Source organism: Anastrepha obliqua, chromosome 5 (genome assembly GCF_027943255.1).
Source record: "Anastrepha obliqua isolate idAnaObli1 chromosome 5, idAnaObli1_1.0, whole genome shotgun sequence".
Taxonomy (NCBI): Eukaryota; Metazoa; Arthropoda; class Insecta; order Diptera; family Tephritidae; genus Anastrepha; species Anastrepha obliqua.
Window position 1 is genome coordinate 125,498,462 of NC_072896.1, and position 144,179 is coordinate 125,642,640.

Sequence of the window (144,179 nt, forward strand, 5' to 3'; positions counted from 1 at the left end):
TCATCGTTTAACTCATTTAACGGTAGGCCCAGGAAACGTGCTGTTTCGGCAGGTTGAGTCCAGAGGGCGAGGGGTGTTAGGTGAGTGGGTTTAAGGGCGCCTTTTTATATGTGGTTATCTTCACGAGGGAGCTGAAGTTCTTCATCTGCAATAGATGGTAGTTGGACTTCGATAAAGGCATTCGGAGGCCGGGAGTTTAGAGTCTCCCGATGAATGCCGTTTAGTGTAGAGATGTTGTTGTTGTTTTTGTAGCAGCATAAACATTCCCCGTGCATATACGAGGAATGCTGCTGAAGTGACAGTCCTTGGCCGGATATAAATCTGGGTCGTTCCGGTTACATAGAACCGACTGTTGTGGAGTCGTAGAGATGTCTTCTGACTCGCCTCGGGGGTGGCATAGGCTCTAGCAATTGCCTGCAGGAGTGATTCCTATGGTAAGACCCGAGTAGGAATTGTTTGCTGTGTCGGGAGCATTGAAGACTCGTTTTGGAGGTGTTGCAGTAGGCACATCAGGAGGCCACCCGTGGCTGTCCTGATAGCAGCATTTTGACATGTCCGGATCTTTGTCTACTGCGAATCACTGGCGTCAGGCAATTAGACGGGCGTAGCATAACTCAGTACCGGCCGGCTAATTTCTTCAAATGTCGCCAGCAAAATTCCTTTGTCTTTGCCCCAAGTGCTACCGACTAACGATTTGGGACCTCCGGTTCCGGACCTCCCGTAATGTAGAACCGACTGCCGTGGAACGAGCAGTATATGCCCTTAGTGTATCAAGAATTGATTGGATATTTTGGTAAGCATATTTTGCTACGCTTAGATTTGGCACTTTTAGAGCCTTATTTTTTTGAGCGCAGTCGTCTGCTCGGCATGCTACAGCTTTAGGAGAGCGGGCCTTGTGATGAATAAGGGCAAAACAAAGAACCTGCCGTCAACACCCGAGGAGTCTTCGCGTCTTTGACAATATGTTAGTGTTGACAACCAGTAATCTCAAGATGTGAAGGACATTGTCTATGTTGGGACCAGCATCAACTGCAAAAATGACGTCAGTCTGGAGGCCAAACGGAGAATAAATCTTGCCAACAGGTGTTCCTATGGGCTCAGTAGGCAATTGAGAAGAAGAGCTCTCTCTCGAAGTACCAACCTGGGACTCTACAAAACGCTCATTATTCCCGATCTGCCATATTGCACAGATGTATATATGTATAAGTAATTAGCGCTTACACCCTTTTTGGGTGTTTGGCCGAGCTCCTCCTCCTATTTGCAGCGTGCGTCTTGATGTTGGTTCAAAAATGGGAAACCTACAGCTTTAACCCGTCTCCGAATGACAGATATTTTTTTTATGAGCAGAAATACATGGCAGAAATACACTTTGAGACTTGCCATTGCCTGCCGAGTGGCGGCCAATATTAGAAAAAAATTGTTTTTTCATTTTGGTGTTTCACGAAGATTCGAATCTACGTTTTTCGAATGCCCAATGGTAGTCACACACCAATCCAATCGGCTACGCGGCCATCAGAAGTATGGACGATGAAAATCAGACATCAGATCGTTTTGGGAGCTTTCGAGAGAAAAATTCTTCGTAAGATCTTTGGTCCCCTCCGTGTTGGTGAGGAGTATCGTGTACGGTGGAACAGCGAGCAGTATGAGTTATATAAGAACATGGACATTGCTAAGCGTGTAAAAATACAGCGGCTACGCTGGCTTGGACATGCCACCCATATGAACGAAGATGTTCCAGCAAGGCGAACGTATGGAACGATCCCAAAAAAGGAAGACGAGTAAGGTGAAGACCATATGCTGCAGGACCTATCTTAACTTGAGATTTCCAACTGGCACAAGCGAGCACAGGACAGAAACAGCTGGCGTCTTATTTTGGTTCGGCCAAGACCCATATACGGTTGTAGGCCACCTAAGTAAGTAAATAAGGAAGTCGTATGCTGTCAACTAACAAGAGTATATGCGATGAAAGTTCTTTTCGTTACATTCTGAAATATAAATTTGTATCTACATTCACAAAACATTCGTCCTATTTCTCGTTAATTACTATTCGAACTTAATATATCCTAATGCATCTTTCAACGCAATTAATGTAACTTCTGTTTGAGAAAGGTGTCAAAACATCTTACATACATTTTTCCGTAATCGAATGAAGCGTTCCAATCGAAAGTCACAACCAAGTATTATCTTCCATTCATTCCCATAACAGGTTGTTCTGAACAGGCGGCAAGATTCGGCCAAGGACTGCCAATTCAACAGCGTTTCCTAAAAATGTATGGATATTGTTTTGCGATCTTACAATAAAAACAAGAAAACAAGAACAACAACACTAACTATGACATTTTTGTGAATAAATCAAAGCACATTGAATAGGTGGTAGCAGTAGAGCAACAACAACAAGAGCAATCATTTTTTTTTTGCCTTCGGTTCCTAAAATGCCAAAATATATAAACTAAGAGTGGATTGGTTGGTTGGTTGGTTGGTTGGTTAGAGTGGTGATTCATCCTGAATCCAACTAGCGCTTCCGCACCATTTTGTTGCCACATCCTCGTTACCAACTTGTTATTTACGGCATGACTATACCCAGTCTGTGCGGTTCAGGAACCTTATTAGGTTGTTGACATCTAAGCCAGATAGTTGTTCGAGCTCCTCGAACAGCGGTTTGCCCAGGGTTAACATTCTGTCCTTCCATAGGGCAGGGCATTCACAGAGGAAATGGAAGATTGTTTCCTTTTTCTCCGGTTGTTTGCAACTGTGACAGTATGTGTTGTGAGGGATGCCCATTTTGGCTGCCTGTTCTCCGACAGACCAAAAGCCAGTTATGACTGCCGTTAGTCTCCAGGCATCCCGTCGTTTCATGTTTAACAATATTGATGATTGTTTAAGGTTGTAGGTGGGCCATAACGTTCTGCTGATTTTGCATTTCGTCTGGCCCCTCCATCTACACTCCGCCATTCGGAGGTATTTTAGGGAAATTGTACTCTTGACTGCACCTAATGGTGTGAATACCGGTTCTGCAAGAGCGTTATTCATGGCAGATCCCCCTCTTGCCAGTTCATCTGCTTTTTCGTTACCTTCAATATTCCGATGTCCTGGGACCCAGATTAAGGTAACATTATGTTTTTCGCTCAAGGTGGAAAGGCTATTCCTACTTTGTTCCACCACCATTGAGGTTGTAGCCGCTGAATCCAGTGCCTGGATTGCAGCTTGGCTATCCGAGAGAATAGCGATATTGCTCTTAAAAGAGAAGTCTGTGATTAGTAGCCTACAAGCTTCCCCAATTGCCAGTACTTCCGCCTGGAAGACACTGCAGGTATTGGGGAGGCGCACAGATTTTTCAATTTTAAGTCTATGAGAATATATACCAGCTCCAACACCACAATCCATTTTAGAACCATCTGTATAGACTGTAGTGTCGAAGTTGTTTAATGAGAATCCCTTGTTTAATGAGAATCCCTAAGAGTGGAAGTTGAGAAAAATTTCAACAAAATTTGACAATTTAGAGACCAAAAGCAAAAGAAAGTATCTAATCAGCTGCTCTACCGCCACTACCTCAGAGCAAAAGTCGAATCAAAGCCAAATCATCTCATAAGAGGTGGTATTTATAATTTACGGGTGAGACCAACACAGCTGAACTACTGGACCGGACAGTATATAGAAAGACACTAAACGAGATTCATCGGGAGACTCTCCCCACCTTCCTAAACACTTCACCTCCGAAAGCCGCTATCGAAGTCCAATCACCACCCATTGCAGACAAAGAGCCTCAACTGCCTCGTGAAGCCTGAGTAATTTTGGCTCGCTTACGGTCTGCGTATTGTAGCAGGTTGAAGTCCTTCTTTTCTAGAATCTACTCAATAAATGGCCTGCATGTGAAGTTCCACCGCCCGATACTGACCACCTGTTCACTTACCCTCTTAAATCCACTTATTTAACACCTCACTCCCCCTAGAGTCAACCTGTCGAAACAGCAAGTTTCCTGGCCCTACCGTTAGATGAGTTAGACGATGACGATCGGTGAGTACTCCGCACTGGCAGGACCTAGTGAGCTGATACAACAACAACAAAAACTACAACACCCAAAACAAAACAAATGTAATAGCAATTCTTTGGAATGGGGTATTTAATTATATGACCACGGTTGTAAATATGTAGGCCAGAAAGAACATACTGCTGGACTGTCTCTGGTCCGCATATTATATTAAATTATTAGAATAATGTAGGTGTATATGTTTATATTTTTGAGAGACTACGTTTATTTTTTCCTTTTTGATTCAGAATTGTAAACAATTCAGGGGTTTTCCACGGAAATTTTTACGCGCAGATGTATCCTAATTTCCACCACTGCATACGTCTATTTGCCTCCCATGCCCATCCGCCCATTTATGTAAACAATTCTAAACGCCCACTAAAATACATATATACATAAACACACATACAGATGTAGTTGATGTAGCTGATCAAAACAAATCACATTGGATCTGTGGAAAGATAGATTTTTCATTATTGATCTGCTATTAAATTATTATTTATTTATTCGTGGTGTGATCGCCATGTGCCACTACGAAAAAACAATGGGATGCTATAATTTATTTCAGTTTTCGTCAATACAAATTGTTTTAACGGTGTGCTGAGCTTTCAATGACAAGTCAATACTGAATAATTGCCAAATATTTGCTATAAAATGTATCGCCAACTCAGTTAATTTGCTGCTGCTTTCCCAGCAGAAGAGTGGCAAATCGAACGCCGTTTTTTTTGTTTTTTTTGTATGTACAACATGGTGCAAAATTAATCACCCTATAGGAAGATTTTTATTTTTTTTCCAGAGGGCGTCGTACTTCAATCATGAACTAGACAGCTGCAATATACAAAAAGACAAATAATGAACAGTCGAAATAAATATGTCCATCGTTTAAAATTATTATTATTTATTTAGTAAAAAAGTTGTTTAAAAACAAAGTTGGATGATTATTTTTGCGCCACCTTGTATTTTGTACGAGACTATAATCGGAGAATGCCACTAACCTTAACATGAGAATGTTAAATGGTAACATGCGAATGTTAATGACATTCTCTGTTGTAATGCTTGTAAATGCCTTATGTTACTGCCTAACATTTTTCTGTTATCAGCCAGAGGCGTTTATCTGATCGAAAATTGTTAGCCGCCTTTTATGTGCTTTAGCATTTATTTAAATTTATTATGTAAGAGTTCTTATCTAATCGTTAATTATTCACGTTTGGCTGCATTTAATTCCAAATTAAAGGCCAAGTGGATCTTCTTTATCAGTTCAGTTGAACAGCATACATTTCAATATAAAAGCGAGTTTCACATGTTTTCGGTAATCAAGAAAAGTAATTTATTTATAATAATTTTTTTTTGCTATTGCTTAAGTGGATTTTCACAGATGCGTGAACGTAAACAAGCCCATTTGTTGTTTTCATTCAACTGTTTATCAGCTATCAGTGGGTCTTTGCCATCGCAATATTGGTGTGCATGAGTAAGTTGCGAAGATCATTCTTGAAGTGCGTTGGAGGCTATTAGGTCAGAGACCATTGGTCTAGTTATGACTTTTAAATTAATTTAGCTACAGTATCAATGAACGCGATTTCCGCATTAAATTTGGGTTGCAAGAAAGCTCTTACGTTCACGGCGATTTGTATTTGAGTTTCTTCTATGTAAAGGGTATTTCAGCAGACGCGTCTAGATGTTGTTTTAAAATAAAACATGTAACAATTTAGATTCTTTCAAGTTTCAATATTTTTATTCAAAATACGACTCTTAACAGTTCCATGTGAAAATTGACATCATTTAAATGCCCACTATGTGCATGTCTCCATGCTGTCATACGCAAATTAAATATTTCAAGAGCCTGCTCCCCCATTATCGCATTGAGGTTAGCAACTTCGATTCGAATATTGTTTTTCAACTCTGTAATCGTTGATAGTGTTTTTATGGGGTTTTTTGTAAAGTAAAGTCTATATGATTAAGCCAACAATGAAGGGTCTTTTGAAAGACTTTTTATAAAAGTGCTTAGAGCTTGCCGCCATCAAGTCTGAATAGTTCCGAAGTTAAAGAAATGAAGTACATCACCCGTTTGGGACTTTATACCGGCTTGTGTAACAAAAATAAAAAAGAGAGATTACTCACACGTTCTAGCAAGATACGCCATCAAAAATTTATTAACAATGTGGATAAACTGCGCTTGAGACAGGAAGTACTTCATAGTAGTAGCAGTACCGAATGTAATCCTTTTAGCACACTTCTGGGAAACTTTGTCTGAAGACTAAAGCAAACTACTTGTAAGAATGAGACATTTGAAAGAGTAAAGTGACATCTAAGACGAAGTCGCAAATTCGTGTTGGAACAGTTTTCACATATAAGAATTTGCAAGCGGAAAAATTTGCTTATAAAAATAGCTGTTTGTAATAAAGGGCAAAAGAGGAAATCGATTCAAAAAAAGTTTATATTGAAAATTATAGAATGTAAAGTAAATAAAATATGCAGCAAGTAAATAAATATTCGTTGGTACCATGTTTCAATTCTTCAGAAAATCAAACAAGGCGAGAATCAACTTTAAGTTGCAGGCTTTGTAAAATTTATAGTTACTACACATTTGGATTTTTTTTGTTTTGAGTTCGAGTATTTGATGGTTTGCCGATTGGCTACTTTATTTTATATATAATACAGATAAATGGGTGAAAGAATGGAGGCAATTAAAGCTTTGCGAGCTGGAATTTCCTGAGAAATAATCGTTATTAGAAAATTTTGAAGATGGTTTTTATTTCAATAAATTCATTTCTTTCGTCCACTTTATTCCATTGGAAGGCATTAAATCACATGAAAAACCTCAAATTCAACCGCCGGAGCTGGGTGTGATTGTGCATGCCCTATCGATTGTAGGTCCTGGGTTTGATCAAACATTTTTTTCACATATTAGGCTCTCCTCACATAGGCACATAAAAAGGGATGTATGCAGCTATTACATATGAACTACACTGGTCTACAATGAACTACACTGGTCTTCTTTTTTTCCGCGGTTGAGGTTTAAATGCCTTATGCATCATTAAAGCTGCCGTCGCAGCAGGTGTATGTCAGGGACTAAACAAAAACTCGTTATAGGATTTATGGTGCTGCACCTTCGTCCAACTCCAGCCTTTTCATCCTCAGTATATTTGCCCCTAATGTACTGATAATTTCCCACGTTTTCTCGCTGCGTAGAAACTTGTCGATTACATTTTCGGTGGTTATATGACCGACCGCATCGAAAAGCTGCAATCACAACAGGCAGCCAGAAGATTCGCCACTCGACTCTCACTCCTGCTCTCGGAGAGCACTGCCCAACACACCGGCATGCGCGAGCAATGGAGCAACATTTCTCGTTCCCTACGTACCGCCGCCGAAGAAGAAATCGGATTCCGGCGAGCCCGAAAAAACAATTGGTACGACGAGGAATGTCATGCTGCCGCCGAAAGAAAAGATGCCGCCTATAGAGCCACGCTGCGATCGGGCGCAACGCGAGCCATGTGGGATCGCTACAGAGAGCTAAAAAAGGATGAGAGACGTATTATCCGACAGAAGAAACGAGAGGCCGAAATACGTGAGTGCGAGGAGCTTGAGATGCTGGCCAATAGGAACAACGCCCGAAAATTTTACCAGAAAGTTCGGCGGCTTACAGAAGGTTTTAAGACCGGGGCGTTGTCCTGTAAGAACAAAGACGGCGATCTGGTGACTGACGTACAGAGCAATCTTAAATTATGGAGGGAACACTTCTCGAACCTGTTAAACAGTGACAGCTGCGCATGTCATAGAGAATGTGAAGATCCCGATACCCCAATCGTTGACGACGGAATTGTCGTTCCGTTACCCGACCATGATGAGGTGAGAATAGCAATATCACGGCTAAAGAACAACAAAGCCGCGGGCGCCGACGGACTGCCGGCTGAGCTATTCAAACATGGCGGCGAGGAGCTGGTAAGGTGCATGCATCAGCTCCTATGCAGAATATGGTCGGATGAAAGCATGCCTGCCGATTGGAATTTAAGTGTGCTCTGCCCAATCCATAAGAAGGGCGATCCTGCAATTTGTGCCAATTACCGCGGGATTAGTCTTCTAAATATCGCCTATAAGGTTCTAGCGAGCGTATTGTGTGAAAGGCTGAAGCCCACCGTCAACCAACTGATTGGACCTTATCAGTGTGGCTTCAGACCTGGAAAGTCTACCATCGACCAAATATTCACAATACGCCAAATCTTGGAAAAGACCCATGAAAGGAGAATCGACACACACCATCTTTTCGTCGACTTCAAAGCTGCATTCGACAGTACGGAAAGGAGTTACCTGTATGCCGCTATGTCTGAATTTGGTATCCCCGCAAAACTAATACGGCTATGTAAGATGACGCTGCTCAACACCAGCAGCGCTGTCAGAATTGGGAAGGACCTCTCCGAGCCGTTTGATACCAAACGAGGTTTCAGACAGGGTGACTCGCTGTCGTGTGACTTCTTTAACCTGATGTTGGAGAGCATCGTACGAGCCGCAGAACTTAATCGCTCAGGCACAATATTTTATAAGAGCGTACAATTGTTGGCGTATGCCGATGATATTGACATCATTGGCCTTAACAACCGCGCTGTTAGTTCTGCCTTCTCCAAACTGGATAAAGAGGCAAAGCGAATGGGTTTGGTGGTGAACGAGGACAAAACGAAGTACCTCCTGTCTTCAAACAAACAGTCGGCGCACTCGCGTATCGGCACCCACGTCACTGTCGACAGTTATAATTTTGAGGTTGTAAAAGACTTCGTCTATTTAGGAACCAGCATTAACACCGATAACAATGTCAGCCTTGAAATCCAACGTAGAATCTCTCTTGCCAACAAGTGCTACTTTGGACTAAGTAGGCAATTGAGCAGTAAAGTCCTCTCTCGTCGAACAAAACTAACACTCTACAAGACTCTCATCATGCCCGTCCTAACGTATGGCGCAGAAGCTTGGACGATGACAACATCCGATGAAGCGACGCTTGGAGTGTTCGAGAGAAAGATTCTGCGTAAGATTTTTGGACCTTTGCACGTTGGCAACGGCGAATATCGCAGACGATGGAACGATGAGCTGTATGAGCTTTACGACGACATAGGCATAGCGCAGCGAATAAAGATCCAGCGGCTTCGTTGGCTGGGTCATGTCGTCCGAATGGATACAAACGCTCCGGCTTTGAAAGTATTCGATGCGGTACCAGCTGGTGGTAGCAGAGGTAGAGGTAGGCCTCCTCTGCGTTGGAAAGATCAGGTGGAGAAGGACTTGGCTTCACTTGGTGTGTCCAATTGGCGCCGGTTAGCACGAGAAAGAAACGACTGGCGCGCTTTGTTAATCTCGGCCAAAATCGCTTAAGCGGTTATCGCGCCAATTAAGAAGAAGATATGACCGACTGAGTTCTCCAACGTACAGCGTTCTTTTTCTCGCGCGCTTCGTTTCTCCAGCGGTCTTGCCATAAACTTAGCGTTTCGTCTTTTGATGCACTATTAAGGGTGAATTCTATTATCTTTCACTTTTTTGAGGGAATGGAACTACTGTTTTTTGGCTGACTAATAGTAAAATGCAAATATTTCGGAAATTTGCCCATTCAAAAATGTAACTCGATTTTTGTCATCATCGTTCAATTTTGCAAAGGAATCGTATAGTAAAAAAAGATTTGTAAATCAGTGTAACCCGAGTTCATTCACACATTTGCATACCTCTTATGACACCCCTGAGAGTAAGAATGCATGCGCCCACAAGCTATCAATTGCCCCCAAAACCAACAATAAAATAATACAGAAGCGACATTTGTGTGCGCTCATCAACATTCCAATGCTAATTAAGCCCATTTCGAATTCCGAAATGAATGAGTGATTAATTTAGTCATCCAAAGGCTGAAATGAAAATCGATGTGATTAACGCACAGTTTGTGGTCTGCGGTGGGGGGCACGCGTTCAACCAGTTTAGGCATGCAAATCCAGACAACGAAAAATAAACACTCAATGTACCATAACAATAACAACAACAAAAAAATAAAGTGAGAAGAAAAGCGTCTTCAAAATATTCGACTGTTAACGAATGGCAGATAAACAAGCAGATAAACCGAAAACATAGACAACCGACGGGTAGACAGACTGGCAGACAGACAGCTACAGGAATACAAGTGAAATAAATACATGCATACATACAATAGCAAGTAGAAACAGCCGATTTGTGCAAAAAAGTTACAGATAGAATACAAAAGAATGAAATTCCACAGTGAAAAATCAAAACAATTTCATCGATAATCCATTAAATTGACTTGTTTTGATATTTAAAAAACAAGCACAAGAAAATATCAAACGGAAATGCAGTCAAGAGACTCATTCGTACCTGGATTTTAATTCACACACATGAAAGAGTAACACGTGTGCGCTGATTTGAAAATTTTCCATTTCTGAGTCCATTTGAAGCCTCTTCTTATGAGTACTGCAACTCCTACTCTCTTACCTTTTACTCTTTTACTCGCATGCATTGGGTTGAAAATAATCGCATGCAACAATCAAAAACAATAGAAGTGCATTGAACTGCTTGACTTTTTAGTCGAGTAGTCGCAGTGGGCACACTTTGCATCCCCTTTGTCTCAGTTTGTAGGGAATCGCAAATTAGCTGAATTAAATTTCACATTTTCTTTACTGACCAGTTCATTGCCGCAGTGTCCACCTACACAATTTTCTAAAGCACACATAAGTAGATGATAAAGTGCACATAAATATTCTTATACATGTACATGTGTGTATATGTATGAGTCTCCGATTTCGTAGCTCAAAAAAATTATTTCAGCGGCCGCACAAATAAAGGCAAAAAGGGCAACAAAGCGAAAGCTCTGCAAAGGTGAAAGTTCAATGAATCATAGTTGACATTTTGATATGGGTAAATAAAATGTATTACAATAGTATAAGTAAAATATAAAGTAATGTAAGAATTAAAAATAATGAAAAATTGTAAGAGGAGTTTCGGTCAAGTTTTTATTGCTTTCGTCCCTTTTGGTGGTTGAACCCACAGCATTCAGGCTAATACAGAATGAAGTTTACATCGTAGCAAAATCGAGGTATACGGGAACGAAAATTATGACAACATTTAGAAGACGCATTCCCCTTATTTTTGGGCAAATAAAATAATTTAAATAAAAATAAAATTTCATATGCAATGTAAGCAAGCGCAGTTTAGTTTTTAGAAACAAATCACCAGCAGTCCAGCAGTCAGGATCAAAGGAAAGAAGTGCAGACTGAGGCAAAAAAGCAGCAACACTATCTGGCTGCCTAAGGTTGGCGATATGGAAGAACAAGTACATGAACATTGAAAGTAAGAAATAACAGCAGCCACTTCCATAACCCAGCAGTATATTAGCTCCGTCGATACCCCAAACCATTCGTCGTGCCCGGAAACCAGAGGGTTATAATGGCCGAGTAGATAGAAAAAAAAAGTAAATAAAAGAAAAAACTGGGAAGCTGCGGATGAATTTTGCACATAAAGCATGAGGAAACTTGGTGGAAATACGTAATTTTCCTGAATGAGAGCAAATTTAACTTATTCGGTAGTCACGGGAAAGTCATGGTTTGGCGGAAGCACAATGAGGAGCTGAAACCAAACCACCTGAAACCGAGGATAAAATAAACACGGAGGGGGACATGTGATGATTTGGGTGTGTATTTCATTTAAAGGAACTGAAAATTTGGTTTTTATAAAAACAGTTATGAAAAAGAAAACATCCTAAACACCCTAAACACAAGGCCTACATTGTCATTGCTACTCCTCCTAGATCGGGTGATTATCTAAAGGAAAACCCTGTAGAAAACTTGTCTTATTACGGCTCTGCCATGAAGGAAGTTTTTTTTAGTGGAACTAATAGAAAATTGTCCATAATAATATTCTCAGTAGTCAGTCAATATCGAAATGAGTCACAGATGAAAGATTATATGCGTTTGGTTTTTTGTACTCGTAAAATATTTTATGAAAGTTTTTAATAACCACTTAAACATTTCGAATGCGCACACTTCTCCGTCATTTCGCGAATTTTCAATCTCCCCCTTAAAGCGTTTGCCAATTTTTTCTTTGAGTCAAGGGACGAATGCGTCAGCACATTTCCACATTTCCACACTGGCCACAAATGTCTACATCACAAAGATATTTGAACATATGTACTTAACGTTTTAGTTGTTGTAGCAGAGCACGAATGCACGCGACACTTAGATTTATGATCTTTTGCGCCTGTTGACGTTCTAATTTTATTGTTGCTTTGAGTATTAGTTGTTAGAGTTGTTTTGACATTGTAGCGCTCAACTTTGTTATTGCCATGCGCGATGAAAATATGTGGTAATTTTTAGGGCGATTAAATGTCTTCAGAAAATATTTACAAATTAAAAAACAAGTGATTAAAATAACACTGGTTTACAGCCAAAATGCACCAGAGACGCCGTTATGAAATTCCTATGTAAAATCACCGTCTGATTCCGAAAATCAAGGTTATTTTTTATTCTATGGTAACGTTTTTGAGATATTTACGAATTACCGTTATTTCAAAAAAACAAAAAATTGGGCCCACTTAATCATATATATCTCGAAAACGAATTGAGCGATTCCAAAACCGTTTAAAGCTTTTAAAAGGTAATAAAATTTGCTATAAACTGTGTGTAAAACACTTTCTGCTAGGTCCTGCAGATTTAAAGATAACGAACTATCATAACGGATTTTTTAAATTTTTTTTGTAAAAATATAAAAAAATTTGTACTTTGAGAGAAAGGATCTCGAAAACTGTTTACTTTTTCGTGTATTTTTTGTTTTCACTCTAAGCTCTGTTTTATTACAAAAAAAATAAACTTTGATTAAACAAAATCGATGAACTAATACAAAAGTTACAAGCATTCAAGTAAATATATCCATATAGTAAAACTTAAGTACCCTACAAATAATAGCATATGTACATATGACTCTGTCTTAACTCTATGATCTTATTTTATAATTGAAAAAGTTATGTGTCTTGTTTTGACGCTTATTTATATAAGGATCGGTTTCTCTTATGAGAAACCAACAGTAGTCACCCATCATAGCGACATCCCAGAATCCTTGATACCGACTTTCAATCATTTTCATTTGCTGGTGAAACCTTTCGCCATGCTCGTCGCTTTCGTCGCTAAGATTTTTCGGGAAAAAATTTAAATGGGAGTGCAGAAAATGAATTTTGAAAGACATATTTACTCCTGAAAGAAAATTAAAAAGGGAATTAGATATATACATAAGTGACACATTAGCATATAATTTTCTTAAGCTGGGTTAATCTTCCAATTCAGAACAAATTTTGGTCGTTCTTGTTTGTTCGGAGCAGGGCAATAAATTCAGATTAAGGGCTATATATTCTCATGTAAATTTAAAAATTTGCTTTGAAGTTTTTTGTTTGGTTTTAAAGTTAACTGGGAAAACGGTCTTATATGTGTTTTTTATTTACCCATTTCCGCATAGTTTTTGATTAAATCGTTCAGTATCAGCTCGAAGTTAGGACTTTTGTGTTTGCCTAAAAAAGAAGTAACGACCTTTTCAAAAGAGTCCCACGCTGCTGCCTCCACTGGTGACAATAGTTCTTTGAAATGGGTATTGGCCATTATTTTCCTTATTCGCGGCCCCACAAAAATCCCTTCCTATATTTTTGCTTCTGAAATCTGTGGAAAGATTGTTTTCAAATAATGAAAAGCTTCGCCTTCTTTGTCCAAAGCCTTGACAAAGTTTTTGATAAGGCTGAGCTTGATGTGGAGTGGAGGTAGAATTATTTTTTCCTTTTTTATAAGTGGTGAGTATTTTATGTTATCCACCCCAACTTGAAACTCGATTCGTTCTGGCCAATCCTTTATGATGTAGTGGTCTTGACGTGCTCGGCTATCCCATTTGCATAGAAAGCAACAGTATTTTGTGTATCCAGATTGTAGACCACATAGCTTTCCAATCATGTTCTTCGTATTTAATTAATTTAAGCAATTTTTGCATTGTCTCATATGTTTCCTTCGTATTTACTGCATGCGCGATCGGGATAGATGGCTTTTGGTTGCCAATATGCAATAATACAGCCTTAATTGCCGTCTATGAACAATCGCCACTCTTTTGAATCATATGGTTTACCAAACTGTTTAAATAGACCAGCAATGTTTTTGCAATAACAAACACTGTCCTTCTTCGTATAGTGCTGGGAGAATTGTTCGTGACGAGTCCTATAATATGTTACCTTAACATCGGATGAAACAAATTTAAATTGTTGCATACGAGGGGCATGTAGTTCGGCCTTTTCTTTTGACAATTCCAAATCCCTTATCCAATCAGTGAGTTGTGCTTGTGACAAAGGGTTTCTTTCGTTTTCCGTTTGCAATTCAGTACAACATGATGCCGCGTAATCAGATACTGCTGTTGACAATGAAACTGGAGCCGAAACTAAAGTTAAATTTGATTCTGGCAATGTAGCTTCCGTTGAATTTAGTTCTGGTAATGACACTGTAGATATGCTCGCATAGGTTACTTTTCTAGACTTTCCTACCCCAAATACTTTTGTAGTACAAATATAGCAGTCCGTTGAATGGCAAGTTGGTTCCCTCCACTTCATTGGTGTAATAAATTTCATATGTCGCCTAAATAGATAGTTTAAGAATCATATGTGCACATGCTATTATTTGTAGGGTACTTAAGTTTTACTATATGGATATATTTACTTGAATGCTTGTAACTTTTGTATTAGTTCATCGATTTTGTTTAATCAAAGTTTATTTTTTTTGTAATAAAACAGAGCTTAGAGTGAAAACAAAAAATACACGAAAAAGTAAACAGTTTTCGAGATCCTTTCTCTCAAAGTACAAATTTTTTTATATTTTTACAAAAAAAATTTAAAAAATCCGTTATGATAGTTCGTTATCTTTGAATCTGCAGGACCTAGCAGAAAGTGTTTTACACACAGTTTATAGCAAATTTTATTACCTTTTAAAAGCTTTAAACGGTTTTGGAATCGCTCAATTCGTTTTCGAGATATATATGATTAAGTGGGCCCAATTTTTTGTTTTTTTGAAATAACGGTAATTCATAAATATCTCAAAAACGTTACCATAGAATAAAAAATAACCTTGATTTTCGGAATCAGACGGTGATTTTACATAGGAATTTCATAACGGCGTCTCTGGTGCAGAAAAAAAGTTGAAATTTGTGATCCAGTGTAATTATTTAAGAGAAAATTTTGGCAGCTCATACTTTACGTTGATGTCCATGCAGTTGAATAAAGATCGCTTTTGTCTAAAGATAACTACCCAGTAAAATGGCAGTAGGTTGAGTAAGTGAAAATTGGCTTCTCGATGACGAGCCAGGAACGAAGCAAGCAGAATTGAATACAGAAGGTGGCATCTTTCAGAACCGTTATTTTATCTTTCGCGATTCTGACAAGTGTGACGTCAGGACCCTAATAATACAAAACGGGCAAAAGGGGGGGGGGGGGGGGGGGGGGGTGGGGGGAAATTACTTGTTTGTAAATATTTAGCGAATGGCTTAGTAGTTTGTGATTTGTGAAATTCAAGCTAAACAAGCTAATGAAAACGAAATGCCGCGTGTTAAATTGTGAAAGCACGAATTATAAAAATATCTCCAAATTCAGTTTTTCTGTATGACGCTTACTTGCAGTAATTTCTCTTCCCTTTGTTGGTCGCCCTCGGAGCCTGACTTCACAGCGAATTCGGAAGGCGTAATCTCTTATTCCATCATTCTTGGGTTATTTGATTTACAAAAATCAAGCAAATTTACTAAATCTCATAACTACAGTGAGTGACACAATGATAAGATCACCTCATATTTTTGAGAATATTTTTTCAAATTACTTTTAAATACTCTTTTTTTAGAAAATTTTACTACAATAAAATGGATGTGTGAAGTGGCCGTCCTAACGTATGGCGCAGAAGCGTGGGCGATGACAACATCCGATGAAGCGACGCTTGTAGTGTTTGAGAGAAAGATTCTACGGAAGATTTTTGGACCTTTGAATGAGCTGTATGAACTTTAGGACGACATAGACATAGGGCAGCGAATAAAGACCCAGCGGCTACGCTGGCTGGGTCAATTTGTCCGAATGGATACGCACGCTCCGGCTCTGAAAGTATTTGATGCGGTACTAACTGGTGGTAGTAGAGGAAGAGGAAGACCTTCTTTGCGTTGGAGAGATCAGGTGGAGAAGGACTTGGCTTCCCTTAGTGTGTCCAACTGACGCCGGTTACCACGAGAAAGTAACGACTGGCGCGCTTTGTTAAACTCTGCCAAAATCACGTAAGCGGTTATCGCGCCAATTAAGAAGAAGAAGAGAAGCGGCTCATAATTTCGGGCTGATTTTTGATAATTTTTTTGCTTGATGGTGTTGCGCATTTTCGGCATAAAAAAATCGTGCATTTGCTATAGGATAAAATGCGCAACATCTTCGGAAAAATATTGTCAAAGATCAACGAGAATGTTGACTTACCTCGAGTTTTACTTTATTGTACTAAAATTTAATGAGCAATAAAACTGCGTGCCCAAATTTTGTTTAACTGTTATGATTAAGGTCTATGCGGGGCTTATTGCCAGCCAGGCTAACCTAACCTATTCTGTTTACAAATTTTGAAATTGTGAAAAGTTTGAATTTTGGAAGTTTGAATCTTGAAAGTTTGAAAATTTGTCGAGTTTTTATAAATCTTTTCCAAAGTGTGAATCTTGGATTAATATGGTATTTTTTATAGAATGAATAATAATTTTATCTAAAAACAAAAAAAAAAAAAATTAAAAAAAAAAATAGTCAAAACTTGTCAGTTTGTGGTGCTTGTATAATTTTGGAACTGAGACTTTTATATTTTTGTATACTCATACATTTTGCGCGAAATAAAGGAGAACAATTTTGTTTATGGAATAAGTAGGATGCTAAATATTTTTTAATAGAAATAATCGTTCAGCAGTAATTAAATAGAAGTTTGAGTAAGATTTCAAGTGTGCAGTTTTAAAGCTTGTGGAATTTTGATATCATCAAACTCAAATGGATTAGGGAGGAATATTTCATTGTTTATTATATCCAAACCAGTTTTAAAAGCTTGAAAGTGAAGCCTTTTTAGTAGTTATGAATTTTTAGGGGCACAGATGTAAATTCGTATATTTCTTTTGATTTTAAGTTGCTTAAAACCAATTTTATTACCAGCTGATTGTAAGCTGAAAACCACGTATTAATTTGACTACGATTAAAATAAGCTAAGATTAAATAAGCTTTCTTAAAACTCTGTTTAACAAATATCGAACGGGCCTATTTGTGACTTTGATTATTCGCCATTGCGGACTTGCTGCGTAGTTACATCCTTGCCTTCACACAATTACACAAAGAAACATATGGAATATGCAATGACAGAATTACTGCCAGTAAATTACCTGCTACTTTTTACATATAAACACGCGTTAATACGTTATCAGTTAAATAGTGACGGGGCTATTCGTGTCACATTCGCGAATCCAATGCTTTTTAATTTCGGCCACAAAACATAAGCCAACTTGATACAAAATATGTCTTGTAGCATCAGTCATTGCCTAATGTGTTTGTGCCAGACATACATACATGCATTCATATGTATGTATGGGGTGTAATAGCGGCCGAGAAACAGCACGTACATACATCGAAAATTGTAGCAGAAGCTACATACATCCAACACTTTCAAACATCTGTGCGCCAGTCTAAAAGCGGAATTTTCTTTTGTGTAAAAATAACAAAAGGATTATGAAAAATTGTTTCTATTACGTTTTATTGCTCATTAAGAAAATAATAAAATTAGTTTACAAATCGTGAAAAAATAATAATATTAAAATAAACGATCGCTAATGAAATAAAAATTTCTCAATAATTATCAAAGTAAGCGAAATCAACAACAACAACAACAGCCGCACACGATACGCATACGCCAGCGCGGGCATCCGCATACAAATATTCAGCCAAGTCATTCATTCCACCCAATTCGCCCACTCGCTCGGCCGACGTCGCCTCACTGTTTCGACCGCCCCGACCGCCTGCCGCACAAGCTTTTAGTGAATGAAAAGCTACGCCAGCGATAACACAGAAAAACAACTGTGTGCTGTGGAGTGTTGTGCAGGGCGCGGGGGTGCGGTGTGAGTGCAATGCTCGCTCGTTGTGCGCTGCTTCGAACCAAACGAAAGGCAATGGACGAACTGAACTGGTTGTACGCAAAAGCACACAATAACAAATTGCACGCTTCCATTGGCGCACAGTAGTGGGAGTGGAGGTGTGGCAGTGCACGTGGAGCCTCAATGCAGACAACATCGAACATGTTGCGAGCGCTAAAGGGCGACAATACAACAATAACAAGTGCAGTAGATATGAAAGGAATGAGTGGAGGAATGTTGGCAAGTGTAACGGTTAAAAAGCTTAGCATAAATGGTAGCTATTTACTGAATCGGCTGCCAGCCAACAAACAGTTCGTTGTGGAAGTTGCGGTGTATTGGATGTGCAAAAGACGGACGATTCTAGGCGGCGACTCGTAGCGGTTCGGACACTCATTATTTATTTGTTGAACGCTTGTTGGCTTGTTAATTTGACGTACGCGCGCGTCACGGCGGCTATGCGCTCAAGAGGTACGGACAAGCAGAAAGTGTGACGAAGTCTCGTTTCGCTTAAAAAACAAAAGAGCAAAAATAAAAAAACAAAAATAAGTGTCGCGGGTGCCAAGTGGTGAAAATCTTGTTGAAACAACCAAACAGAAAAAAACGAAGAAAAAGATATTAAATATTAAAATTTAGAGAGTCGTTATTTTAGTCGTGTGAAGGAGACAGTGCAACTTTTTTAATTGAACTTTTACGCGAAGTAAAAGTGGGCGAATAAGACAGTTTTATACAAACAAAAATTATATAAAATGTTATATATAAAAAACGTGATACAATTTAGTGAAGTAATGCAATCTTATGAATTAGTAATTTACACTTAGTAGCTCAATTAATTTAAAATTTATTATCTGATCAATAAGCAAGGATCTCAGCGCATTTTGCGGTTAAACTAGACAAAACAGGTAATTTCAAAGGTTACACATACATATATAATATATATAGACATACATACATACATACGTGTGAAATGTTCATCAGAAAAGTTTTATGTTCGAGCACTAAAGAATGATTCGAATTTTTTAGTACCACTAAAGTATAAACTTTGATGGGCTGAAATACAATAAAAGAAAAAATATTAAATATTTAATTCAAAACTAAAAAATAATATTTAAATAAAAAAATAAAATCTTAAAAACATGACATTTAAAAAAAATTGTTAAATATTTAATAAAAAAATTTCCTAAAAAACAAAAATTTCTTAAATATTTAATATAAATTTAGAGTATTTTTGGCTCAAATAAAATAAATGTAAAACAGATGTTAAAAATTTAATATCAACAAAAAAAATTAAATTTAAATAAAAAATATAAATTTAAAATAAAAAATAATACCTTTAAAAAATACAATAAATGCTTTAAATATTTAATATAAAGTTAGAATATTCTCTGCTGAAATGAAACAAAAGAAAAAAATGTATTAAATATTTAATATAAATAAAAACTCGAAAATTGAATTTAAATTAAAATATAAATTCATAAAAAAAAAATTATGACAAAATTTAATATAAATTTATAGTATTCTTGGCTGAAACAAAGTAAAAGAAAAACAGGTATTAAATATATTGAGATTGCAGTTGATTTATTTGAATAATTTAATTTGGAAATTTATAAGTTGATATTGATGCGGTCACAGAAACAGGAAGAATAAAAATTAGAAACATATAAAAACTAATGACAGATGACACGCATAGTGTTGCCAGAAATAACTTGAACACGCCCTCTCAATATGCGGATCATCTAAGTAGTTAAACCAAGTCCAGTACGACATCGTTCGTGATTCACTTTTGAAAGTGATTTCGTCATAACATCTGCAACCATATTTTGCGTTGATATGTGTTGTAGCTTCAAATGGCCAGCGGCGACTGTTTCACGAATGAAATGATGTTTAATGTCGATGTGCTTCGTGCGAGCATGAAAAACAGGATCACCAGCCAAACATTGAGCTCCTTTATTATCAACAAAAATTGTTATGTCGATAAACTCTCGTAGACCAAGCTCAGTTAACAAACTTCGTAAATAGATTGCTTCTTTCGCTGCTTCTGCCAAGCTAATATACTCCGCTTCCGTTGAAGATAGTGCGACCGTGCGCTGCTTTTGCGACTTCCAGGTAATCGCAGCACCGCTAATTAAAAATACGTAGCCGGTATATGAACGACGATCTACGGTACAACCTCCCCAATCAGCATCCGCGTAGCCAATCAGTGGGTCATTCGTCTTACGAAACACTAATCCCCTATGTGCCGAGCCAGCAAGATATCTCAGAACTCTCTTCGCAGCCAACCAATGGCACATAGATGGGTTAGCTACATACTGTGCTAAACGCGATACAGTATTAGCTATGTCAGGTCTCGTTGCCACTGACAAATACATCAAACTTCCAATTAATTCTCTATAATGATTTACTTCAGACAGCTTTTTCGAATCTGGAAACTTAACATTCACTTCGGATGGCGTCATTACAGGATTGCAATCTTCCATACCATATTGCTTCAACAAATTCATTACATAACCTGTTTGTCGCAAAGTGATATAATCTGCAGATTGACTTATTTCAAGTCCCAAACAATATTTCGCTTGACCCATATCTTTGATCTCAAATTCCTGCAAGAGCTGCTTCTTTACGTATTCAATGCATTTCAAACTTTTCGCTGAAACTAATAAATCGTCGACGTACACCAATAACAAGCAAAACTCATCACAGATTATACCAGAAAACAAACAGGGTTCATTTTTCAATGGCTCCAATCCCATTTCAGATAGCTTTGTTCGAAGTTTAATATACCACTGGCGACCAGATTGCTTGAGGCCATATAAAGCCTTATTAAGCTTACACGCGTTACCACCATTATGTAAATTTGTGAGCATATTTCCAGCACATATACTAATAGGACAATTATCGCTCCGTTTTGACACAATACGCTTCAGTATCTCAGGTAACATGTCTGGAACCTTCATGAATACGTCTTCATCTAAAGGGCCATTGAGATAAGCTGTAACGACATCAAATTGCCAAATTTTAAAGTTAAAATGAATGGCCAATGCCAACATCAGTCGGACTGTCTCCAACCTCGCAACAGGAGCAAACGTCTCATTGTAATTCACACGGTATTTTTGACTATAACCCTTAGCTACAAGTCGTGCTTTACGCCGCTCAATTTTTCCTTCGTTTCCATACTTGTTAGTAAGCACAAATCGACAGCCAATAATGTTTTTGTTATCGCCGGTCTTCACGATCTTAAATGTGTCATTTTTAAGAATACTAATAACTTCACTCTCAATAGCATCTTTCCATTCATCACGATCGGGACCTTTCAAAGCACTTCGAGTTTCAATTTCGGCTATTCCAGTAAATACGTCATCACTAAGTTCGTCAGCGTGAACATCTGGAGGATCGGAATCTTGTGAGGCTTCTTCTAAATTTCGAAAATGGAATAACTTTCGTGGACGCCCTCTATACCCGCGGAGGAGTCGTGGTCTTCCAGGTGCCCTATTTCCAACCTGTTTAATATCATTCACAGGGGTAACATTTTTCACAGAATCACCTTCAGTATTTGCTGAATTATCTCCCTGCATCTTCGGAGGAGAAAATTCAACGATCCTTCGCTCATCATTATCGACGTTTTCTTCTTCGTCAGACAACAACAACTCATCAACAACCACCGTATGTGGTGACCGTGGTAGATTCATCTCTAAAAATTTAACATCTCGAGCATAGACTATTTGATGAGTATTGGGGACCCATATACGATAACCCTTTCTGTCTCGTGGGTATCCTACAAATATACCTTCTATGGCTCTAGGAGCAAGTTTATTTTTACCTGGATTCTTATCGAGCACCATTACTTTTGATCCAAATACTTTCATGTGATTGAGCAGTGGTTGGTCGCCATTTAACTTTTCGTAGGGTGTTTTCCAATTTATACTACTCGATGGGCACCTGTTGCGAATGTATGCAGAGGTTGCAACAGCTTCCGCCCAAAATGACTTCTCTAAGCCAGATTGTGATAAAAGACACCTAGACATGTCCAATAATGTCCGATTCATCCTTTCGGCGAGCCCATTCTGCTCAGGAGTATTGGGAATACTTAGTCTCCTCAAAATACCGTTATCTGAAAGATACTGATCAAAAATGTTATTGCAGTACTCACGACCATTGTCAGATTGTAGACACTTTATTTTCTGTCCTGTCTGCCTCTCGATACAAGTTTGGTAAAGTTTGAAAGCGGTGAAAACGTCTGATTTTTGCCGTAAGAAATAAACTTCACACCAACGTGAACTGTCATCTATAAACGTGACGAAGTACCTGGCACGGCCAATTGATTCTTCCCTGAAAGGGCCAACGACGTCGGAGTGCACGATCTTTAGCAATTCTTTGCAATGCTCACGGCTTTTATCAAACGATATAGCCGTCATTTTGCTCTTCAAACAAGCTTCACAGTTTGAAAGTTCTCTACTCTCGCTAACATCCATTTTAGGAAGTGCCCCCTGACTAACTAATCTTACTAAGTCTTTGGAGTTAAGATGACCTAGACGACAATGCCATTTAAATAACTCAGAGCATCTGGCTTCAGCAATTGCGCATTCGTTGCCTTCACGTACAAAGAACAAATCACCTTTACGATCAGCGACTAAAATTGTTTTGCCATTCTCATCACTAACATATGCTCCATTCTTGACAAATGTTACTGTATGCCCTTTGTTGGTGATCTTTGCAACAGATATCAAGTTTGTGCGCAAGTCCGGCACAAATAATGTATTGTTGAACTCAATGAGTTGTTCGCCACCACAACCAGCAACTGCCAGCTTAACTTTACCCTTGCCTTTGACTTCTGCACAAGCTTGACTAGCGAGATTCAGTTTAACCTTTGTTGATTTGTCAATAGACGAAAAATTTGAAATATCGCCACATAAATGCGCCGTACATCCACTGTCAAGAATCCAATCATGTTTCGACCTGAAACTATGCTCACTTCTCCAAGTGTGCTCAGCAGCAGTATAACAAGCTGCATACGATTCGTTTACTTCTTGATCTCGTTGTTTTCCGCGATTCGCACTATCACCTTTTCGTGCTTTACAAGCACTTGCCTTGTGCCCAAAGACACCACACTTAAAACATTTAAAGTTGTGCTTAGGAGTGAACTTATCTTTACACTTTGTAAATTTCTTATGAGCATGCATACGCTCCCCAGCGGCCATTGCAATAACCGCACTTCCCGAAGCTTGTTTACGTGCCTCGCTCTCTTCAATAATTTTTACCTTCAATATATCAGCCTTGGGTAGTTCGTCTCTTGACTCAATAGCACAACGAAAGTTTTCGTACGACGATGGCAAACTATACAGCAGCATTATTGACAATAAATCACCATTTATTGGTACACACATGCTTTCCAACTTGTCAACTGCATCGAAAAACGTAGCAATATGCTCTTTAACATTACCGCCCTCATCTAATTTGTGTAGCATTAGCTGTTTCAAAAGAGTTGCTTTGCGCGCCGGTCCTTTTGATGCATAAATTGACTCTAATTTGAGCCACACGTCCCGCGAAGTGTCGCAGCCACGAACTTGCTTCAATTCTGATGGTTGAATTGAAAGAACTAAATCTGCCTTAGCCTTTTTGTCATTTTTCAACCACAAGGCTTTAGCAGCAGCATCACACTCTGTTGGCATAGCACACGTACCATTGACATAATCCCACAAATCATTTTTAATCAGCAACGCCTCCACCTGCATACTCCAAGTGTCAAAATTCTCCTTGGACAAAAGCTCAATTCTGGATGAGCTAGATACTGAATTCACAGCCATCTTAGATGCACTATCAAGAGTCGATCCACGTGTCTGTTGGATAATTTCTTCTTTTGGAATCTTCTTTTTGGAATCGCCTTTCCTCGGTTTTACTCAGTACGCGCAATTGAAATTATGTCAGCAGAATTATTTTGGGTAACTGGGCTCATAACCTATTGAGATTGCAGTTGATTTATTTGAATAATTTAATTTGGAAATTTATAAGTTGATATTGATGCGGTCACAGAAACAGGAAGAATAAAAATTAGAAACATATAAAAACTAATGACAGATGACACGCATAGTGTTGCCAGAAATAACTTGAACAAAATATTTATGTAATATAAAAAAAATTATATTTAAATAAAAAAATATTAATTTAAAATAAAATATAAAATCATAAAAAAATTAGTTAATTAAATATTTAATATAAATTCAAAATATTCTTGGCTGAAATAAAACAAAAGAAAAACAGGTATTAAATATTTAATTTAAATAAAAAATATAAAAACAAATTAAAAATAAATAAAACAAAATTTAAAAATTTTTAAATATTAAAATAAAAAAATATAAATTTAAAATAAAATATAAAATCATAAAAAAATTAAATAAAAAAATATTTAAATTTTAAATATTTAGTATAAATTAAGAGTAGGCTGAAGTAAAATTAAAAAAAAAACAGGTACTAAATATTCAATATAAATAAAAAATAAAAAGAATTAAATATAAATAATAGAATATAAATTTAAAATAAAAAAAATTAAATTTAAAAAAACATTCTAGTGATAAAATACTTAGTATAAATTTAGAGTATTCTCAAAAAATGAGAGATAATAAAAATTGCATACGAAAAAAGCGAATCGCGCTAGCGGTTCATTGCCAAAAGTTTGTTGTCATCACAGTTCGGTCATTTTGGTTGCTTGCAAAAAATGTACGACATTAGCGACGCTGCTGTGGCATTGCTGCGGTAAACCGGAGCAGCCACGCGTACGATTTCCTTTACGTTAACCGCCACAACAACAACTTCGCACCCCCTGGCACTGCCCATTTCCGCTTCAGTTACATACGTGTGTATGTACGTATGTAGACACCGGATGTCAATGCTGACAGAGTCACTAAGAACGCTGCTGCTGTTGCTGCAGCTGCATTTTAACACACATACACACATCCATACCAACATTTACATACACATACACGTGTATATGCACTGCAGTGTGACGCTTTCGTTTTGCGGCAATAAATAAATTTTCTGCGCCACAGGAGCCTAGCAAAGCCAAACATTAAGGCACATGACGCCAAGCGCTAGGAAATACTCGTAAGCAGATGAGCAGCGGTCGAAAGCGGGCGTTGAGGGGTATCAACAATGAAATTCGGTGGAAAGTGGCCATTTTTGGCGGCAACTTAACATTTTGGCTAAAGTTGTTGAGCTGAAACAACAACAAATGTAAAAAAGAAAATGACAGAAAATTGGAATCAAACAGAGCACTTCGACTCGGGCACAAATTTACTCTTACATGCTTGCATACATACATACATGCATAAGTTCATACATACATATATACAAACACACATACGTAAAAGTGATTGTATGAAAAATAAAAGCAGACTAAACTGCACGGCAGACTGTGGAGGGCAGACGTTAGGCGACAACCGTCAGGCGACACTAGTAGAGCGCAGAGCGGTTAGCAACTGTATTGACATACGAAGCTGCATACATAAATACATATATATACATATATATACATACATATGCATTTAGCTATTTTTGCGGATTGGCACTTGCACAACCAACACTGCGATGGTGCAATTTTTTGGTCTTCCTTCAATGATTTTTTTTCGGTTTTTGGTATTGTTTTTTTGCTTTGTAAATTAAAAATATTTCACGCCAAACAAATTATTATTAAATCAACATTTTAGTTTATGGCACTATGGCCAACTTGACATTGCCAATGCTGTTTGTGCCTCCGCATTTAAAACGCCTGCTGCTGCTGGGCGGAGTCAGTTGCCTCTGAAGCCACGAACAAACAACAACCAACTGGCATTTGAGGCCACCAGTCAAAAAACGTTAGTTCTCGTATTACATTTTTATGAAAAAATAGAAAATTAAAAATGAATTGAAAAGTCACTTAATAATTAAACGCCAAGCAGCAGTGAAAAATTTGTGCAAATAAATAACAAGGACACCTTCAGGAGCGTGAAGTTTTTTAACAAGTGCGTGCGTGTCTGCTGCAGCGCGTGCTTTTACATGCCTCGCTTCGTAATTGCGCGCATTTGGTGCAACTGATTAACACAACAACAACATCTACCAAAGAAAAAAAGGTGGAGCATTTTTATAGAAATTAACGTGCCTGCCGCTACGTTCTTTCACATATTTTCATTGAAATGTTGTTGCTGTGCAGCTAGTGTGCGCGAGTGAAAATTCAAATAACCTGCCCGTGCAGTAATTTTTTGTGTAACGCACTTGCACGTGGATAAGCCTATTGCGTTTGTGCTTGTGGGTATCCTCTCTGTGTTCAGTTCCAAAGAAGGTGTATTGCGAGTAGGAACGCAAGGTGCGAGGGGAACGTACAAAGAAGCAATTATTTTATAATAATCTGTTTGCCTTTCGTTCCTAATTAAATTTACAAAATTTGTTTAATACTCGAATACATACAATTTTTGAATGATTTTTCAGTGCGCGGAAAGACCTTAAAGAATGTACATAAAATATTAACAACTATTATTATAATAGAAATGGGCGTATCAGCGTCCACTTTTCAAAGTATTTTTTTCGTTATATTTCTGTTCTTGGTTTTATTATTTATACCAAATTTGAGGAATTTTGCTTGGTTTATAACAGAGATATATATTTTTTATTGGTTTTTGAGAACTACCGTTATATGGCAGGTGGGCTTAGTTGTCGACCGATTTCGCCCAGCTACCGTAGACAAGTTTCATTGAAATATATTAATTTTTGATCAAGTTATGGTGCGCCCGGGCGAGCGGACGGGCGGACATATTAACAGACATAGTAAAATCGATTTCACTCATCATTCTGAGTAATTTGGTGCATTCAAGGTGGCGCAAATTTTTTTGTTTTAAAGTGGAATATGCATACTTCATCTGGAGACCTTATCACAATTGTCACATAACTTGAATTGAACGTATCCAAAAAGTGCTATTAGCTTTGCTCTACGTTCCCTTCCTTTTCTTGATCTATGGACCCCCTTATACTATTCTAGATGCCGGCTCATCAATTTGAAACCTCTGCAGTCTCGACGATTTATTTTGTCTCTACCTTTCGTGTATGATATTATTCAAGGTGCTGTGGATTGCCACCCCCTTCTGGAGCGAATCTGGATTTATATTCCATTTAGAGTGATTCGTAATTTAGATTTTTTTTCATATTGGCTTTATAAGAACTCTGTATGCTAGGAATGCAGCCGCAATGAGAGCTGTGATCGAATGCTATACTATTCCCAAATCTATTGAGATTGAATTTGCTTCTTCTAAACACTCTTTCATTCAACTTCTTGATTATGCTTATAAATAATTTGATTTACTATGTTTTTTTATAATTTTTTCTACTGTTATTATAATATTATTATTCTGTATTTATTATTCTTTTATTTCTTAAAGCATCTGCTTTAGTTGGTAAACCAATTTTCTTTTGTTGACTTAATTTTTACTTAAAAAAAAAACAAAAAATAAATAAATAAATAAAATATTTTAGGTCCCAGCATAGATCGTTAAAAATCAAATAAAACTTTCCTTAAATCCCTCTATTATTTGCCTTGGGCACAGCAACATTTTACTTCTACTTCTGCAAGAATCGTAAATCAGCAATAACAATTAATTAGCGATATATCGACACATTAATTTTCGTTTTTATAGCGGCTAATTTGCAATAATGCCAATCAGTAGTCTCGCAACATATTTATGTACCTAGTAAATAAAATAAATAAATAAAAAATATGTAAATACGTAAGCATAATATGCAGAACAGATTACGTATACGCCCGGGAGTATGGACAGCAATTGAATTATTGAATTATTCGATTGGACCAATAGATACATATTTTTTTGCACTATAGAATATCGTTTTTATAAAGATTTTTTATCACAAATCAAAACAATGGCGAACCACCACATATTAAATAAAAAATACTTATACTCGTATTCTATAAATTATAAAAAACTGTCATTACTTTGAAGGTCACACATTGCTATTTGATTGTTGATTGGTTAACTGCATTGCCAGTTTTGCGTGCTACTACTAATAAAAATAAAACTATTGCACATATATATACATACTCACATCGTAGAAATTATTATTTACAAATCCAGTCGGGTGCAAATTCTACTGCAAACTTTTTCTTCCCCATTCGTACTTACTTCTGTTTTTCCTTTTTTATTTAACAATCTAATAACTTTGTGTTGAAGCCACTTGATTTTGTATTACTACATAATCTTAAGTACTAATATATATTTATTTATGTATTTATGTAAAAATTCTTATGCAAGCAAAATTTCCAATCACATCACGAAATTATTATAATATCCATTCAATTATACGACTATGTAGCGTTGATGCATATACTTGTGTATATTTGTATGCGCCTTCCATTCCGTTTGCGTGTTTATGCTTAGTTTCCAGGCCAAAGTAATCGATTTGCTGAAGAAAGCTGTCAGTCGACGTATCACCCGGGGCATATTAGTGGCAGCCAACATCTTTACCTTGTCGATTTACTATACTCAATCCTTTTCGCAAACTTTGGACGTATGCGTATACCGTTACTAGCGTGCTGCTTAGCAGTGGTGGTGCATTGTGTGGTGTCTGTGGTGTGGAAGGATCGAATGTTGATTACTTAAATAGCAAATGACGAAACTGTTTGGTGTTAAATCAATCAGTTCAAATCATTTTGATTTGCAAACATGAATAGCGAATTTGGTAGATGCTAAAATAGAAATGTGGTAGATGTGGAGAAGATATGTGAAGAACAATATGACACATCTGCTTCGATTTGAGGCGAGGGTCTTGATTTGGGCTTTACTTCATTCATTCAAGTCTTCTCCAAAGGGTGAATCGTTTTTGTGCGAGTATCTTTTATGATAGAAATTCTCTCGTATGTGTATCATTGAGCTCAGTTAGAAAATTTATCTATGATACTTATGTAACTTGAATGTTGCATTCTATCTGATAGGCTCAACCGCATTCAGCTCCTATATAATGAAAACACCCGCTTAGGAATTTATACCAATAACAGACTTTTACATTACAATTTTCTCTTAACAAATTTATTAGAACTAGATTCCTGGTGGTAGTATCTAAAAATAATCGATATAACTAGCAGAGCCGGCCAAAAAATATTCCTCGTATTAGTTAACTATCCGTTCGTCCTTCAATTTACTTGAATTTCACAATTTTGCAGAGTAGTAAAAACAGCGCGCGTTTAATTTGTTTAATTTCATTCGGCCTTTCATTTTTTTAAATATTATTTTCAGTAAAATTAGCTCAATACCGACATTTCTATAAAATATTATTATATTAAAGGCAAGTCGTGTCAAAATAATTTGTAAAAAGGAGAATAGAGAGAAAGAAGAGAAAATGTTTTCAGTGCTTCCATGCAGAATAAATTGTGAATATAGAGCTAAAATTTCAAGACGATCGGTCATTCGGCCATCGGTTTAAGTTATAAGTACTTCCTAGTTGCAAAATGTAGTTTTCAGAAAAGCGACTTTAAATTTTTTGGTGCGCTTGGGTGAATGAGAAAGGCTGTATAAAACTTCAAAATACATATATTTATAAATTTTTCCCACTTTAATACTTTCAGTACGCCAATTTCAAGGCCATAAGGCACCTTTAAGCAAACAAAACAGATATTTAGAAATCTTCACAGTGAAAAACTCCCATAATTTAATTAATTTTTACATTATAAATTTCAGTTTGCTTTATAAAGAAAAAAAGGGGCAAACAAGGGAAACCACATTTATGTACGTCGTACTTGCCGAAAGTACATACTTGATATATTATTTTACTACCATTGTATTTAACAACGCAAAAGCTGATTGTGGTCATTATTTTTATATCTGAATCTCTTTTTGTGGCCGATAATAAAGAAACTTTGTGGACATGCAGTGCTTTGCTAACAAAAGGATATTGTGGGCGGCAATCGCCTCAATTTGTTTACGCCACACAAAGAGCGAGCAAAGCAAGACATAGTCAAACAAAGGAGAAACTACCAAAGAAGAAAATCACATAAAAACCACAATAAAGTGTTGTAAATAGTACGCAAATAGGCAAACTATTAATGTGGTAAAACAAAAATGTACTCAACAACAATGTTGAACAATGGTATTGTACAAAAGCAAAAAGAAAATTTGTTCTGTTCTTTGAGCACAAACCATCAAAGAAAACCGCAAAAACCAGTAGTAAAAACTAAAACTAAATTTCTGCTAAGAAGCTGGTAATTATGCGCCACCTTTCATTAAATCATCTATACATTTACTTTAATTTGCATTTATATTCGGATACAAAAAGACGTGAATATCTGGAAGTAGATACTATAATGCCCCAGCGCCAAGCATCCAACACAATCCAGGCTACTGAATCTTTCACTGCAAGCTCTGAGTTCGTCATTAGCATGGGGAAATTCCTTATCAGCAAATCTTCAATTTAGTACTCGAAAAAAGCTCCTCTAAAATTTGCGCTTTCTCATTTCATTAAAATTCTCTGATATAAACTATAAAATTTCTATTTTGTAATCAGGCTTTCTTGAAGTTTTAGTTATAATAATACACCGCGTGATATTTGTATCAGATAAGCCATGCGATTAGGATTTTCTAAGATAACTTTTTTCACAAATAGATCCTAAGACATTCAAATAATTTATGCGGTATTTGTTCTAATTATTCTTATCAGCTCTGTTGAGCTAATTAATATCTCTGGTTACAAGCATTAGCCGTACAGGTCGATGAACATATTTTATAAGTAGATAAAAATAATACTAAACATTAGGATGGTTCGGAACAATATATATTTTTTTTAATATTAAAAATTAAGTTGTCAACTTTTTTGGCCAAGAAAAAAATATCTTGTTAAGTATTTAAGGATACCTGTAAATACCTGTAAACGGCCATATTTTCCCTGATTTTCATTAAAATTATTTAAAATGAAGAAGTCAATATATTTTTTTCAAAATTGGCATACAGTTTATTTATACATTAAAATAATATAAATTTTTTTTTATTTTAATAATTTAAAATGGCGGATGTACACTACATTCTTCCAGGAAGGTCGCAGCGGGGCTTCTCAATCGCGGGCATTGTAGCTCCGGCGTCAGTGAACTGAATACAAAAAACCAAAAATTTTTTTGTGTATTAATGTCATAATTTCTAAATGAATTAAAAATAAATGGAAAAAAATCGCGGAATAAAATGCTTAAAAATAAAAAAAAATTGGGGCGAATTTTCCTACTATTTTTCTTTTTATTTTTTCGAAAAATTTTCGAAAAATTCTAAATTCACATAGAAAGTAATATCATAAAAAAGATGTGTGGAAAATTTCAGGGAGATCGGTCAATAACTTTTCAAGTTATCGTGTACGCCAATTCGAAAAATATTTTTGAGAAAAACGCGTCTAAAGTTTGAATACATAACTACACCTTTCCCAGTGCTCGAACGCAAAGAATAGAGTCATCACAGTTGACGATCTATAATATAAGAAATACTTAAATTTACGTTCTACAAATTTTTTGACCTATTCTTCAAGGATTACATTAACATTTTATGCAAAAAATTTTTTTTTTCGAAATTTTACAGGTATCGGTCCCCTTAAGATAAAAATAGTACTAAAAATAAATTTGTTTTTCGGACCGCGCTTAGGTTTAATATTATTTTTATCTAAAATATTAAAAAAATATTTGTTTTTTCTTGGCCAAAAAATGGGATACCTAGCCTTTAATTTTTTTTATTTTATATTTATGCATGCCACCAGCGCTTTGAAAATAGCCACTGAATTCTCATGAGGATAATACAGTTACCTATAAATGTGGTATAAAATCGTCACTTTATTTAAACGCTTCTTTTAATTTCTCTTCATCACTGTTCGATAAATAATACTCCTGAATACTGTTGTAATTACGAAAAAAAAAAAAATAATTTAAACTATTTTCATAGAGACCCTAAGGTCTCAGTAAGAGCGCTTCAACTTTTGAACCTTTTTGAATAAAACACAAACGGTTTGACTTTTTTAACTAATTTTTTTTTTATTATCGAGTTTGAACATATACATTTAAGTATGAAATTCGATTTCTTTTGCATGACCACCGCGTGCACGTTTTACGAAGCCCAATCGTTGAACCCAATTTTCGAACACTCTTTTGCATAAATCGGCCGAAATTCCAGTAATTTCGCGTTCAATATTGGCTCTGAGCTCACAAATCGTCGCCGGCTTGTTACTGTAGACCAATGACTTTACATAACCCCAAAATGGGACCGTAAAATGGCCGTAATGCTCTTAAAGTAGTATCAACAGAACGATTATTTTCATAAAAAATTTCCACGATTTGCAATCGTTGCTCAAGTGTGTGGCGTTCAATGATGAAATGTATGCTAATGAAGTTTACAAATGACAAGAGAAAAATAAAAAATATTGCGTCGTTCACCCTCCCTATCGGAAAAAAGTTGAAGCGCACCTATTGAATAACCCTATATATGGGTATATATTGATAAATTAAAAAAGTAGGTATTTTAAACAATTTGTTGCTGATATATAATAACTGTTTTTTTTATCCCTATAGGATCCCTAAAAAATATAACTAGACTTTACTTTCCTTGGTTGAGAATACATCGTGAAGGGTCTTCCAAGAAATGCGTCTAGATTTTGTTTTAAAATATTATATATACAAATTTAGATTCCATTAAGTTTCACTATTTTTGTTCAAAATACGGCTCTTAACAATTACTGAAAAATGGCATGATTTATAATATATGTATGTCTAGCATGACACCTTAGCACGTCTACAGGCAAAATCCACTAAACTGTCGATTCATGAATGCCTAATTATTTAGAGCGCCGGGATAGCGATGTTAAAAATTGCCGCTCTATGGTGCAACCTCTTAAACTAAGTTTTAATAAATCCTTAGCTGAAGGAGTATTTATTGATGATTGGGCGCTGACTTCAATCACTCCAACTTACAAAAGCGGCAATAAGAGCGGTATTGTGAATTACAGACCAATTTCCAAATTATCTGCTGTATCTAAACTTTGTGAATGTGTTGTTAAAGACAAGTTATATTTTAGCGTAAAACGTATGATTAGTCCTAGACAACACGGTTTTGTAGTTGCAGGATCTACGTTATCTAACTTAACAGTTTTTGTTTGAAGATTGCCATGCAGGCTTCCAGAACGGATACCAAATTGACGCGATGTACCCGGATTTCTCTAAAGCCTTCGATAAAATCTCTCATACCGTTTTTAGTAACTAAATTGGCATGTCTCGGTTCTCATTCGACTTTCTTTAAAACTCAATCCTATTAAATGAAGATATGCAGTATTGCACTTATCGACGGGGTTTATTGCTACCTCTGGGTATTATTTTAGTACCTTTGTTATTTGTTTTGTATATTAATGATATCCGTCCGTGTTTTCCTTTTGCTCATTTTCTTCTCTATGCTGATGATCTAAAAGTTGATGCTGTAATGCTGTCCTTCAGTCTGAGCAGAATAATTTATTTTTCTGGTGCTTTATGAATCGTTTGTTCGCGCAAATTAGATTTTGCTGCTTTTATTTGGAGACCTTATCATGCAGTCCATATAAATAAAATGAAGAGGGTTCAAAAAATGTTTCTTTCTTTTCACTCAATTCATTCAATTCACTCAATTACTCAGACGCGAAACCATTATTCGAGTCTCGATGTCGATTGATTAGTATTTTTCCATTATGTGACAGAGGAACTCTTTAGGTAGTATTATGTATCTTTGATCACGTTAATGGCAAAATTGGCCATCCGGTTCTTCTAGAAAGAATACGGTTTATTGTTCCTTGCAGGAATTTTCGTCGTTTTAAGATTTTTCGCGTTAGGACATAATTTAATACATACCATATATAATATTAGGGTAGTAGTGCTAATGCGCCACTCGTTAGAATTGTCGACTCAGGTGGATGCTTACTTCCATCAAAAAAATTACGAATTTTGCGATGTGTTTTAAGAAAAATCGATCCCCCAATTTCATAATAAGTCTCAAAATTTTAAAGTTTTTTTTTTGTTCCGAAAAATTGAGCTTCTGTCTACTTGAAAAACTTCAAAAAAGGCATAAAAAACCTCCGTCTTGGAATTATTCACTACTGACATCAGGGCGTCACTTTTATTGGTTGTTTGACCGTCATCCTATTTGTTGTGTGCGTCTTGATGATGTTGCACAAATGATGCAAGCCGACTCCGAACGGCAGATATTTGTTATGGGAAGCCTTATCATGGCTGAAATACTCCTCCGCTAGGAAGATGCTTGGCCTCTGGGCCATATATTCTAGGGTACACTCCTGGAGGTTTGCCATTGTCTGCCGAGGAGCGACTGCAATTACAAAAAATGTGTTCTATAATTAGGTGCTTCGTATCAGGGGTTTCGAACCCGGGCACTTCCACGCATCAACCCATTTGGCAACGGCGACTATTATACATTTTTGTTCTATATAATATAATTCTTTCCTAAATCAACTCAGGCTTTTATTGATTGCAATAGATGGAATATTTGCTACTTTGCTACAAACCTCGGCTTTGTTCATAGTTCAGAAAGTTGAAGTGCTCGCAAAGCTGCCAACATCTCTTCCAATCGTAATGCATTTGTTTACCGTTTTTCTTTCCCACCGAAAGTTGGATATTTCTGGTGCGCACGTTTCCTATAATTTTTCACGAATTTCATATTCACCGGCAGTTATATCAGTTGAGTGGCTAAAAATGTGCTGGAATTACTTTTCAACTATCGCAAAAAAAAATTACAAATACCACAGTGAGAGTTCGGTGGCATGAAAAGACCGTGCCGAAGGAGCAAGTGGCAGTGGAAGTGGTTCGAGTAAATATCTATGCTTATTGAAGAGTGCGTTGCCATTTTCCATAAACCTCATCAATATGAATGATGACTGCTGGAAACGCTGGTAATTGTATGTTGGTGACACTCAGTTTTTTCATTCTTCCAGTAAACCAGATTCGCATTTGCGTGCAATCGAGTGTATTCTGCTTTGATACTCAGCGCGCGCTGCAAGCCATCATCAGAGTGGCTGACAGCTCAGCAGAAATATGTCATCAACATTTCAGTATTTCCCGTTCGCAGTTGTGTATGAAACATACGCGCACACACATACAGACTCGATGGCTTGGCACACTTTCACGTTGCATGTCATTTGTCATGCCCACTACTGCGTGCACAGATAAATAGTTATTCTTCGTTTAGTTACTATATTTATATGCATGTATGTGTACGTAGTAATAAAAGTAACGGATTACAAGAGGATGCAAAGATATTGCAAAACTTGCGTATGCTTTCAAAGAGAGAACTGAGCGAAGATACTTGTAGTTGTAGCTTTTGCTACTTAATTCTTTATTTAGAACAGTGCGGAAATTCACCCAAAAAGTAACCGCAAGCTTAGAGTCATAGCAGATTTTGTATATGTAAATATACAAATTTATAATAAAATAGCTTGGGTTGGGTTGAACTGGTAGACTTCCGCATAGATCGGTTCGCTCCATAGCAATACCAGATAAAGTTCGCTAGTTTTGTGGTTTGAATAGTCCACCCGCCTGATGCCTGTGGTGCCCTCAGATATTTTAAGCGTGCTTTGAATAAAGAAGGGCATCCACAAATGAGATGCTCTACAGTTTCCCTTGACGCATACTCCCTATATTTGCTGCATTCCTCCTTCTGCGAGGAATGTACGCATTGCTCTTGGAATGTACGCATCTTCATTAAAAAATCAATGAACTTTGTTACAGAAAAAAAGTGGAGAGGCAGATATGTTTATATCAGCAGCGACAGCAAAGCTGTGCTCATGGCCTTAGACGGCCTTCCAACCACTTCTGATGCTAACATGTGTCCGGGGACACGTGGGTATCGCGGGGTACGAGACCTCTGACTCTTTAGCTATAATGGCTAGCGTTCTGCCACCCCCTTATGCAGCAATCAAAGCCACGTTAATGCTACTTTAACCCACAAGCGAGTTTGGCAGGCTCAGAGAGGCAAAACTGATGCTACCTGTTATGTCCGACCGACTATCACAGATCCCCCTGTCATTAGGCAGAAGGCATTATAAGCAGCTGGTTGGACTGATAACTGACCAAAGGGGCGAAGAGATAGGCATCTCAGTCAGTGCACTCTGCCCAGCATATGGAGCAGAGGATGAGACGGCGGACCAATTTCTGTGCGTTTGCCCAGCCTTGAGGTCTTTGGTACTGACGTGCTAAAAAGCGACCACCTTGGCTCCTTGGCACCACGGAATCTACTCAGATTTCTTCAGAGGTCAGGTAAGATTTAAAGCAAATTGGAAAGGGTATGTCCTCCGCATTTGACAATGTATGGCAATGTCACTCGCATATAATAAAAGAAGTGGGTTGAAAATTAAGCGCTTATTTTTTTCTACACAAATACTTATTCAAGCATCAGTTTCGCTTCAAAATAAATGCCACCAACAGAGACTTCCTGTGGAATATGGCAGACAAACTCATACAGTTGTGTGCCCATAGTAGTGCTATGTTATGCAAGAAAAACGCTGATGCTAAAGCCGACATTTATTTGTTAGTTCCCGTGTGAGAATATTTGCAACCACAGATGCTTATGAAATACCTGCACATATTATGCATAGCCTACATTATGGCGTGTAAGCAAAAAAAAAAAAAAATGAAGGATCGAAAACTTGCAACTTATCAAATAACTATGATGAAGACAGATCAGCGGATTATGAATAGTGGACTGATTTTCAGTCAAGCAGTCAGACGAACTGACAAACTGCCCACGTAAATATGCGACCATACCCATGAACTGGCAAATAAGCGCTGCCCAAGTTGGCGTGCATGTGTTTGGTTTGGTCCGCCTGTGCTGACAAGTTATGTACAAATGAATGAGCAACGGAATAAATGAATACCCAGCTTCCTTGCCTTCCGTGTTGTTTGTGCAATTTACAGTGTAATTTTGTTGGCATTGCAGGCAGGAGTGTAATTTCTCTTCCAGTCACTCATACATATCATTAAATCGGATACATTGGCAGAAGTAGACGACACATGAAAGAAACCGATGTATGTATGTAGGTATGTGTAAAAGTGTGGTCAGATACACGCGTCTATATAAATATTTATACACTTAACTACAAGCAAGTCAATTGGAATGCGCATAACCAAGCCCAACTTGGCTGTTACTCATGGGCCGCAAATGTTTTGAATCCCATGCAAATGCTAAAAAAGTGTGTAAAAGTATCTTCAAAAGTTCTGATAGTTGAGTTTTCATCGAAAAGGAGCGGTTGTATGTTTAACACTTCTCCATTGTACCCAATCTCATGACCGTGTATGAACTTGTGCATTAGGGGCACAAACGAAAAACAAAATTGGTACTGTACCGTACCGAAATTATAAAATGTATTATATTTTAAAACTTCCGCCCAAGCATATGGAAAAAGTATAAAATTTACGTGAGCTGGATCTATTAGATTCTGCGGAAGATTTTTAATCTTTGCACGTTGGTGACGGCGAGCAGCGTAGGCGATGGAACGATGAGCTTTACGACGACATAGACATAGCGCAGCGAATAAAGATCCAGCGGCTACCGTTGGCTGGGTCATGTTGTCCGAATGGATACAAACGCTCCGGCTCTGAAAGTATTCGATGCGGTACCAGCTGGTGGAAAGATCAGGTCTTCTGTGTTGGAAAGATCAGGTGGAGAAGGACTTGCCTTCACTTGAGTTGTCCAACTAACGCTGGCCGGAGTTGACGACATGGCCGCACTTTCTTCTTTTCTAATCACCTCAGTCCATGGTCAATAGACATGCATTATCAAGTAAACAACATCAAGCCGATAGGACTTGTTTTCACATACATTATCAAGTAAACAACAATAGAAATTCGGTATCACCAAAACAAACCATAAACATTTAAATATTATGTACAAGTAAAAGTAAACAATACACAATCAGCAACGAATTATTCCAGTACGATAACAACCGCCGCATTCAAATAGTATAAATAGCAGTAAGATTTCTGTAAGAAGTTAGTCTTAAGAATATCGAAAATAAACACGCACTTCGGCGTTAAAATATAAAAAAGATATTTCTTTTTTCTCATATCGTGAAAGCGATATTAACTCCGGCACGGGGAAGAAACGATGAAGAAGAAGAGGGATCGATTTGAAAATACCTCCCGAAATTCTGTTTTTTATATAAATAAAAATAGTTTTGAAAATCTGTTTTCTCAAAAATCACTTCAGATGAAAATAAAATATTTTCAAAGACACAATTTTTTACAAATTCATCAACAAAATTATAATTTCCAAAAAAAAAATCAAAAGGGTGCAAAAATGTTACCTTAGATGCTTAAATCTTTAAACTGATATTCAAAAAAAAAAAAAAACAAATAAAAAAACAAAGATAAATTAAAAAAAAATTATCAGCAAAATTAAAAAGTTAAATTAGTGAAAACAAATTTGGGACGTAAATGGGTTAATGCACATAACAACAAAAAAATTTCAAAATCTTTAAAATAATCCTTCAAAAAAAAGAAAAACAAAAAAAAAATATTTAAAATCAGAACTCGAGTTTCCCAAAAATTCTGCTGGAAGTTTTAAAATGTCATAAATGTTGTAATTCCCGTGAAAAAGTCAGGGCACCCTAATGTGCATACATATGCACGTACATAAATACGCATACCTTAACGCATGCGACTTACATAGGTGTTGTTTATTGCCACTCAGCTCCGCATATTAATGGATATAAATTTGCGTAATGGAGGCTTACATGTTCTACGATATCTGCAAATAATAACCTAAACTAATGATACTAATGTGGATTAACGTTTTTTTCGGATCAGCAGAAGAACACTGCACAAAATATATATCGCTAATTTCAGTGAGTTATTACTGGCTGCTTATTCTCAACTTATGTCTTCCAATTTGTTTTATTTTGTCCCCATTTATGTAATTTTGCTAAGGATAGTTGTGAGAAACTTTCAGGTTCGTAAGTATACATTATTTTCCTCAAAAGCACTGAAAGATAATTTTTTATCACTTATGTCTGTAGGAGTATGCACATACATACATACATACCCTGCACATGTAAGTAAAATAATTAAAGAGATTCGAATGTTGCTTGCATCGCACAAAAAATTTTGTGTGCCTAAGGCGGCTGTGCTTGGGGATGGCACATCAGCTGCTAGGCCGAATTACTAAAATTCAAACATCAAACATGAAGTGCATTTCAGGCAGACAGTTTGCCACTGGAGAGCCATACATACCTCAAATGGAGGAGAGCTCATCCTAAGCCTATCAAGGCTGTGTGCGCTGCACTATTGCCTTTTTCACCACTAATATCTGCAACACCCATCACTTTTGTTTGCCAAGCCAATCGGCCCACTAAAGTTCGTATTCGATTAAAAATTTGTGTACCTCTGTCGGCCTTTAGGTGCTAACCTGTCGTTTAGGCAAAAAACGTAATAAAACAAAGGACCTTCGGCACACTCAGTCGGATTGCTTTCGAAGTTGTGTGTCTGTATTAAAAAGGAAAAGAAAATATGTGAAAAAACAGACATGTAAGGACGCCACTTTTGTATCTGTTAAGAGTTTTAATTTATTATTCTTTGTTACCTAAAAATCTATTTTACCGAAAACTCCAAAAAAAAAAGAATTAAAAATATCCTAACTACCGAACTAAGTATTCAAGTTACACTGGGTGAGATATATAGTGGGATTCATAACTATAGCACAGGGACTTAATCATAAGTCTACGAAAATATGGTTCATTTTCCTACCAAAACCATTCAATTCGAAGTTTCATATTTTGTTCTAGAACAAAAAAGAATTAAAAAGCGTTTTAAGAAATTTGAATTCTTAAATTTATTTTTATATTACTTGGCGGTCTTATGCATTTTCTCCATGTAACGAATGCTCGTAAAGTTTTTTTTATAAAGAAGTAAACACCCAGCACTATCAGTTAAAAAGAATTATGAAATCAACTCGACTTTTGAGTCACTTCACACTTGCGCTTTGTTAGACCAAAATTAAATGGGCTATAAAACTGCATACACGAGATAATTTGAAAAATGCGTAAAAAGGTTTAAAGTTTTAATGACAATTTAAAAAAATTTTTTTTATTTCATAAAGTTTGAAACCTGGGCTTATATGGAGTTTTGTAGTAGAATGAACTCTTTTTTCAAAGAAAAATGATTAAAATTAAAAATGAGACAATTGAAATGTCGAAACTAGGCAACCAGTGGGTGATTTAAAAAAAATTAGAATATCCCTGATTTCTGTGGAACTGAGATCTTCCAATACATCAAAAAATTGTCTACCTAGAACAGTAAATCTAGGTCTGGATAGGGTAGGACAATGGCACAGTAAGTGCAAGATCGTCTCTTCCTCTTCTAAACAGCTTCTACAGGGCGTGCCTTCCTGTTAGGCAGTGGCTTAGCGTAGACTCTGTGGGTTTAACATCGAGAGTCGGCCACAACTGTTAGTCCAGTCATTTAAGCTTAAATTAGGTAAGAATCTCGGAATTCGAGATACCCAGCTGTAAGTTTGTAAATACTTGTATATTGACACTCTAAAAGTTGTCTCAAAACCTACATATGGTAGGGTGTACGCAACTATTAAATTTCAAGGTCAAAGATCACAAAAATCGGTTTTTGCACTTATAATTTTGTAAATATCTTAATTCCCATGGGTTTTTTGCTATTTTTATTTATTATCAATATTGTAGAATACAAAATTCTCTACAAATTTTGTTGAAACAAAATTTTTATAATATAATGTTATAGTAATATGTTAATATACAAGTATTTACAGACTTACATCTGGGTATCTCGAATTCCAAGTGAACTTACTATAATGACTGGACTATGTTGGGGGATTTTCTCAAAGATAAGTAGCTTACATGCTTGTACGGGTATGCCTATGTCGATGTCTATGTACTCATCGGTCAATTTGGTGGTGAGTCTCGCTAGTTCATCGGCTCTGCCGTTACCCTCAATGTCACAATGGCCAGGAATCTGTGTTACCTTTAGGTGAAATTACTCAGCTATCTCGTTTAGAGATGTTGTCGATTGCTGTGTGAGGGAAACTAGTCAATAAGTCCCTGGTTGTATTTTTAAGCACACTGCACTCGTACAAATCAAAAGAATTATATTTTTTCGAAAAGAAGTCTTATAATAGTCTCATTGTCCTTATAAGTTTTATATATTTATTGGCCCATCTATTTAATTTATTTCTTGATATTTCAAAAGTAGTGGCTAGCGAATATACCCTCCACTATTATGAAAGGTATATAAAAAAACATGTTATGCCCAATAGCTGCATTGTCATAAGTCGAAGTGGAGGACTTGTAATGAAATGCGCCTATACATGTAAATGCTTCCATACACGCCCTCAAAGGCATAGGAGGCATAGACGTATTTGTAGGACGTGCACTTAGATTTGTAAGGGATTTCTAAAAGTATGTATACATATGTATGTGTGTGTTATATTTTTACAAGCATAAGTACACTCGTATGATTGTAGTTCTTCGTGAGTGCCTATTGAATTTTTGTATGCAAATTTAAAGTAGAAAAAACTATTTCAAGTGGCAATGAAGAGCGTTCAATGAATTCACCATTTCTCGCACCACATTCACACTGAATAAATTTGCACCGAAATATCAGAAAAAATGCAACATATAAAAATTGCACTTTTTAATAGAATATTGGTGCTTGAAACTGCTCGATATACGAATGAAGATGGACGGGTAAAAATGAGATAGACAATGTAATGAACTTTTACACGTTTACATGGGTGGTGAGAAAGAGTTCTTAAAATGCATTGAATATCAGGCACTTTGGGTACATACGTACAAGTATACATACATGTACTATGGAATACACATACATACATGTACTATAAAAGGCATAAGCTTTAATGTTGGTCCTATCAGAGGCACCGACTGTGTTTTATTCTTCAAAAATCATTGAAAAAAGAGAAATAATTAGTTAGTAAATGGAAAAGACGCCTAAATGTAGCCAAAACTTTCGTGAAAGAAATGAAAAATAATGATATACTAATACTAGTAATGACATATTTTAAACCGCGACATATAGAAGGCGAAATCATCCACTAAATTCTAATTTTCCGCACAAATGGAGATAAATTCAGTTTTAGGCGGTCATCGATCTGTATTTGGTTTTTATCAGATAGTTTTACAGATATCGGACACTTCAAACCAGCTACCCACTGAGAAAATAATGGATTCCTTTTTGCCTATTTATTTTCTCTAACACTTATCCACCGCTCATTTTTTTTTAATGAGACAATACATCTCATATTTTATGCGATTATTAGACTGGAGATACCGTTAATACCATTCGAGAAGCTTCACCTTAAATGGCTCAATGTGACTTTCTTCTACTTTCTTCTACTGGCTATAGTAACTTCACCGAAAGCGTGCTGCGTTGGGGTGCTAAAAGAGAATTCGCACAAGGATTTGAAGATGATTGTAAAATCGGTCGATAAAAGTGTTTTGATAATTGGAAAAAGCGATGTGTGTAAGCAGATTAAAAAGTTTCCTGAATATATTCAAATTCAAAATGCAAGTTTATTCCCCAAAAATTATTGCCTTCAAAGTAAGTACTCCCAACAACTACAACGCGCTTATGCCAGCGTTTGATCCAGCTTTCGAAACATTTCTGGAACTCTATTTTCGGTATAGCCATCAGAGCCGTCTTCGATTTTATTAGTAGTTCCTTTCGGCTGTTAAAACGCCGAAGTAGTTCCTCGTAGTGATTTTTTGACTCTATCAAACAAAATTAAAAATAAAAAGGCGCAGGGAGCCATATTAGGTGAACTCGCTTGCTGTTGGATGGTATTCGTTTCGCTCTTGACCAGAAATTCACGGATAATGATGGCACTGTGCGTCGGTGCGTTATCAGGGTGTAAAAATCACGAGTTGTTTTCCAAAAATCCATTATTTTTTGGTGAATTGATTCACGTAAATGTCTTATAATGCCCAAATAATAGTATTTATTAACAGTGCGACCTTCTAGCAAAAATTTGTGGTATATCATGTGAATACATGAAGACACCGCCACTCGGTCAGTTTTTTGTGAAGATTTTTATGGCACAAATGCATCTGGTGTGCCATTGCTTGCCATGGAGTGCTCGCACGCACTGTTAAGTGCGAGTTTAAAATCAAAAGTGGCCTCCAACGGAAATTATTCCACGCCTTTTCGTGCCACACTGACAATTGGTATTAATTTGCATGCCACGTTGCAAACACGTTCCGCAAAATCATGCGTGCCACACGCAAGGAGCAACACAATCAGTTTGAATATATTTATGTATGTAAGTATGCATATGGAAGCGAGTCTGCTGAGAACAGTGGTAAACACCAAACGTACAAGTCCAGTGCAGTTGCATGCAACATGTAATGCGTGAATGGCATAAATCGTAAGGACAATTGATTCACTGTTGCGGCAAATATGCAAACGGTGATGAGCTGACGTACAACTACAATATTGGACACATTAATTTGCACAGTTACCACACACCACATAGTCTGTAGTTTTGCTCAGCCATTTTGGCACAAATTGATTGCTGCGATCATTTGAAAAAATTATGAAAAAGTGCATGGCTATTGTATTACAATTTAATATGCATAAAACAGGCTTTGAGTTCAAAGCGTATCTATTCATATATAATATTTATTTTGAGTGTGTTTTATTTTTAATAATGTACAATAAAAATTTTCTTACAGAACAAACAAAAATGTAAAGAGAAACAAGCCCAATTTGGCAACTGAAATATTAGCAATCAATATAAATACAATATTAAGCGAATATTTTTAAAAGTTTTCACAATTAAATCTGGATAAAGCGAAATCAAGCAGGCTGGAATTGGTTAATGAATTATAGTCACTAAGTGCGCGATCAATGGGTGAATTACTCGGAAATTTAGCTTTAGTAGTCTGAAAGTTTTCCCCATAAAGAGTGTAAAAATTGCGAAAACTTCTTTGTGAAACATTAAAGCTTATCCGCTGAAGTGGAGCTGGACGGTCGACGATGCCATTTACAACACTGAAAATAAATGAAAGTGAAAGGACTGCCCTTCTCTTTTCTGGAGATTCTAAATAAATTAGCTCTAGCCGAGAATTAGAAGATAGAACAGGCGCCTCAAACACAGGTAACGTTTAAAAAATATTTTTGAATGCGCTCAATTTTATTTATCTAAACTTACTCGAAGTAAGAACAAACAAGAGACGTAAAATGCAGTTTGTTTAAATTTTTATTATTGTAATTTGTTAAAAACACTCAGTCTCAGGTTTTTTCTATTTTTTATTACGGACCAGAAAATTCGGATGTATTGCGACGAACCGAATACGATTTTAAAAGAAAGCAACTAATGTGAAAAATATCGTACTACAATAATACATCAAGAGCTCGGAACTATGTTAGTTATAGACGGATTTGAGGTTTACGCTTCAACCTAATCATCTTTTGTTCCCTCTACTCATCACAGTAACTTATCTAGATACAGTTCCTTTATTAAACTCAAGGTAGAGCTGGGTTGGGTTGAGCATATATACCCTTCTTCTGGTTGCAATTGGTCGAGGTGTCTCACCCTTCTCCGCGCTATAACGCAACATTCAAGAAGAAGAGTGTATTGGAGTCACCTGGGATTAGTGCAGAAACCACAAGAATCAGTGGGCCATATCCCGATGATGTGCAGGTAACTGCGCAGTCTGCTTTGGCCTGTGAGAATGCCCGTGGGCATTATCAATTTATGCTTGGGTAGGGTTGTTAGTTTTCTAAACCTCTTTTGGGTGTAAGTAAGGCCTGGCGTAGCCCCATAGTTTGGGGCCAGTCCTTAGCCTTACCTCTATCCCATAGCAAGAAAGGGCTCGGGTCCTATTAATGACGAGGTCACAGCCTCACAGCGTTCGCTAGTTATACCACTGTGTCCTGGGACCCAAATTAGCCGGAATCGATTGTGCGTTCCCAACAGATTAATTTTCTCAATACACACAAGCACCAGTGAGGACTTAATTTCACAGAATGACAGAGCCTTGAGTGCCGCTTGACTGTTGCTCTTATTGCTCTGCACACAGACAGATGGCATGGAAGATGCTTGAAAAACTGCCTCTCGGCACAAAACGCTAGGTTCTGGGGCTATATACGATATTTCAGCGCCTATGCCTTCGAGGTATCTGTGTATCAGTGCAGGCCACACTCGTTGAGTTTCCTTTCAAATGTAGGTGTACTCCAGTTTACCTTGTCATCCAGTTCAATGCTGAACTTCTTTTCGAATTTGATGACTTTGATGATATTCCCTTTGGGTAGCTGAATAAGTGGGAGCTGCTTCTTTAAGCTCTGTTAAATTTTGTAATACATTATTACAATTGGTGTAGGATGTGTTAAAAATGCACTGACGCCTCGAAAATGTTATATGAAAATATTTCTTTATATTCAAATTTGTATTACTTCATGTTTTTTTATGTGCAACTCCTCTTTTTTCTGTTCTCAATGGCAAGTGCCAGACTTTTCACTACAAACTCCTCTCATTAATTTAAGTGGATTCTTCCAACAGGATGACGGTTACGTCTCTGACGTGTTGGTTTTTGGTGCTGTGCTGTCGAATAACAATTGCAAGTTTTGCTGCATGAATTGCCTTTGGCTGTCACTGCTATCGCCACTACTTTATCCGAATTTGTATTCAATTAGAATGAAGGTTGCGTGCGGCAACTACACAATGTGAAAATTTTTAGCCAAAACTTTCCATGCAAACATTTTTCAAAAATTTTATGTACATACTTTGGAAATTTTGTATGGACATTATGTTCTAAGTTTTTACAAAACTCATTTGGTGCCATTTTTAGGGTTTAACTGTTGTTTGAGTCGATTTAACAATGCCCCATTTTGGCCGAAATCGCCCAGAGGCTTATGTTGAAAATCACAATTTCGGTGCCAAATTTTCATACACACAAATGCATATATTAATCCCAGCACACACTGATCTGTATATAACAGGAAAAAGGAATGTTGAATCTTTATATTTTATTTGTATTTTTGGACATGCATACATACATATATGTATATCTTTTATGGAGTCTTGATTCTCAAGTATTAAAACACAATTACGTTTATGCCCATATTTCGTTGTTTGTATTTTTTTTATTAAATTAATGGATTTCAATTCACTTTTTCGCCTATTTTTCTCCAAAAACTTTTGGCAACAAAAGTTGTGTGATGGTGTCAAGTGGAAGATAACAAAATCTGTGAATTTTTAAATGATAATTGAAGCGCTGCAGGAGATGAGATAAATGAATTAAAATAATATTAATTAAAAAGAAACGGTATTGTACACCACGAATTTTTGCCAGAAGGTTAGAGAGTTAATCAAGCTTATTATTTGGCCGTTATGAGGCGTTTACTGGTAGGAGTTTGCCGGAAAAAAGAAGGATTTGTGCGAAAACAACACGTGGATTTTTTGCTCCATGACAACCCAGCGTCGTATACTGCCTTCACTATCCTTGAATTTTTGACCAAGAATGAAACGAATACCATCGAAATGGGGAACGGGAAACGCGTTTTAACAGCCGAAAAGAGGTAAGGGAAAAAAGAAATAATGGAAAACGGCTCTGATGGCTATACCGAAAATAGAGTTCCGAGTTCCACAAATATTTTAAGAGCTGTATGTAAGGCTGGCAGTTTATGGCGAGCACTTTTAAGGCGATAATATCACTTTTGCATATTCTGAATATATTCCAGTAACTTTTTGATGAAGGTGCTATAAAGGTTCAGAAGAAAACCTTGAATAATGGTTTCATTTTTATTTTTTTCCGATATTTTTTGAATAAAAATGTTTGAAAATTTTAAGTTCAAAGTTTGAAAATTTTATTAGAACATTCTACTTTGAATTTAGTATGAATTTACATACAAGGTGGAGCAAATTTAATCATCTTAGCGGAAGATTTATAATTTTTGCAACTTGTGAACCAGACAGCTGCAGTATACAAGCAGATAAGCAATATAGCGCGTAAAGGTCAAAACATACTTAACAATTTTTATTTTGTAAAAAACAAATTTGAATGATCAAAAACAAATTTGAATGATTAATTTTGCGCCACCTTGTATTTTTTTCTTGATAATTCAATAGCAAATTTCAAGGACATTTTTCATTGAAGAGTCACTATTTTTTGCTTTTAGTAAAAAAGTGATTCAAAAATAAAATTGGATAGTTAGTTTTGTGCCACCTTCTATTTTTTCTAAGTAATTCAATTTTGAGAATATTTTTCATCATAGAGTCACTATTTTTTGTTTTTAGAAAAAAAGTTATTGAAAAACAAAAATGACGATTAATTTTGCGCCACCTTGGAATTAATGTAATATATAAAAAACCTTATAAATCAAAGTTCCAAACTTTGTGCGCAAGTCAAAACACAATTTTCAAAAAACAGCAACACAATTTTTAACTCTTTTTTAATCAGAATTTTTATAAAATTTTTGGGTATGCCTTTTTATAGCCGATTCAATTTTGGTGTAATGAAGTGCAAGTTTGAAGTCGCCAAAAGTCGCGTTGATTTTTGAAATTTTGTATTGCATGTGATGTTGAAAATTTGTTTGCTATTTAAAGCACTTATTCGAATTTTTTATTGAAGGAAAAAGCCTAGTACTGTCAACAAAAAAAGTTGCCAAAAATTAATGGTATTTTGTATTCACTTCTACCTTGCATTTTGCTAGACTGGAATTCAACGGACTACAACATTTTTGATAGTTCCGGTTAAAAAATTGAAAGGTTTGCTGACAATTTTGACAAATTTTATACCAAGTTTGGTACCAACCTTTGCGTTATATGGTTTTTGTTTGTGTGAACTCTATTTTTATTCAAAAAGTAGTGGTGGTTATATATTTGCGACGGGGTGGATAAGAGAACAAATTGTCAGGCTAAGCCCCACGCTTTGGTTTTGCTGGACAAAAGTGATAATATAAAAAAAGGGAAAAGAGCGCAAACAGTTTTCTTATAGTATTTACATTTTCTTTTAAATTTATGCTTCGAGAAAAGCGGAGTACAAAATTATTTAATGACAAATGCAGTTTTAATAATTTATAAGTTTTCGCCTGCCTTCATCCACACGAATTCAAACTTGACGAAAGTTTATAAACACAATTTTTAAGCGATAATATACGGCGCTTTTTCCAGCCTAAGTCCCAAAGAGCTCTGCAGCTTTTGCACTTTGGACGGAAACGTTTTATTTTATTTTAGATTTTTTTTCGAAATTCAACGTAAATAATCAACTAATTAAAGGCATGCAAGCTTGGCAAGCGTAGAATAAAAGGAAATACAAAATGCCAGGATGGATTTAAAACTAACGCACATAAATATTTCAGCGTGTTTACATAAAAAATTCCATATTAGAAAGCTTACAGAATTCACGGCGCATTCCGTACATGAAAAAATGACGCATCGATTCGCATATTAATAATCATATCGTTTCAGTTTCCGAGTAGTGTTTGGGCTGTGTTGGTGCGAAGTGTGCCGCGGCAGTGCGAGATAGCAGCGTGTGCCTGAAGTGTGGCCAAGCACGAGTGGCGTGTGCTGCTTGATGTGTGTACTTTTTATACAACAATACATACATATAATACATAAGTGATTAAAGTTCATTTGCCTATCGTCCATAATTTTGCAATTTTTCAATTGCTCCACAAATGCCGCCAGTGCGCCGGGCAAGCAATGAGCAGCGGTTGTTGTGTGCTAAGGGGAAATTTTATTTACAGCTGCATGGTGAATAAATAAGCGATCAGAAATGTGCGTTCTCGCTCCATTGCTCTCCCTTCCACTTGTTGTCTAATTTTTTCCTCAGCTTTACACGATTACACAGGCAATAACATCGGAAATTGTGTGCTAGCAGCAACAAATTCACAAGACCTGTTCACCAAGCTTTGCTTGCGTAAGAGCTTTGCAATTTCTCAAGTATTCTGATGAACAAATATATTTTAACTCCAGCTAATCCCACATTCGCTTAAAATTCCATCTGCAAGTGTAAAATGCTAAAACCAAAGGGGTGCATGTGCAGAACACCGAGCAATTTATGACTCTGGTTGTTTATTATTTTAAATCCAGCAACTCTAGTATAGAAATTTACGGCTTTCGATATGTTTTGATTAGTTTATGAGAGTGCAAAGAATAATAGAATGGCTGTGTGCGATAAAACAGGTGCAATGCAGCGAATGCACGCTGTCAAACTGCAAATACACACACATACGCGCAGATGTGTTCCTTAAGAAATTGACTCATCCGTGGAAGAGCGAATTGCTGACGCCGAGCATTGCAGCGTAACTATAAAGTTTTTAGTAAAGAAACTATTTGGCTGGAGTCTGGTTTTGCTGAATTTTCTATTTTCCTCTCGTTGGTTTTTATTTTTTGCTATTAAACTAAAATTATTATTTGTGTGCAATCTTCGAGCAACCTTATGCTTTTGAAAAAAGTGAAAGAAATAAGTGGACTCATAAATTGCCACTGAATGTGACATGCCACGCCGTGTGCCGCATGCTTGTCGCAAACTATTGACACACAGCCACGGCACAGCAAATACAGATGTACCGGAATTCAAGGTAACGGCTTCCATAAAGTCCTGTGCACATCAAAATGCGTATAAATTCAAAAAATATAAAAATTCGCACCCAATGCATTGGTCCTTCGCGTCACGTTGCACCAATCTGCGATAAACTGCATTTTCTCGCTCTGCGGTTAATAAGAGTTCTATGTGCAGGCGTGTTTTTTGTAGAGGCTAGCATTTTTTTTCAAGTAAAAACAGAAAAAATTACCTCTTTTATTTTTTAGGGTATTTTTAGTTGAGGACATAAACTGTTTTTTGCATTTTTATTTAATTTTTTAAAGTCGACAAGGTATATAAGGAAGATCTATCACCCAACACGGACGAATCTGAAATGGATACCGGTGTAGGATCAGGGTTATATTGCGAAGAGTTTTTTATCAGTGAAGTCAATTAGTGTTTTTCAAGCGGAATTAAACGCTATTAATGAAGCCTTAAGATGGTTAGGGATAACCAGAATATCATCAAAAGATATCTGCATTCTATCAGGCAGCTAACCTGCCCTACGGTTTCTGGATGCAATTCAAATAATCTTAAGGAGTGCCTTACATTGTGGCCAATCTCCTAATGTGTTGGCTAAACAGTATCGCATTATCTTATGCTGGGCTCCAGGCCACAGAGATATACCAGGGAACTATAGGGCTGACCAACTTGTAAGAGTAGGAACCTGTATGCCGTACTAATCACTTCAGTAAATCAAAGATGGGTGTGTACCAATAACTTTTAAATTGCTAGGCAAACATGGACAAGGCAAAATTTATGTCTATCTAAGAATATTATAAAATTGAATAGACTTCAAATGAGGACCTTAGTAGGGACCCTCACAGGATATTGCCTCATAGGAAATCACGCAAGGAGATTAGGCGTTTATATGTATGATTTATGTCGTAGCTGTAGTGAGTTAAGATAAAACACTGGTAATGTGGCACAGAGAAAAAAATCCCAAATATTTAACTAAAGTAGTTCTGGATTGCGTAAAATAAAAATCTATAGCATTGAGCAGCACAATATTCAGACATAGGAAAACTTCCAGATATGGGAGTCTTGACACCACAGCTACTTCTAGAAAAAGCAATTTTAATGAATTCCGAATGGCGCAGAATTCTAGAGGGAATATGAAAAGTAATATTTTCTAAAAGAGAAAGAGCCAGTAATAATGTTAAATGCAAATATGCAAACTACAATGGATCTTCTTCATGTGTAGGTAGCTCAATTAGTTTGCAACGAGAGTAGTTAGAAGGTAGTGTGAGAGAAAAATTTAGTGAGTTGTATTTTAAGTTACAGGAAATTTGCGACCTTTTTTCTAAGCTTTAGTAGGAAGTGTCTGAGAGTACTGGTGGGTGTAATCGCAGGGCGCAACGCCTGGGAATCATTGACAACCCAATACTCTATACTGTCTTGAGAATAGGGACTCTGCATAGCATTTTCTCTGTAGCTGTTCGGTGTTTTCTAGTATCAGACTTAGGATGTTGGGGCGAGGTGAGTATGGACGAAGTTCATTTGCTATTGCTCTGCCGGATCTCTTAAGATTCATCAATTAATCAAAAATATTTGCGGAAGAGGAACTCGAACCAATTCTCCCGTCTTACCAATCATATTTCACCTATTCTATTTCTCTATTCTTCCAATTGTAATGTATTCGGGTGTAGTGCAATGGTTTTCCTGACTGACTGCCCACAACCCCCCACAAATCTAATCTGATATAATTTATTTTAATTGATAAATATAAAGAATAAATAAATAAAGAAACTTTGTTTGTAAAAAGTTCAAAGTAAGCGAGTAAGTAAAGTTCATAATTGGCGCTTACGCCACTTTTGGGTGTTTGGCGGAGCTCCTCCTCCTGTTTGTGGCGTGCTTCTTAATGTTCTTTCACAAATGGAGGGACCTACAGTTTTAAGCTGACTCAAAATGGCAGATATTTTTTATGAAAAACTTCTTCATGGCGGAAATACACTAGGAGGCTTGCGTTGCCTGTCGAGGGGTGATCGTTATTAGAAAAAACTTTTTATTCATTTTGGTGTTTCCAAATTCGGAATGGTAGTCACGCACCAACCCATTCGGCTACGGTGGCCGAAGTCGTAATATGTTTCTGTTATTTATTTGCTCAAGATGGTACAAAATTAATTCTCTGTTTGCAAAACACAATTTGTAGTAAACTGTATCTCGTATGTCTTCTATTTCTTCGCACATATTTTAACGATTTGTTTATGCATGCACATTTAAATTGAAAATCGGCAATTATTTACTTCTAATGCAATCTACGCATTTATCGGCCATTGAAGCAGTTCGCAATTAAGTGAAAATGTCCTGGCTCATGTCATGTGTGAATTACAATATAATTACCATGGCAACATAACAACAACGTATGCAAGTGTATAAGTACTTACTTGCCTTACAAATTTACTAACGTCAGTACGCCAGGTCGTTCTCACTCAATTGTGAATCCTCTATTGCAATTTAAAAAATATGTATATCAGATATCTCATTAATATATCGCACTTTAGGCTTTCAAACAGTTCAAAGTGCTGCTCGCATATTAATTTATGCATTTTCACGCTTTTTCCTTCAACGTTTATGCTTGTAGATATCTGATTCTCACACAAAGCAGCGCGTGTATGCTTAGATTTATTCGAAATAATTTGATAACGCACGCAAATGACGACAACACGTGTGCGACCCGTGGATTATAAACTCACTTGACATTCTTTTGCGTTTATTATATACATATACTTGTAATTTGATGTGTGGCATCGGATTATTTGAATAATTTTCATTAAGTCAATCTATATTTACTGGAATTCCAAACGCGCTTGCTAATCGACATGGCTGACGAATTATTAATGAACGCTGCTGAGAATCAGTGCTGGCTAATAATAAAAGAAGAAAAATATGGGGTAATACATAATAAGCAGATTTAACTCTCAGCTGAAATATGTGTGCGAGCACATATGCATACATACAAGTACATAAATTCATATGTAGACATTAGAGTTAACATGAATGTCACTCATACGCCATGCCGGGCCAACTCAGTGCACGCTGATGACTTGAAAACTGAATAAGAGTAAAACAGAAGTAAAGAAACACGTTCGCACAAGAATTTACCCGAGAGCAAGATTAAGCGCAATTTATTGTAATTTAATTATTTTGCATAAAAATTCTCCAGACAGCTTAGTACCCAAATTCGCGGTTCGGTTACGCCTCGTCCTTTTGCATAAAAATGTAATAACTTAAACGCAAAACAATTGTAACGTAAGCGCGCACCCTCCAATTGAAAGACAAAACCTTCAGCGTGCTCGACGTTTTGGGTGGCAACGAGGCGTAGTAAGTTATTTAATGTTGCGCGTGAAAGCTTACGAAGCGGAAGAGCGTTACATTTTATGTGGTACTGTAAAAACTTGGAATAAATTAATTTACAATTTCCATAAAACCAAAGCAGCAAAATCGAGTATCGTGGCAAAAAATAATTTGTGTTGTAATAACAATTAGAATAAATAGCAACAAAAACATAGCGTAATAGAAAGAAGTACAAGTGGCATTGCGTCAGTACAGGAGGCGCGTCAAGGTGAGTGCTTTTCAAAGCGAGTGGACCCCCAAAGGTAAAAGCATAAAAGTGACGAAATAGAAATTTTAGTACATTTGAACAGGTGGCAAAATGTAGAGCCCTATGAAAGCAATTAGAAGTAAACCTGAAGCCATTTAAGTGGAAACAACGAAAATACATTGAAAAAATAAGACCAAAAATATCTTGCTGTAGTCGTCGTCGAAATTCGTAATTATTTTAGTATACATTTGTAATGGTGATGTTTCTCATTACCTTTTACCTTAACTTCAACGGAAATGAGTTTACATGTATTTTGATGCATGTCACACGCGCGCAACACGACAAGGCGGCGCGAAATATACAAATTGAGCCTTCACATTTGGCGAGGTTCCGTGTTTTAGGTAGTATTTGGAGGCAGAAAGAAATACGAGGTGCACCGCAGATAAAAGCATGTGAGTATTCGTGTATGTGACTATTAGCATATACGTTTGTAATAGGCTTATATTCCTATTATGCGTATGTTTTAGCTTATGTCTCAGCAATTTCTTCAGTTTGGCTTTTATCAAATGGCAGAACAATTCATCTGGTAGAGGCGTACAGAGAGTGCGGTTGGTTTAATATCTGCCAGAAAAATTGTTACAAAAATATCAAACACCTCAGCTAGAAATCTATAAACGGTTTCGTCGTGATAGAAATGCGTACCTTTACTTATTCTCTTTATATTCAGAGAGATCTCGATATGATGAACTTGAAAGGGGTGACCAAATGCTTGGTTACACCAGATTGTTCAATAAATTATGCCGTTATGCGGGAAAAATACAGTTCGAGCGAAGCAATGGCTTGAAAAGTGTAATAGAGACTCCGTTCCATCAGAAACAAGAATAAAACGATGGTTTGCTGACTTCATACAGGTCGAAAAGGCGCCGATGATGCTCAACGCAGTGGACGTCAAATGAGGCGATAACACCAGCAAACATCAAAAAAATCCTCAAAATCGTTTTGAATGAGCGAAAAGTGAAATTATGTGAGTTAGCTGATATCGTAAAGATACCAAAAGGATGTCTTGGCTTTATATTGCAAGAGCATTTGACTATAAGAAATCTCTGTTCAAAGTGGGTGCCGCGTTTGCTCACTGTTGGCCAATAACCAGAAAGTGTTGATGATTCTGAGTAATGTCGAAACTATATGAATTCAGCCTCAAATTGCTCGCCAGATTTAGCTCCCAGCAACTAGATTGTTCGCAGACCTAAAAAATGCTCGCCGGTAAGAAATTCCGCTCGAATGAAGAGGTTATCGTTGAAACTGAGGCTCATTTTGAGGCAAAATATAAATGGTATTGAAATTTCAGATCTGCGCTGGAATGATTGAGTTGTTCTTGACGGAAACTACGTTGATGAATAAAACTAAATTTGAATAAAACAAAAAAAACGTTTTCTTTGATTGTCTCGAGACTTTCCAGCCCATGAGTTATGTGAAGTTTCATTTGAATGTGACAATTCTTTCTTTGTTTACAAGCCCTTTAGTATCGACATCTTACAATATTTCCTAGGAAAAATCAAGTATCGTGCAGTGGTTGAATTCTTATTTGTGGAAGATTTAAAAGCAATGGAAATTTATGAACGCATGTTCAAAGGGTATAAGGATTTTTCGCCATCAATTAGGACAGTAGAAAGATGGGTTGCTGGATTTAAACGTGGTCGCACAAGCCTTGAAGACGATCCACGTCAGGGACGTCCAAAAATAGCAACACAGCAACAACACCAGAAAGCATAGAAAAAATACAGGATATCGCATGGGAAAATCGGCGAGTGACTGAGAGAGATTTAGTAAAGGCCCTAGGCATCTAGAGGTGAAGGCGATATTTTGACTGGAGTTTTGTCTTTCAGAAACCGTGTGCACAATGGTGTCCGCATTCGCTAAAAACACAAAGCGTTTCTCATCAAATAATGGGGTCATAATGGGGGTGTGGAACCGTATTGTACAGGCTTTCCAGATTATCACTTCAGGAAAGGAATTCATAAATTAGAATCGCGTTGTATTGATGTTCAGGGAGACTATACTGAATAGTATATATGTATTTACATATATAATCAGATTAAGAGGATATGGTCGTATGTATAACCTCTATGCAGTACAGAAGCTGACTGATTTTGTGTAAAAATGTGCACCAGGTTGATGAGTAGAGTATCATTGTGCAAAAATTTTGTAAAAGGAAACATGTAGTCTGATTTCATTGGAACTGTTGAAAAATAAGCGAAATGAGATTTTTTAAATTTCCTGAACCAAATTACACAAAAGTTTTATTTTCATTGTTTACTTACACATTTCTTCAGCAGTAATACTTGGGTAAACATTACGCTGGGGAAACCGCAATCCTGGTTTGCCCATGTATTGGTGTATTGAAAGGTACTCGCTTCTGTAATATATAAATTAAATATTTCAAATGAATTTTCCCTATTTACACATACTCCTGTGGTTTCTGCAAATAAAATGCCACCGAAAAATTTAATGAAATTCGTTGGAGCCGTCGTCAAGCGTGTCCCTGTTGCTTAGCGCCGCTCGATGACTTCCTTGTTCGGTTGTTATAAATATATTTGTAGGTATTATGCACGCAATATGTACACACAAATGTAGGTGTATAAATGTGTGTACAGCTGTCCGTATTTTTACATTTCCCTCGTTGTTTAGTAACTTTTTGTTTGTGTTGTATTTATTGTTATTCGTTTTGATAGTAGCAAAAAGTTAAGACTGTAAGAAATTTGCTTGGTGCTTATATTAATTTGTAAGGCTTTGCAAGTATTTACCTAAACTGTATATATGTGTATGTATGTCTGTCTGTGTGCGCTTTTGTGTGTACTTACGCGTTTCGATCCCGAACACTGTGTATGAATAACAGAATGTGGTGGGATAAGCAGATAGAAAAATCAGTATAATTCCCTCATATTTTCGCTTATAATGTATTAGGGGAAATTTAAATGCAATGCAAATGATTTTAACACATTTGTGGCTGAATAAACATATTTTGTGTGCCATATTTTGTGTTCATGGCAGATAATTAGATCATGGAAAAAATTATATGCACTTACACTTGTGTTCACATAATTAAGTCACTTTATCCGTTTACAAATATTTGCAATATTTTGCATGCAACTTTTCGTAGTGAAACTTCTTAGGCGTCGATGGGCGAGCGGGAATGTAGAGTAAAATTTCAAGGCCATGTAACGTTTTGTGCATTTTCGTTGCGAGAGAGAAAAAAGATATAATGTAGAGGAAATCTAGAGAGAGAGCTATACCTTATATATATCTTAGATACACTTTAAGCTATTTTTCCTTGTGGTTGCGAATTTCTAGTGAGAAATAACACTGCCTACTTTTTGGCGCTTGTTTGTTGGTGCAAACCTGTAGGAAATATATTTTTGGTGCCTACTGTTTGGGCCGTTTTTTGGCCCCAATTTTTTTGCGTTTTTTTTGGTGCCTACTTTGTGGCGCTTATTTCCGTTTCCTGGCTAGTCTTGTGCGTACTATAAAGTGCTATCCATTCCGGAGTCGGATTTATTGGTATTGCCTTGCGGTAATTTGTGCAGTTGCTGCGGTCCTGGAATCGCTGCGTTTGTGCAGGTGATAAACGCTCGGAGTAGTGCGCGTTGTTGCCATCGTTTGTGTCCAGCGTTTATCTATACCGGTCGACCCGTTTCTCCGTTTTTTGTAAATTTTGTCTATTTGTATTCTCTGCAAATGTTGTGAATTTATTTAGTTATGTGTACTACGCTCCACGCACTTTTTTTTTAATGAGTTTTTATACAAATATTTTTTTTTTTAATGACTTTAATTTTTATTGTTTCTGTTAACTAACATTTGCAATGTTTGAAAATTTATTTTAAAATAAATTTAATTCAATTATGGTACATAAAAATAAAATTTGAGGAAAACATCAAGATACTTAACAGACGTGTACACGCCAATTTGAGTATGCAGTTCTATGGCTCATTCAATACTAGTTCGTAGTCGCTGAAAAATTGCATTGATTTTTGACAACATTTTTTGCGTACAATGTTGGGCGTTTCCTTTCATATCTCCATCATCATCATCAATTTCTTTTGTTCCAAATGGAACATAGGATCTCCATAAAATGTCACCCTCACGTACAGTCGTTCGCAACGACCTTAATTTCTTTAAATGACTTTCTGCACACTAAAGCACTTGATCAGAAGACTTTTATATGGAAGAAAATACTTTACAAGAAAATGTAAACAAAATTTTTAAAATCCAGTTCACCAACCTATTAAAAGTAAAATCGGTAGACTAACTGACATGCTTTCTTTCTTTCGTCGTGTACATCCGGATGTCAGCATGAAATTACGAAAAGCCATTCCATTCGCAAAATCGTCGTATGCTTCTAGTTCCAACTTCATGTGGGCTGTGCAACATAATTCGTCCTTTTTCTTTTCTTTTTTGCTTTCTTTTGTGGTGACAATTCTGTGTATAAAATGTTGTTGCTGGTCTAGTACCACCATCTTTAATGAATATTTTAAGCTCTTCTTTCATTAACTCACTGTTTCACATCCGTTCTATCGAAGAGCAAGTGATAGATGCACCTGATGGGGTTGGCTTCAATCAAATCTCAGGTTTTTTAAATGCACCCAGTGTGTGCACAATTTGCTCATCTATAATGTTACTGTATACCCTTTGATATCGGGAAAGGTTCCCATTAGAATCGCCCCGTAGGAAAATCAAAAACTTTCAGAAGAAAGTAAGAAATACTGATTGTCCAGAAATTTTTGGGTAACACATGAATGCTCTTGCCTGTTTTGAGTATAAAAGCAGCTGCCACCACCCTTCACAGGCTAGCAATATAGCCCTTTCCGATGTAGCTGTCGTTAATAGAAGCGAGTTAGAGAGAAGAAACTGATTTCTTCAGCTGCGCGGTTATGGTGATGTTTGGGCTTGAAAGAGTTACCATGCAAGGAGATGATACTAGTAAGACTTGGAGAGCTAAACAAGGAGATGAAATGTCAGAGTAAGACGATCCCACGACAGTCGGTTCTACGTAACCGGAATGATCCGAATTTATATCTGGCTAGGGACTGTCAGTTCAGTAGCATTCCCATTATATATATGGGGAATGCTTATGCTGCTACAAAAACAACAACAAGAAACAATATGTCTCGAGCGGCTCAGGATTAGCCGGTTTATTACCAAAAGTTTCAATTGGTCTCTCAAATACCACAAAGGAGTGGGATGCCGGAGAGAATTTGTCTGACTTAGAGAATTTATGGACTCTATCGCATTCCAATAGAATCTCCTCTATCAAGAGCTGCACACTAAGACGCATTTCTTTTACCAAAAGAAGGAATCAATGGAGAAGAGCTCCGAATTGCGCTGCTACAAACTCATGTGAATTTTCCTATCAATTTGCCAACAAAGCTTTTTGAGAGATTTCAGCTTTTACGGGCTGCCTCTGAGAGGATTTCTTGCAGCTTGCTATAGTAAAAATTGCATTCCGTACTCTCTAGGCTTCTTTGAGATAACTTTTTGGAGTGAGTTTTGTTGAGTGAAAACTAGAAAAGCCGATGATTAGAAAAGAAAGGAGCAGTAAGCACCCCAAGACCATGAGGTCGAAGTGCAAATCTCCGGTAAATTTAAATCTCATCTAGCATCCAGCTTTCAAGAGGCTAAAATTCTGATATCTAGTTCTTTGTACGTACAGCTGAGAAGCTAACAAAAACTGTTTAATAGTATTTACCATTTACTTTCCCTTGTTGGGGCAGGTGTGTAACTTAAGCTTTGAAAGCTATAGAAGAAGCTATCATCTGAATAAAATTTCATAAATGCTCCTTAAAAAAGTCCAACCCTCACTCTACTTGACAAACCTTCAGTGTTAAGTGATTAATTTATGATTGAAAATGTATCGATTTTTAGCTGCCAGCTATCAACCATAAGTGAAAAACTATTTAATAAATGTCCATACCAAAAATTTCAAACTCACGAAAACGCAATAAATCAGTGCGCATCAGATTTTAACATTTTTAACGCCCATTTGGCGTGCGAACACCAATACAAATGAAAAGCATGCAGCGTCCAGCCATAGTGAATAGTGGTGGAAGGCAATGCTACGCTAAATGGCTAGACAGCTGGACGTGAGCTACATACATATGTATGCATGCATGCATGTATGTATATATACTAGGTACTCGTGAGCATGTAGCCATGTCAACGCCAGCGACATGCTCCAATAAAAACAAATAAATGAGAAAACAAAACAGAAATTTGTAAACAAAATTAGACATCCATAAAAGTTGCTGGGCAGCTGCGAGCTGTTTAATGAAATGGAAAAGGCGCGCGGACGGCGAATACTCGTATGAGCTAAATGTTAGTCTCGTCCGACAAGCAGGCTAGCCGATCATTCTTTTTGTTTTTGTAAGCAAATGTAGTCATCACGCCGCAACTACAAATACACAATTTTGTTTTGGCAAGAGAATTTTCGTCAGCCGATCAACCGGTTGATATGATGGACGATAGTGATGATTAATAGCATGACGTGAAAGGGAGGTTGGCCCGAGCTCTAGGTGATTTTCAAGAGTTCAAAAAAACTTGAAGGTGCAAATATTTGAAAAATTGAACTAGTTTAGTGTTTCATAAACTGGTCTTGATCTTATAAAGAGAGGCCCAAACCCTTTATATGAGTTAGGTTAGGTTGGGTTGGAATGGTTGTCCATAGAGAGGGCACACTTCGATGAAAACAAAAAAATGCCTTTGTCATGATCCAATGAGCACAGACCTTTGGACTCTCTCCTGCTTCTTCATCAATGCCATCCTTTTCAGTGAGGGGAGTTGAGATCTGGGCTTTTGGTATTTCCTCGTGAATAGGACGAGTTCCGTCTTGAGAAGATTCACTGACAGACCGCAATCCGCTGTCCATCCAAGAACTACGTTCAGATATTCTTACATCAAATCGAAACGGGTATCTACAAACTTTAAAGAAGCAATTTAAATAGGAAATATTCCGCTATCTCGTTAAGAGATGCCCGGCATTTGTAAGCAATGATGGAATTATTGACAGTCCCACCAAGAGTTTTAAAAGCTTGGCTTCAGAATAAATATAGATTTTTCTAAGAGTAGTCACATTTTCACCTAACCAGACACCTACCTAATTAATGGCTAGAATTTCAGCCCGAAATACGATGGCTATTGCACAAGAAAATGCGATAGCTATTTTCAAGTTGAATTTTTCTCCAGTGCCAAAACAACTCAACAGTATCCATTAAGCTTTTTAAAATGTATGCACTTGTATTGCTTCTACATAGTTGAGTTAAAAGAATTTGAAAAATTCGAAGCAATTTTTAATTGATTATTAATAGAAAAATAACAAAGTAACAAAACAAAGAGTATTTAAATGAATGCAAATAAATCTGTGCTTTTTGTGTTGTATACATTAAAAGTCTTCAGTGACTTGTATAAATGTTTAAGGCAGTTTATAAATTTTTTGGGGAAAACAGCAAACTTATTTTATATGAGAAATAGGCAAAGATTGCAGTCGCATGTATTGTAATGGAGAATTTTTCGCCTTTTAATTTAGCAAAAATGTCCAGAAATCGGCTCAACTGCAAGCTTTAATCGACAAATATTCATATAATGAAATTCTGTCAATCATCTGATAGTTTGACTGACAGCCTGACTACTGTTCAACAAATCGTTCAGATAAGGCAAAGCAAAAGTATTTGGCAACCTGGAATTTTAGAAGGTGGGAGCTGTTCGTACGGAAGGTTGTCAATGAAATGTAGTACTTACTTACACATACATATGCACATATGTATGCATGTGCCATGCCTGAAAACTGAGCTCAATAGGCAAAACCAATTGCCTTCTTGTTCAATTTGTTTCGCTTGAGCTTTTTTGTCATTGTCATCGAAAACTCGCCCTCCAATTTAGCAGCTGAAGTAGAGAGCTTGTCGAAAATGCACCAAATTCACCTGTATTGTTGAAGTGCTCCCCACTTAAACTTTTGATTACATGATTGAGTGCCCAAATGTAGGCAACGTAGGTAACGTATGCAGATATGTGTGAGCTCACGTGTACTAGCATATTAAACTCACTGCTTCTCTACCGAAAAAAACTTTTTAACTTTACTATGGCTTTCCAAACAAAAGTTTACTAATTTTATTAAGCGAAAGTTTTAATTTTATTAATATTTCAGCAAAAAGTATGTAGTCGTTAGTCAAAAAGTTGGCACGTGAATGTTCGTGGTAGAAAGATGCAAGATTTTGTATTTATATATCTAGCGAAATACCTCTAAGTCGAAAAAACATTTGAAATGTTTCGTCCCAAAGTTAGCTACATATTATATACCTTACAGCGGAAAATATAATATGTACAATCGATTTTTTTAGTTGATGTCTTATTACATTCACCTGGTAAAATCGCGTATGTAGCAAATAGATTTTAAGGGTTTCTCCACATATTCTCTTCACTGATTCTCCAAAATCCATCCACCCATTTATGTATCTCTTATTTGGATGGAATTTGTATTAGATTTCTCATTGCTCTGTTGGTCCGCCGTTAGTACCAATCGAAGCAACTGAGAAAAGTTGTCTATCGAGATGTGTAAAATAATATCGAAAGAAAATGATTTTTTTCCATCACTTTTATCGACCATTCTTTTTTCTTTGATAGCTTATTAATATAATATATCCAATTCAAAATCTAGAATCGCCTGCTCTCAACGTACACGTTGGCCCTATTGATTTCTAGTTAAATTAGAATATCTTTTTGTAAACCAATAAAAGTTTTGTTTTATGTGTTTTTGACCTTATTTAGGGTATAATATTAATCATTCCTATATCCTGACGCCCACCGTAGCCGAATTGGTTTGTGAATGAGTACCACTCGGCAGTGTCTGATTTCGAGGTCCAGTGTGAGCATGAAACATCAAATGATAGAAAAAATATTTTTAATAGCGATTTTCGCGCGGCAGACAATGTCAAACCTCCTAGTTTATTTTTAATTTTTTCATTTCTTAATAATATATAAGAATACTGTTAGATGACATTTTTAAGAAGAACTAAAGAACCAGTATAAAAAACATATCTCTGTACATATATATTACTCCTAATCCCATCGATATACGAGGGCGGGTCAATAAGTCCGTGACTTTTTGTATTTCTGACCTCTTATAAACTGAAGAGAAGGGTTTCAATAAATATTTATGTCATGCGTTTTCATTTTGCACACATATATTCACGTGCCCCCTCTTTGTGCTTACGAAGCTGTTATCCTTTAGTACCCACTGAAACTTATTGGTTCGCTAATCGACAATACTCGTAAAAGCCTCAAAACTGTCCCGTACTTATTGTTTTTATTCACTGCCTTTCACCTCTCTACGCTGACAATTGTCAGTCTCCTAATATTAGTTACATTCCATTGTTTCAGGCAAAGCAAATTTAAAGCAGCATAACTGCGTTGCCATGTCTTCAAGCTTTACAAATATTTTCCTTTTATTTCTCCGCAACACTTAATAAATTTCGTACCGTCGGAAATTGTGTAGAAATTTGATATCTATCACACGAAGAGTTTTTATTGCTTGCCCTTTCCTTGCGACGGAAACATTGCTACCTGTGACGTTCAACGCAGCTATGATACGTTTGTGCTTTTATCGTTTTAGAAATTTCTTTTGTAGCCACAAAGTATCTCAGATACTTTTAATGCTTTTATATGCAGCAGCTGTATAGAATTTAGTTTCTATTTTCTGAAGCATTCGCTGTAAACAACATAAGACAACATAGAAATAATAAATATACGCAGCACTTTTTAGTCGTTATGAAGGCGATCAGGTCATTCATACGTTTTACAAGACAAATAGCGTTTAATATACTGCTAGCTCGACTGCTGCTTGCACCCATAAATTCCGTACAAGACACATGGCAGACTACTTTTGCAAACTATAGCAAAGAGGATGTTGAACTGAACTGGACTCGAATGGTGGTAAGAGCACTACGATTCTCTCTACAATTCAACTCAGATGAAAAGTTCATGGCAATGACTGCAAGTAGTCGTGCATGTAACTAACGGTGTGTGTGCGTTTGAGTGCACAACAAATTTATGCGTTTCTGCAGTCACTTTTCTGTGTTCAACTTTAATGGTGACAAAAAAACCCTGATGAAACAGCATGACTTGCAACACGAGATTTAGTTCGTCGCAAGCGTTGTATTACACTCAAAGTGAGAATCCTGTCAGACAGTTGATTTTCGTGCCGACTATTATTGGTTGGTAAGTGGCGGATTGAGTTACTCGGTCACACCGAAAATTTGAAATGAGCTCAGAATCAACTCGTCCATTAAGGGCGATCCTTTCAACGTAGCTACATCCAACCAAACATCAATCGGTGTGAAGTGCACAAAGGCGTTAAGTTATGCGACAAAATAGGCCTTCGCATTGTTTGTTTGTAGGTAAAAGTATTTTTGTAGGTAGCTTCCAAAAGGTTGTGCTCCACTGGCTTACTTGTGCGCCAAAAGGCAACGGCGGTTTTCAACTCAACAAACAGCGTGCGGCACATTTTTCAACTAATCAAAAAGGCGTGTTGCAGCTATTCGAACGGAAACTCAGGCAAAAAGGCAAATGAAGTGGTTGGTCGTTTTTTTTTTTGGTTGGTTAGCAGTCAGTAGCTGTTGCTAGTGCTGGTGGTTGGGTGGGTGGCTTGGTTGGGTGTGGTTGCTTGCCTACAATTGTTCGGCTTTACACATCCATACACACACACATAAGTATATAGACACACGCGCAGTTATATTCTTGCGAATACGAGTGTACAAATATTACGGATATTTGTGTTGCAAACTTAAATTACAGCAAATTGGCATGCGAAAGTTGAACAGAAAGGTAAATGTGGCATGAATGTTTATACCGTTCCACAGTTTTTGGCTTTCTTTATTTTATGTGCAGTTAAGGGCAAATACATAAATATTTAAGGTGTAATAAGAGAAGTTTAATAATTTTCGCCGAGTCGTTGAGAGTGGCGCTGAAGTGCCAACTAAAATATAAAACCAACTATTTGCAGGCATTCAACATTTACAAGGCAGCGTGAAAGGCACCTTGCTGAAAAGAATTGTGTAAGTTGCTTACAGCCATTTTTTGCATAAGTTTTAATTAAATATTTGTATGCCTTGCCACTTCACTGCAGAGGCAATGGGCCGAAGCAGCGGCTTGTGCGTGCGTTCGGTGACTATGAAAAGTTGGCTGCTTCTCCTTTAACTTTTCGTATTTACGTGCATTTAAATTTGAGAATTCAATTAATATCAGCTTATATGGTTTTAGTGAGTTTTATTTGATTAATTTTCGCTTTATTGAAAACGCACGACTGGCTTTGTTGTTGACATAGCCATTTACAGCAAGTAGATTTGCAGTTTATGCGTAGCAGACTGGTTGAGAAAACATTAAACGATATTGTGCTGAAACGGTTGGAAGAAGTATTTATATGAATAATTTTAATATTGTTTTGCAATAAAGAATAAAATAACAATCACGTGGGATTTAATCTTTGGACACAAGTTCTATGACCTTGTCATAGTAGTAACTTCACTTTGCTTTTTTACTTTCTTTTTGCTTTTTACTTTCAGATGCTGAAATCTAACACCGTAGACTCTACTTTCATTTCAGTGGGAAGACAGTGTCTCAAGAAAAAACAAATTCAAATATTAACAATCGACATTGCCTCCTTTTAAGCTTATACACTTCGTCCTATGCAAAGTTACGAAAACCTACCGAACCTTATATATATATAGTACATAATTGGCGCGTACATCCTTTTTGGATGTTTGGCCGAGCTTCTCCTTCTATATTAATTGTGGTGTGCGTTTTGATGTTGTTCCACAAATGGAGGGACCTACAGTTTGAAACCGACTCCAAACGGCAGATATTTTTATGAGGAGCTTTGTCATGGCAGAAATACACTCGGACGTTTGCCATTGCCTGCCGAGGGGCGACCGCTATTAGAAACATGTTTTTCTTAATTTTGGTGTTTTCACCGAACCTTTCGAACCTACGTTCTCTCTGTGAATTCCGAATGGTAGTCACGCACCAACCCATTTGGCTGCGGCGGCCTACCAAATCTTACTGAACAGAAATACTAACACAAATTTGCGTTTGCCATTCTCAGCTGTCAAAGCTTAGTTATCGATATCGGCAGTTCTTATGCAGCTAAAAAAACATCCCCTATTTATATTGTAATATTTGTTCGTGCCGCGAACGCTGTGAAAATACCATCGAACTGATATGGGAAAGGAAAAGTGCACCGTAACTTTGTATAACATTTTACATATCGTTCTCCTCCTTTAATATCTCTTCACAAATTTGAAAAATGTGATGCCTAAAAATAGAAAAGAAATGATATAAATGTTTTAGTTTTTAACATTTTTTTCTAATGTTTGGTGTTTTCAGGGTCTCTATAAAAATATGTTATATAATTTTTTTTTTACATAAAGCATTTCACAAAAAGAACATATTTTGGCATGGCTAGGTGGCGTTGGCCTGGAATTGTGACCAAAAATTTTAGTTCTTCTTCTTCTTCTTAATTGGCGCTAGAACCGCTTACGCGATTTTGGCCGAGTTTAACAAAGCACGCCAGTCGTTTCTTTCTCGTGCTAACCGGCGCCAGTTGGACACACCAAGTGAAGCCAAGTCCTTCTCCACCTGATCTTTCCAACGCAGAGGAGGCCGCCCTCTTCCTCTGCTACCACCAGCTGGTACCGCATCGAATACTTTCAAAGCCGGAGCGTTTGTATCCATTCGGACGACATGACCCAGCCAACGTAGCCGCTGGATCTTTATTCGCTGCGCTATGTCTATGTCGTCGTAAAGCTCATACAGCTCATCGTTCCATCGTCTGCGATATTCGCCGTTGCCAACGTGCAAAGGTCCAAAAATCTTACGCAGAATCTTTCTCTCGAACACTCCAAGCGTCGCTTCATCGGATGTTGTCATCGTCCAAGCTTCTGCGCCATACGTTAGGATGGGCATGATGAGGGCCTTGTAGAGTGTTAGTTTTGTTCGTCGAGAGAGGACTTTACTACTCAATTGCCTACTTAGTCCAAAGTAGCACTTGTTGGCAAGAGAGATTCTACGTTGGATTTCAAGGCTGACATTGTTATCGGTGTTAATGCTGGTTCCTAAATAGACGAAGTCCTTTACAACCTCGAAATTATAACTGTCTACAGTGACGTGGGTTCCGATACGCGAGTGCGCCGACTGTTTGTTTGAAGACAGGAGGTACTTCGTTTTGTCCTCGTTCACCACCAGACCCATTCGCTTTGCCTCTTTATCCAGTTTGGAGAAGGCAGAACTAACATCGCGGTTGTTAAGGCCAATGATGTCAATATCATCGGCATACGCCAACAATTGTACGCTCTTATAAAATATTGTGCCTGAGCGATTAAGTTCTGCGGCTCGTACGATGCTCTCCAACATCAGGTTAAAGAAGTCACACGACAGCGAGTCACCCTGTTTGAAACCTCGTTTGGTATCAAACGGCTCGGAGAGGTCCTTCCCAATTCTGACGGCGCTGCTGGTGTTGAGCAACGTCATCTTACATAGCCGTATTAGTTTTGCGGGGATACCAAATTCAGACATCGCGGCATACAGGTAACTTCTTTCTGTACTGTCGAATGCAGCTTTGAAGTCGACGAAAAGATGATGTGTGTCGATTCTCCTTTCATGGGTCTTTTCCAAGATTTGGCGTATTGAGAATATTTGGTCGATGGTGGACTTTCCAGGTCTGAAGCCACACTGATAAGGTCCAATCAGTTGGTTGATGGTGGGCTTCAGCCTTTCACACAATACGCTCGCTAGAACCTTATAGGCGATATTTAGAAGACTTATCCCGCGGTAATTGGCACAAATTGCAGGATCACCCTTCTTATGGATTGGGCAGAGCACACTTAAATTCCAATCGGCAGGCATGCTTTCATCCGACCATATTATGCATAGGAGCTGATGCATGCACCTTACCAGCTCCTCGCCGCCATGTTTGAATAGCTCAGCCGGCAGTCCGTCGGCGCCCGCGGCTTTGTTGTTCTTTAGCCGCGTTATCGCTATTCTCACCTCGTCATGATCGGGTAGCGGAACGACAATTCCGTCGTCAACGATTGGGGTATCGGGATCTTCACTTTCTCTGTGACATGCGCAGCTGTCACCGTTTAACAGGTTCGAGAAGTGTTCCCTCCATAATTTAAGATTGCTCTGTACGTCAGTCACCAGTTCGCCGTCTTTGTTCTTACAGGAAAACGCCCCGGTCTTAAAACCTTCTGTAAGCCGCCGAACTTTCTGGTAGAATTTTCGGGCGTTGTTCCTGTTGGCCAGCATCTCAAGCTCTTCGCACTCACGTATTTCGGCCTCTCGTTTCTTCTTTCGGATAATACGTCTCTCTTCCTTTTTCAGCTCTCTGTAGCGATCCCACATGGCTCGCGTTGCGCCCGATCGCAGCGTGGCTCTATAAGCGGCATCTTTTCTTTCTGCGGCAGCATGACATTCCTCGTCGTACCAATTGTTTTTTCGGGCTCGCCGGAATCCGATTTCTTCTTCGGCGGCGGTACGTAGGGAACGAGAAATGTGGCTCCATTGCTCGCGCATGCCGATTTGTTGGGCAGTGCTTTCGGAGAGCAGGAGTGAGAGTCGAGTGGCGAATCTTCTGGCTGTCTGTTGTGATTGCAGCTTTTCAATGTCGAACATTCTTTGCGTAGGTAGATGTACGTTTTTTGCTGCACAGAGGCGGGTGCGCAGCTTGGCTGCAACAAGGTAATGATCCGAGTCGATGTTGGGTCCTCGGATCGTGCGTACATCTAATACACTAGAAGCGTGTCTTCCATCTATCACAACATGATCGATCTGGTTTCGCGTTTTTCGATCAGGAGACAGCCAGGTAGCTTGGTGTATCTTTTTATGCTGGAATCTGGTGCTGCAGACTACCATGTTTCGGGCCCCGGCGAAGTCGATCAGCCTCTGTCCGTTACCGGATGTTTCGTTGTGCAGGCTGAATTTTCCGACTGTGGGACCAAAAATTCCCTCCTTGCCCACCCTGGCGTTGAAGTCGCCAAGCACGACTTTTATGTCGTGGCGGGGGCAGCGCTCATAGGAACGTTCCAGGCGCTCATAGAAGGAATCTTTGGTCGCATCGTCCTTCTCTTCCGTCGGGGCGTGGGCGCAAATTAGCGATATGTTGAAAAAACGGGCTTTGATGCGAATTGTTGCGAGACGCTCGTCCACCGGAGTGAACGACAGTACTTGGCGACGAAGTCTCTCTCCCACAACAAATCCGACACCGAATTTGCGCTCCTTTACATGGCAGCTGTAGTAGACGTCGCAAGGTCCTATGGTTTTCTTACCTTGCCCCGTCCATCGCATCTCTTGGATGGCAGTGATGTCAGCCTTTACTCTCTCGAGGACATCAACCAGCCGGGCAGAGGCACCTTCCCCATTAAGGGACCGGACATTCCAGGTGCATGCCCTCAAATCATAATCCTTAGATCGTTTGCAGGGGTCGTCATCAGTATAGGGAGGTCTCATCCGAGGCTTTTTTACACTTTTCATTGGGGGCGATTTTTAAGTGGCGGGTCCCAAGCCCAACGCACAACCAGCTATCCTGGAATATTTCGCCTTCTCACGTTAGCTCACTCCCAAACGGATGTTCGGAAGCTACCCAGAGGATACGTGGGCTAATTCCGGCCGTTGTGAGCTGCTTGAACCATATGCAGAAGAATCGTCCTGGCCATTCCCAAGTGAATGGCGATCAGTAACTTTCCCCACTTGCGTGGACTTCTACACATGGAACCATCCTCCGAAAATTTTAGTTATGGTTCGAAATAAAATTATTAGATTAATGACTAGGATACTTTGGTATTTTAAACTGCTATTGAAGGAACTAAGTTATGCTAATCTTTTTTATAATGAAATCTAAAAACAAAAAAATCTATGGAGATATGCAGGTAGAGGCGTAGTTTATGAGTGGAGTGCTAGTGGAAACATAAGTGTTAAGTGGGCATCTATATATGTACATATACATACATACATACAATTAGGGACTTTAATAATAAGTTATTATTAGTTATATAAGGTTTTTTGTTTTTTTTGTTTTGTTTTTGTTTTTTGGTTAAATGCAGAAAATTATATAAACTCTATTCTAAATTCAGAAAATTTTGACAAATAAAAAAAACAACAAAAAAATGGGTCAAGTAGCGTAGAAACACTGCATACATGGAATAAATACATACAACAACTTTAATAAATATTAAAATAAGTCTTAATAAAGTACACGTTTAGTCTCGACCTCCAATAAAACTCCGTGCGTCAATTCTTACTATAAGTGACACTAATGCGTCCCAGACATTGCATAGAGAAAATATGTACTTATTTTGTTGAATTCCAAGTCACGCAGACATAGAATTATCTACACACTGACCTCTAAAACAATTTGCCAAATCATTAATTACGTTTCTGCAGCGAGCAAATTACGTTTTCTTTCGAGTCATTCTACAAGGACCATAAATTTCAAAATTCATAATTCGCACAAATGAGAACGAGTGTACTTGCTCACATTTATGTAAGTGCGTGCCCAGATTGAGCTGAAAAATACAAGTAAAAAATATAAGAAATAAACAAGATAGGCAAACGAAACTCAAGCAGCTTGGCGCTGGTGCCAGGTGAAAACCAATCTAAACCAATTATGAAAACTGTGATTTTGTGCTATGCATTGTAGATCTGGTTCCTCCACATATGTTTGCATGCACTATTTAGTTTCACACACACACACACACACCTAAGCATACATATACAAAATGTTTGTGCAACAGCTTTTGTGCAATAAATATAAAATTTAATTTGTTGTAAGCTTAGCATGTGGCATTATAAAAATAGAAAGTCGTTGGAGGGCGCGGAATTTGCGCACAAAGGGGCAGCACAATTAGCTGCAAAAGCAGCAGCGGCTAGCAAGCCAAGAGCGGCGTCAGTGACCAATATGCAAACTAAACTGTATTTATACTTTTGAGTCTGTGTGTGCCTCCCTGCATGCCAGCAACGGCCCACATATTGCAACACGAAAATTGCATAATTGAGTGTGAAATGTTGTTTAAAAAAGCGACAAATACATGCACACACACACATATTTAAATGCAGCCAGCCAATTTGTGCATGCTTGCGTACGAGTATGTGTGTGTGCGCCACTGACTACTGCGCTTGTTTTGTTGTGGCTCGGTATCTTCAAATATGAATTTTCTTACCAACCTCCCTTCGTCCCTAAGTCTAGACGCGCTGCTGACTGAGAAAATTTAGCTAAATTTATAAGTGTAAATTTCTGTTTTCTTATTCTTATCGACGATTAATCTAGTTGTAACTAGGCAGCTCTCTTACTGTGTGTATATTTTTTGTAAGTATATATATATAGGCATATATTTACATATCGCACTCTAAAGCGTAGCAGCTCAAAATTTGAATCACAAATTTTGCCTCACAATAATTGAATGTAAATACTAAACGTTCATATAAATATTTATATACATATGTGTGTGTACCAAAATATTTCAATGGATACCGAAAATTTATTTCTCCAGCCCTTGAAAAATGTATAGTTCTCAAGCTGATACCCAATGTCTCCAATTGATATCCAATATTGGTTTGTATGTGGACGTGTAGTTGAGAATACTAATTTTCTTAGTAAAGTGAACAATATCCACTTATTACATATATTTACGCAAATTTTCATATATAGCGGAATGAAAAAACAAGCACTGAAACTACATACTTAAAGAAACGGGCACTTGAAAGAATGGCACATCGAGTGGTGGTTTCGATTTACCCAATGACACAAAGCCACTTTTTTAGGTTTTTAGAATTTTACAATAGCGGCCACCATAGCCGAATGGGTTGGTGCATGACTACCATTCGGTAGTGTACAAGTTCGAAGCCCCGGACATGCAGCACCAAATGGTGGAAACATTTTCTTCTAAGAGCGGTCGCTAGTTTGCCTGCCCCTCAGCAGACAATGGCAAACCTCCCTACAAAAAGTTAAAACAAATGCTGAAAATAGGATGGCCAACAAACACTCAATAAAGGGTGTGAGCGCTAATTTTATTCTTACATATATATACAGCCTGTCTAATAGAAGCGTGACTATCATAACTTAGAAACTATTTGATCAATTCATTTCAAACAAGCTGCATTGTATGAGCTTCTAATATTTATTACACGCAATGTATTCAATAAAATCTAGTCGCCATAATGACCTATAATGGCTTCGCATCTTCGAGTCCTAATTTGTGTTAGTTGTCAAGTCATCAAGTTGCGGAACAGCCGAATTTACGTTGATAACTATGTATTAGATCTCTCATGTTTGATTTCCTTGTTTTCCGACAGCACCAAGATGCTTAATGTGTTGAGGATCCTCCGCCATTCCATTTATAAACTCATAGCGGTGTTCACTGGTCAGTGGGTGATTGAAACTCGTGCGGAGAAGCTTGGACGTCTGTACAAACCTCATTGTAGAAGCTGTGGGGACCTGCAGAGAAAGATACTGTTGAACACTTTCTTTGGCGGGTTTGGTGGCTAGACGCTAGAGGCTTCTTAGTGTGCCTAATCTATATCTAAGCCTGAAGCAGTTGTCCATCCTAGATCCATTTTCTCTCCTTCACTACATCAACAGCTCCGAATGGCTGTAGACGGTATTCTCTTCCCTAAATTTTTTCGCAGGTAGTAGTCCACATTATGGTATCAAAACGGCACTTTAATGGTACTTGTAGTGTACCTCTGGTGCTCTTACCATCTAACCTACCTATCTACCTAGGGTTATTGTTCTATTGCCGAAACATTTTCAACAGGCTTGGCATCAGGCGACTGTGAAAGGCAATCGAACATTTCAATCCCATTTGGCTGTTTCCACTCTACACACTTTTGGCTTCGATACTTGGCAACGTCTTCTTGTAAAATCCAAGTTTGGCTAGTTCTTCCAAACATCTTCACAGCTGATGATAATAATGTATTTCGATAAATATAATTCATCAAAAGTGCATTCAAATTGGCGTTAATACAAACAAACGACCAAATCCATTTTCAAAGAAACACCCCCAAACATGAACCTTAACTGAATACTTAGGTTAGGTTAGGTTGAAGCGGTTGTCCTGTGGGACACACTCAGGCTCATAGCCCATTATGATGCCGCGTGGGGAGCTTGTCCCTATCTCTCCTAAAACCGGTGTGTGTTTTTCAAAAATTTTAAAATATCTCTGATTTCTATAGAACTGAGGTCTTCTAACTCATTAAAAAATTGTCTACCCGGAATAGTAAACCTGCGTCTGGATAGAGCAGGGCAGTGGCACAGTAGGTGCGAGATTGTCTCTTCCTCGTCCTCATCTAGACAACTTCAACAGAAGTCATGTGTTTGCACACCCATCCTTTGGGCGTGTCTACCTCTGGGGGCAGTGCCCCGTTATGACTGAGATCAATGTGCTAAGACTGTATTTTGACTTAGCAGAGATTCTGTGCGTTTAGCATTTAGAGTCGGTCACAGTTGACGGCGATATTGCAGGTGGCTTCATTACGCCATCTTTCGTTTGCTTTCTTTACAATTTCTTCAAGAATGAGTAGCTTACATGTTTGTAAGGGTATCCCTATGTCATTATCTATGTGCTCGTCAGACATTTTAGTGCCGAGTCTTGCTAGTTCATCGGCTCTACAGTTACCCTCAATGTCGCGATGGCTAGCCATCTCGTTAAGAGATGTGCGGCATTTCATGCCTACCTTGGAGGTTGTCGACTGTTTTGTGAGGGATTTTATCGCCGCTTGGCTATCAGTGAAAATGTAGATATCATTTCCGGATATCGCATTACACTGTATCAGTGTCGCGGCTTTTATTATTGCCATCAGTTCAGCCTGAAAAACACTACAGTAGTCGGGGAGCCGAAAACTGAAGGAGATCCCCAGATGTTCGGAATATACACCTCCACCCACCCTGCCCTCGAGCTTTGAGCCATCTGTGTATACATGAATGGACTCGCCCTGTCTCACGTCGTCCCGTTCCCACTCTCCCCTTGAGGGTAGGAGGGTCGTAAACGATGTAATGGCAAGAAGGGAAGCCCCAAAGTGCCAGCCAGGCTTTAACCGTGGCCATAATCCGTGTTTGACCACTTGTTTAGAGTGTTCAGCCTTATAGCCGCACTGCGTGCGTTATATATTGCCTGCAGATCTACCGGAAGGAGATTTAATGTCGCATATAATGCTTTCGATGGTGTGGTTGACATGGGCCGGTAATCAGAATAGATGCTAGTCTTTGCACCTTGTCAAGTTTCTTGATGTTCACACCCTTCTGAAGGGCATCTCACCATATTACAATACCGTAGTAGTGGAGAAGGCCTAACCACTGCTGTGTAGAGCCAATGTATCATTCTGGGTTCCAATCCCTATTTCTTCCTAATAAGCCTTCCGCAGGAGTACATTGCGGTCATAGCTTTTCGTGCTCTGTCTGCGACTGTGAGCCCCCAATTTAGCTTCCTATCTAGTATAAGTCCTAGATATTTTGCCCTTTTTATTACTCTAAGTGGTTTCCCTCCTAGGAATATTTGTTGAAGAGCAGGTGTTTTGTGTTTCCAACTAAAAAGTATCAGATCCGTTTTTTCCGGATTTACTTCTAGTCCCCGACTTTTACACCAAAGTGATAGTCTGTTGAGAGATCTTTGTTGGAGGTCACATAATGTTGGAAGGTGTTTCCCCGAGATTGCTATTACAATATCATCGGCATATGATATTATTTTACCTCCAATTATTTCAAGTTCTTGTAGAAGATTATTGACAGTTAGGTTCCTCAGAAGTGGAGATATTACCCCACCTTGGGGTGTACCCCCGATCGAAAGTTTTTTAACAAATGTGTCACCCAAATTTGCGCTTATCGTTCGCCCAGTTAGCATTCGTTCTATAAACGAGACTATTGCATTGCTTACTCCCATTTCCGTTAGCGAAGTGGTAATTGCTTCCGGATATATGTTATTGAAAGCACCCTCGATGTCTAGAAAGGCAGCGAGAGTAAATTCTTTGTAGTGAAGTGATTTCTCGACTGTGTGAACTAGCTCATGGAGCGCTGTTTCCACTGATTTGCCTTTGCTGTATGCATGTTGGGAAGGTGATAGTTTGTCGCTAATCCTTCCTTTGATATGCACATCTAGCAACCGGTCTAAAGATTTTAACAAAAAGGATGATAGGCTAATTGGCCTGAAGTCCTTCGGTTTCGTATGTGTGGTTTTCCCTCCTTTGGGAATGAATACCACTTTTACTTCTGCCCATTTTTTGGGGATATAGATAAGACCTGTCGCTGCCTCAAAAATTAAGGCGAGTGTAGGTGCAATCATATCCTTTGTGTGTTGCAAATCAGCAGGAATGATTCCATCTGGTTCCAGTGATTTTTAAAGTTTGAAGCTGCCAATGGCAAATTTTATGTTGTCCTCCGTTATAAAATCTATTGGGGGATTCTCGTAGTGAACTATAGGGTGGGTTCTACTGTCTTCGTTGCAGAGCCAACCTGGAAAGTGCGTCTGCATTAGTAATTCTAGTGTTTCTTCACTGCTGGTTGTCCAATTGCCATTCTCTTTTAAGAGGTAGCTAGGGTTACTGGGACTTGTTGATACTACTTTCCGGAGTCTACTGGTCTCCGAAACACTTTCTATCTTTTGACAGAATTCTCTCCAAGACGTCGTTTTTGCTGCCCTTATGGCATACTTAAATCTACGCTGTCATTCTTTGTATCTGTCCCACGAGTTAGTTCTCCTCGCTTCGTTATACATAGTTCTGCATTCCCTTCCGAGGTTTGCTATATCAGTGGACCACCATGGAGGTTTCGGTTTCCCTCTTCTTGTTCTCTGAGGACATGCTGCTTTCGCAGCTTGATGAAATGCTGAAGTTAGCTCATCAACCACTTAGTCGAGCTGTGGCTCGGAGTTAATTTGGTATGTCGTTGCTGTGAGATTGCTGTTTAACGAGGTTTCAAACATCCCCCAGTTTGTGCGTCTGCGGTTTATAACCGGCTTGAACTGTTTAGTTGGCAATGAAATGGTGTACATTAAGTACCTATGATCTAAGAAGGAGTTGTCTGTAGACACTCTCCAGTCCTTTAAAATTTGGGACCCTCGTTCATTGACACACGTGATGTCTAGAACTTCACTCTCGTAGTTGTTACAAAAGTAGGGGTATCACCTATGTTACTAATGTAAAGATTGTTACACATAATGAATTCAAAGATGTACTCACCACGTGCGTTTGTGTCTGAACTGCCCCAGACATGATGATGTGCACTAGCATCTGTTTTCAATATGAAGGGGGTCCCACATCTCGATGCTTCATGAACTGCGTATCTTATGAGTTGTGATGGAGGAGGGTGCTCCGCGTCGTGTGCCATATAAGAGCAGGCAAGCCATATCATCCTTCCGCAGGACTCCACTGCCGTGATGACGTTATCCGAATCGCTAAATAGTATTAGTAAATATACATTAATACATTTCTTTGCTAGTATGCACGATCTGGGTTTACCTTTGTCAGTGACATAAACCAATTCTCTGCTGCTCAAACCGCAAACCCGATCTTTTACGACCCATGGTTCTTGGATGATTACTATATCCTCTTCTCTTTCTGCGAGGCGAAGGATGAGTGCGGCTGAGGCCGTCTTACTGTGGTGAAGATTGATTTGTACAATCCTCACCATCGCTTTTGTTCGTTATTGAAGGGCAGCCAACCACGGTTTGGCCTGCGTTCTCTTCATCGGATGGAGGGGGGACTCCTCATCCTCCATAGCAGAGAGATTGGAGTATTCCCCCTCTATGTCCTCTAAGGTAACCCTTTCGAAGAGTTCGCCTACCATGTCGGAGTTGGAAACCAACTCATCGTTGTCTGTGACAACCTCGTTCGCTTCCGCAGATGAAGTTATATTTTCTGCGGAGGTGCTCTTGCTAGCTACGTCCTGCCTGTAGACATGGAGAGTCAGCGTTTGGAAGCCGTAGTTGATCTTCCATTTCCTGTTGGCAAGTGGGTCCAAAGATTCCTCATTGAGGATTATCACAGCCAGTCTCCTCTTGCCGTTAACTTCGCCAATCTTTGCTACCTTCCAGTCGCTGGTAGCTAGTTCGGGGTTGCCTAGCTTTATCAGGTCCAGGACTTCCTCTGGATCAGAATGGAAGTCTGGTATCCAGGCTCTAGATCTTGGCCGGTTGGGAATGTCTTCTCGGCGGACCACATCAAGGTGGGCCCCCGGCCGAGGTTCCCCTACGCGACTAATCGCTAGGGTGTATAGGTTCACGGAACGTTGGTCAGCGCACCTTATTAATTTGACGCGGGATTGAAACCATCCCGCATCCGAGCAACTGGGTGGAGGTCCTGGATTTTCTTTCAGGATGTCCGCATACACCTTCCAAAGACTCCTATTAATTAAGCCCCAGTTTGCTTGAGTGATCGCACCATCACGATCAATCACCGCCCGTACATGGCTTCCTTTCGCTACTTCCGCGAAAGACCTCTTCGGCGTGACTTTAGTCATTTGAGTGGCGGACACCTTAGTTCGTTTGGCTTCAGCCGATGTCTCTTCACTCGATCGCTTCCGTTTGCCTTGTGCGGAGTCTATTTTGGCCTTCTCCCGGTGTTCGGTAATGAAGGCTTCAGCCCACGCCTTGGAGTCTGACTGTTCGTCCGTCAGATCCTCTTCTCTAGTGTCCTTCAGTCTCTCCAGGATTCTAAAGGCCGATCGCCTGGTACGATAGTACCTTTCTGACGCACTTATATGCTTCCGGGGGTGGGTACTACCCGGAGCAGTGATAGTGCCAGAAGGGCAGACATCAGAAGCCATTGGCTTAGCCATGTGGTCCGATCCTGCCGACGTTGCTGGGGTGGTTCCTCCTTTCGGAGTTCCCGTGCCACCTGGAGTGACAGGGACGGCAAGGTCTGCTTGTCTTTTGACAGGGCAGCTCTTGCTTCCCAAGGGTTTTGTTGCGAGGGGGGGTCTATTGCTGGCACCAGACGTAGATGGTGTGTCATCCTCAACTTGTCTTGAGACAGGGTTGGGATTGTTGCCAGTGAGAGGTCTTGCTGCCGTAGAGGCAGTCCCTGAAGGGACGGAGCGGGAGTTAGGCCCTGGTTTGGCCACAGGCTTCACTCCGCTTACGTTAATGGTCTTCCTTATTGAAAGACCTGACCTTCCTGAGGGATTTGGCCTTGATTTCTGGGTGCCTTGGTTGTCCGAGATTAGGTTTTTGTTGTTGTTCATAATCATTTATCATAATCGGCCGCACTGCTCGACGTGGCGAGCGTGGCGGACTAGAATTTTTTAGGGGGGGAAGGGGAGGCGTAGTCAATGGCAGTCCCCTCTGCCATGGCAAGGTCATTCTACCTCCTGAGGTGACCCAGTTTCAGAAGGGCGCCGTTAAAATATAGCTGGATACCCCTGGATGCAAACCATCCATTGGGCACGTTGACGCGTAACACCCTGGATTAGGGGGGTACAGGAGAGGAGATGATAGGATACCAGGTTAGGGATTAACAGTGGGGAGGTCGTCGGTACGGTACTCTCCGCATGGTGATTGACTGACCTCCGCCGTTCTCCGGATGGTTGGCCAGCCAATACCCATTTGGAGCTTCCCTCTTAGTTCGTGGAGGGTTAACCCTCATGATATGGGGGCTAAACCAGCACTTAAGCCTCATCCCCGCGGCAAGGAGACCAACTTTATGAGGTAACTGAATACTTAACACTTCGCTTAAGCTGTCAATTATCAACGGAACACAAAGATCGACGTATGCAGCTATTCGCCCAAAAAAAAAAAGATTCGAAGATTGCCTAATTCTTCTATATTTGGCTTAGCCCACGAAAGTCTTTTTGCAAGGTATGATAATGAGAGCAGAGTATTTTTCAATGGAATTTGAGGTCTTCTATACGTACCTGTAGACGTTCTCGAATTGTGTCTTTGGATTCATTAACACCACCTTAAGGAAAAGCAACTTCAACTCCAAGAAACGCCAAGGTCGGCATTATCACAAACAAGTCAATGATCTTATGATCTTCCTTTGAAGATGTAACTTTTGGGCCTCGTATAGAGAAATTGGCAACGTTTTCCACTTCGGTATATCATTGCACGCATTTATTTATGAATGGCTTCGCCTACTTCAAATATTTTGCTGCAGGTGTCTGTGACTTCAGGGTGTGTTCATAGGGGGGCTGTTAACCCTAAAGCACACAAGTGAGCCTCTGAGGCTCAAATCTATATCATGACTGCAGTTTCTTCATGGCTTTTAAAAAAAAGTCTTTCATCTTTTTGGTATTCTTCAATATAAGTTCCTTAATTAATTTAGTGTTATTAGTTTTCAAAATATAAATATATTTAATCTCAAAAAAAATTTTTAATATAAATGTTACACATTTACACATATGTGCCTAATGAGCTCCTTCATATTTTTGGGTTATTGTTATGCTATTTCAATTGCAAAAATTTATGTCAATGCAAATTTGGTTCGAATAAAAAAGAATACGTTGATTGTGTCAGTAACTTGTGTAATAATATAAAAAAAAAAATCATAACGGTTGATATAACTACCGTCTGTTTTGATAATCTCTAACGGAATATTGATCATTGTATAGACATTGTTTATGTACGTTCGAAAATTTTTGCATTTATTTTCAATAATTGCTGAGTGGTACAACGTTCGTCATTTCGTTTGGATTATCTTGCTAAGTACAAAATTCATAATTCCGAGATTCTCATATCGAAAATAATTCAAAAAAACATATTTTTTTATAGAAAATGGCGAAAACTAAACTTAGTGATACACAAATTGCACAGGCTTTAGAAAACTCTGTTGAAGAAGAAGAAGAGTTCGTTCTTCCTGATTTTTCTTCTGATTCGGAATCAGAATATGTTTTTTTTGCTTCGGAAATTGAAGATGAGTTTTCAGACGATGGCGCTGAAAATATTGAGGATGCAACAGAAAATATGGCAATTTACAAAGGAAAAGATGGAACTATATGGTCGAAAAGTCCCCCACCAACCTCGAAAATTCGATCTTCCAACAAAATAAAAGGCAAAGTTGGTAAGGTTTTATTGCCTCCAGGGAAAACTTTGGAAAATATACTTGATTGCTTCAGACTGTTCATTTCCAATGAAGTTTGTGCACAAATAATCCAATACACTAATCAAGAAGCGGAAAGGGTATAGGCTAATCAGTCGATAAAATGGAAAGCACTAGACAATGATGAGTTATTATCTTTCTTCGGAGTTCTTATGACAGAAGGACATATGAAATCAAACAATCAAAATTACCGTTTATTTTGGGATCGGCTTTATGGAATAACAATTTTCAAAGCAAGTATGTCAAGTCGCAGATTTGAGGAATTATTGCGTTTTATACGTTTCGATGACAAATTGACCAGATCCTCACGACGACTAGGGGATAAGTTGGCCCCTATTCGAAATATTTGGGACATGGTTAATCACAATTTAGGTAAATATTATATGCCAAGTGAATATTTAGTTGTCGATGAACAACTCATGCCATGTCGAAGCCGCTGTTGCTTTATTCAGTATCTTCCTTCTAAGCCTGACAAATACGGCATAAAAATTTGGTGGCTGTGTGACAGCAAAAACGCATATCCTCTTCGAGGAATTCCTTATACAGGAAAAGAAGGAAATACGAGAAGTGTTGGCCTTGCTAAAAATGTCGTTGAACGACTTTGTGAACCCTATTACAGTTATTTTTTTGTCAACATGCAATATTTTGAAAAACGGTGAAAAAAATATTTCAGAAATAAATATGTTTTATAATGAAACCAAGGGTGGTGTTGATACATTCGACCAACTTGTACATGAATACATGACAAAACGCAAAACGAACCGTTGGCCTCTTGCATTTTTTATGAATATGTTGGATGCAGCAGGAATTGCAGCATACATTATATGGACAAAACAAAATTCTTTATGGAACAGCGGAAAGTCTAACCGTCGACACCTTTTTCTCAGAGAACTTTGTGAGCAGTTAGTGGAACCTATGATATTGAAAAGGCAGAAAAAATCACACATGAGAATGGAGACACAAAGCGCAATTTCAGATATTTTGCAAATTCGCAACGATGTATTGCCTGTAAGTAGCAATGACAACAATAATAAAAGAAAACGTTGCTATATTTGCCCTTCAAAAAAAGCAAGAATGCAAAAGCAATGTTGTAAAATTTGTAACAAAAACGTCTGTAATGAGCATTCTCAAACAACCAAAATTTGCCAAAATTGCGAAAACAATAAATGAATTAAATATGTAATGAATAAAAATTTGTCAATTTATGTTTTTTTTTCATGAAATAAAGATTTGAGTTATAAAAATACCATTTCATCAATATATTTACTTTTTCTTATATATGAGCCTCAGAGGCTCATTTGTGTGAATTTGTCATTTTTCAAATTGTGTGCTTTAGGGTTAAGAATGCACTACCAAGATTGCGAAATCTACTTCTGGCTAAGCCTTCACACTCACATCTGAGGTGTCTGATTGTTTTTTCTTCTTCCGCGTTAATACAGCTTCTACAAAAATCGTAGTATGGGAGTGCCGACCCTCTGGCGAGATTATCTATTAAACAAAGACCATTTTGGTATAAGAAACTGCAAATTTCGGGTAGCTCAGAAAACGCGTTGATATTTGACAATTTTTTTTTTGCGGCAGTCTTGTTTATTTTCTTCATACAACGAACGATCGAATTTTCTTTTAAATGGAAGAAGACACCCAACACTATTCCATTTTTATTGAGAATGCTTTAATATGTACATTGGGTGACTGTTGAGAAATAATGTTGGAGGTTTGAAAGACACCTGATATATTAAAACTCTTCCTATCGATTTGGATTTTTAGTTATTAGGCTTTAAAACCAAGAAACTCAAATATTTATATTGTGAGGTGAGATAAATAAGAGAATTCAGTGAATTTGAAAAAATTTGTTTGCACTTCTATTTTAAAAGCAATTTCTTGTGTATAGCCGTAAGAACATATTTTAATTTTTGAAGCCCTTGGGCAGCATTTACATGCCAAAATATTATTATATTGCCGTACAAATATGCGAGAAGAACACCATAAAAATAGTCTGAAAAAAAAATATAATGAATTCCCAAGAGCTTTGCAAAAGTGCAATGTAACATTCTTCTATTTCGGTGGCTATGGTCAGACAGAGCAGCATCTTTCATTTGCTTCAATCCAAAAAAAAAATATTTTTTAGAACATTTCGTTTTTGTAGTTACGACGCTGCCGCTTTTGACGTTGATGATGCATTCACGTGCATATTTCTAGCTTACCCAACTTTTGCTGTTTTCTTAGCACTTTTTCGAGCTTGTTTGTGTCCCACCCCCCATGTGAGCGACATTTCGGTAGCTATCATGCTGCGCTATGTCTAATGGGCCAGAGTCCTTGGCCGACAGTGGACATTCTGACTGAAAGCGACTTTCGAAATGCTTACATTGTTAGGTAAATGGAAATAGAGAGCGCGGGGTGGTGGAGTCGATGTACGTGTAAGCACTAACATGCACATACACATGAATGTAAATTCATATATGATATATGTATGCACATTTATGTTAATGGTATGCACTTGTAAATGTTAAGGTACATGAATGCGTGGCATAGCCTACTGGTGGTATGGCTGAGATTCTTCGAGCACGAACACAAACACAAGCGCCACTTTGTTGCCACGTCTGCGTGCCTAGCAGGGGGTACAGTGACTTTTCACTGACTGTGAAATGACACTTAAGAGAATTGGGAATTTAGTACTACTACGCATATGGAAAGCATTAGTCATAATCAAACCTTCACAGACCCAGTGGTTCGTTGGGTACCTCGAACGTTGACTTGATTGCTTTTAAGTTCAGTAAATCCATTTACAACCTACATTTTATGGAAAAATTTGTTACATTTTCCAATTATAACGTTCACGTTACATATTTCCTCATTTATTGCTTTTCAGCAGTCGTTGGCAAGATGGAAATGGGAAATGCACTTAAATTGCTACCTGAAGGCGGGTGTGTTTGTGTGTGGCTAGCATTTAGTTGATGCGGGTTCGTCATTTCTGCCACTAGAAAGTTTGCTGCAAAATCAACTGCCATTTGGAGGCGATAAACAATAGTAGGTGCTTCTACAGAGAACGAAAAAATTATAAGGCGAAGATGATTATGTTGCTATGTATATAAAAAATATGAGAAAAATATAAAAAAAAGAAAAATGTCCCAATATCGTTTCGTTGTTTGTATGTTTAAAACGGTATTTCATAATGGAAATTATTCCTCATTTATTGCTGGTATTTTAGTAAACGCAATTTTTTGTTCTGTGTATAATGTAGTAATAATAAGCCCAAAATCGTTTGATTTATTTTGAAAGTGTACAATGCCAATTATTGCGATAAAATTATTATATTATAACTGCGTTTGATCGCTTTATCTTGTCCTCATATTTATTGTTTTAGCATAGAAAAAAATATGCGCGCAGAAACTCTCTGTCTGAATTTGAGCAGGGACTAATTTTCGAATGGAGAGGGAAGGCCCTTCAATGCGAGAGGGTGCTCCAAAATTAAAAAGAAGCAAAGCTGTAGTTCTGCATCTGTACCAAGAAAAGTAGTAGTCCACCAAAACTTAGCGCTAGAGATATTCGGGAAATCAAAATAATCAATAGTGAGTTTCAGGGTGTTAACAATGGAAGTCAACAAAGAGAAAATTCGGCATATTTTACAGTTTTTCTTCGGTAAAGGCGAAAACGCAAGTCATGGCGCTGAAATTGTGAATGGCGTTTATGGTGTCGATACTGTAATAACTAATTTCGTGTATTTTTGGTTTCGTTGATTCTGGTCAAGGAGTTCTTGTTTTACAAAGTAAAGCCGCGCACCACAAATTAGAGAAACAGCTCGGCCAAGCCACATAATAGCTTCGCCTAAAAATGAGAATCTACATTTGTATATGTGTAACCATTTATAAGTACAAAAAATCAATACACAAACATCAAAATGAAATAATTTATATGTATGTAGGTGTTTTTGTGTGTGTGGCATGTATGACGTGCGCGTGTCAACTATAAAAAGAAGCGCACCCTAAAGCTCTCTAATAGCTCATCCAATTAACCGTAAATTAGCTACATAAAGTGCTTGGTATAGAAAAGGTATGAAAATTCATGTATTAGTACATAAAATGTGAACTCGTACTTAGCAAAACAGCAAAGCTTTTATGAGCCATTTATCTGTATTCCCAGTACTCCAAAAGTCAAAGCCTTAAAAATTATAAAATCATATAAGTGCTCATAAAGTGCCAACTGCGGCGCGTTCCCCGAAAATCTTACAAAAATGAAACATTCGCGTATTTCACTCAACAACACCGATTTACGGTAAGAAGAGAAAAATACTCTGCAACGTATGAAATAAATTTATGAATTTCGTGTTTGCTGCGCGCCACTGCCAAAGTGCCATAAATAAATAAAAACATTGATATGCACACACGAAAACACAAATAAGACAAGAAATCAGCTAGTCAGGGAGAACCCTGGCTATTCGAGAAGAAAATAAAAAACATGACAAACTGCGGCAGTAGGTCTGCACAGCAGACTGGTGAAGGAGGAGAGGGGGCCTTCAAATGAGGAAAGCAGTGAGGCGTTGCTGGCTTGGGTTGCAACCCGTTGCCATTCGATTGCTGTTGTTGAGAAAAATAAAGAAAATACTGCTGTTGTGGCTTATGAGGTGTGTGTGTTGTTGTGATTTGTTTTTATTTGCCAACACAAATGAGTTGTTGTTGTGCTCATTATAATTGCTTTTATCGGCACCGCTGGCGTTGCTCCGGCTAGTGTGTATTTATCTGTATGTTGCCTCATCTTGTTGCTCTTTCACTTGATTTTGTGTCGTGTTTTGCTTTCGGGTGTTAACAAATTTATGTGAACGTAAATGTGCGCTTTTTGACATTTTTTTTTAATACTGCAGCAGGAAAGTAAAAATAAAAATGCAGAGACGCAGCGCTCTTAAAGATGCAGTAGCTGCAACAAAAGCTTAACTGTTTCTTATCAAGGCTCCGGAGTTTCTAATTTTCGAGGCGATTCTTTATGATTTCACTCTTTAAGCTGAGTCAAAGTATATTTATCTATTATTAAAAGGTATTTAAGAAGCAAAGTAATATAACTAATAAGTAAGTAATAAGTAAGAAAGTATTTTCTCCGATTTTCGAAGTTAGCCTTCAATTTCGATATATGAGCCTTTGAAGATCGAAATATGGGCTTTAGTAAAAAGTTATTTAAAATTAATAGGTGCAAATAACTAAAAAAGTAAAAATGTGGTCGTGATCTATCCCATCTACTTAAATATCGTATGACTTTTTCGAAAATTTTATTACATGTGCTGTTAGGGGTCAAAGATCAGATCTTAAAGATATTAAAAATTAAATATTTAAAAAACAACTGACAGATTTTTCACCATATTGCTATGCCAATGGAAGCGCGCTACAAGGGAAAAAACTGAATGCGATGATAGCTGATTTATGTTGGTGGGCCACAGATCGCTAATGGAAATATAGACAAAGACGAATTTGCCGATGAGTACGATGGTGAAGATGAAGAAAGCATGGTTTTAGGCAGCTTCAAACTTTATTTGTTTAGTTTTGAATGGACTAAAAATTTGCATACCCAGAAGTAATCCACACATTCTTATTAAATTTTGGATGAAAATTTTCTGAATTTTTCTGATTTACAAAAATTGTTATAAAAAATTAACTTCATTTTTGTTTTATTTAACTAATATGACAACGATGGACGATGACAACATCCGATGAAGCGACGCTTGGAGTGTTTGAAAGATTCTGCGGAAGATTTTTGGACCTTTGCACGTTGGCAACGGCGAATATCGCAGGCGATGGAACGATGAGCTGTATTAGCTTTACGACGACTAAAGCGAATAAAGATCCAGCGGCTACGTTGGCTGGGTCATGTCGTCCAAATGGATACAAACGCTCCGGCTCTGAATGTGTTCGATGCGGTACCATCGATCTTGTAATTATGAGACACACGTAACAGAAGTTTATGGCATATAAAAAAAGGTTCCTGTTCTTTCATATGAATTGGCTTTGAAATTTTGTAAAAGATATAGAAATTATTGTGTTCAGTGATGACAAAAGCCAAAGAAATATTCGACTTTCGAGTCTAAGCAGTCATTAGGCATTTGCTCGCTTTTCATATAAAAAGTTCGTAGTGATCTTCAACTTTACGTTCAATTGATGAAAACAAGTGATAAATTAATCGAGCTGAGTTTGATGGAAAAATACGCACAGGGAAATGCTTTCCATCTAAGCGTCTTTACCATTTCTCCGACACGCTTTGCTTGTCTTAAGATGGTTTAATTTTACTATTATTTGTTTGTCATTGCCCTGACCTGAAACGCTCCCACCTGACCATAAAATCGTGTATCAAATGACACTACGCTAAAACCGAATACTCTACGGTTGTCGTCTGAAGGAACAAGCTTCAAAGTTCAAACTGTTTTTTTTTTTAACTTGACAACTTAAAATGATAATACAAAACAGAAATATTTTTGGAATTTATGATTTTTTTGATTTTAATCTGGTAGATAATTTCATGGGATTTATTTTTTGAATATGTTACCCGGCATATGTCTGCCGTGGCCAGAGTCCATTCATCCAATCATTCCAGTTTTTGACTTCTTTTCCCTTTAAATCTGGCCGTATGGCATCAATGGCGGCCTGGATATTGCAATAAATCGATCGTTAAGCGCACTGTATGGCAAGTTGCAACGTCTCGTTGGAACCAAATGTTGACGATATTTAGTTGATTAATTTTTGGAACAAAAATTTAGCGTTAGCGCTCGCTATGCGTCGTAACGGCAGTCTTGATGTTGCCCTTCAAATGGAGTGACCTACAGTTTGAAGCCGACTCCGAACGGTAGATAATTTTATGAGGAGCTTTTTCATGGCAGAAATACACTCGGAGGTTTGCCTGCCGAGGGGTGGTCGCTATTAGAAAAATATATTCTTAATTTTGGTGTTTCACCGAGATTCGAACCTACGTTCTCTCTGTGAATTCCGAATGGTAGTCACGCACCAACCCATTCGGCTACGGCGGTCTTACTTTACAGAAATGTCAACACAGTTTGCCATTCTCAGCTGTCAATGGTTATCGATATCGATAGTTCTCATGCAACTAAAAAATACCCATTACTAGTGTATGTAGTTAATATTTGCGTTTTACTATGTTTTATTATTTTATTGTATTTATTTCGTTAATATTATTATTATTTCGTTATTAGTGCCATTCGTGTGCGAATTTCCTTTCCCTAAGTGTGTATTTCCTTTTTCCTTCGTAAGTGTTCTATACTGATGTCACTTTCTGTTTCTGCGTATAAGCGCCACAAGTTTGGGCCCTCACTTTTTCCACTTTTCGTTAATTCTTCTGCTGTAGCTCTAAAGAACACGTCTCAGATTGCAGAAAAAGCATTTAATATTTTTATCGGCCAAATATTACGTATACGCCTAGTACGACATTCGTAGTTCATTTAATAACTCATTTAAATTGCTGCTCGTTATAGCATACATTCATTAATATTTATCATATTGAATGTTCTTATTTCTATCTGCCATCGTCATTATACATATTGAGCTACAAATTGTGAGATATTATTTAATATTAGTCAAAAAAACAAAATTTTACAGCCTATTGACTTAGAGCCAAAACAAACCATTTATTAAATAACAAATAAAATGAGCTAAAACAAAACTACAAGTCGATCAATACAATAACAATTATGTTAGCGTTTTAAATCATGCATTCATCAAAGAGGAGAATGAATTTTTAGAAATTGTAAAATCTAATGAAATGGAATACGAAATCTTATTGAATTTGCGAAGAGCCCGCGCAATAAGTAAATTGGACTCGAAATTCGTTTCTAATATAGTGAAATAAACAACATAAGAGCTTCTTAGAGCCTTCGTTGGATTAATGCTTTGCAATAGATTCGTAGAATCAATGTCACCTTGAATGAAATAAAACAAGCCAAAAAAATGAAAAGATGCCGATAGAAGCGACCTTCTGCATTTAAGCGACTTTAAACTAATTAATAAGAAGCGGGAACTCTAAGAGGGAAATGCCAAAGAAAAATGCAAAGTCTTAGGGCATATTTAAGAAACGTATATTGGACCCGTTTTATTCTTGTAATAAAAAATTGGTGATAAGATCTTCAAATAAATGAAGTATTTTCCAACCCAGAAAGAAGAAATGCGGTAAACAGTAATTTAATCGTCTAAGGATTTGAGAGGTTTGAACTCATACGACTAACAAAGCCTAAAATTGAGTATGATTTGGAGAAAATAAAATTGATAGGACTTCAAAATGAAAAACTAGAGTCAAAATTACTGCGAAATCTTTGATCTTTAACACAGATTGGAGGATATTATTATCATTTACTTATTGTACAGGTTAATAATTACCTGTAAACCCAAAAAATGAGATTTAAGCACTAGCGACAAAGACCATCGGCTTAAAAATATTATCTGACGATTGTAGAATATCACGTGATTTAGAGTAAGTGACTTGAAAACATTTTTAAAAATTTACTAAACTTTCATTCAACAAACATAATGATTGTGTGATATCTAAAGCACTTGTCATCGGTGGTTTCATCAGAAGAGATTCCACTGACTCTAAAGACCCCTAAACTTTGAAATCTGTCCACGTTGCCTTAGTACGATCTCGCATTGAGTACTGCTCGTTAATATGAGACCCATATTAATGGGATTTCGAAGCGCTGCAGGTTTTTACAAATCGTTGTCTCCGCAGAATATTGAGAATTTAGAACGAGACACTAATGTGCCTGATAATTCTGAAAAGGAAATGTGGCTGATTCGTGCACGTGTTAGGATAAGACTAAATCGACATCATCCACAGCACAATCGACAGGGACCCCCAAGGCAGCCGTCATAGAGGCAGACCAGCGCTGACCTGGAAGAGGAACCAGGAGCGAAATCAAGAGGTTAGCGCATGGCAGAGGGAAATGGAGGAACGCTGCCAACGAAAAGAGCAGAAGATTCATCCTCAATTGTATTAAGACAACTCCTTTCAGTTTGATACGATTTTAACCATAGAAAGAAAAGCGAGTGAAAGCCAAGAGAGCGCAATTTACACAAAGTAGTTCTATGTGACTCTGTGTCAAAAGCTTTGGAGCAATCAGTGCAGAGGCAATCAATTTGAAGTCAACACAAAAATGATTCTTAGCTGCATAATTTGCATTCGAAGTATAAGAGCTCTGTACCGCCACTAGATTAAATTCAATATTCAACTAGCCTCAGCAAATAATGAAAAACCATTTGCCATGAAAACTTAGTGGCAAAATATTATAGATCTTTGCGGTTGAACAACTGTTCATCAACTCCATTAGCATGGAAACATTCCTTCACTCATTTCTCTTTCAGAACTAGACATTTTTACTCAATTTCATCCTAAAATGAATTAATTAAAACAAAAATCTTATGAAATATTTTTAAATTGACATCAAATTTAAATAGGTGTACATTTTTGTAAGACTTGCCAATTTTAAAAATATCGCAGTTGCAAGTTTTATATAAACAGCCAGTTGTGTGACGCAAACAGCTCAGCGCCCAGCCAATATTTGCTGTCTAATGCCGGCCACCAAAATAAATTGCTTGCAGAAACTAAAAGTAATGGGACAGAATAAATTTGCATGAAATAAATAAAGTGTCAGGAAAGAAATTACAACTTACAAAAATATACATTCAAAGCACATACATACATACATACAGGCAATCATTTGGAAATAGAAGAAGTAAAGAACTTAAGGTTCAGCGCTTTTGCATGAAAACAGCATTTTAGCATATTGCTTTGAAAAATTTGTATACTACAATTATTGCACAATAATTCCACGATTTCCTACAGGGCATGCATATTATACTTGTTTTGAAAATAGAATTGTCAACAACGAAATGTCGCTAAGAATTAATCACATCGAGTAATCACTGGCAATCGGAATGGCTACAACAGCAATAGCAATAGCAACAACAAAAACAGCAACAATTGGGGCGATGTCAGTGGCAGCAGTCAATAGCTCGCACAATTCATTTACTCGAACTATGTTGACAATTACCGAGCACTAAATTATTTCACAACAAAAACAAATGAAAAAATTAATGCGATATATTCTATGTAAGTTTATCTGCGCGAAAACAAAAATGAAAAAGTGAAAAATACAAAAATACAAAGAATCCGACAACATAAAATTTACTCGTTACTGGAGTGAAAATTTACAATGCATAAAAATATAAGGAAAATAGCAAATAAATGTTGAGCTCGCATTGGCATATCGAATACAATACCTTTGTATGTATGTATATGTGTATGTATTAACTGTGTGAGTGAAAGTGTAATTAGACATGCAACAATGTTGACTATTGACAGCCAATTGAAAGCTTCTTAATGGTTGTGTTCTTTTTGTTTTTGTTGATAAGTGTGTACTGTTTCTGAATGGTGAATTTTCATTCAATTTTAAATTGGCAACTGATAGTAATTTTCTTTATAAGGGAATACCCAAAATTGTTTAGCTTAGGCAGAGAGTTGCCGAGCTGTGGAGAGAAGACTTGAGATGCCAGTGCCAGGACTGTGCATGTATTAAATAAATTTTGTTGTTGGATACAATAGAAATTTTATTTACTGAGCACTGAGATACCAAAATGCTGAAGGGATAAAAATTACTCGGGATTAAAGTATTGAATATTAAAAAATATTAAAAAAGAAGTATTATAAATAAAATTAAATTTAAAGCATTAAATGAGTGGAAATTTACAATCATCACACCTCTTTCCAAAAGCAGAAACAATTGATGTTCGTATTTATAGGCCGATTTTCAAGCTGTGAAGCACCTCTAGCTGTTTGATTGCATTTTAAAAGATAACGTTTAAGTGGGCTAAATAACCTAAACCAACATGGTTTTGTAACTGCCCGCTCTAAAGCTACTAATCTTGGTGTTTTTAGTGAATTCTGTTTGTCATCGCCGCCCAAAGGATTCCAAGTTGATTGAATTCTCTAAGGCATTTGACAAAGTGTCGTGCGAGAGCCAGCTTGCTTGGGCTTTCACTCCACCTTTTTGCAATGGCTTAAGTCATATTTTACGAACAGACGATGCGTGGTAAAATCGATTGAATTTCATCGAACCACTTCGTTAATACGTCAAGTGCCTCCAAGGGGAGAAACTTTTTTGTCATTTTTGTCAATGACATGAACAAATGTTTTTCTACACGAATAATTTAAAAACTTTCTCGTCTGTTAAGGACTCAGTGGATGCTCAGAAGCCTAAACTCGATTTAATCAATCTTCATCGACGGGGCATGAGACCACATAAAAAAATGTTTTCATTTAACATATTCGAGGCGTCAGTACATTTTGAACACATCCTTCACCATTTCTAATAATTTACTACAACTAAAACTTATAACGGATTTTAAGGATTTTCGAGATTTATTTCGTACGACATTTTTCTTCAGTGGTCACATTAATTTTATTCTTTCAACATCGTGACAATACATCCGTTATCATTTGAAGACCTTACAACCAACTTTCGGATAAATGGAACTGAGCGCATTCAAAAAAATTTCTTGAGTAGGCATTACGTTTTCTGCGATTTACGGCCACTGTTCCATCCTATAATTCTCGTTTAAGGCTAATTAATGTAACATAGAATCTCAGAAATAATCGAAGTTTACCGGTATTTTAGTGGTCGTAGCATCGCCTAAAGATCGACCAAAAAACTGTTTTAAAGCATTTGCCTAAAAATTTCACACAAAAATAATGGATTTCTTTTCCCCCAAACTAATATTTTTAATTTTAATAATTTTTTTGCAAAACTTATGTAGATCCAAGTCTCAAAATTTATTACTTTCTAGAGTTCCAGAAAGAAGCGACCGAATTAAAAACAAATTCAACACATTTTCAGCAAAATTTTAATTTTTTAATCAGAACATTTGGGAAAAATGTCGGGTATACGATTTTATAGTCCAAGTTTGAAGTGGCTCAAAAATCGCCTTGATTTTTGACAAGTTCGTTTTTTTGCCGAAGGTGTTAGGTGCCTTCTTCGAAAATGCACAAGATCGCCAGCAAAAAAACTGCTTATGCTAAATATTTCTTCCTAAAATTCTGGAAAAATGTGTAATCTTGATGAGCAATAAAATTGTCAAAACTTACCAATAAGTGACTGTGCTATAGTTACTTAACGCATGCACATGGCTGTGTGCATGAATCGTTAAAGGTTATTTTTAAAGTTATAATCTTTACTATAAAGGCGAATGTCTGGACATTGTCCGCGCATCACTATGAAACGACAACATTAAATGACGTAAACATTTTTATACATTCATATTTTCACCCAATGAAGGTTATATGCATGTTTTTATGATGGTTATATTATGGTTTATTATGGTTATTAATAAAAAATTATTTTCTATGAAATTATTGGTTTTATTTCTTTTTTATACATATCCTAAGTCCCTCAAAACTACTCCTACGCGAGCGGGGCCGCGGGTTAAAGCTAATATGAAATAAAGGCTAGTTAAAGTCTTAAATATGTTAGATAGGCTTATGTGCACTTGTTTTTGTTTTTTGTATATGTGTGGAATACTGACCTCTGGTCACAATTTTGGAAGTAACTTTTAATACTCTTCCATTACTGTAGTAATCACAGCAACAAAAAAATAACGACCTTCATATCTTAGCAGAATTAGTTTCAGTTACGTCCGAAAGGTTACATGTGGATGTGCATACATATGTGGCTGTGTCAGAGTGACATTGATGAGGCAGGTAGCTTTTATGATTAATAAAAATTGCCCAGATTGTCAATCACGCTGTCAACTTCACGAGTATCAAATCGACATTTAAACTAGCAGAAGGCACGACAACATCAAACCAATATAAAAGAGGGGACGAAATAACGGTAGAAATTCCAGATGAAATAGGACAGTGTTTAACGTCAATAAAAAGTGGCAGGCCCTTTTTCGAGTTCGCATTTACATACATCTATTAGTTTATGCCTTTGATACGAAACAAAAATTCCTGCACACATCCACACGTACTTAAAAGAGTATTTTTTTCTTTGTTTGCATGTTTTCATGTTTACCACTAAATATAAAGTATCTGAAAATGAATGTATGTATCTTTTTTAGTGTTTTTATTAGAAAATGGCTGGTGGAGAGTATTCTAACTTTGCATGTAGCTACAATGACAGAGGGGAGCAGCGCTGGTTACTACATACAATATGAGTAATTTTATAGATTTCTTATTGGATTTGTATAATATATAGGTTAGGTTAGGTTAGCCTGGTTGGCAATAAGCCACGCATAGACCTTTTGGTCCCTAGCGATACCAGATGGAGACCGACGTCTATGAATACCTAAAGTAGACATCATGTAGGATGTCAGCGCTTTTGGCGAATCTAAGTAGGGCTGGGAGCTCCGCTTTTGAGACGTCTTCCAGACCCACAAACAGTGGGGCTCCCAGGCATCTTAGTCGCGTTTTTGATAATGCCGGACAGACGCACATAAGGTGTTCTAAAGTCTCCTCAACATCATCTCTGCACTTCCTGCATTTGTCCGTGTTAGCAATCCCTATCTTGTACGCATGTGCAGCTAATAGATTATGACCTGTTAGCATACCTATGATAGTTCTGCAGTCTTTTCGCGAGAGTGTGAGTACGAATTGAGTCAGTTTTTTGTCGTTCGTTCTACACATAACTTTTGCTGTTTTGCATGTGGTCAGATTAGTCCACCCAGCTTCCACTCGCTTTTTCATGTAGTCGTTCATTTCGTTGTTTACTGTATTTAACGTTCTCTTGTTCAAAAGGTAGTCTAACAGCATCTTTTGCTATCTCATCTACTATTTCGTTTCCCATAATGCTTTTGTGACCAGGTACCCAATAGATATACAGCCTACTGTTTGCGGCTAGCCTTTCTATGGCCTCCCGTCGAACATTTTTGGACATAGTACAATGAGAGCTTATTGCTTTTATTGCTGCTTGACTGTACACGTATATATTAATTGTTGAGTTCTTTCTTGTTCTTGTGTAGACTAGCTCCACGGCTTTCCCCACAACAAAAACTTCCGCTTGGAAAATACTGCTGTAGTCTGGCAGCTTGATAGGTTGCCTTATCCCTAGTTTTGAGTAGTAAATGCCCGCTCCCACTCCGTCTAAAGTTTTAGAGCCGTCTGTATAGATATGAAAAGTCCTATGGCCAGGCTTCATGCTTTTGTGCCATCCCTCCTCTTCAATTGTAGTACGAAATTGTCTCTCCCAATTAAAGTATGGAGTCATGTAGTCTGTGCAACCTGAACTCCACTTTCCTATTGAACTGTGTCCGAAGGTTCTACAGGTGAAAACTCCAGCAGCCACTATCCACCTTGCGGTCTGAGGCATTATGACTGGTATGGTACTAAATATTTTGTGGCAGGGCAACTTTTTTCACTATAACTAAGGGTTTAGTGATAATGAAGTTTTTTTTTCGCTAATACGATAATGGAATTTGTGTTTTATTTGCCATTGAAGGAGTAGTGGTTGTGAAACGCGTATTGTATTTATTTTTTAGTACATTAAGCCCAAAATCTGCTATCAGCCCGCTACTGTCGGTAATGATCCAAGTAATTTGGGCAAGATCGTAAAATTTGCTGAAGTTGATTTATTTTTAGGTTTGAGTATATAAAGTCACACAAAAACTTAACCAAAATGTAATCTTGATAATGATTAATGTTATGAAATCCAAGCTGTAGAAAGAATTACTTAGTGTCATACGATAGGTGTAATTAATAAAGGAGGCAAAAAAAAGTATATTAAGAAGTAAAGTGAAAATAATTTGAAAAACAATTTTATAACTTTGATATTTATTCAGTGTTGAAAAATGAAATTTTTTGAAATCAAGTACCTATCTTCTTTTTCAACTAAAATTTTGATACATTTTTGTATACTTTTTATTTTTCAAATTAAAATTAAATTAAATTAATTGTGCTCAACATTTTTTGTGGAAACATTTTTTTTTTGGAATTTATGAAAGACACAAAAATTTTCAACATGGAAAAATTCACGAAACCATTATTTTTTTAATTTTTGCTATACTTTTGTGTATACTCTGTAGCCAATTTTGAAAAAAATCAAGGTAAGATTTTTATATGGAGTTATTTAAAGTCAAGTATCTATTTTTTGTAAAGTTTTTATAAATTTTTACTTATATTTTGGTTTTTAGGTTAAATAACATTTTTTTTGGACAAAATTAAAAAAATTGTACAATTATTTCTTGAGTTCAATATTATTTCTTTTCGGATACAATTTTAAACAAAAAATGTTTTTCAAAATATATTTCTATAATTATTGGGAAAAAATATTTTTTGCCATTTGTGAAGAACTCTCTATATCACAATTTACAACATGGAAAAATTCTCTTAATTTTTAATTTATCTTTTATTTTTAAGTTAAAAAAACTTTTTTGTGGACAAAATTTTTAACGAAAAATTTTATAAAAATATTATTTAAAAAAAATTTACAAAAAGTTTTATAAACACTTATTTTTTGCTTACAAATTTTGAGAGAACAATTTTTTTTGGCATTTGTGAAAAACTCTCCATACCAAAATTTTCAACACGGAATTTGGTATGTAGTTTTTTGAAGTCATGAGAAGAAGAAGTCAGAGAAGAAGATACCTCTTCCTATTTTTATTAAATTTTTATTTATTTTTTAAGCATTAACATTTTTTAACAAAATTAAAAAAATAACCATTTTTGGAAAACAAAATTAAATTAAAATTTAACAAATTTTTAAAAAATTATTTATAAAAATTAACAAACAGTTTTTTGCTTACCATTTTTGGAAGAAGCTTATAATTCTTTCGTTTTTTTTTCTTCCAGTTTATATATATGTTTTAATTTTTTCAGTTTACTTTTTAGTATACTCAAGCCTATGCAACCATCTTTGAGAAAAATTTAAGTTCACCTCGAAAATACTTAAACCACTTGACAGGGAGTCACTCTTTAGTCTTTTTGTATACCGTTACACCAATAATGCTAAGTGTCTACAAATACTTCCATCTTTTTAGATTGAAAGTAATAGTTAAAGCCCATTAACTTTAATAGTGTAAGCCTACTAAATCAGTGAGGCTATTGGTCTAACAATTTTCATGAAGACGTGGTGCGATAGGTGCCATCTGCAGTCCATCGTCTTCCTACATCCCTACAGAGCCTGTGAAGTTTTGTTAGCATGTTCTCTCCCATTGAGTGTCTTGAGAATTTATTTATGTATTATATAAAAATTCGATTATTAAGCAGCACCTTTGCAGAGGGTTCAGTCAGAGGACTTTTGTCAGCCTTGATGTATACCTAGAGATGAAGAGAAAATTTAATACAACTCGCATAAGAAAACTCTTGAAAAGCAAATATTTTTGCTTCTTAATTAATTACTTGAATTAACAGATACTTAGAAAAAATTGATTCGTAAATTAACCTACCTTCATCCCTTTTGGTATTACCTCTTTTGATTTCACTACTCAAAATTTTCTGATGTTTGCCTAGGATATAAATACCGTGAATATGAGAAGACCAGTGCTCGACACATACAAATAATTTTATACACAAATATAGCGTGGGCCATGTAAAATTTGCTCTTTGAATCGGCTATAAACAAAAACTAATCAATATTGTTTCAAACTTTTTTTTATTTTGAAGATTGAACATTTTCATTTATGAATGAGAAATAATATCATTCAAATGACTGCCACGACTGGCTTTACAGTAGGCCATTCGATCAACCCAATTTTTAAGTACATTTTCGATTGTTTGGGCTCCAATTTCCTGAATGGCAACTTCGATTTCGTGTTTTAAAGCATCAATCGTCTCTAGATGATTCGCATAGCATTTGTCCTTAACGGCTCCCCACAACAAATAATCCAACAATCTTAAATCACAGCTCCGAGGCGGCCGGTTGATATCGGAATTTCGGCTGATTATTCGGTTTTCAAAAACGATAGCCAAAAGTTCGAGTGTAATTTTGGCAGTGTGACAAGTTGCACCGTCCTGTTGAAACCAAATGTCGTCCATGTCATCCTCTTCAATTTTTGGAAACAACTCATTGAGCATGTCACGGTAACACTCGCCATTTACTGTAACCGCGGCTCCTCGCTCAATTTCGAAAAAAATGGCCCGATGATGCCGCCAGACCAAAAACCGCACCAAACAGTGACTCGTTGTGGATGCATTTGCTTCTCTACAGTAACGTGTGGATTTTCTGAGCCCCAAATCCGACAATTTTGCTTATTGACGTAGCCACCGATGTGAAAATCAGAAAAGAAAAAGAAGACTCACCACTTTGGAAATAGGTTTTCAATATTTCCCAATTTTGTTCAAGCGTATAGCGTCCCATTTCGTAAATGTCAAACCTTTAAGTAAATTATGAACACATTTGACATGTCATCTGTGTTACCATTCTCAAAAAAATAGGTGGTTCAAAAAGCAAACGCTATATGGCCCACCCTGTACATACATATACACACATTGATTAGCACATTAATATTCAAGCTTCATCTCCAATAAGAGTTTACTATACCCGAAAAAGAATTTGCAAACACAATCCTTGCTTGAATATTTCCTTTGAGGAGAGGAATTTGGAAAATGTCTATTGACCTCTTAAAGACTCAAGTGCTTACAACTTTATGGCTTTGCAAACAAGCTGGGTGAGGTGTTTTGTGGTTACTGAGTTTCAGCTACTTTATTACAGCACAAGCCACGAGTGTGCTCAAGGACATATAACTGTGAATTAACTCACATATACTTCTAAGTAAGAGTATATGAGAATGAGTAGTACAAATGAGCGGATGTGTGTCTATATTATTGTTACGGTATTTAGTGTGTATTTGTATATGTATATTCGGTTATACAAATACAAAAACTTTGAAGTTTATTTATTGAAACTTAGTACTGTTTGTTTTTATTGCATGCTTGCGTGTATTTAACGATTATCTTTGGGTTAATAATTTTTTTCATTGAACTGGAAAGCTTTATCGACAGCTCAATGGATATTTTATGCTTTCATCTTCATTGAGTTACGTATGTATGTGTGTATCTCTGTGCACTGAAGTATATATTTACAACAAATCAAGCGCATATAAATAACGGACCATGTGCGTGAGCATTAAATTTCTATTAGAATTTGTGAAAAGCTGTTTAATCAGTCCCCTACACGAGCATGTAGTCACATATCTATAAGCAAGATCTGTTTAGTGGGTGCGCTGATTGAGCAGTCCTTTGTGGGATGCACCCTTCCCCGGTTGAACATTAATTCAAAATCGATAATCACGTGTAGGTGTTTCGGAAAATTGTGGTTTGACAAATATTCATACAAGTATTTCTAAATATGCGGTAAAAATATTTATTTCAATATTTGATTATGAGGTTGCAAGGTAAATGTACTCTGTGGGCCGTTTCTTGTAGGTCAAAAGAATTTATTGTAATCGCTAATAGTAATAGTAAATGAGAAATGGGCAACCATTTCTGGGAGTGCAGCGAGCTCTATCATGACAGCGTCAAGTGACATAAATCTTCAATGATCATTTGAAAGAAACTGACTGCCAAGATAGCACCGAGTTTGCACCCGCAGTCTTTTAAAAACTCTCTGAAAAGACTAAAATGCAATAGCGTGCTACAGAATGTATTAACCCTTTAATATGGGAATGAAAATGGAATCAATAACAGACCAAATGAGTTTCCAGAAATCTGAGATGACAAACTAAAAACTTTAATTAAGGGCAATCCTAGTTCTTAAGGCAAGATACAGCAAATATAGAAATTGTACCTTGCATATTGGGCATCAACATCTGAATTCTTTTCTAATATTACTTTTTGAACGGTATGAACAACTGTTAGGGATAACTAAAATTATGAACTTCACAACTTTACTGCTCAAAGGAATTCCTTACTATTACTTTTCCTGCCAATAAAATCCCAAAGATTCTTATAACTTTCGTTTTCACATCTATGACATCGCACAATCAGTTGAAAAATGCTTACGAAATGCTTTTCTATTTAAAAAAAAATCGTTTTGTAACGGCGCTTCTTCAGAATTTGTAATACAAGCTGTGGTGTATTAAAATAAATAAGGTTGCCAGACTAACTTACTTTCTAAAGTTGACATTTTTTTAAATATTATTAATTTCCTTTTTGTAAGGGAAAGTATTACAATTACGAATAATAATACGAATGCGATGTTTTATCTTCATCATGTGATAAATTCGCGTTCAACACTCAACATAAACAGTTAAAGGGTTAAACAAAATTGTTGCTTAGTTAACTCAGAAGTTTTTCATTGAAAGCCTAATCCAGTACTTGGCAAGACATCATCGGTGAAAATGGCTCGTGCTGGTTAATGAACTTGTTGTTAGAAAGCCCAACCAATTTATATATATAGGGTGTTTTTTTAGCTGAATGATAGCTGAGAATGGAAAAATGTGCTCAAAATTTTTGTTCACTAAGGTTTCACGAGTCATCATGAATCGTTTAACCCCAGAACAACGTTACCAAATTTGGAAATTTACTTCCAAAAAAAAAATCTGTTTGAGAAGGTTCATAAAGCGAAATGTTTAAGAAGACACCGAAATGTCGATCCGTCCGATTCTCAACTTGCTGGCCTTTGTCCTTCAATTGCGTGGAAAATTTTATGTAAGGCCCTTGGCTTGCTGGCCTGTTAAATACTGCTTGTGCACGAATTGAAGCCAACTGACCATCGTTTCGGTCTCATTTTTGCTGATTGGGCTTATTTAGATTTATTATTCCGATTTACTGGAAACAGTAGTCTCAAATTCGATCAAGTAACTTGTAGCTGTGGCAGACACATCCCTGATATCATATCTAAAAAATTAATGCCATGAAATTATCTGCCAGATTTTTTATAAAAAAGTTCATTCCAACGACATTTATGTTTTGTATTGTATTATCATTTTAAATTCTCAAGACCTTAAAAAACCCAGATATGTTTTTTTTTGGTACTTGGTTGTATACTTTTTATGAAAAAAATATGTATATATCACACAAACATACAGGCTGTTCTGTCCATACCTGAAACTACCAGTATTTATCAACAAATTCCTCCTTGAAAAACAATAATTCAGCAAAATAACAGCACTGAAATGAAAGCAAAAGATTTCATACAAATATCTTATTGGATGTTTAACAAAATTAACCACAAAATCAAACTGCACTGAATTAAATGGGATTTCCCGGAATGAATACCAAATAAACACGCACAGATACATATACGAGCAAATACAGATAATTTTCTTGGAACTCTGGCAGTACTTTTTATGTTATTTTTGTCACAAGGACTTACTTAAAAGACACTGACATTAAACGTTGCGGACGAAGACGATCTCATAAGCTGTCAAACAAAAACAAATTGGGCGGTCAATGGACATTGAGTAAGGACTGGGGAGAGAAATACCAAAGGGGAGGATAACAGTGCACTCCCTAGTTGCATGTGTTTATCTATGCATAACCTTGTATATACCAACACAAGTGTTAATGTTCACATTAGTGAATCTCATATTTTTATATTTGGCCTGTCGAATATTTCGAGTGTTTTTTTAGTATTTGCAGCAGTTCAATTCTGTTAAGTCCTTTATAACGCCATTATATTTTCATGTTTGTCTCTCCCACTCATATGCAGTTGTATTTAATATTTTACATAACAATAGAGGGCAAACTCTCAGCTGTCATTTGGTGCCAAACTTTTTCATTTCTCACGTCCTCCGAACGACTTGTCTCCTCCATCCCCAAACATATAAAATGCAATAACAAACACAAAAGCAATCGTTATATGCAGTTTAGTTGCTGTCTGTTTTTGTAAGCTTTGGCATTCAATTTGTAAGTCGTTGCGGTTTATTGAACTTTTTCCTAGCAGTCGCCATTGCGTATACGTAACCACTGGGTAAATACACCCAAGTGCTTTAAGAGAAAGAAAACAGAAACTAACTTTTCTTGTGTGATTTTTGTGTTATTTCTGAGATGCCTTCACTTATATGTATAATATAACGTGATTTATATATACTTATATATATACTTATATACTTTGCGCCAAGTGTATGGGGTCTAGTGCACCCACACCTTTACGCAAGAAAACTAACTTTTAGTTGCTTGCAACTGCGGGCATTATTGTAAAATGATGCCACCGCAAAATGGCAATGGCATAGCCAATGTATTCATCTTCTAGTAAATAGCGTATAAGTATTGTTTGGCTCCCTCTAGCGCCATATACACACATATGTACACCAGCACATAGAAAAGGTGATATCACTTCACAAGGATATGACCCTCCACTACACTCGAGCACTTGATTTAACCATTGTAACGAATGTTTTTTTTTTGCATGGCTGTGGTTGAAATATGATGACGATTGCTAAGGGAGAAAGTGAAGCAAATAAAATGAATTGCTGAGCTCATAGAAACAAAGCTTAAGAAAAAAGAATTTTATTACAATAAGAAAGTGAAAAAGCTTCAGAACGCAGCTGTACTTTTGACGGCGAACTTGTAAAGTTTTGAATTGCATTGCAGTTTGGTAAACAGCACTGAAGACGAAAGCGTAAAACAAGTATGCAATTTTCAATATGAATGCGGCGAAACAAAAGAACCATTGACGTGGGGCATATTGCGGTAGCGCAACGGCTGTCAATTTCATTTCCAATTCCATCTTTTCTTCGGGTGGATGGAAAACTTTCGCGTCGAATAGTTGAAAACTTTTTGTGGTTGAGTATTGCGTGATTGCAGTTTGATCTACCGGCTTCACGGGATGCCAGTTGATGGTGAAATGGAATTTTCGGCATGAAATGAGCAGCAATGATTAAGGTTGCAAAGAGAAAGATAAGTGGGTAATAACTTAGTGACAAATTGAGAAACCTCATTATGTGCACGAGAAGTTTAGAATAGAATAGAATAGAATAGAATAGAATAGAACAGAATAGAATAGAATAGAATAGAATAGAATAGAATAGAATAGAATAGAATAGAATAGAATAGAATAGAATAGAATAGAATAGAATAGAATAGAATAGAATAGAATAGAATAGAATAGAATAGAATAGAATAGAATAGAATAGAATAGAATAGAATAGAATAGAATAGAATAGAATAGAATAGAATAGAATAGAATAGAATAGAATAGAATAGAATAGAATAGAATAGAATAGAATAGAATAGAATAGAATAGAATAGAATAGAATAGAATAGAATAGAATAGAATAGAATAGAATAGAATAGAATAGAATAGAATAGAATAGAATAGAATAGAATAGAATAGAATAGAATAGAATAGAATAGAATAGAATAGAATAGAATAGAATAGAATAGAATAGAATAGAATAGAATAGAATAGAATAGAATAGAATAGAATAGAATAGAATAGAATAGAATAGAATAGAATAGAATAGAATAGAATAGAATAGAATAGAATAGAATAGAATAGAATAGAATAGAATAGAATAGAATAGAATAGAATAGAATAGAATAGAATAGAATAGAATAGAATAGAATAGAATAGAATAGAATAGAATAGAATAGAATAGAATAGAATAGAATAGAATAGAATAGAATAGAATAGAATAGAATAGAATAGAATAGAATAGAATAGAATAGAATAGAATAGAATAGAATAGAATAGAATAGAATAGAATAGAATAGAATAGAATAGAATAGAATAGAATAGAATAGAATAGAATAGAATAGAATAGAATAGAATAGAATAGAATAGAATAGAATAGAATAGAATAGAATAGAATAGAATAGAATAGAATAGAATAGAATAGAATAGAATAGAATAGAATAGAATAGAATAGAATAGAATAGAATAGAATAGAATAGAATAGAATAGAATAGAATAGAATAGAATAGAATAGAATAGAATAGAATAGAATAGAATAGAATAGAATAGAATAGAATAGAATAGAATAGAATAGAATAGAATAGAATAGAATAGAATAGAATAGAATAGAATAGAATAGAATAGAATAGAATAGAATAGAATAGAATAGAATAGAATAGAATAGAATAGAATAGAATAGAATAGAATAGAATAGAATAGAATAGAATAGAATAGAATAGAATAGAATAGAATAGAATAGAATAGAATAGAATAGAATAGAATAGAATAGAATAGAATAGAATAGAATAGAATAGAATAGAATAGAATAGAATAGAATAGAATAGAATAGAATAGAATAGAATAGAATAGAATAGAATAGAATAGAATGGAATAGAATAGAATAGAATAGAATAGAATAGAATGGAATAGAATAGAATAGAATAGAATAGAATAGAATAGAATAGAATAGAATAGAATAGAATAGAATAGAATAGAATAGAATAGAATAGAATAGAATAGAACAGAATAGAATAGAATAGAACAGTTCTTTATTTGTGTATGGAGTTCACAATTTTTATACAAATAAATAAAGAATATACGGCATTTCTAGTGTACGACATTTACATTGTGCATTTACAATTCATTCACTGTACTTTAAAGCACCAATTATGTAAAAAAATAGCTTTTTCGAAGACTCATCATTTGTTCATTGAACACATTTACTATAGTGGCTGCCGTAGCCGAATAGATTTGTGGGTGACTACCATTCGGAAGTGCCTAGGTTCGAATCTCCGTGCATAAACATTGAACAATAGAACTAGTCTTTTCTGATAGCAGTCGGCCCACAATAGGCAATGACAAGCCTCCGAGAGTATTTCTGCTGTGAAAAACTATAGGAAGAACATCAAAATGCTAGTAATGTGAATAAAAGTACAGGTCATAGCTAGAACTTGTGCTTTATCCAAGAATGATCTTGGAGAAATAATGAGTTTTTTTTTTTCAAAACAATTTCGGGCAACTTCTCATGGCTAGTTTTGTACTCACATGAGATTTTCTTCACTGTTCTTTCAATTTTTCTTATCCCCAAATTTTTCTGTGTAACACTCTCCACTGGTCTGAACGAGCAACGACGACGATCGCTATCTCCCTGATGCCCCTACGATGATGGAAGTACAGCCGCGTCAAACTCATTGTATCTCTTGTGTGCTTCTGTTTCCTTCAGCGTTTGAAAACTGCCAGCATAATAATAGCAGCATTAAAAATATACTGTGGCTGCGCTGCGAAAGCAATAATTTTTCTAAATTAAATTTTGGTATTGCTATGGTTCACACATTTCAACAGCCGCAGCTTCAAGGTTTTCGTGTAGCTATGCTTTCGCTTCAACTGCGCTATTTCAAACATTGCTTGGAACTATGCGTCTTACTATCTGCTTGACCCAAACAACATCTGCGGTCATCTTGTAACACAAAAGCAAGGCAGTAGCAGTTCCAGCAGCAAAACCATAGCAAAGACGAAAGCAATAGCCACAGAATAACTTTGGCTGTCGTGCTGTATCAATATTCGCAGCAGAGCGAGAGAATAGCTTCGGTTTGTATTGATTTGCTTTCTCTGTAGCAACTTCAACTTTCGCAGCCAAAGTAGAGCCGAAACAAATGAAAAGAAAAACTGAAAGCAGTCTCAAACAGGGTTGGGCATAGTGCACTAAAGAATTAACGAAATAAGTGGATAGTTAAAACACTGAAAAACTGAAAATTTAGTTTTAATAACCCGTATTTTAACTACCATTAAAAACTAGTTTCAAAAGCTGGCTTTCTTCAAATTTTCTTGGAAACCTGGAATTGTAAAAGTAAAAGTGGGTCAAGTAAAAGTTGTACATTGATTACAATGCTTAAGAGTGGTGTGAGGTCAATGGAATTAAGATAGCAGAGCGTTGCGCATTTCACATCCACGCTACTAATTTTTTGATGCTCTGTATTTTTCTTCCGCAAATTTGCTATTAAAAATGAATTAATAAATATTAAAAATTAAATATTGGTATTAAAAAGGGTCTCCCTTGTCTGTATTGGCTGATGTATTTTTTCTTTAGGTGCGTTACTATTATTTGGGCTGCAGCTGTGTTTGAAAGTGTACATAACTTGTTTGTGCTCTTCAAACACACACATATCAACTTATACGAGTGTGTGTGCGCCCATGAAAAACTGATTGATTTTATTGCAAAAACCGGGTATCTGTTGTGGCATTATTTGTGTGCTTCCATTCGATTTCATCTGCATCATTGCCTCTGTCATCTGATTTCGTGCGCAATTTGTTTTACTGGCATTTTACTTGCTCTTACAACAACTACTTTATCTTCCGATCTGCACACCATACGGCTGTCTTCGCACTTTTCCTTGTATGCAAAACATAAACTGTCTGCGTGTATTTGTATGTTAATTCGCTGTGTTTTAGTAATTTTTTATGTCATCTTTTAATGCGGCACGAAAAGAACTTTGCTTGTTTGCGCCATTGTTAACATAAATCCTCACAGAATAGCTTTGTGAAACGGATAACTTTCTGCCTGCAGTAATTTCAGGGTATCTGCATGTGTGACTGTGTATACGTGTGTGTGCGCTGTTCGATGCTTATCCCGGTGTATATGTGCGCACATCTACACGATTCATACAGCAATTGCTCTAATAAATGGGCTATGGTTGCGCCTAGATTTAGTTTTTGTGGCTTTGTGCTCTACCTTATTTCTTCACATTCTGGTCTAGCCTGTGGTTTCCAGCTCAAACACATACATACACACAGTTTATCTCATTTGTTAGGCTGAGTAACTATTTGCTCCTTTGCGTGTGTTGTGTGTATTCTGCGTTGTGGCATTTTCATTTTCCTTCTTTATTCTGCTTCCTAAACCAAACTGGCCCAACTAGTTAGCCGCCATTTGGTGTTCTAAATGTGGGTCAAATATATCGAACGCAATTAACGTCTTATCAATAAAATTTATGAACGACCTATCGACTGCGCGTTTGCAATGAAATTCTCGAATGACCTTTACGTCTGTTATATGTACCTCAACTTATAAAGTGGCAAGTGCGTAGTTATTTATGAGGGTTTGTGTGCTAACCAATTAGCAGCAAATAGTTTACCTGCAGGGAAACCCCCTTGTAACGAACTGTGGTCTTTCTAATGAATTTTAAGCCATTGCTGGTTCGCGTCTTGCTATTTTCCATGAAAACAGCTGATGAGTTTCACATGGCAATGTGCTACGAGGTACCAGTTTTTGGTCTTTTATTTCATTGGTGCATCAGAAAAATCAGAAAGTTTTTTGTGATTTTCTCTGTCATAATGTCGTTTTGCCACTGTCACAGCCGAGAGGTAGACGCCGCTGCTGACGATACAAATATAAAGTGAGTGGCCTGAGAGGAAAAAATAGAGGGGAAAGAGCAAAAAACCGAGCGGGGGAAGAAGTGGCAAGGTGCTTTGGTTTGGAGCATGACTGCGGATGACAAACGGTGACTAATTACATAGCGTTAATCGCTTCAAGCCCCTCATGAAATTCACCAGGTGTGTAATGTTTCTTCTTCTTTCTTAGCATGACAGTTCTGAGTGGACCACTACTTCTGCAACTATTTTTCTTCAGATTTCTCCATCCGCTGTAATCACCACCAATTTTGTATGTTCATCTCTTTGAGGTCATCGCTAACTGAAAATATTCTTTTGTTTTTGGTCTTCCTTTAATTCTTATCCCATACGGCTGGTTCTTGAAGACTCGTTTTGGTGCTCTTTACTCTGGTATTCTTTCTACGTGTCCAAGCCAGCCATAATGCAGGGTTTTTCAAGCAGAGGTGTTATTGTGATATTAAAAGAAAAATGCTATTAAATGACCGGATGTTTATTTCATTATAAAAAAGAAGGTATGCCATTAGTAGTGGAAAATAACGTCAGACAAACGATCACCACGACCACGCTTACAGGACAATATCCTTTGCATGAAATTTTCCATAACCGAATTGCAAAGTGGCTGCTCTATTTCCTCGATAGCCTCACGAATTCCATCTTTGAGGTCTTGAATCGACCCTGGGCTGTTGGTATAGACCTTCTCTTTCACGTGGCCCCAAAGAAAAAAGTCACAAGGTGTTAAATCACAAGATCTCTGAATTGTGATCACCTCTTCGAGAGAGGTCTGGAAATTTTTCCCGTAAAAGATCAATGGTTTCGTTGCTTGAGTGGCACGTAGCGTCGTCTTGTTGAAAACAAACGTTGTCCAGATCAATACCATCCAATTCCGGCCATAAAAAGTCGTTAATCATCTCTCGATAGCGCAATCCATTCACGAATAACACCTGTTATTGGAAAGCCCTAATATATTACTATATTTTCCATTTTTATTTATTTTAAAAAAATTTTATGAAAATATATTTCATTTCAAAACATAAACCAATCCAACTATGTTTTTAATTTTGTGGAAAATTTTTGAACACTTATTAAAAATTTCACACTTTTTATTCAGAGTTTGTATGAATGCACAACATGTTTTTTAGGGGAACAAATTATCGTTAGGGGGAAAAATTATCAAAAATCAACTAGGGTTCTAAGACACTTCAAACTTGGACTTTGTTTTACCAAAATTTAATATGTTATAAAATAACGAGCCCAATTTTTATTTTAATTCTGTTGAAATTTTTCGAATTTTTATTAGTCTTGTACATTATTTTAATCAGGAATTAATAGAGTCTTTATTAAAGAATAAATTTTATTGACAAAAAAAGACACAAAATAAACAAGATTGAAATTGAAAAATAATTAAACAGTCAGAAGTCGTCAATATGTAATTTTTTATGTTATGTAGTTTTTTATAATGAGCAAACTGTTGAAGTCGTACCAGTTCTGTACTAGTAATTCATTTCTCTGGCTACGTTTTCCCTGTAGTGTTATTCTACGTCAAAAGTAACTTGTTAACTTTAGCAGTTGTTAGCCACATTCCACACACTTTGTGTTTGCTATGCCACATCAGTTGAGAATCGAAGTCAATCAGGCTGCGTAAACGAACGAAGCATCAAAAGGCACTCCTCTTCTACGCATACAATGAAGACGCTGGCAAAAGTTTCTCAAAGTCTGTTGTGAATAAATAAAAAATACCACTTATTCTTTTTTGTTTGTGTCCACGGCAAAGTTAGTGCGTCACACAAAAATTATTTTCTTTAAATTCTTCTATAATGATAAGCAATAAATAAGTGCTTAGCGAGCAAAACTTTGACGTTGCGAAATCATTTATGGCATTGGGAAGATCATAAGAATACAAAATTTAAAAGAGATAAAAATGTACAAGTAAATATTCTTTTTATTTTTCTAAATTAAAAGTTCTCAGTCCTTAGTGAACTAAGTTATGCAAATACCAATAAGCGGCTAAAATGAGCTTTGCCAAAATATAATAATAAAGTGCACATACCACCGAATTGGGCCAACTCCAAGCTAAAAGTAAAAAGTATGAAATTTAATTTGATCAAAACTGGGAATTTGTGAATTGCCGGAGCTTAACATCCACTAACAAAAGTTGTAGGCAGATCTAAGGCCTTAAAAACTTACCCCAATGTTAAGGGTCTTTCAGTCATGACGCGCTTAGACGTTGTTTTAAAATGAAAGCAAGAAATTAATGAGCCTATTATGCAATGTGTCCGATTGTGTAATACTTGCAGCAAAATTATAAAGTTTAATGTTAATCTTAAGAAATTAAAATTAATAATTTAGTAAAGTTTAAGTAGTTGTATTAGTCTGCAAGACATCTCTCTGTAGACTGAAACAAATAAATAAATAAAACAGGTAAAAATTTAGATTATTTCAGGTGCCTCTATTTTTTTAAATACAGCTCTTAGCAATTACATGTGAAAAACTACATCGTTTGAATGCTCACCAAGAGCATGAAATATATTTGGGTCTTTTCAGTGTTTTTATAAATTTTTTTCGATTTAAATAAAATATTATTTAAAAAAAAATGCTTGTGAACCGTATATTATTTTTTAGATCAACATTTTTGAGAAATTTTTTTTCCGTTTTGAAAAATTTCCACAAATTTTGATCAAAAATTCCAAAAAAAAACAAGTTTTCCCAAATACAAAAATGTTTTTTCCAAATTTTAAAAAAAATTTGTAAAGTATGTTTGTTAAATATTTTCGCGAAATTTGTCGGTTCATATTAGTTTGGGGAAAAATAAATCCATTAGTAGATTTTGAGCTCCTCGGCGATGCTACGACTACTAACATGCCGGCATTTTGACGCCATTCACAATTTCAGCGGCCTGGCTTGCATTTTCGCCTTTATCAAAGAGAAAATGTAAAATGTGAATCGAACAAACCAGATAACAGCAAAATAATTTGTTTCTGGAGGCTGTCATACGAGAACAAAAGTGTTCAAGGACTCGCTCACGAATTATGGGATTGAGTTTAGCAATTTCGATCCGAATGTTGTGTTTCAGCTCTAGAATCGTTGTTGGCTAAAAAATTGTAAGGTATTGTTCGATACCGTAAAATTGTACATCTGTCTACTTGCTAAACTTCAAAGACGACAAAAAAAGTTATGTTTAGGAATTATACACTACTGACATCTAGGCGCCACTTTCGGAAGACCCTTTATAATTGATTTCTACGTTCCACTTTCACATAAAAAGTACAAGGCCATTAATTTTGCATAAATTATTATTTTGCTCAGGAAGCAGAGCATCCTGTGCTTTTCATGAATAGCTTTTCAGGCGGCTTCATATAGAATTCACAATTACAGTGAAAAAAGTTTAGTGTTATAGCTTTCTTGACTTAAGTGCCTCAATAGATATTAAAATTAATTCAAACGAATTTAATAATCCATATATTACTTATGCGTTTTCATATGACTTTAGTAACGCTTTTGTTCGATAGTCTACAATTCACGTTACTCTACAATAATACAAATACTTGCCTGTTATATCGAAAGGCAGATGCTGTAAGTTTATTATTAGAAAACGGAGTATAGTCCTTTTTTTATTTCTCACTACCTTCTGTGTGCTATTACCACAAATAAAAGTTAACTCACCCTTTTTAAATCCACTAAAATATAAATATACTTAAATTCATTTTTACATGGGAATTCGACTGAGGCTACTTTAATGTTCTTTCTTTCTAAAGTATACTTACTTTCCTTTCTTTCGTTACCCTAATTAACACTCCCTTGTAGTGTTGTTGCCCATTGTAGCAATTAAATTTATTGAAAACTTTTCTGGCATACCTCGGATATATTACCAAATTTATATCTAAAATATGCAGACTCTTCAAACTTTTCTTTCACTGGAGGGCAAAACAGGAAAAAAATTTAAAAAGCAAAATACAAAACAAAATGCCCAGATAAGTACGAAGCGAAGCTGTATACGAAGAGGTATTGTGGGAAGTAATACTTATATAAGTATATATTTATATAACTGGCGCTTACAATCTTTTTAGATATTCGGCCTAGTCTCTCATTCAATTTGTGATGTGCGTCTTGATATTGCGCTGCAAATGGAGTGACCAACAATTTTATATTAACTTCGAATGCCAGTTGATTTCTATGTGAAGTTTTGTCATGACAGAATTACACTTGGAGTTTTTCCAATGCATTTCATGCCCGCAATGGGCATTGGGTATGAAACTATCTGAAAATAAAAAATAAATATTATATAAAAATAGAAATATCAAAATAAAGGAAAAATAAAATAAAGGGAGTATACACATAGAATAATTCTTCAGCCGATTGAGAAAGTTGCACGATTCCATGTCAAATGATTCAAGTGTTTTTGAAATTGTCGTGAAGAAATTTTTTTCTCAAATTTATTTTTAAAAGTAAATTTTTTCCTAAACAGGTAAAAAAAATTATAAAAATGTGAAAAAGACCAGACCGTATTTTATTTCAAAAAACTCGATACCAAAATTTGCAACATTAAGAACATTTTTTTTGTCAGTTTTCATGATTCAATTATACAAGGTTAAGTAAAGTTTGGCAACTGATTTCGGATGCTACTTAATCCATTGATGCAATTTGGAAGCAAGGGAAAAAAGGGCATAAATTTATCCCCTTTCTGAAAATGTAGTAAAAAATTGAAAAAGGTCGTTGTAAGCCATAGAATAATTTTATGTAATTTTATAAGTGGTACTTAATTATTTATATTTTTAACTTAACCATTCCCATGGATTTGTGTCATATATAGGGTCCGCCATATAACTTTACGGAATTAAAAATGCTATAAAAAAGAAACTACTCAATATTTTTCCAAACTGTTTTTTTATTTTGAAGTACAATCCTTCCGGATAATGATGGAACACAACTTCATTCACATGGCTGCCTCGGCTAGCCATGCACCATCCCATACGATCGGTCCAATTTTTCAACACATTTTCGATTGTATGCGGCTGTATTTCAGCTATGACATCGCATATATTGGGCTTCAGTGCATCAATTGTTGCTGGTTTGTTGGCATAACACTGGTCACGGCGTCAAATGAATTGACGGTTACGGCCACTCCTCGCTCATTAACGCACATACGCTTCATTCGGTGCTTTTCTTCTTCCCATTGCCGTACGTAATTTTCGTGCACATTCCGCAACATTACCATGATTTTCAAAGTAATGTCGCAATATTTCCCAGCGTTCTTTGAGCTTATACACAACCATTTTCGTTCAGCGGGAGAATAAAACTAATTTTCTGTCAAATCAGATGAAAGCTAGGTGTTACCATTCTTCAAATAATACCTAGTTCAAATCCGTAACGATAGATGGCGGGCCCTGTATATATGTGTTTTGACCATGCATCGGATTGGAATCTATATGTGCCACTTGTAAGCCTACACTGAAGTAATAAATAAAACAACTTGAGAATAGTGGAAACTCTTAACGAGGAAAAACGACTTTTATTTCGTCACTTCCGCCAATCATACATTTGATTTTTTAATGATGCGAAAGTCTAAGCAAAATGGAATAGGCAAAACAGTATTGGCTGCTAACTTTTTCAGCAAAAGTTTTAATTTCTACGCTTTTGAGTACTTTTTCTTTAGAATTTGCTCTGAAATAAAAAGTAGCTTTTCCAAGAGGACAACACGGATTTATTAAGTAGCTTCAAGATGGCTAACACAGGGTGAAAATTAGGCTACTTACATCACCTTTAATTATTGCTTCATGGTCAGTTTTGAAAATTTTGGTGTCGAGATTTAAAGTGAAATATCTTTGGTTCTTTTCAGAATTTTTATCACTTTTTCGAAATTTTTGAAATGAAATATATTTTTTAAAACAATTTTTGTGAAACAAATTTTTGATCAAAATTTTTGGGAAAAATTTTTTGTTTTCCTTTTTGAAAAAACTCACAAATTTTTCTCAAAAATGACAAAATACAACAAGTTTTTACCAAAAGAGTAAAACAAAATTATAAAGCTATTCAAAAGCGCAAACTATACTCATTTTAAAAAATTGAGACCAAAATTTGCAACACTGAATAAATCTTGGAATTATTAAATTTTCTTCCGAATTGTTTCTGTTTATATTATACGAGTATATAGTATTATATGTATTCGCTGGCTTGCGCAAAATTTTGAAAATCAGATGGCCTCATGTTATTTAAAATCAAAAGCTGCTTAATTCTACCAAAGAACGCCGAATCGAGCTCATCATCAAACGATATGGCTGGATAGGCCACACTTTGCGCAAAGATGACTACGAAGTATGCACCTCTGCTGTGTGGTGGAATTCGCAAGGTGTTAGAAACCGTGGAAGGCCAAAAACCTCCAGGCAATGTATGGTGGAAACGATTTTATCAAGCACTTGGAGGTTTGCCCTGCCTGTCAATGGGCGACCGCTAGTAGAAACAAAATTATCTATCAGTTTGGTATTTTGTGCCCACAACAGGTTTCGATCCGAGGCACTAGGGTATGGTAGTCACACAACAACGCGTTCGGTTACGGTTGCCGCCAAGTTTCAATTTACTTCTTATTATGCTCAAGTCCACAAATTAACCAAGAAGTATAGACGACAATGTCCAAAATATACTTGGGTCATTTACTAGGAAATCCAATATTTTACTAACCAACACTTGCCACTTTATTTTTATATGGTCGTAAGACGCAACAGCTTTTGTGTTCAGCTTTATCATCGAAGGATAGTCTATGCGTTAAACGCATTTTAAACAGAAACCATCACTTTTGGCTTCCCATGGAGACGGTTTACGCATTTTCGCACTGATTTACCCTTTTAATTTTACGCTGGTTATCCCCCACACTATCACGATTACGATTTTGTGGCACTGCACACACAAACTCACATAGGTACGCACATATTTTATGCGGATTTATGTGCTCATGTTACATTAAAAACACTATTAAATTGCGAAAAAACCCTAAAGAAATGTTTTTTTTTTTTAATTTTTTATTTCATCGGATTCAGACGTCATTTCTGAGCGAGAGCACGTTTTAATGGCAGATAACTGAGAAACTAAGGAATAACTTCTTAAATTCATGCGCACATGCAAAACAAATTTATTTTATCTCTCATCCATTCAGTTTATTGCCGGGAATTGTGCTTTTTATTTCTCTAAAAGATTTTGGGTTCCGACTGAAGCGTGGCCCCACAATTGGTGTTGTTGTAAAAAGTTATTATTCAATAGATTACATAGCTAAAAGTGTAAATTCAAGCAATGAATTCAAATAAATACTTTTTTTTTATTTATTTCTCACAGACTCCACAATTTGGCCCAGTAGTGAGCGCTTGCCGAACCAAAAATCAAAAATCATAATCAAATCATATCAAAGCAACAATCGCAACATAGAATAAAATTCCAAAAAAGCAAAACAAAATGTCGACTTCTGTACAAAATTTTAACAAACCCGCAACTGTCGTCGACTCCACAGCGGTCATCTCAGCTACCGCCGTTGCCGCCAGCTCTGCCATCCAGCAGCTCTCATCCATTTCGCTAATGCTCGAGTACGACATTGACAACACATTGAATACCATCAAAGAAAATGGTACCCATCTGATACAACAACAACAACAACACCAAAAGAATGTCAATCAACTGCCGGCAATTCACATAAAAAGGCAATCAGCAACAACGACCGCTGCAAAAGATGCTACGGCGACAACACAACATGGCGACAATATCACATCGGAAGCTTTAAAAGATATCAAACCTGTGCTGCCACCTACACCGCCAGCTACGCCAAATCTGACAAACACTGCGCGCAAACGTTGGAAGATTTTGGCTAAAGTATTGCGCAAGGACTCAGAGGAGACGGTCTCCTCGTCGGGCGAGGAGTTTGGCGAAGAGCAAACTGCCTCGGTGCGTCGATTTAAGTCCTTCGATTTGTTGCGTCAGGACAGCTTTGAAGATCACATGACACTGAATTGCTTAGGCAAACCGGAGAATTGGTACAAGTATAGTGTGTTGCTCGACGGAGATGGTCAGCAGGAGTTTACTGTGAATATACATCACGTGGAGCGCCAGTTGACCGCTAGCGATCTGATGGGGTTCAACAATACCGGCAACATTTGTGTGTGGCCCTCGGAGGAGGCTTTAACCGCCTATGTGCTGTCTAATGTGGGCGCGTATAGTGACAAATGGATACTGGAATTGGGTGGCGGGTTTACATGTCTGGCTGGACTGATGCTGTCCAAGTACGCCAAGCCGTATGCGGTACATCTGACCGATGGCAACGAAGTGTCGGTGGAGAATGTGAAGAAGACTGTGTGCTTGAATGAGCTCTCCTGCTATACAAAGTGCTCGGTGCTTAAGTGGGAGGATGTGGAGGCGCGCGTAGCAGCTGAAGCTGGAAAATTCGATGTAATACTCTCCGCAGATTGCTTGTTCTTTGATGAAGCGCGTTCCTCATTGGTAGAGACAATTTGGTATTACCTGGCGCCCAGAGGTGAGGCGGTAATAATGGCACCAAGACGCGGCAAAACGATGGCAATGTTTGTGGGCGAATGTACGCGTCGGGGATTCGAAGTGGAGATAGCACAGCGTTATAATGAGACCATATGGAAGCGACATGAAGATTTAATGACATCGTCCGAATTGTATGACGAGGATTTGCATTATCCGGTGCTGCTGCGATTGCGCAAGTCCATAGTAGACGCTTTCGACTGAAAGGCGAGCAATTGAATAAATGTAGAAGAAATGAGAATATTTTACAATAACAACGTTAGGAACCAATTTTGTATTATACCAATGATTCCAAGCGCTAATTCCGGATAAATGAACAAATAATTAAATGTATTATAGAAATTTGTATATCGAACAACAGTTTGTACATTTTTGTCGCGCTTTTAGGCGCGCAAACAAGATGGTAAATGCTTTAAAATAAATAGTACACAAGTTCAAATAGCTTTCCCCACTAAAATGTAGATACTTGAAAAAACTCGACTCAGTAGTATAGGATTTCATGGCTTTCATTGCTCATGGGATTCCAAAAGGCAAGAAAGGCACGACTCTCAGTGGCATGAAATGTGAAAGTATCCCTTACGAGGTACATAAACTGGTGTTAGCACCCATGCGGAGACTCATATGGATATCATTCTCAGCAAGTGAAGCAGTTTAAATTACTTATAAAATTTATGTCTTGCTTTAATTGCAGTAAACTGCTTATTTAGGAAAAGTAAATTAGTAGAAATAATATTAGATTAACCTTTACTTGCATACTTACATATGTTCAAATATGTCTATTTCGTTTTTTAAGTAGGCCACACATCCTTATATTGAATCCTAGTACCAACGAGAGTATTATTTTTTGTGTTACCTTGTAGATTTACAGACATACATACATAAGTACACACAAATGTGGTTAAGTTGTTAGACAAATGGATTTAGGGTAGTTTGAGCTAATCAAGATAAAGCTCGGATATTTTTATTTTTATTTCTATTCCTACTTTTATTTTTATAATTTTTAAGTAAATAAAATAAAAGTTACGAGTACACAAATACACGAAATAAAAGTAGTTTTTATACAAATCCACAAGTAAGGTATCTATCAGCTAATTCCCTAATGAAGCACAGAGTGCAGTGCATTCAATGTCCTTCACAAAACTCAAAGGAGCATTTATTAAAAGTGGTGGCACTAGATCAAAAACAATGTTTTTTTACGCAAAGTATTGGCAAAAGTGGAAAACATTGAATGAATTCGCCTTGTTTTCAAATCAGTTGTTTAACGATACCACCTTTAATAGATTCACCTTGAATACTATACGTAAAAAATGTCAAAAAGCAACTGTTAAAAATTAATAAATAAAATAAATCTATTCAGTTTACATTTATTTTTAAATCACAAATGTTTGATCATTTTACGGTATTCACTTTGTTTATATTGTGCCGTTTCCACGCTAAAGCGTCACATTCGAGAAAGAGGTGGTGGTGTAGAGCGCAAAATATGCCATTTTGATACACCACTTGCAGAGCCACTGCTTTTTTTGAGTTGAACTATCATGATTTGACTATGAATCTGCCTGTATCGTCTATTTTATTTTCTGCAATTTCTTTCAACCATCGAGAATTCCACCAGCATTCTATTTCGTACAGCAACCATACTCGGGCACTCACACAGACCAGTGATTGGTCTCTCAAAGGCCAGTGGCCTGTTATTGTTGACGTAATTCTGAATATGTCTGCTCGTGGCTTTCTTAACAACTCGTCAGTTCTGGATTTTTTGAAATTGGGCCACGTTTGTTTAGTGATTTTTCAGGTATCCATGTTAGTCCATTTGAGCAGCAGGCTACTGGAATAGCGAGAAGATCTCCCTTTTGCGCACGCCTTGGGGACGGCCTATTGCTACTGGTTCTAATAGGATGCCCCCTGTCTTGCCAGTTCATCAGCTTTTTCATTTTCTTCTATGTTTCTATGGACAGGTACCCAGATGAGAGTGATTTCTGTCATGCGCGCTAAAGCATTAAGTTCTTATTTGCACTGTCTGACGATTTTTTGGTGTGCTGTAGTCTCCGGAGACTGGTCGCAGAAGCGACAGGAGTCAGTGGACCATATCAAAATCCTTCGCAGTCAGCCATGGTCTGTGAGAATGACAGTGAGCATTCTCGGTTTATCCTTAGAGAGGGTTATGAGTTTCCTAAACCTATTATACACCCAGTAAGGACTTCGCCTGGAGGACGTGGGCGCAGGCATCCGCAGTGAGAGTATGTATCTCTCTTTGTCTGGCACACTCACTTCTTAATATTAACATTTCAAGTAGTCAGCTGATTTTCAGTTTGGCTCTGACAGAAAACAATATGCTCGCCAACCAATTGATTCCAGATATACTAAAACAAAAAAACATTAAATGAATAATGGTGTGGGAATATTCGAAAGATGGAGTAGATCCAATGTTATGGATAAAAGGCGAAATATGGGCGGTGGACTATGTGAGAATACTGGATGGGAGTTTACGCAGGATAACTATCCCAAGCATTCATCAAAATTAGCAAAGCAAGGAAGGAAACAGATTAATGAAGAATGGCTGTCGCAGTCTCCAGACTTAAATGTATGTCATCTGTCTGTGAGCAGAGATAAACTTAGGCAGGAATTTCTGGAATGACCGAATTGCCAATCTGAGCGACAGTCAGGCAACCCTCAAGGCTCTATCAACCTGTGAGATTAAGCCCTCACTGGTTCTAGAGTGTATCGAAAAACTGAATCTGTTAGGACGCATGGCTATTCTCTCAGATCACTGTAGACTGCGCAGCACATGATCGTGATGTGGTCCACTGATTCTTGTCGTTTCTGCGTCCAATCCCAGGAGACTTCAATGGACACTCTCGGATGCAGCGCTATAGTGAGGAGAAGATTCAGCCATCTCAGCCAATTGCAGTCAAAAGAAAGGTACATACGCTTAATCCGACCCAGCTCTATCTTGAGTTTAATAGGGGAACTGAGTCTAGATGAGTTACTGTGACGAGTAGAGGGCAAAAAAGACCACAAGGTTGAAGAGCAAACCTCAAATCAATCTATGCCTATGTTTAATTTGCAATAGCTGCAATGAGTGCTTGGACTTGTGAGGCATAAAATGTAGGTAGTTTTCAAAATTAAAAAAAAATTTTAACAATTACATGAAAATATTTGTTTCTATTATGTTTTTCAATAGTGTAAGTATAAATCGGTAATTAAATGCATAGCACTACGGGTACATCCACAATACAAACTCATCTCACAAAAACACGAAAGTTAATAAGTATAGACACATGTCGAAACACGTCAGCACACTCGTTACCATACCAATTTGTAGAAGGTAGAGATATATACATATATCACATACACATAAGCAGAATGTATGTATGTACATTTATTCTAAAATTAAGGCAGTATAAATAATTAGAGTATTTAACTAAAAATAAACGCAGGTGCAGAGTGTCAAGTGAGTAAGTTAGAATTATTGCTGCAGCTGCAGATCGGGGTTACTTTTCATAACTGATTAACGTATGTATGTATGTATATGTGTGTTCGATATTTAATTACAATATTGAGGCCATGCTGAATATTAGAAATATGTCTGTGTATGCACTATATATGTAACGAGTTACTTAAAAATGTCCTAGAAACTTATCCACAGTCTGCTGGGCTGTTGTAAGGATTCGATGTAATTGTGAAGCAAAATTATACAAAAGCGCCTGTGTTGGATTTAACTAAGAAAAAAGTTTGTGAAAACATGAAAGTATTGTACGGTTTAGTATTAGAGAAATGTATTGCAAATAAATATATATCGATATATCTCAAAACATGTGGCTAAAATTTCAATTAAATTCTGCTTTTATTCATTTTCAAGGCAGACCACAATACCTTAATTTTTAATTTTAAATATTTACTATGTACCTTCATCGCCTATAACTAAATGTTTTCTTATCACTAGCTGCTTCAAAAAAGAGAAGAAAAAAACTAACGAAAAATAATGGGATATTTTAGCTTCAATGAGGTCACTTTGAATTTCTAACTATCAACGCACAGTCCTCATAAATTGCTTAACACTGGAACTACCAACAGTATTCTGATCAATTTAGAGGTATCGGATTTTAAATTATAACAAAACAACTAAAATTCAAACTGATTGGGCAACTTTTATTATTTTTGTGTAGGACCATTTATGGGATTTATTTTTTTTAAATAATCCCTTTTAAATGATGACCGCAACTACGCCCAAAATCGGCCATTCGTAAACACCAATTTTGAATATCTCGCTGCAGGACTTCGGTCAGTGTCTCGTGAATAACTTTAGTTATGTTGGCTTCCAATATCTGAATCGAAGCTGGTTTACCCACAAAGCATGTAGACTTTACATACCCCTACGAAGAAAAGTCAAAGGTGTGATATCAGATGATCTTGGTGGCCACTCCACTGGTCCGAGACGAGAACGAGAGATAAAGTGCACACCGGAAGGACGATGCAGTAAATCCATTGTGCTCACGGACTGTATGGCTAGTAGCGGCGTCTTATTGGGATAAGGTTTGCCATTAAGCCAAAAATGGGTCTCATCGTTGCACAAAATTCGAGTCCCAAAATGCGAATCTTCGGCGAGATTTTCAAGGCTGAACGACTGAAATTATGACGCTTCAGAAGATCAGCCGGCTTCAAATTTTGGACTAGCTGTACTTTATACACTTTAAAATCAAGATCTTTGCGTAAAATAGCCCAAGTCGTGCCATAAGATAGACCAATTTGTTGAAATCAGCGCCGAATCGAATATTCCCGGTCTTCGGCAAAACTCTCATTTACAGCCGCAATATTCTCTTCACTTCGGGCTGTACGTGGTCTACTCGGTCGAGTATCATAAAATAATGCAAAAATATTCTCAATTTTGCCGAATAGAGCGTTCGGTAGGATGGTTATGAAAAGCATAAATCGATCTGAGCACGCGATTTACGTCATCCAATTGTACGATTTGTAAATGTTGTTAAGGCATAAGTCTTTCCATGATGAAATGTTAATGGATACTGAAAATATTATATATTTAGTTTGACAGTAGCCACGCGTGGAACGAAATTGAATTACTGGCGCAAAATCGGGACCAGTGGAAACAATTTGTTCAGGCCTTATGTTCCATATAGGAATAAAAAGATCAAATATAGCCACACGTTGTCTGCCAAAAAAAAGCTCGATTGGAAAAATTACCTCCAATCTAATCACCCGTTACAATTATCGGTTTTATAAATTCCAGATGCAAATCCCGGTAAATTATCTTATTCTTTTGGTTAGCCAGTTTAGGCAATTCTCTTTTATTTCCACGTCTGTTCCAACCAATGTACGTAGTTTGTTTTTCTAATAATTTGGTGCCAGTGATTTTCTGTCATTCCACTTCTTTCAATCGCTCTTATGTGAATCGTCTGCCAACAACAACTGCGAATAAGCAAATAAAAATGCATCACACTATGCACAATTCTGAAAATTTGCAAACAAATTGTAATTCTAATATATTTTGCAGGAATTTTGATTCGGCGTCGCCGCAGTGTCAGTTTGAAATAGTTGATGAGAAATGTTCATATTGAAGACGTTATTTCTCATAGGCCATTTTCTCATATATTGGCGTTCGTATGTACCTATATCATAAAAATGGAAGTGAGAGATCCATACAATCTAGAATATTACTCAAGACATCAAATAGGAAAAAGCCATGTATTATCAAAAATATTAAATGAAATTTAAAGACAATTCTTGCGCACAATTCACACAATCGCTGATTTTCAGCGGTCGGTAGTTCTAGTGTTAAACATGCACCACTAACCTAATCACGAACGCCAATGAGGCAGACATGCCTGCTGCCGACTGTCGGTCTGCTCGCCAGCTGTGACAACGATTGCTGCAAATTATCTGGGCAACAACAAAATAATTTGTAAAAAACTAAAATTGTAAAAGAGGCGGAAAAATGGTAAGACGGAAAGGTGAAAATATCTATACACGCAAGCGAAATGAAAATCAGTGAATGGAAAGATGTTGTGACAACACAGCGACGACAGCAGGCCGGAAGGGATGGAGATTTGTGGTAATGGCAGCAGAGATTTGCAGGATAATGTGCGCAGGACACGTGACTGTCGCACATTGCACACACATCCACACTTGCGTGCATACGTAAGTATTTGTGAAAAAAAACAAATAAAAAACAACAACATAGAAATTGCTTATATGTGCATTTGTACTGAAGCGTGATGAGTGCAAGCTTGGCATTTTGCCAGAGGGCCAATGCACAAAAGCAAATAAAGGTGAGGAAGGAAAAGTTATATTTGAAAGAAAAATATATAAAACTGTTGAAAGCTGAATGAAAATTAGTCGCATTCTTATTTTTGATATTCTAAGGGGATTTGTTGTTTGCTTGGTGCGATGTGGTTAGCACTTTGCACATTTTGTTGCAAACAGAGCTTCAGCCGTTATGGGCAAGGTGAGTGCAATTACGAATGTAGAATAGTGTAATGTATGCAGATAAGAATATGTGTATGTATGTGTGAGCATACATTGCTAAATAAAAAATAGTAATCGCTTAATTTCTGCTGTGATCCCGTTAGCACTCGTTTAATCTGTGTAAGTACTAAAATATGAAACAAACAAAGCCGAATCTAAGTTCAAGACGCACACTCGCGCGCGTTTCATGCCCTTCAAAATTTCTTTTGGAGCGCTTATTGCTGGATTTTTCTTCACTTGGCGCATAAACCACTGAAACTCTTTCTCTGTGAAATTTTTATTGGGAGGCTGTAGTCTCTTATTTACCACACAAGTTTCATGCATGTTTTTTAATTTCAGTTATTTAACGATGCGGCATTCCTTTTTTGAAATGCTCCAAATCTAACTCACACTTTTTTATCGAAGTACGCGGTCCTATGTTCAAAAAAAAAAAAAACAAGCATATATAAAATTTAATATGCCAAACTGATTACAAATTCTCGCATATTAAAAATACAATTAGTTTGCGGAAACTTGCGCCAAGAATAGCGGTACTATTAACTGTATCATTTAAGCTGCGGCGTGAGTGAGAAATAAGTGGACACTTTTTTGTATCTTATGTTGACAAATGAAATAAGACAAAAGAAATAAAATATCTGCAAACTCTGTTCTTCGATTTTCACAAAATATTATGAAATATAGAACACTTTACAAAGAAATCGTATTTATATCAATTAAGGTGTATACAGTCACTCACATGTGAATTAATAAATTACGCTATAAATGCTCGAATTGCGCGAAATTTTAAAGAACTTGGTGATCTTAAAGATATCGGCCTCTCACTTCCAGTAGTGGTACTAAAAAATTAAATTTGAAGTTATTTAAACCCCATTATTAACATTAAGTTGAGCTCAAGCTCGGAATTTAAATAAAATATAATAATATTGCGGTTTTAGTCTGAACTCATCGTGAACCCATCACTATCACTCAATTGAATATTATTTTTGGCATTTATTAGTGAAGTTATAAATTCCTAGAGGTTTTAGAAGTTAATACTCGTAGCATAATTTTAGGCTAATTTCACTGCGGCCAACACTGTGCTGTGTTTGTGTTTGCCAATGTGGGTATGTCAGCATGGTACGCTTGGCATATGTAAGTATGAGCTTACTGTACTTACGTAAATAGTTATTAAACTTATTGGCTTTGGAAAGCTGAACACTACATAGTGCTTTATTTGTGTAGGACAAATCAAAGGCACGCTCAGCAAACTATAATTAACTATACAGTTATTATTTGTATCCTTTTTCACCCTTTACTTTATTTTATTTTTCGTTTCAAAGTTATGTCTTTGTGTGCTTAACTTATCAGCACAAACTCCCACATATATTTCGCCTTAGTTGACATTCAGTAAAGTAACCACTGCAAAGTAAACTTAAAGAGTACTTCCATACATCAGGTCAGATGAATAGTTCGTTCATTTTCATACTTCTATTATCACATGCCATAGGAGTCTATGAGCAAAACTCACTCCTCCAACTTTCGCTTACTTTGTCTGCCCACCGCTATTGTTTCACGTCTTCTCCTTCTTGTTGCAATTCAGTTTTCTTGCAAACCAAATCATATCCTTACTTTAACGCTATCTTCTTTGCTTTCACACCCACGCCTCGGCATCTATGCACATAGGCAAACAACTTAATTTCCGTGATATATAATATGCGAGTTCGTAGCGGCGTGAGACGCGTTAAAAGCGGCCGTTTGAGAAAGTTGTTAAAGGTTTAACTATAACGAGCAGGTGTTCACATAATCGGAATGGGTGGTTTGTTGCTACGGGACGCGTAACTATAAATTTATGTATTTATAGGTATAAAACATATGTTTAGGGATTCGGCACACAGTTAACCGACTCATTAGAGGTTTGATAAACCCAACACGTAATGTGTGTAGAGAATTTAAAAATAGTTCTTTCTCACACCCATTCATGTTTCGGCGTGTGCAAGCCCACAATTGTCTATTTTCGTGAATTAAATTTGCATAACTCAATTGACGCCATTGTACCATTCCAAAATCGCATTAAAAATTTGCTCCTGACTGAAATAAGGGCACATGTGGAGCAGTTCACACGAAATCTTAAAAAAAAATTGTGACCGCAAGCACGAAGGTGCATACATAATGACTAAGCGGGAAGGGAACTGAAATTAATGCGGAATACAGTTGAACATGAAGGATTTCGTTGCATGATTGACCGCGTAGCGGGCAAGACATATTTGACAGCCACTTAAATATTACAACATAACTTCAGCATTAGGCTGAGTACGAAATTATACACTTTGTAATGGGGGATGTTCCAAGTTTGGAATATAGGCGATATATGGCATTGGATATATCATTTTGTAACAGACAATTATTATATCAATATTAGAAGGCTTTGTAGCATCTACGCCACCAACACGTAAGGTCTGGAGTCCAATCAACTGTCGAGCATTCGTTATGTGGAGAAATTGCACAAGACCGTCAGCGAAAAAAAAAATTAGACTCGACAGATGCAAGCAGCTTCTTGGGTGGCGCGTGGTCAACGGCTGTAAAGATATTTTTTTTTAAACATGAGAAAATGTTCACTGCTGAAGAAGTTTTTATTAAATAAAGCTAAAAATCTATGCTAAAACTTCTAAAGACGCAAAAAATTATGTGCAAGTGTACAGTGTGGCCAACATCCGGTCCCGTAATGGTTTGTTGGGGAGTGTCTTGTAAAGGAGTTACATCTCTTGAAAAGTGTACCAGAAGACATGGTAAAGCAGCAGCACTCTATTCAATGGAGAGCGTTAGATCTTCCAGCAAGATTCCGCTCCAGCCCATAAGGCAAAAACCACCCAGCAGTGACTAAAAAACAATTTTCCTGAGTTCATTGCCACAAAAGATTGGCCGTCTGGAAGTTCAGATCTGAATTCCTTGGACTTCTGTTTGTGAACAGAATTGGAGAATATGGCCTGTCGAAGACCTCACAGAAATTTGGAGAGTCTCAAACTATCTTTGGTTTCAGCAGCGTCCGTGCGTGCTGGCCTAATCGTTTGAAGGCTTCTTATAAAAGCAAATGGTGACCATTTCGAATGAAAATTAAAATTATTTGTAAATATTTATATGATTAAATAAAACTAACTTCATTAAAGAGAGTAATACCATTTCATATCTATAACGGACTTAACTTGTAACTGAACTTATGGCAGAACTAACTTTGTACACATGATATGTTTTGACTATTTATTTTTTAATTTTACTCAATATAACAAAAAAATATGGTTCATACTACTAAAAAAACTATATAACAACTAATAGTTGAGTAAGTAATTTTTAAGAATTTGCTTTTTTGTTGTTTTTTATTTTTTTATTTTTAGTTTATATAGTTTTCTGAAGATTTAAGAAAGTTTCTATTTCTGATAAAACTTTTCTTTATGTGAATAAAATCTAAGCTCGTTATTATATTATCTGGTATATTTAAATAAATTAAATTAAACAATCAATTTTAAATTTATTTTGCATAAATACTTACAAAAAAAGTGCAAATGAATACTTTAACTCTGTTTACAGAAAAAAGTTTATGAATTGGATTGAAACTTACCCCAGTGATGTTTACGTCAAAAAATAGGTATATACCGAAGGTTAAATAAGAAACAAATTAATTGCAAAAATTTCTCGATAGGTCTATACTCCCTAGTTTTGAAAGGCACTGCATGTATTGTAACAGCTCCTTACAGCGAAAGTAAGCCCGCAAAAGTTATTTTAAATTGTAAAGCAATACAACCTAAAAAACAGTGAATAAAAACTCTTAAAAATCCAGTTCGTGCTAATGACCACAGCTGCCAGTGTACCATAGTTATGAATGAAAAGCTCTTTGTGTGGTTTTACGATTTTTACTTCTTTTTCTGCCATATTTGTTCGACGAACAACAATGAGTCCACACCAACCATCGAACATGTTCGCCTGCAACCAGATGAACGAACTGAACATTTCTTCGAATACATATACACATATACACGCATACATGTGCTGCCACCACCTACCAATTCTTAATAAATCAAGTTAACAAAGATTGAAGCTGAATAAGAAAATGGATACGTACGCACACACACCCGCATACGCGCGTCAAAAGCGGAAAGGCATTGGTTAATGAAAACGTAAAAGTATTTGACTCAAACTTTGCCAGTTGATATGTCAGACGCACATTACATTTGACACTTTTTCGTAAGAAATGCGTAAAATTGGGTAAATGGAATATGAAATAGTAATGGTGACAGGCAATGAGAAATATATTGGCTTTGTCTTGGCTACATGTGTGGGAATTTGCCAGAACTCGAATTAGGTAAAGTCATTGTAGAGTCGAAAATTCTATGGTGTACACATACATACATACACATGTACATAGCATTAGAATGTATGAGCGCGAAAAAATTGTTGAAAACCAGATATTCTTACCCTTTAAACAGCAATGAAGTTTACCTCATTTAAATGTGATTTATTCCTGTGTTACAAAACGGAAATTTTATTCATTTTTTTCAATTGTTTTTCCATTTACATACGCACATATGCACGTACATGCAGCACAGAAGCATATTTATTTATTGAGTGAAGCCTTACAGTGGAAAATATGATATATCTCACAGGGCTCGTTTTGTACTATACATTTCGCGACTACCTCCGAACTAGTGCCAAATGGATGCATCTAGCGCTGCCAGCGCAAAACAAAATACGCCGCAGAGTAAATTTTGACTGCTCATAGTTTCAAAGCCCAGCAGACAAAAACTCCCATTTCCTATATGTGGTTATGAGTATAGGAGCTCTTGAGTTTGTTATGGCTTCTGATAACGTAAACTTTCATCCTTGATGAGTTGCTAGTGACGAAGAATGAAGTGCTTTGCGACTTAAACAAACATCAGTTAAATTTTATAAATTGTGCATATAATTATGAAAGTGGTGTAAGTCAAACCCGAATATTTCTTGTTTCCAGATATTGAATGCATTGCGTTTAAATAAATTAAAAACTATTTTTACATTATGCCACCTTTTCGCTTAGAATTTTATGAGTCTTGATTAACCAAAATTTATTATGAATATAAAGCTTTGTATGAATTGCATACGAAAAAACGAAGAGAGCGTTTGCGGAAGCGATGACGGGGCTTGGGACAATCTAAGTAAGATACGAGTGGCCAATCAACGTTTTATGTATATAGACCGAGAAGCGTGGAAAAGAATTGTGGAGGAAGCTAAGGTTCCCAACGAGCTGAAATGATGAATATCTTCATAGCATAGTTAACAATTTCATATTAAATCTCTAAATGTGGTGGAAAATATTTCAAAGTCATTAAAAAATTACAGGCGTGATAAAAATAATTGTGCAGCAAATCTTCTTCTAAAACCAGAACTAATGGAAAATCAATCTCATTTGCAATGTGTAAAATTGGTAGGAAATTTTCGATTAAGCAACACAATTTGAGACCCCATTTGAACAAAAAATAACGAGAGATGGCTCTATGCCACACGGTTCTCGAACTAAGAAAGATTGCATAGGAGGCTTAAGTAAAGAAGTTTCGGAACGGTGACGGCAGATATCTGTATATGAAACAAGACACAAGAAAACCTTGTTCACTCCTCTTGGGAGCATAGGGCTTCGACAAAACTCTTCCATCGTACACGGTTCTGTGCTGTTGTTTTAGCACCGTCCCATGAGAGGTCGGCATCTGTTAGTTCGAGTAACATCGACCTTCTCCAAGTGTTTTTTGGTCGACCACTACCTCTGCTTCATGGCGGGTTCCAGTCTAGTACCATCCTCGTGATGCTATCTGGTGGTTTTCTCAGTGTATGTCCTATCCATCGCCACTTTCTGCGTTTGATCTGTCTAAGAATGGGTCCCTCGTTCGTTAATCTCCACAGTGCGTCGTTACTGATGGTGTTTGGCCAGAATATTCTGCTGATGATGAAAGAGCCAAGTCTAGAGAATAGGGTGCATGAGAAACGAGTTGGAACTCTATTTCCTTTAATTATGCGACCACAAATACTGAGATGTAAGTTGGTGCGTTGTGGTGATGGAAAAAGACTTCCATTTTTTCATCACTCGACTTCCTCGATTCAAACGAATGCTAAACTCAAAAAGGTGGTTCGATCTGATTGAAATTTGGTGTGTATTCTTCCAAGGGATGCTGCTAACTAAACATATCCTCGATATGTGCCAGTGTACCCTCTCACTGACTAAAGTGGACTTTTTAAATGACCGTCGTATGCATCTAGCCCTTGAAAAACGAATTATCGATGATTTTGGCGAACGAGCCTCGAACATTTATGCTTTGCCTCTTTCAAGATAAATAGTAAAAACGCGGAAAACAGATGAATACGGTTGAAGGGGTACTAAAAAATGTTTAACATAAAATTTCTGTTGTGTATATGGAGAAAAAAGGCAGTACTTTTCAGAAACTTCAAACTTGCACTCTGTTATACTAAATTAAGTAAGCTATAAAGTTGCGTACCTAAAATCTATCTAAAATTTCCAATTAAAAACAATTGAATTGCGCTGAAAAATGTGTGGATTTTTTATAATTTTTGTATAAAACTTGAAAATTGAGCTTGTACGAATTTTGTTAAGTAAGAGGATATAATTTTATAAACAAATAATGAACATTTAAAAAAAAGGAAAAAAACAGTTAAACTGGTTAAAATGTTTATGTGCTATCATTTTTCACGAACTGTCGAGAGCTCGATTGATAATTAGGAAAACTGTACAAAATTGTGAATTGAAACAGAGGAGAAATCATATCGATTCGTGTTTGTTCTTTTCTATTTCTAAAAAGTTTTTTTTTATTCGATGTACAATAGATAGCTTAGTTTATATATATCATTTAAGCTAAAATCAAAGTTTTGTCATATAATTTCTAAATCCATAAACTAACGCGCATCGACACTTCGTAGTTATTCAGTTGGCAATGTGTGCGAAATACGTCTGTGCTTGTGCACAAAAAAGGCAATGAGATATGGGTTCGCGATGTTTTACGCAAATTTTGCCAGCCAATTGAAATGCACACACACACTAGTACAAAAATACACTCAACATATCAATTGCCAAGTTAAAGCTCATAAAACCCGATAATTTATGGATTCCAGATTCAATGTAGTTGTAGCTAAAATATAATTCCTGCTGGTGTAAATTGATTTTTACAGCTTGCAATTGTAACTTTGCTAACGCCAACATCAAATATGTAGTTGTTTAACAACATCAACAAAAACAACAAATCCCAATGTCAATATGCACATCAATTTTGTTGTACATTTGCGTTTAGTTGCTCGGTTCACCACCCAAAATTCAATGCCATCGAGCTTTTTGCGGCTCTAGCGAACGCAAGTGGACCGCAAATTTGCGAAATATTTGTGTGTATATTACCGTTGTATACGGCCGTAAGTGTGTATATATGCCCGTTTTTTGCCCCCATTTTTGCTCCCGCTTTGCAGGAACTGAACACTGAATGGGTTGGTGGGCTGCCAAAATGTCACTGGCAACATGAACTTCACATGCAAGTAAATAGAACAATGAGACCTAGCGAAGAGAATTATTAGATGCCACTCGACCATCTGATAAATAGAGCGGCGGATTTGGGCTATTGGGTGGTTGGCAATTATATGTTGCGATAATTTTTGTAAAAGGTCAAAATATACGCAACGAAATTTGTTAGCTTTGCATTACACAACCTTTCAAAAGATTGCGAAAAAAGCAAACATCAGTAGGAAAGTGATATTTAAAGTAGTTGAACGCTTATAAAGGATCGTATAAACAGGGAACACATGGGCTGAAAAGTTCCGGGCCTAACAAAGAAAACAGGTTTTTTTATTCAAATTTAAATTTAATCCTCAAAGTAATTTACATGAAGAACAATGCAATCATTACAGCGCCGCTCTAAAATTTCAATAACACTTTTGTAGAACGATTTATCTTTTGCTTCAAAATAGACCTCAGTTTCATCGATAACCTCTTCATTCGAGCGAAATTTTTTACCGGCCAGCATTTTTTTTAAGTCTGCAAACAGCCAGTAGTTGCTGGCTGCAAAATCTGGCGAATGCGGTGAATATGGGAGCAATTCGAGGTTCAATTGATGTAGTTTTGCCATTGTTTTGATTGACTTGCGACACGTTGCGTTGACTTGAGCAAACGCGGCACCCACTTTGAACAGAACTTTCCCACAGTCAATGTCGATGTTAACTAACTCACGCAACTTCACTTTTCGATCATTCAAGACGATGTCTGGTGTTACCGCCTTATTTGACGTCCACTGCGTTGTGCATCATCGGCGCCTGTACGACCACGCTTGAAGTCAGCAAACCATCGTTTTATTGTTGTTTTTAACGGAGCGGAGTCCATTGCAAATAGTTTTGCTCGATAAAAATTTACCTATCAGTAGCGATCAATCGAAATGAAGAGCGTGATCGAAAATTCTCACTCAAAGAGCAGAAAAACTAACGAAGTTAACGAATGCAAAATTTGCCATCACTTGAAAAACCGGCAGAAGAAGAAATAACAGCTGAATTTGTTTTAACATTTTTGGGTGTTGCCTTTAAAAAAAATAAATATATATATAATTGGCGCGTACACCCTTTTTGGGTGTTTGGCCGAGCTCCTCCTCCCATTTATGGTGTGCGTCTTGATGTTGTTCCACAAATGGAGGGACCTACAGTTTCAAGCCGACTCCGAACGGCAGATATTTTTTATGAGGAGCTTTTTCATGGTAGAAATACACTCGGAGATTTGCCATTGCCTGCCGAGGGGCGACCGCTATTAGAAAAATGTTTTTCTTAATTTTGGTGTTTCACCAAGATTTGAACCGACGTTCTCTCTCTGAATTCCAAATGGTAGTCACGCACCAACCTATTCGGTCACGGCGGCCTTTAAAAAAATACTACAATAAAATACCTCAAATACTCACATTTTTTGTTATTAAATTCTCCAGTTTATTGTCTCTGACTAGAAACTGCGAATTTCAAATCGACGAACAGTGGGAGTTTTGGACTAATTTTGTTCAAAAATGGATACAGGATGCAGTTTTCGACTGATAAAAATAAACATTTTTTAAATGCTCGTAAATAATTTTTTAAGAGATTGGCTAGGCCCCAAGTTCAATTTTTTTTATTAAATCAAAACACACAAATTGGGTACTTTTATGAAAAATTCAGAAAAACTTTATAAACCAAAAATTTTATTTAATCAAATTCGGTTAGGTTTTTTTTTTATTGCAGCTCTAATCAACGGGAATACATCAGAGTAAGTAGGCAAATTTCCAACCCCTCTTAAGGGATGAAATCTTCCCCTAACTAAAAACTTAAAAACTAATTTTTTTCATAGACAAAAAAAATGATACATACGTTTTTGGGCTTGCCTTCTCTCGGATTTTGAAACAGAATTGATCGAAAAATACCCATTGTGTGGCACAGGGGCAGAAGTGCTCAAAATACCAGATTGCAAGAAAATAAATGTGTTTGTTAGATAAAGAATAATAGAATACAGAATAGATTGCGCCTTCCGCGAACACAAAATGAGTTTCGTGGTCTCCTGCATAAAATGAACTTCGCTCGTAAATCAAACTGTCACTTTGCTCCCTACATTTTCGCGTGATGTATAATTTTTAGGGCTAACGAACGCCTTCTTGCAAAATTTAAGAATAACTGTCACACATTTTTGTGTTATTGAACAATGGCTTAACGATTTGCCAGAATTTTCAATCCTCGTGCGATTACCAAGGCAAGCATTAAAAATGCCAAGCGAAATTCGTACTATATTAAAAAACTAAACAAAAAATGTTTTTTATATTTTTTGTCATATTTTTTATTTCATTTTTTTTATGTAATTTCTTTTTCATTCATTTCATTATTTCATTTTCACTGCACCAATTTCATAAAGGTATATTTTTTTATTTTCTTGCATTATTTATTTCCTAACATTTAAAAAAATTATTTCAACGTAATTGCATTCACGCATCTTCTACAAATATGAAAGAAGCGTCTGCTACATTTTTCGCTTTTTATATATATTTTTGCTTTGTTCGCTGCTTATCTTAGCGCTCCGTCACTTGGGTCCATTGCAAAAGACAAAAAAGGCGATGCAGTTGAATGGAAAGTATCATTAATGCTGTGATATAAATTATGCAATGGATTACGACATAATTTCCTTAGAGAAATAAGCTTGAAATGGTTATGCTGCCATTTTATTTCGTTTTCATTTTTTAATTTGCACTTACATTTTTTATTATTAATTCAATCTTAATGCTCCTGCCTCCTCACCTAGTCAGCTGTAAATGTGTTGGCACTTTTCTGCAGTAAATAAAGCGAAGTAGTAAAATAAAGGAAATATTTGGTTTGGTTTATTATGAATTATTTTCTTTCTTCCATCTCAAATCTTCTTAGATTGTAGGAGTGTAAAACTGTTGCCTTGATTTGAAATGTGAGTATTTGCATTTACCCTCGAAAATTAGTTATTCACTTCCTTGGATTCGTCTTGAAAATACGAATTTATTCATACGAAAAGGGTTTTGAATTTATAAAATTTTAAATTTTTACCATTGTAAGTTTCGAGAAATTCTATAGAAAAATGTGCGTAACAGCAAAAATATTGCCGTATCCGCAACTTAAATCAAAGTTAATAACTAATTTTCTTAAGTGCGCCCGTTCATTGGTTCATAAGGTTCGATGTGAATTCGAAGCATCAGGCGGCGATGCAGAATCTGTTTCAAAACGCAAAAAACACGAGGGGCATTCTGACATTGTCCGATTTGCAGAATTTACTCAACAAGTGCAATCGATCATTGGCGAGGGCCCTCCGAAACCAATGAGGGCTCTTGGGAGGGAGCTTAATGTTTCTAAGGGTTTTATCCGTCGAGTTGTCCGTGAAGATTTTCGGTATAAATCTTTCGTTTGCGTAGAAGAGAGTTTATATCGGAGCGAAAACGAGAACAGGGAGTTATACCATCAAAACGCCTTCTAAGCAAAATTAAACACCCTGAAGCACCTGAGCTATTATGATTTTTTGCTGGCGAAAAACATTTTGACCAAGACCAAAAACCCAAACGCAGAAATGACACGAATGCCAGGTTGCTATGTTCGAATCCTACAGAGGCTCCTGTTGTCATGCGTACGAAGTTTTCAGCCACTGTTATGGTTCTAGGTGTTGTGAGCAACAAAGGACACGTCAGGCCACCGCACTACTTTATTTAAAGATTCCAAGAGAGTTCTGCTGCATAAATCGAGGTTCTAAAGACAGTAGTGCAACCCTGGATTGATAGTGGATTCAGTGATAGTCCATACATCTTTCACCAAGACTCAACGACACACAAAGCGATGGCTGAAAATTTTCATGACCCCATTAGACCGCACTTATGGCCGCTTTACTCGCCAGACCTTAGTTCCCTACTTAGTATAACTACGTATAGGACGTATTTGAATGTAAAACCAATGAACAGTACAGTTCTACGGTAAAGTTCAACGATAATTGCCGAGAACATTGTCAGAAATCCTCGATTTTTACTTATTCAAAAAGATGGATCAAAGAATCTGTATAAAATTTTGTGCGAAAATCGAAATTAAGTGCGCGGATGCATTCCGAATGTTGACTGTGTCATACGGCGAGCCTAATGGTATTGGCCAATCGTCGAATCACCGTTAGAGAAGTTGCTGAGGACCTAGACATATCGATTCGCTCGTGCCATTAGATTTTTTTTTTTCAATGATTTGAGCATGAGACGGCTCGCCGCAAAATTCGTACCAAAACTGCTCAATTCCGACCAAAAGCAGCATCGCGTGAATATTGCTAATGAGATGGTGGACTATGTCCGCGACGCCCCAAATTTGCTCCGAATTTGTGGAAGAACAAAAACTGGTTCTTGCATCACGATAATGCCCCTGCTCACACATCGTTGCTTGTGCGCGACTTTTGGGCCAAAAACACCGTATTCCCCTGATCTGGCCCCTTGTGACTTTTTCTTCTTCCCGAAACTGAAGAGGCCCTTGAAAGGACAAAGCTATGCTACGATTGACGAGATAAAGACGGCATCGAAGTAGCAGCTGAACAAGATAAAAAAATGATTTTTTGAAGTGCTTCGAAGATTGGAAAAAACGTTGGCACAAGTGCATAATATCTCATGGGGATTACTTTGAAGGGGACAAAATAGATATTAATGAATAAATAAATAATTTTTGAAAAAACACAAAATTCGCGATATTTTTTTAACAAACCTCGTATAAGTGACAGAACTATTAAAAACCGTAACTTTTCAGTACTATCTTGATACAGGTACACTTCCTAAAATTAGTCTCACAATTCACCACTGACCTTCTTATTCGGTTTAAGATGCTGAAGCTTTATGTAGTCGTCAATTTGGAAGTCGTTTAGCTTAGCTAGGCATGCATCGTTACACCGTAGACGATAGTTCTCTAAGTCTATCCGAACCAATAGCTCGGTATAATCGGCGCTTTCCGTTTTCAAGCTTTATTCCATCCATCAAATGCAGATATCACATTGCGCCTTAGGGCCAACGCAAGCAAGAGAAGCAACCTGACGATTTTGATATCCTAACAGAAGTCCATTTTTCCGACTATTCCTGGGGTTCTCGTGTATTGTGATGGATCCGTATTTCGTGATTACGAAACGACACTAAAACCTGTTCGGATTGCAATGAAACAAAGCCGAATACCCTTTGAAGTTACCAAACGCTTGCATTTGTGGTCAAAAGCATCCTCATCAAGTTTACACCTTCACTTCACGAGAAGTGCGTTGTGAGGAACGATCGCTACTAGCTACCTTTTTAAAATTTGAAGTTGTAGGCCCTCTGTGGATATCGAAGGCGGAACTTATTGTCGGTATGATACGCTGAAATACAATACGCCACGGTTATAAGCCCATTTGCTTATTTACTTTGCTGAAATATACTCGTTATGGTCGTCAAAAATCTGTTTAGTTGCCTAAATTGTGAAAGAGTTGCTTGTTATCTTAGGCAAGTTTTGTCAAAAACGACATAAGTCCCAGGAGTGAATCGCGCGTGGGTGTACCGCTAAATTGTTGCGGATTGACATAACTGGGGAGGTGCAGCGATGTTAATGATGATGACATTTTTTTTTTTGTGGCAACAACATTGTGCGATGACACTCACAGTACAATTTGCAACCACAATGCAGATAATCGCGATTTGCTTTACTAGCATTTTGACGAAAATATCGTAAAAAATAAACTAAGCACAAAAAAGAATTGGCAGTCAATGGAAGTAAAACTTAACAGGCAACTGCAAAATACTACGAGTATACAAACACAACTCGTTAGCTGACAGAAAGCCGTAAATTAAAGAACTCATGCGCGGTCGGGAGTTTTGCTTGTGCTAAGTTGAATTTCTTATTTACTTGTCAGCACAAAAGCGCAATGGAAATAGCGCCGTGAAAATACTTTCTTTCCTTCTCGCGACTACGAATTCAACTTCACCCACGAATGCGGGACAATTGCCGAGGCGGGTAAAAAATTGTGTAAACAAGGCCAGTAGCACGAATATGGTGAGGAGATGGACTGGGAATAAATAGTTTTGTAGCTGTATCAGGAGCAAGTAGCAGCAGAGGAGTAGCTGCCTGTTGGCAATTGCAAGTGACGTATGCGTGTATGTACATATGTCCAGACATTGTGTAATGAATGGCACCGGATATTGGCAGTAATTTTTGTGGTGGATTTTGTAAGTAAAAAAAGAGGCAGTATAAAAGTTTTTTGCGGCAATGGAAATGATTTATGAGTTTAATCACCACTTAATCACACCCGACTAAATAGAAAGCGGCATTTATGATTTGCATACGTATTTAGGTGTGTGTATATAAAAGCAAGTCGAACGTGAATGACAGGCACAAACGTCCAAAGGGGCTGTTAATTACAATAACTTGTATTTTCCTTTGGTGAATGTTCATATCCACGTTTATCGAAGAAAAAAGAAAAGTGTAAATTTCTGTTTATTGAAGTGTTTTTGCTGCTTAATAGTATTTTTTGATATTCCATCCGGTATGGGAATGGGTGTTTGTCGAGTTGTTTAGAATAATTTCTGCTTCTCAAAGGCATTATGGCACTTGATCGATTTTGGCATACCTATGTCAATAAAGTGGGATAGTCCTTTATTATCTCTATGAAAAGATAGTTTAATAATTAAAATAGTTTAATACGTCCTTAATGTTTGATCATCCTAAGCTTTTCTCTGCCGCCACCAACAGGAATTGTATCGCATAGCTTTAGAGTCGGAGCGCTTGCGTTGAAGCTCGTAGATATACGCTCCACGGCGACGAGCTGTAAAATAGGGCACACAAGTGGAGACTTCCATCCATACAAAGTGTGGGTCTTTGAGCCAAGTCAGCCGTCTTTGGCATTGTTAATGCTGGTATGGAATAAAACAGTCTCCTCTACCTTGAATTATTAACTGTCAGGAGTGACGTGATTATTAATGCCAAGAAAAATTAGCTTAGTTGCAGAAATTAAGATAAGCAGAGATGAAATAAGGAAATATAAGGTAAATTAATAGGAGATAAAATAAAATTAAAAAAATAAAATAAGATAAAATAAGACGAAATAAGATAAACCAAGAAAGATTAAATAAGATGAGATATGATAAAACAGATAAAATTATATTAAATAAAATAAAGAACGATAAGTTAAAATAAGATAAGTTAACGAAACGACGAGCTCGATGCGAAAACCCCTATTAATTTACCAAAAACCGAATATTGACATAAAATTCAATGGAATGCCTCATCCTCATCGTCCTCTAGACGAAGTCGACTTTCTAATTCGAGTGCAGTTGACTATGCCTGGTGTGATAATTCAAGAGCAATTTTAAGTGCACCCTACTCAACTGGTCAGCCTTAGCGTACTTCCTTATGTATATCTTATGCAATGTAATCACAAATGAAATCATATGCTAGTTAGACACAGCAACCCTTGTCCTGTAATTAATCATAAACTCAAATCTTGGTATGTTCGTTGACCCATTTATTTCCATTTCCTTCACAAAATGGTGGTTATAAGTATAAGATCAAGTATTTCTATTCTTCAGCAGCAGTGCACTTGGCCAACGCAATAGACAATAAACGTAACAGAATAGAAGCAAAAGGGATTTATGTTTCTTTTTTCTGCAGTAATTTTTTATTCGCTTTTAGCGCTGAGTTGTGCAGCAAGTTTCGTAAATGGATTTTGCGCCAGCAAAGCAATGCAAATTCCGAAAAATCTAAAAAGAAAAAAAAATTATAACGATTTATTCGAAAGGAAAAACTAAAAACATAGGGATTTGAAAAAAAAAAAAACAAATTATAGAATAGTAACTAAATTAAAACTGAGTCGTACAAAGCACGTTAAGAATTTTTAAATTAACATAAATTGTTTGTGTTTTGAGCACTTCAAAAATACCTGCATTTAGTTACTTGTTAACTAGTCTGCTGATCGGTTGGTTGCTCATAAAGAGGAGGAGTTAAGCGTACGAAAGCTGCTGCAAGCGTTGTGAAATATTTTTTTTGTGCGCTTACATACGTCCATACTCGTAAAAATATTTCAGAAGTCCGCAAGCACATATGTATGTATGTGTAGGTATGCAAGTGCTACGCTTTGCAAAGGCCATGAGCTGCAAAACTTATGGACGTTGTCAGCATTTCCGTTGTGTTTGTGCCATAATTTATTTTCGGCAACTTCTATATTAGGGATACTCTTATTCAAATAGAAATCTATACTTATACATATATATATATTTTTTTCAATTCAGAGGGGTGTGTTACAATCGCTTAATAATGACAGCAGCGCTGCAATTTTTTACTTGCTCGATACGCTCTTCCTCTAACCAACTGCAAAGTTGCTAGAATCATGTGTAAACATGCATATGATGACAGGTATACTAAATCGGTTATATTGTTGGACAGAAGGAGCTGTAGAACTTTAGTGGGTGCACTAACAGGGCACTGCCAAGATGCTTGCAGCAAATGGTATGAGCTGGGTACAAAAGAAATCCTGGAGCTGCTGGCCGACTCTCTTGAAAACTAGACTATGCTGAATGGGCGCTTTCAGTTTTGAAAGACCAGAATCTATCCCTGAACTGGAACTTGAGCGACTCCTAAAATTCGCGACCAGCACGCGCATCTTGAGTGATTCATATTTTCGTTAAAGAAAAACAAAAAAGGGACTCTAATCTGGTATCACTATGGACCAAAATGGTCTCTACTAGCCAGTATAACCTAACCTAACCTGCTATATTTGCTGCTGCAATATTTTACAAACTATTCGCACGGAAGGTGAAATTTGAAATAATGAGAAAGAAGTCTAAACATTTTATTTATTTAATAACTGATGGGGTAATGGGGAATGTAAGAGACAAATTCAAAAAAAATTATATATATTTGTTATAGGTTGCGGCCAAGTTGGAAAATTTCTTTAGAGTTGCAGGAACAACATCTGGAGCACCAAAGAACGATTTATTTATTATTTATTTATTTATTTTTTTTCAAATCAAAATCATATTTAAAGTCTAGTCGATATTGACCAAAAACTTTTTTCAGTCGAGCTTAAGTTTTCAATAAAAACAATAAATACATAATTTGTTCATCGTGCATCTCAATTGTGTTTATTTTGGTAGTGTTTTGTTTTTGCTGGTCAACATTTTGTTGATAGAGCTTTACCGACTCCCAGCGAATAAGAAAGAATCAGCTGATTGGCTGACGTAACTGGGACCATAACAGCGGTTTGTTTATAATAAAACTGAGACTGCGTTGGTGATATTCGAAAAAAAATCAACGCAGCCAGTCACAACGACTAATTGGACGAGGGTGTGAATACTTGTGAAATGAGTAGGCAGAATTCTTCTGTCGAGTCCCGGGTACGTGGCAGCCAAAGTTATTCGCTCAATTTCGTTTTCCCCCATAGCTGAAGGTCAACCCTTGTTATCTATCATCCTTGTTAAAAAATAACGCATTCTAGTTTTCTCAGCGGAACGGCGAGGAAGAAAGTTCTGTATATATGTATATTTAAGCTCCTTTTTTGATGCTAGTATCGAGTGTCTCCACGAAATAGAAATGTAGGCATTATACTCTAAAAATACAATTCATAGCTTTAACTGTAAATTACAGGTTCTTAGGCAATCTGTCAGTTATTTTAAATTACCTACCAATTGCGGTCGCCGTAGCCGAATGGGTTGGTGCGTGATTACCATTCCGAATTCACAGAGAGAACATAGGTTCGAATCTCGGTGAAACACCAAATTCAGAAAAACATTTTTCTAATAGCGGTCGCCCCTCGGCAGGCAATGGCAAACCTCCGAGTGTATTTCTGCCATGAAAAAGCTCCTCATAAAAATATGTGCCGTTTGGAGTCGGCTTGAAACTGTAGATCCCTCCATTTGTGGAACAACATCAAGACGCACACCAATAATTATATATATATATACCAATTACAGTTTTTCCGCAATGAATAATTTATTATTTTTAAGAATTATAAGTACAATAAAAAATCTAAATTTTCAATTTAAAACCGCTTTATTCGATACGTCAGTTTGCTTGTTGTATATTTGTTTACATTTTTACTCACTTGTTTAAGTATAATTCAAATTGTTATGTTAAAATATTTTATGTTAGACTAAATGCTAAATAACAAAACTTTCTAAATTTAAAAAAATTATAATAATTTAAAATTAAAAACATTAAATTAAAAAAAATCTTCATTTTGGAGGCTACATTTGCTTGGTAGAAAATACAGTTTTTATTTTGAAAATTTATAGTTGTTTTGAAAAAAAAAAAAAACCCGAAAACTGAGTTTTAGTTCTTCTAAAGAGTCCTTCAATAGTGACGCTGAGATGTCAGTAGTGAATAATTCCTAGAGGGCAATTTTTTTAAGAACCTTTGACATTTGTCAAGTAGACAGGAGCACAACTTTACACGTTAAAATTATTGAAACTTGTTATGAAAATGGCCGATCTTGAAGACTAAAACATCGTAAAATTCGTGATTTATTCGATTGTTTGGCGGACTGCACCTGTGGACGTACTCATGGTTGACATTTAATGATGTAATTTTTTACATAAAATTGTTAAGAGCCGTATTTTGAATTTTGAAGTAGTGAAACCTGAAAGAATCTAATTTTTTACATGTTTTATTTTGAAACAACACTAGGCTCGTGTTTTGAAATACCCTTTATGAAAATTTCTTCGTATTCCTTAAGGGGAACCGGTGGTCTAGAAATTTCAAAAAATCGATTTTTTGTTTTTTCGAGAGAATATACTATGAAATTTGTATACGGAAATTCCCTATATTACAGCTTCTACAGCCCATTGACTAGGTAGAGAGGGTCCGCATGCTCCTGTATCTCAAACTTTAAACTCATTTATCTCGAAACGGCTTTTTTTCAGCCTAATGTTGTTCAAACATCATCGTCTACTGCCCGTAATAGAATCATATTATTATTTTAATTATTTGGTTTTTTCTTTTTTTTTTTTTTTTTTGATTAAACAACTGAAAAACCCCCGATTCAAAACCGTGCCATTTTGTCAATTTTTTTTTTATTCTCGTACGGCACATAGCAACAGTTATACTGATTCATAATTTTTGTTGGTTTTTGTGTTTCAGATAAATAGAAGAGCCAAAATGAACAACACTGACCAGGTCCAATTTTCCGGGAGGGTCAACTTCAGCGCCATTTTTAAAATTATTAAAATTAAATTTGTTTTTTTTTTTTTCATTTTGGTATGTAAAAGAAATTAAAAAAAGACCATAAAAAATTCAAATATCTTTTTAATTTTTTTTATTGCAAAAAAAAAAATCCTGAAAACACCCTAAATTTTCGAGCTCTAGACCACCGGGACCCTTTAAAAATCTTTGATTCAGCGATTTGCTCTGCAATTGAAATGGTGACCAAAAGCACAACTTACAGCAAACTTTTAGGCGGAAAGAAAATTGAACACCTTGCTTAAACAACTTGATCCGCTGTTTTGCTGGTATGGAAAGACCACTTAGCCGTTTTTAAAAACTTGTATTTACCAAGCAGCGTTTTGCTGTTTGTCATCGACATTTCTTTCATTTGATTGGAAATAAAGACAAAACTTTCTCTTTTTTCGCCGTCCTTCCTTCTCCCACGAACAAAATGTTTCCCTTCTAAATGCTTCACTGTATAAATCGGAACCAAATGAACTGTCTTGCAACGTTTTATAGTTTGTTGGAGTTTACGACCTCGATAAACTCTTCGTAGAAGCTCTATATTAGAACCCACATCGTTGAATAGAATTTTCAGTATTCGCCTATAAATCCACACTTCGAAGGACTCAAGTCTGTTTATGCCAGCTATGTTCAGTGTCCACCACTCCATGCCATATAAGAGCACAGACCAGACATAGCACTTCACAAAATGAACGCTGAGATTGATATCGAAGTCATGACAGCCTTAAGTTAGCAGAACATTATGGCCCACCTAAAACCACAAACAAACGTCACCATTGACAAATATGTATGAGACGAAGAGATGCATGCAGATTCACGGCAGTGATAACTGATTTCTGGTACATACGAGAGCAGGCAGCCAAAATGGGCATCCCTTGCAATTCAAACTAGCTTCCACTTACTCAGTGAGTGCCCTGCTCTATGGAAGGCGAGGGTGCTAACCCTTGCTCTTTGAAAACCTCGAACAGCTGATTAGTAAAGAGGTAAACAGCCTTATAAGGCTTCTTAAATGGTGCAGAATCACCAATTGGATTCTTGCTGAAAAACCACTTCAACCAACCAACCCTGATAACTTAAGATCTTTTTGAACTTACAAAATTTAGATCTAGGAATCTCTATTCTGGTTTTTGCTTCTGCTGAAGTACCCCAATTTTCATTAAGCCAGCATCCGAGGCAGTTGAAATTTTAAACTTTTTCTATCAATGCTCACAGTGCACATTCACCACATACCACTGATAGTTACAAGTAATCGCAGTTTAGAGGAACATAGTGAAAAATATACGATTATCCTGCGAAAATGATATTACGAAATATATTTTAACTAGCCTTCGCACGTTCAAGAGCTTTGTTTTTTTATTTTTTTTCTTTACTCCGATAAACCGTTTGGCATAACAAACAAATTACGACATATTCATTTACCTTTTATTTGGATGCATGAGTGCATACCGTTATCAGCAACTTGCAGCTTGCAGCTTGCAACTTCGAACAAATCTATGCAAATGAACAAACACAGCATAATTGTGTGCGTATATTTCAATTGTTGGCATATGAAGACTTACTGGTGAGTATGAATACGGGTATGTATGGGCATGTGTGTGTGTTATAGGTATTGCGAGCCCGCATGCGAGTGCAGGACTTGTGCGTGTGCAGAAGCCTTAGAACTCTTCGAATGTTTTTTTCTCATAGTCGCATGCCTTCATAAGTCAGAAAATGTACACATACATTTACACATATACATATATACATAAACATATACTTATATAAATGTAGACAGGCTTAAGTGAACGTTGCAGCTTCGGCCTGAATAAAATATTATCACCATATCACCACATAACGGCGTAATGCAATAAAGGTTATGCATTGCAAATGCGATTTCATTCGAAATGTATTTGTATATATTATGCATAGGATATTAATATGAGTATATGTATGTATGTATGTAGACACAGTAACTTGTGTACAGGCACAGCAATAAAGACGAAATGCTAAAATTAATGCTGCTCAAAACATTAAAAGTCTCATTAAATGCAGCTTCCTTTCATCTCCTTTTCCGCTCAATTTGAGTCCGAATGTACTTGAATGACAAATTGCAAAATTTATAACAGAATTATATAGATATGTATGTGCATGCGTTAGTTGATTTATTGCACTGTAAATTTCTTAGAAATTAGATTTCTTAACAGCATAATTTTATTTTAAGCTAAAAAAGTTTTTTTTATCATTCAAGTTTTTATTATCTGTAATTAGTTATTCATGCAGTAGATAAATTTGAAAAAGTGCACTTCCGGAGAATGGTTAGGTAGGTAAAATGGTTGAAGTGCCTCTCTGGCACTCCCCAAGTAGCACTAAAGCGTCGTTTTGTTAATATTCTAAGATCCCCAACAGGCAGATATCCACAACCAGCCAGAGCTGATGATGTAATAGAGAACATTTATGGGACTTAGGTTGGCGTACTGCCGCAGCCTGTCGAATAAAGAAGCTCCCAATGACCTACGTGACGTTTAGCTCCCAAATCCGGATATTTACAGTGAAAGTGGTCAACAGTCTCGTTCTCTGAAAGGTCACCACAGCTTCTGCAATGGGGATTAAATGGAAATCTTAGCTTTTCCGCGTGTGTACTGATCGGCCACTGCCCGGCAAACACAGCTATGAGTTTGGAAATTGAATGGCGTGAAGTTCCCAGGCCTTTCAGAGTCCTCCGTCTATTGTGCTGGGGCCAACGAGTTTTCGAAATATTATATTACAAGTAGAAATGGAGCTCCATCTCTTCTGCGTTTTGTGATAAATTCCCCTATAACAACAATCATGGGGATACCGATGACCGGGCAGAAGATCTGTGAAACCAATTCAGTCGATCTCGTCCTGGCAAGCTCATCAGCAAATTTCATTTCCCTTTATATTCCTATTAACTGGAACACAGATCAGAAAAATGCTTCCTGCACATCCACGAGATTTGATTCCCTCCTTAAAGCAGTTGACTAATTTGGATCTGCACCATGGCGTCATCAGCGCCTTAAGCGCAGCTTGACTATCGGAAAAATGTAAATCCTTCGCTACCACGTCCCCTAAGCGTTTTGTATGCCTACAGAATCGCAAATATTTCTGCGTAAAAAATACAAGCACTATTCGAAAATTGTAAGGAAATAAATATATTGGCTGATTTAGGGAACACCCCTGCTCCGACTCCCGATTCCATCTTGGAGCCGTCAGTGAAGACGAAGGTTCCAACTTCGGTGCAAATTTTCCCCTCGTTCCACTCCTGCCTACTTGGAAAGATTACCCTAGCGCGGCCCTCAAACTTCAGGTTGCGGATAGAGGGATCAACGCGAAGTTCAGAGAAACGCAGTGATAACTGCTTGCCTCCAGAGGCCAACCTCCTCTAACCCTCTAGCAGCACATAAAAGTCGATGGGAAGTTGGTGCAAAACGGTATTCAGCACAGCACTGAGACGAGTTCTACATTCTTCGATGATGCCATTACAGTCCTTTGCATTGAAAAACTTGTAAAATGATGATATTCTGATATTCAGTTTATCTCTAACCATTTTAAGGTTTCATGAATAGCGTTTATTTCTAATTGAAAAACACTACAGTGATCTGGTAGTTTAAAGGATTCACTGATATAAAGCTCTTCGCAATATAACCCTGTTCCTACACCGGTGTCCATTTTAGATCCGTCCCTGTAGATCTTAACGGGTGCGTTGTGTAATGATTCTTCTTCAAGCCATTCCAGTCTAAAAGGGATTTTCATTAAGAAATTCCTTTCGAAGCAGAGAATGGGAAGATGATAGTCACAATCACTGGATATATCCATATAGGAGTCTAAGATGGTTGAATGTCCATGTGTGACAGTCTTCCATTGGGAGCGAGCGCTCTGAGCCTTAAAGCGGAACAGACCGCTGAGTATTTTCAGAAGAGATCTAGGCGTGTCAGATATAATGTGATATTCAATGACGCCACATATTGCTATTCCGCTGATCTCTGCACCTTATTCAATAAATTAGAATAGATTTGTTTCTGCATAGCATATCCATATAAAAGAATGGGTCTGACGACAGCAGAATAAAGCCAATGAGCAACCTTAGGTTTAATCCCCAGGTCTTACCTAAAGCTCTCTTACAGGCATACAAAGCTAGGTTCATTTTACTAACTCTTTCTAAGATGTGTGACTTCCAAGTCGATTTCCTATCTATGTTTAGTCCCAAGTACTTGGTTTCTCCTGAAATCACAAGAGCTTTCCTCTTCCCACCTAGAAAGTATATCTAGAGCATTTTGTATTAGGTATCTTAATGTAGATACAAAATTACCAGAGACAGCAATAACAACATCATCGGCGTAAGCTATCACCTTACTAGAAAAATATAAATAAAAAGTATATAAATAGTCAAAACTTTGCAATATATCGCGCTGATATTGTGAACATGACTAAAACTCCCACTTAGCACTCGCAGCAATCAACCATAAATGTGCGCCAGTCGCATACTTCGCATACTTTTTATGGCTTAGAAGCTTGATTTATTCGAGGCAACAAGTATTCGTTACCTTTCCTTACCTTTCGTTTCTTTCCTTCATTTCGCAAAGGAACGTTTTTTTTTTTGTTGTTTTAGTTATCGCTTCCAGCTCCCGATGTTCCACATCACTGCCAAAGCCGCCGCCGCCTACCATTCGCTGCTTGTCATCTGCAGTGAGGGCTTATAATTATGTCATTATTGGCACTGAATGGTTGCGAATTGATGCCCCGCAGCCACTAATATATGACCGCCAATTATTTTTAGATATTCGCCGTGGGCGTTACTCTACTCCATTTTGCCATTTGATTGAAGCGTTAAACGCCTTGTTAGCGATTTG

At 36.8% G+C, this 144,179-nt stretch overlaps 2 protein-coding genes across 8 annotated transcripts; one reads left to right on the forward strand and one right to left on the reverse strand.

The window, feature by feature from the left end:
* Positions 1–12,491: 12,491 nt before the first annotated feature.
* LOC129248020 (uncharacterized) lies at positions 12,492–14,646 on the reverse strand. Its single transcript, XM_054887424.1, has 2 exons — positions 13,497–14,646; positions 12,492–13,251 (listed from the first exon to the last, which is right to left on the reverse strand). Exons 1-2 carry the CDS (start codon positions 13,648–13,650, stop codon positions 12,995–12,997), a joined length of 411 nt encoding a protein of 136 aa, XP_054743399.1. The 5' UTR covers positions 13,651–14,646; the 3' UTR covers positions 12,492–12,994.
* Positions 14,647–25,966: 11,320 nt separating this feature from the next.
* Positions 25,967–114,592, forward strand: LOC129248238 (calmodulin-lysine N-methyltransferase). Of its 7 annotated transcripts, none has more exons than XM_054887710.1 (2): positions 25,967–26,034; positions 112,951–114,592. In XM_054887710.1, exon 2 carries the CDS (start codon positions 113,068–113,070, stop codon positions 114,355–114,357), a length of 1,290 nt encoding a protein of 429 aa, XP_054743685.1. In that variant the 5' UTR covers positions 25,967–26,034; positions 112,951–113,067; the 3' UTR covers positions 114,358–114,592. The 7 variants fall into 7 exon arrangements, with proteins under 7 accessions (XP_054743685.1, XP_054743687.1, XP_054743686.1 ...); XM_054887712.1 differs by lacking the exon at positions 25,967–26,034 and adding an exon at positions 26,180–26,289; XM_054887711.1 differs by lacking the exon at positions 25,967–26,034 and adding an exon at positions 44,281–44,343.
* Positions 114,593–144,179: the final 29,587 nt, after the last annotated feature.

Coding starts and splice junctions, on each gene's coding strand:
- LOC129248020 (XM_054887424.1), bottom strand. CDS start 13,650: ATGGCCAATACCCATTTCAAAGAACTATTGTCACCAGTGGAGGCAGCA. Junction 13,252..13,496: donor CAAAAACTATGCGGAAATGG/GTAAATAAAAAA, acceptor ATTTTCTTTCAG/GAGTAAATATGTCTTTCAAA.
- LOC129248238 (XM_054887710.1), top strand. CDS start 113,068: ATGTCGACTTCTGTACAAAATTTTAACAAACCCGCAACTGTCGTCGAC.